This window comes from Canis aureus, chromosome 24, assembly GCF_053574225.1.
Source record: "Canis aureus isolate CA01 chromosome 24, VMU_Caureus_v.1.0, whole genome shotgun sequence".
NCBI classification, from domain to species: domain Eukaryota; kingdom Metazoa; phylum Chordata; class Mammalia; order Carnivora; family Canidae; genus Canis; species Canis aureus.
Genome location: NC_135634.1, coordinates 9,935,565 through 10,045,410, shown reverse-complemented (window position 1 = coordinate 10,045,410; position 109,846 = coordinate 9,935,565). Strand labels below are relative to the sequence as shown.

The following is a 109,846-nucleotide window of genomic DNA, read 5'->3' as shown; positions in this document are numbered from 1 at the left end:
AGGGGGCTGGTGATAGCACAGCCCATTTGTCTCCCATTAGGCAGGGGAGGCGCTTGCAAACCCAGGCCAGAAGGGAGGGTCCCCGCCTCTGTTGTTTCCCAGTTACAAATAAGGTTTAGATGCAGATTCCGGAGGGGGAAGACACAGGGTGCTGTAAACACAACGAAAGTTGAATGGTCTGGTATCCTAGGATCTTTCTGAAAAAAAGAATTAGCACCGGGCAAAGACAGACCACCAGGGGGGCACTAGCTCCGGAATGGAAGAGAGGACGCCGGAGAGAGGAGGGAAGAGGGAAGACGGACCGTTGCAGACGCTGGAATCCAACAGGTCCCAACGTCTAATTTTGCTCGGGTGTGGCCTTGCTCTCTCCTTCCCCTAAAGCCTTTTAATTTTTTTTTTATTATTATTTACGATAGTCACACAGAGAGAGAGAGGCAGGGGGAGAAGCAGGCTCCATGCACCGGGAGCCCGACGTGGGATTCGATCCCGGGTCTCCAGGATCGCGCCCTGGGCCAAAGGCAGGCGCCAAACCGCTGCGCCACCCAGGGACCCCCTCCCCTAAAGCCTTTTAATGCAGATTAATAAAACAAGAGACAAAACGAGGAGCCGGAGAGCAGATGGGCGCTCGCGCCGAGACCTAGGCCCCCGGCGGGCGCGGGGACTGGTCTGCGCACTTCCCGGCTGGGGGGCGCCGTCCACACCCGCCGGGAGGTCAACCGCGTCCTGGATTTACGCTGCGCGGCTTCCGGGCCCGGGACTCCTCCCAGGGACTCTGGCCCCGGGACGGGAGGGACGGGAGGGGGAAGCATCGCCCCCGCCCCCGCCCCCGCCGCCGCGGGTCAGCAGTGCTCCGGGCGCCCGGTCAATGGGTCCCCGCGGCTCCGCCCGCCTCCTTGCTGCAGTCCTGGGTGCGGTCCCGCCAAAGCCGGGGAGGCGAAGCCGAGGCCGACCCGGGGCACACACGTTCATTATGATGCAGGTTCATTGGTAAAAATGCAAATGATTCACCTCATTTCATCCTCTGGCAGACTGTGCTGGGAGCAGTACTGGCTGCTCCCTACACCTGTCATCGCCGCAGCGCTGCTCACTTTGTGTGAAAGGCCTGCCACGCTTCAGGTGTATATATAGCAACCAACCCGCGTGGAAGCCCGCCTGCTGGAAACTCGATCGTGCACTGCCCCCTCGTGGACTACATGCGAATGAGCCAATGGCCTGGGTTCTTTTTGATTCAGCTTCTAAGCAAATCAGAGTCGCATTTTATGTTAGGAAGAGCGCCGGAGCCTGTTGCTTTAGTCATTGTTGCTGGTGGCTGTAGTTCTTAATTAACAGCACTTTAATAAGATAAAATGTCAATCGTGGGGGACTCTTTGTGGAGCTATATTTGGATGTGAAAAAAGCCACGACATTTTCAAAGTTGTTTGAGTCCTCATTTGAGGTTTGTTTTTAAAGATCAAAATTTCTCTAGGCTAGAAAAAGGCTTAACATGAATGTAGCATCAAAGAGTTTATGTTGTCATCTAGCAAAGCCATCCGTTGTGCCTGAGAGAGAAGTAAGTTTATTATAAGGCAGACCCGATGGCTCTGCCTGTCTGGTCACCTAATCATCCTCAGGAGGTTTCAAGGTCTTTGCAATTTGCATGCTTCTTGAAGGTCATGTATTGAAGACTGAGAATTGAGGACCCAGTCACAAGCAGCATAGGGGAAGCTACATTTGCAATACGTTGACAAAAGGAACGGGAGCTTGGCTCACCAACGTCACAGCACAGGTTCTCTTGATGAGTAGTCATCCTTGGACTTCTTTAGATTATTGCATCTAGCTCAGGATCATGTGCTTAAAGATCATTTGATAATTTTCATCAGTGTTACATTCAGCAGACTGAGAAATCTGTTTCTTAAAATTATTAATCTATTTTTATACCCTTTCTGAGCTATTTTCTCATTGCAAAGCCTTGACAGACTTGTAATTATCTCAGACTTCAGTGACTTCATTGCTCTGACCTTCAGGCATATCTACTCCTAGAATATTCTAGGTGTTAGAATAACTCCCTTTCCATAGCCTAGACTCTTGTCATAAAGACCTCCATTGATATAGTCTAGGGCAACCACAACTGAAGGCATCCCTTGTGTGTGGATTAGCTTCTCACTTATACATCTAGAGTGATACCGTCCTTGGGAGAACTGAAAAAATCATCCCACAGATCATTTTCTGTGCTTTGTGGTACGGACGAGGAAGTCTGGCTCAGCTGGTTACAAAAGAAGTGGAGTCTGGGCGAGACCCACAGAGGGCTATAATGCTATGTCCCCTTCGGACAGCCCTGTTCATCTGATGTGTTTATTTCAAGCTGACAGTAGGGTAGAGGAAATATCCAGGAGAGAAAAAATGGTGGTGAGAAAGCCTTCGTGGATCAGCATAGAGCAGAACTCAAATTTTTCCACCCTGTGTAGCTCAGAAACAGCAGGAAATGAAGTGCTTCAGAGTTTTTCCTAAGCAGACAGTAGTTTTCCTCAATCACAGGAAGTGCTGTTGGTGAATCACCAGGTTAAACTTTTCCTCCTGAGTCAGAAGTTAAGCCGAAGCTGCCGTGCAGGGTGGAGGCCCAGAGGGGTGGGGGTGGAGCTGAGGGTGGGGGGACTTGTTTACTAAGTGGTCCGAACTTCCAGCCATGAGACTCAGTAGCCTGCTAAAGAATGCAGTGAAACTCTCACGGTGGAAACTTTCAATACAATAATAAAAATTAAATAGGCTTGGGGGATAACTTGCCAGAGAGAAATAGGTCAGTGGAGCTGCCTTCCTATAAGTCCCCATTACAGCCCAATGGGAAGTCCCATGACTGCCTATTTTATTAAAGTTGGGCAGGCTGCCCATCGAGTGGCTCCACTTTACCTGACCTACTTTGCATTGGTCCATCAACATGTATCCCAGCCCCAGAAGCCCCAGAATGGAGTGATCATCTGGTCTACCCCTCTGCCCCCCACCCCAAGCCAATATCTCTGAGATAGCATCTCTAAAGAGGTGCTCGAGTTGGGACTGAATGAAGTGTCAGAGGCAAAGAGAAAGGGCAGGAGAGTGGGGTCGTGGGTAAAAGCTAAGAATAGCTTCTTTCATCTGCCTTGGGGATTTTACAACCTAACTAGAAGAATCAAGGCAGAACGCGTGTGGAATGATTTAAAAGTGCACATAAAGGAAAACACGTAGGACACAACCAATATTTCTGCTTTCTGAGCTTAGCTACTTTGTCCTATTCAAATCGACGGGCTGCGTGTCCCCGGGTAGGCCAGCGAAGCGATCCAGCAGGCGGACGTGCACAGAGACAGCCCCTGTTCCGAGCTGGCCGTCCTTCAGCGGAGGAGCTGGCTTTCTCGAGGCTTCCCGCACGCCTTGCTGCTGCATCCTCCCCGGCTGGTCTCTGGCCAAGCCGCCTCACGGGCATAACTATGTTTTATGTAAGGGGTTCGGAGCTGCTGGGGCTGTGGCTGTGGCCGCGGGCGGCTGATGCAGGGGCTAGAACCTGGCCTTTCCCGTTTCAGTCTAGACAGATGCATGATTGAATAAAGGATTCATCCAAGCCCTGTGTCACATTGGCCATCTGGAAAGTAGCCAACCACTCATTTAGCAAATTGCTCTGTTTAAATGCAGCTGCTGTGTCTCTCAGCGTTTATACTACCAAGACAGATCGCATGATTCCTCTTCCTTCATTTATCTAAGCCGTTCCTCTCAATCTGCCAGGAACTTAAAAAGGCTGTTAATGCATGACAAGGCACTTGACCCGCGTGATTTCCAAACCGAGGAGGAGCATCCGTCTTGTGCCGGGTCGTCCTTCCCTCAAAAGCAAGGGCACCTTGCCTGTGCTCCCTGTCTTAATGAAAGCTGCCTTTATTAAGAATCCCATTAAGCTCCCCAGCGCCCGGCTATCCAACACTGTAAATATCACCCTTTAGAAATGCATCCAGAGGCCCCGCGCAGGCAGCTGGCCCGGTCTCGCGTGCTTGCCACTACAGTCGGGAGGTGACCTCAGACCTCAGCCCTCTGGACAAAGGGTGATGTTTGGCCGCCTGGTGCCTCTCTCCATTTGGAAAGATGGATTACAGTCGTTAGCAGATAATGTCAACAAAGCCTCTGAGATGATTTGATAAGACTTGGAAGCAAAATGATTTCAGACTAGCAATGAGCTCTCGTGGTTTTTTTGTTTTTACCTTGGTTTCCTTTCTTTCTAAAGGAAATGGTAAAGAAAATAAAAAAGGCACTCCCAGGGCGAAGCAGTTTATTGTCAGGATGTCACAGTCACTGGTCACTGGTACTGATTATGATCTGTTATTTATCGGGCAAATAATCCTGATATGACCACTGGTTTCATGAACTGCTTAACTTAATTGGGGTCACGGTATCATTGAAGTCTGGAAGCTGGAAGCCGGAATAAGTGTTAATTAAATTAAATATTATCTGATGAGCCTTAGCTAGGCCCAATGGAAGAGAAACTGAATAGTACAATAAATGACCTTTGCCATTAAATCCTTTGGGGGAAAAAATGAAACCAACACAGGAGTATTTAGCACAGTGCATGTGTGAAGCATACATGCTTGGAATCATAGCAGGTGCAGGGAAGTCGCCAAGAGGAACAAGGTACCAGCAAGAGAAGGGATGCCTGAGAGGAAAGAGCTGCTTAGCAGCTGAACATCCAGGGAACTCAAGGAAGATGAGAGCCCAGAAAAGTTCCATTCGATGTATTAGAAATGGAACCAGTGATGAGAAAAATGTCATCATAGGAACAGGGAGCAGATTTCAGGGCTCTAAGGAGGGAGTGCAGTGTGAGAAAACTAGGGGAAATGTGAAGAGAGGGAAACAGTATACGGTGGTCTCTTGAAATAAAATGAGGTTCTAAATGGCACTATAATCGAAAGTGACAGAACCCAAGGATGAGAATGTAATTCCCATTAATAGATTATGCACTGGGAAAGTATTATGTAAGACACATGCTACAGAATTTTTGGTGTATGTCATACTAAGGTTAAAAAAATAGCACAGTGAGAGTCCAGAGATTTCTAGAGATTTGTATCAAGACAGAGTAAAACAATGACATTACAGACCATGCACTCCACATTGCTGATTCACCTGAGCTCAGAAACCACATGAAATTTAGCAAGTCCAGCATCCATGCCACTTAGGACTTCTGGTACTCTGGGTACATCATTCAAACTCCCTCTGCCTCAGGCTGCATAAGAGAGAATCCTTATAATAATCCTTCCTACAGGATTATTGGGAAGATTTAATGAGACAACGCATACAAAGCGGTTAGTGCGGGGCCTGCTACTTGTTCATGGAGGTATTCTTTAGCCACGCTGATACCAGAAAATACGATAGCAAGCTCCCGTGGACAAACTGGCAGCAGTTAGTTCATACAAGAGAGGGCAAGTTTTGCTACTATACACACCTGCTATAATACCAATGTTTTCCTCTGGCCCTAGCGCTGTTCCAAGTGCAGGTCACTATGAAAAATGTCCTGGAGTGATCAAGGTCCTCTGTGCACACAGTCACACGCGACAGGGAGCTCCCCCTGTGACCTAGGGCTGGGCATTTGGACAGTGCAGTCTGGCCAAACTCATGTCCCATTCAAGGTTATGGCAGTTCCACTTGCTAAATATGAAAGCCCATCTGCTCAGGGAGAAACAGAGAAGCCTGAATTATCTATTCCCTTTTAACTGGGAAAACATTGCTTATTGATTCTGCCAAGAGAGCACAAGCTATTTATTAGAGCATGGGAAATAAATGGAATATGTTGGCTCTTTACTTCAGAAGGGAATTTATTTTTCTTTTCTTTTTTAAACTGTGTTGCCCCTGTCTTTGGCTTCTGTAGGTGAACTGTTAAGGTAAATATTGAAGTTTAAATTTAATTTCAAAAAAAGGGGAATAATACATTTTTAAGCAAGGACATAGCCTCTTTATGTACCTATTGCCATGGGGTAAGATAATAAACTGAGAAAATGTTCTGAAGATTAGCTTGGGGCTTGGATTAGCTTTTTCTTCTCCTTTCTTAGATTTTCTTCACTATGCCACCCCCTGATATACTTATTTCCCTGCTCCAACACTCCCCTTTTGTGGCTACAATACCACTATGGACCTCCAAAGTTGGTACATTTATTCATTCACTCAAGAAATGTTCTCTGAGGGTGCATCCAGTCATTCTGCTTGGTTCCAGGTTGAGAGCAGTGAAACCCAAAACTAGCCACAGACAAAGCCAGGATGAACATTTCAACTAAACATAAGATGTTCAGAGGATCAGATGAAACGTAGTCTGCATTGTGTAGGCAAGCTGCTGCAACAAAAAGCACCCCCCGCCCCCCGCCAAATTTGGTGGCTTCTCACAGTAGACATTTATTTCCTGCTCACGTAACAGTTCACTGCATGCATTTGGTGTGTGGCCTCCATGTGGTGATTCAAGGACCCAGGCTCCCCTAGGGTGTTGAACCCTCTGCATCCAGGCAGCAAGTTAAGGAAGACGACTGAGTGAGGGGTCATACAGGAGGACTTGGGGATCACACCTGGAAGTACTGTGGATCACTTCTGCCCATTTTCCAGAAGTCAGTCACCTTATGTGGTCACCTTAATTAAGTCACCTTAATTATGGTCACCTTAATTGCAGTGGGTGCTGGGACGGGTAAACAGTCACCAAGAGGGCAATGCCTCATGGTGAATGACTAGTCAGTCTTTGTCAAGAAACCTGAAACTATGGTACCAAAAGCCCAACACACCATATGTCTCCTATGATATGTCTGCTGGTGGCATGGACACCCCCCCCCACTACCTCCTACCCCACCCGTCCCAGGATATTCTCTCTTGCTGTCTCCTCTCCCTTTTGCTCCTTCTTTCCATTCCTCTTTGCCTTGCCCAGCTTGCCAAATCCATCTCCTTGCAGGCTCTAAGGTGGGCCATCTCATAATCTTGCCTTCCCCACGTCTTGGCTTACAGGTTGCACATTTGGAGTATGCCCTTCCCTCTGTCCTGGCTTTTCAAATTCCTCTCCCACCCTCAGTGCTCGGATGGATTCCAGTGTCTTCCAGAGTTTGGCTGATCACCGATCACCATGCATAGCCCTCCATCTATAATGCTCACTGTCTGCAGCACCCCTAGGGCTTTCTCACTCACCACCAGGTCGGGAGGCTTTAGAGCAATGCCTCATCTTTCAGTAAAATGGATGCTGTTAGAGAGGATGGCACCTGTCATCCAGACCTGATAGCTGGGGGAAGGAGACTGAAGTCATAGGAGATGCTGGCCCACAGCTCTGGTCCCTGTCTGGGTGTTCCCTGCAGCATGGGCTGTCTCCAGAGCCTTACCTCTGCTCCTGTGTCCCCACACAGAACCTGAAGATGACAATAGCTGCCCCACCTCTCCTCCCAGAAGGGTTTTGAAATTCAAACAAGGTAATTTAGATATATCCAGAAGGAGGACAGGGAAGATTATTCACCTAGCTCACCTGACTGGGAGGCAGCACACGGGGCATCCTGGGAATGGGGCTCAGGTGGCGTCCCAGCACCTGCCAAGGGACCAACAAAGCCCTCATTGTGTCAGCAGAACAGAGTGGAGACGGAATGGCCACCTGTGGTGCTTCCTGGAAACTGGAGAAGTTTTATCTGAAATGAATAAGAAGGGGTACATCAGGAATGAACACCCCTGGCTTTGGGCTTTGAAATGAATAAAATATTTTTCTTCAGACAGAGGAAATAGCTGGCTACCATCACTCTGGTGGCGACTCAGAGCTCTACTTAGAGGGCATTTAACGCCCCTCATGGTAAGCACAGGTGTACTGCCCAGGACCTCTGTGTGAATAAGCCCATTCACCTGTCTCCCTGGGAGCTTTTGCTTTTGCTTGGGCCCTCTGAGTTCACTCCGGGAATGTCACCGCCCCCATAGCTGGAGTGACCAGAGGAGGGCCCTGTGAGTCCCTTGCTAGCAGCTCTGGAGTCAGGGCCATGCAGGGGCTTAGATAGGACTGTGATTTCCTTCCGCTTTGCTTCTCCCATTTGCAAACCTGGGAGCAAGTACAAGCCATATCATGGAGATACTCAAGGGACTTAATTGTTAATGCTTAACACCAATGCTGCACACGTTAAACATAAATACCGCTTTGCCAACAATGGCCTCTTGATGAGGAGATGCACAAGTCCTCTGAATGGATGTATCATTGGTTAATTTTAAGCTGGCTGAATAAACCGAAAAGCACAATTTCTATAGGACATCTCATTTTCTCCCTTTGGAGAAAAGCAGATTGAAATCCAAGTGTCTCCTGCTCTTTTGCACCATTTTTGAAAGCTTACTGGTAGAAAGGGTGCTGGACATGCTCCCTCTGCTGTCTCTCCAGTTAGTCCTGGAGATGACAAGTTTGTGCTTTTATCAGCGGAGGCATCCCTTGGTACATTAGTGGGTGCCCTAGGAATGGGGTCAGGACAGTACAGCTCTGTCCACCTCATGGGAGAGAGGTGATACCCCAGTCATATCATGCCCTCAGTGTGGTATACTGGCCAGCAGTGTGCAGAAGAGGCACCAGCAAATCACTGTTGGTGGCTAGGGATCCCAAGGAGGGAGCTACTCGCTGTTGGCCAGGGAACTGGGCCTGTCCCAGTCACACTCTGGGGACAATGAGGTACGAAAGCAAGGCAAGGTGTGCTGCTGTGGGCATTTTCTGAGGTCATTTTGTCTTCATGTACCATATCTCCACAGATAAATGTACCCATGGAGAGAGGCACATGGATCTACAGACACCCCCACACCCAGCCACACCTTCACAGAAACTTGCCCACTGACATCCCAAATATCCACAAAGGCAAATGTACAGACTCTTCACAAATGCCCTACAAACACCCCTACATACTCCAGAGTAGAACAGCCCTACACACTCCTACATTCACACATTCACCCCCATAAATGCCCTATAGATACTTTGCAGGCACTCTCACACACCCTACAACCCCTCCACACCCCACTGACACCACATAGACACTTTTACTAATATCCCAACATCCTTCACAAACATCTCAAAATATACCCTCCAAACTCCTGCACACACCCCTCCACACATCTTCCACAGATTTCCTTGCAACAGTCAGCCAAATGTATCTCCTGATTTTACCCCTCAAACTCCCACCCAGACAGTCACAGCTACCCCCTCCAGAACACTGCACATTACCCTCTGACACACACACAGGCATGACACAGTCACTTCCAAACACCATCTAGAGATCCAGATGCACTGCACACAGTTACCACCCCACATAGATCCCGTGTGCAGCCACACACACAGGTCCTGTACACATACACACACACACACACACACACAGTCACACACACGTAGTTGCCCCTCACAGGTCCTTGTGTGCACACAGAGATAGACACAAGCCAGATGTGCAAATATGTCCATACCTCTCCTTGGATAGGCCATACCACACACACAGACAGACTCACACAGAGACTCATCACCTGCAGAGGCTTTTGCCAAGACCTCACAGAAACTCTCCCTCCAACACGTGTAACACAGACCCTCAGGGGCCTAACAAACACAGCTGAAGACACAGACATACAGACACCTTAGCTTCAATTCCTTGATTTGTCATTTCAGACAGTCTTCTAGCTATAATCTTGTAAATCAATAAAAGTTCTATATTGCAGACAACTGGGGATAGGGTGCACCACTCTATGGTCATGGAAGATTGGAACAGAAGAGCACTCAAATGAGATCAAATGGTGCATTTTTCCATCACCCTGGCCGGCTGGTTAGAAAGCCAGGATGGGGACCAGACATCTTGCTGTGCCCATGAAGAGTGCCGAGCGCAGCTGGAAGACTGTGCTGTGGCTTCTGGATTGTGCCGGATGCATTTGTTCCCCCTATAGCCTTCTCAGGGAACAAAGTCTGTTCTGACCCCTTTCATGCAGGAGGTTGTTGTCTTCCTCTCAGGGATAGCTTTTCTTCCCACATGGCCCTGCAGCTGGTTTTCCTTATAATACAAAAGGAAAAAAAAAGATGTAATGCTCCAAAAAATCCTCACATTCTCTTAGAAAATAGGTGCTTCCAAAGAGGGGTATAATAGTATGGTGGCTGTTGGAAGAAGGAGGGGTAAAACATGGAGATCAAAAAGAAAACCAGGAGGATGGATAAAGGGATTAGAATGCAAGAAATAGCCCAGACCAGCTGGTGGCCATCTGGGAGCTATGAAGAAAGAGAAGAACAAAGTTGTTGAGTTTCTAGCAAGTGGGTACAGTTTTATCATGAGAGGAGGTTACTGCTTTGAGGAACTGGAGAGAAGCCAGAGCCTTGCTGCCATTAAAAAAAAAAAAAAAAAAAAACACTAGTGGTTTCCCTGAAGAATGGATTACAGTGAATTTGCTCCTGTCTCAAGTAAACTAGCTAAAGACACGATAATTTCAGGGAAAGTTAGAGGGTGTCGGGTGTGTAGGGATTCAAAACTTAACCTCTGAGTGTCAATGTGAAAATGGACAATGGGGAAATGAGAAAGGAGCTTGGGTGTGCCTCATACAGAGGTTGTTTTTAAAGCCTCAGATAAAGACCATGGGGAAGACAATAAATTATTATCATCAGTTATTTTGATTTTGGCAAAAATTATATGTTTGCATCAGGGCTGTACAGAGGGGAGAGAAGCCATAAAGCCCATATGTACGCCATAATACATAGACACAGTAAGCATCCATTCACCTGTCCCACAGAGAACTGAAGGACGGCATGTCTGAAACTCAGCTCATGATGTCTTTGCCATTCACCGACAGCGTCTCTTCTCTCTTCTTCTGCCTCTGCGAATGGTATCAGTAGGTGCCCACTCCAGGCTAGTCATCCCACTCAGCCCTACATTCAAATAATTGGTCACCAAGTCCTGAAAATTCTCTCTCCTTAGCAATTATCACCTGTGCCCTCCTTTCTCTCCCCTCAGCCACTTCCTGCATCCAACCTATCATTACCATCACAGCGACAAATTCCTCACCCACCTCCTCAGCCTTCAACATCAGATCCCCACAGATCATTTCCCATATTTTTATTGGGTGTCTTTTTGTAAAACAGCAAGTCTAATCTTCCACTCATTCAACAAGCATTATTGAGCGTCTGTTGTGTTCCAGTCTTCATCCTAGTTGCTTGGGACATGATAGTGAATACAACAAAAATGTCTGCTAGATACCTAGTCAAGAGTCTAGTGGGAAGAAGAAAGCAATAAAAATAATAAATTATATGATATCTTTGAAGGCCCTGTGGATAAAAGGAAAAAAAAACAGCAGGGCACAGGATATCAACAGTGTTGAGGGCATGTATGCATGCATGCACGCACGTGTGTGTGTGTGCATTTGTGTGTGTGTGTGTGCCTGAGTATGGGCTAAAATAGGGTAGCCAGGGTAGTCCTCACTGAAAGGCTGGTATTTGCTCAAAGGAGGTGAGGGAGTGAACCACGGGATATTAGCAGGGAAGAACATTCCTTGCAAATAGAATAACCAGAGAAGTACTCTAAGCTCGCACAGCAAGTGTGCCAGTGTGGCTGGAGCAGAATAGGTGCAGGGAATAGAGAGCATGAGGTCAGAATTAAGGGAAGTTACTTGAGGCCTTGTAGCAGGATGGAGCCATGGGAGGGTTTTAAGCAGTGGGGGATATGCTCTGACTTCTGTGTTGAAAAATCACTGTGTTGATGATGGTGACTCATACCAGGGAGAGGCAGAGGAGACTGAGAGATGGCGATATCTCCGTTCTGTGGAAAATCCATCAGCGACTTTTCCTTCATCTTCAGATAAAATCTGAACGTGTCAGTGTGGCCCACAAAATATTTCAGGATTGGGGCCCTGCTTATTTGTTCATCACTTCCTGGTACTTTCACACTCCCAATGGCCTCGATGTTCTAAAGCTGCTGGGTTTTTAATAAGCATCTTCTTCTCTCCTCTCATCATGCCATGAGGCTGTGTAGATGGCTTCCTCTGCCTCAACCACAGTGTCCTTCTGAGACTTCACTAAGCCCCTTTTCCTCAAGGAAGCCTCTCTTCTCCATACCATGCATCCCAGAGCAGTTCATGCATACTTCAATGATTGGGATTATAGCTCTGAGACAAATTGTTCTGTCCACAATCTGTCTTTCTTACTAAATTGGGAACTCCTAGAGGGTAGTAATTTATTTCTGAGTCCTTAGTGGACATTAAATGGATGCATGGATGATAGACAGATGCATGGATGGGTGGTTGCTGGCTCTTCATCAGATCTTGAATTCAAAGGATTTTATTTTCAGTTTAAAATTAGTTAAGCATTAGAAAATGCTTAAAAACTAGTTATAAAACATTAACTTCTTAGTTGTTGAAGGGATGGCTGAAGGAGTGTGCTCAGGTAACTACTTGTGAGCGTATATGCTCATCAACTGCATGTGACGGCTGTGTGAGTGGAAAGTTAAATATAAGAGGAATCTTGATAAGTGGCCTCTTATTTGTCCATTGACCAAATACAATTTCAGTCGTGCATTATTTTCTTGACATGCTATTCAATTAGCAGTGGTTCACACTATAATCTTATGTTCCTTAATATTTAGCTTTCCCTACCAGCATCTGTCAGATGCATCATTCAGCTGAAAGGATTAATTTCTATTTGGCAAAAGATTGAGGAGAACCCTTTTAAAACATGAGGAGTCTTTTTGCAATACATATGCATTTCCTAGTTCATCTGTTTTTCTAGTGTTATCATTGCCCAGGTTGGGCCTCAGGGTCTTCTCATCATGAGAAATATTGTAACATGTTGGTTGTATGTGTCAAGCTGGAAGCAGACTCCTTCCCCAACTATTGCTTCAGAAAGGCAGAGGAAGCAACTCCCAGATGGTGGCTAGAGACATATTTCTCATCCTTTGTAATCCTTGGAGGACAGAACCCAAAAGAGCAAACTCTCCCTCAAAGTGTCACTTCCTCACCAAGGCCATCCCTCACAAAAGTACACTGTAGACTGTATGGAAATGAAACAAAACAATAGCACATTTTCTCAGATTTGAACATTTGAATATTATTCTAAGCCTAGAATAACTGTAATGTAATCAGAAGGTTTAAATAAGAGATGTGAAGGATTCTGAGTGAGGTCTCAGGTAGGCACCTTATCTAATTTGTGACCAAGCCAGTGGAATTAGAAGCCTTTCAACCACATCCCTGAGAGGTAGACATTTCAAATTGGCTTGGCCTTTGCAGGAAAAAGGAGCTTCTTTCTCAAGGCAGCCCCCCAAAATATGGATTATTTCTAAATGTTAGAAGGCAAACCCTTGTATGACTCCAAATAGACTTTCCACCCTTCCAGGAAACAGGATAGGTTGAACACATGCCTCTATTTTTATTCCCGCCTAAACAAAATTCATCGTAACAACAGGAAGGGGATTTTTTTTTCCTCTGAAGGTACAGCCTCACAAGGATAAGGTAAATAGAAACAGCAGCAGCAAAAATGTGGAGTTTGGAAGACAGATAAACACATGGTAAGTTTTTTAGGAAACCCCAAAAAACTAAATCCTTAGGTCAGCTGTGGGAAAAGCTGAGAGCCAAAGAACCATTTTACAAGGCAGAACCCCCTCCCCCACAGGCCCCAGAATTGGCAGCCCTACTGGCTAAATCATTGATGCCATACCTTCACCTTTTAGGCAGGAAAAAGCAATCCAATGTCATTATTATCTCTGGGAAGACGAGATAAAATCCATTAAACAGGAAGATGCCATTATAGAAGAAAATTCGGGAAATAAAAAGTTCTTCGAATTTAAAATTGTGACAAACATTTTTTAACTCAATAGAATCGTTAGAAGATAATATTTTCCCCAAGACATAGAACAAAAAGACAAAAAAAAAAAAAAAAAAAAAAAAGAAAAGAAATAAAAGAGAAAAGATAAGAAAACCATAGGACCAGTCCAGAAAGTACAATATCCAAGTACTGGGCATACAAAAAAGAGAAAAGAAAGGGAAGAAAATAATCAAATAAATGGTTTGAGATCACTTCCCAAAACATTAAGAGCAGAGAGAATATTCTAGAAGTGTTGAGAGGAGGAAAAATTCAGTTCATCATACATAGTATTAATACTCACAATGGATTTGGAGTTCACCCAGCAATACTGGAAGCTAGAAGGCAATGGAGCAATCTCTTCAAAAATCTGAAGGAGGGGCACCTGGCTGACTCCGTCAGTAGAGCATGTGACTCTCAATCTTAGGGTTGTGAGTTTGAGCCCCATGTTGGGTATAAAGATTACTTAAAAATAAAATCTTAAAAAAAAAAAACTTGAAGGAAAATTATCTCCAGTGTTGAAATATACACCCAGATAAACTATTACTGAAATGTGGGAGTAGAACAAAGTCATTTTCAAAGATGCAGTGTTTCAAAATGTACTTCCCATATATGTACACTTTTAGAAAAGTGCTAAAAAGATTTTCTTTATAAAATGAGGGAGAAAACTGAAAAGAGGAAGAACAAGAGGAGACAGCAAACAGGAGGTACGAAGAAGAGGAGCAAATGGCATCCCCCTGATGACAATAAAAAGAGGGCCCAACATGATAGCTGTGAATCAGGCTCAGGGCAGCCAGAGCAAATCAGAAGATGAAGCCAATGAAATGAATGTCTCACAGGGCTGGTTGTCTTGAGAGGAGATTGAGATAATGGGTAAAAAATGCTAAGTACTCAGAAGTCTAAGCAAATGAAAATAGAGAGTCAAAAGATAATACTCCAGTCTGAGAAACCAAAAGAAGCAATACAGCCATGTTATTTAAAGACATGGAATAGATATCAAATAATCATCTAAAAGGAGAGAGTGCGGAGACCCTTGGGGATGGAAATGGGGAGAAGAGTCAAGCTTTTCAAATGTGCAGAATTATTATACTCTTTAAGCAAGTACATGTAGCTCAGATAGAAATAAAAATAATTTTTAAAGGAAAAGAAAAAAAAAATTCCCCCAAATGCACTTTTTCAAGTTTTTGAAGATGACTATTGTTTTCTCTTCTTCCAGACAAACGTTTCTAGTTTTCTCAGCTGTCTTTCATATGACCTCATTTCAAGATATCTTGTCATGAAGCCTCTCTTCCAGACACTGTCTGGAATACTCAGGACTGGACACCATAAGGCACCATATGGCCCACCAAACCTTTACTTACTGGCACATTACTTCCCACATTCAAGCCATGTATTCCTCATCCTTTCTTATAAATTGATGTTTTGAACCTAAATGCAGAGCCTTCATTCTTGCTAAATTTCATTTTATTGATTTTTTTTTACAATAGATAAATCTATTTGGTTAAAATAATATTAAATGCTGACATTGACATCCAGTATATTCTTTTTCTTAGCTTTGTGCAGTCAATAAATTTAGCAGTACAGAGGAGACTGTTGAACATGGCACAGGGAGAACAGAGTCCAGTGGCACGTCAATAAAACCTCCCCACAGGGTGGGATTCACCTGGTACTATTCATTTCCCTTTGACTAGAGGTGTTCGCTCATTTGCTCAAAAGATATAATACAAGGACAACTTTGGGAGAAGAATGAAAAAGAAACAGTACTGGTAATAATAATTGCAGGAAGTTTCGGTTCTCTCAAGTCACAGTAGGACAATTGATTGTATTCTTCACTTGCATCTAGGTGAAAAGGAATGAATCTGTTAGAGCTTTGCCCTATAATGGATGAGCCATCTCCCCTAACACACAGGCACGCACACACATACACACACACATACACGCACAGTGAAAAAATTTCTCAGTATACCTGCTGGGAACCAGAGAACCCGAGTCCCAAGTGACACTGGTCTTCCATAGCCATGGAGCTTCTGAAGTGTGGGAAGGGTTCTCATGGGTAACCATAGAGAGCCCTACACTGCTTCTTAAGGGGTCCTGGGTGGGGGGCTGGGAACTTGAGGTCCAGATGCCTTGACAGCCTCCCTCCAATCTCTGTGCTCTTGGAAATTAATCCTGGTGCTTGGATAGTGCTAGATTTTTTTTTTTTTTTTTTGACAAACTGAAAGATAAAGTTCAATGTGAACAACTGGCTCCCGATACAAACATACTCAAACTCATCAAGCCAGAAATGTGGAGAGGGTTCTTCAGAATGGATGAAAAACTGATACAAGAAAGATGATTTAATTTTCTCCTGTAGATATCTTCAGACAAGAACAGCTTTTGTCATAGGTAACCCAGGAAATCTATCTGCTTTATGCCTGGTGGAGATTAAAAAAAAAAAACCAACAGATTATGAATCTTGTCTGAATTAAAAAAATATTGATGGATCAAACAGAAACTATTATGAGAATGGAATATAAATTACAATCAAGTACTTATTCCTTGTTTTAGAGACTTTGTCCCCATCAGGTAATTCAGCACGAGAGACTGAATGCATGTTTCCCAGCAGAGTTTAAGGGTGTTTTCTAGAGTTTTTTCTCTTGAAATATGAATGCATGTTTAAAATCAGTCACCTTTGAGTCCTGAGCACCATCATCATCTCCTTAATCTCACTAAGTCTGTAAACTTGGCCAGTTTTTCTCTTCTGCCCCATTACTGTCATGAAAATTCCTTCCAAGAAATTAAATGTATCTAGAGAAAAGTAACAGATGGTGAATGGTATTATGAAGAAGAGGTTAATGGAAGGAGGTCAGAAAAGTTTTTATTCGAGAGAGAAATTTAAATGAGAGGTTAATTGACAGAAAAAGTGAGTTGAGGGATTCTCAAAGTACCACAAAGGAGAGTGCAGCCTGAGGAGATGTACTTGTTATTTGCTCTATTGTTGAAGAATAGGTACTTCATAAAGTAACAATACCAGACATTTTAAACCGCTTCTTGAAAACTGCTTTTAAAGAAAAAAGTTCCATTTTACCAGTGAGATCAGATTCATTGAGGGTATTGTTATGGAAGCCAAATCAATTTAGACCATAAAATAAATCTTAAAAGAACAGCTCCACAGGTAACAATGGAGGTTGTCAGGTAGCCAGCATTGGTTTCTGAGGTGCCATAATCTGAAAGTAGAAACAAGACAAATAATGGGTCCTGAGTTCTGAAGTTTGGGAAATGAGCTCTACTCAATTAATAACTTTCTGTACTCTTTGGCTTAGGTTGGTAGGGGATGAAGGGCCTTGGGTGGAACATTTGAGAAAACTCAGCAATAAAGGGCTTCATCAGGCAAAGATGGTTGGAGAGGCATGTGTAAGAGGTGAGGTAACCTGAAAAGGAATTTGGAGACGTGAGTCTTTGCACAGACTCTCCCTCACCCCTTATGATGTGAGATAGCACGGCAAAAGTTATAACCAAACTGAGAGGAAGTGAGGAGTGATCACCAATTTAGACGGTCTCTTATCAGTCTGATAGAATCATTACTCACAGAAGAGTCTCAAGGAATAATTTTTGAATGGCTTGAAGCATACAAATTTAATACTTACAAGTAGTCAAAAGTAATGAACAATTTAAATGAAAAAATAAACTGCCATGATAGCAATGAAAAAATACAGAGTAAGATCAATTTAAAAAATAAAAAATAGAAAGTGCAGACTAAGAGAACTTTATTATGATATAACTAATACAGTGGGGGAAAAACCTAATTACTATGGGAAAAAAAAATCCAATATTGGGACTGCTTTTGGGGAAGCCAGTGCACTCCTATGGTTGCTGGTGGTATATAAAAATGACTTACTTACAGGTTTCAGTGAGTCAGAGATCACCGTTCCAGGTTAGATCTAACTCAAATATTTTCAAGGTCATCTCAAAGGATCCCTTGCAGCTCTAAAACAGTCCATAATTCTGTGACTTGCTGAACCACCCAAGCATCAATTATAGACTCTTGTGTACAGTTAGTCTAGCTACTAAGAATGCTTTAAGCTGCAATCTAGGCTGCTTGGGTCTGAATCCTGACTCTTCTACTTGTGAATTCTGGCAAGTTATCTAACCTTTCTGGGCCTCACATTCCTTATCTTTTAAAAAAAAAGAACAATAGGAGATCCCTGGGTGGCTCAGAGTTTAGCACCTGCCTTTGCCCTAGGGCGTGATCCAGGAGTCCCGGGATTGAGTCCTGGGATCGAGTGCCACATCGGGCTCCCTGCATGGATCCTGCTTCTCCCTCTGCCTGTGTCTCTGCCTCACTCTCTCTCTCTGTCTCTGTCTCTCATGAATAAATAAATAAAATCTTAAAAAAAAAAAAAAAGGAACACTAATAGTGCCTATCTCATAGGTTTATGCTGAGGAGTAAATAGGTTAATATGTATAATGTGCTTGGAAGAGTAGTTGACACATAGTAAAAAGTTAAGTGTTTGCTATTTTTAAATAGCAGGATAAAATGGCAAAAGATAAAGGAATTTATCTTTCTTTCATTAACAAAAATGTCAGGATATAGGTGGTTGCTGCATTGCTTTAGCTTATCAGCGGTGTCATGAAGAGCCTTCAGTCTCTATTATGTCCCTTCACCATCTTTAGTAGGTTGGCTTTTTGTCCTTCAACCTGTGCCTCATAGTCTCACAATGGCTGTCATAGCTCTAGACATCATCTCACATATTGATTGTGTTTAAAAACAGAAAGAATGCCAGCCAGGGAAGAGGAAAAATTAGAGAGGGAGAGAGAGAGACAGAGAGACAGAGAGACAGAGAGACAGAGAGACAGAGACAGAGAGAGAGAGGAAGAGAGAGACTGCTCTCACACTATTTTCACATTTTCTGAAGAAGCAAAATATTTTCCCAGAGTCCCTTGATGATTTTACCTTATCCAAATTGGCCAGAACTGAGTCATAGGACATCTCTGATATCAAGGGATCTGTGCCTTGGTTTTGTTAGCAGACAAGAGGTATGAGAATACCTGTTGGGCAGACATGAGTCCTCCACAGTGAAGCATTCCTCTGGTTTTTTTTCAAATGTTTTGCTCCTGCTTCAGCTGTGGAAGGACAGTCTGTCTCCCAGAACATTCATGTGAATTGCTCAATAATTAAAGAGCTTTTATAACTCTGTGTGGTCACTGATGCCATTTCCAAGTTCTTCCCATTTGACTTCAGGATACTCAGAGTCCTTAGATAGTCAATATTAGTTGAATCCTTATTCTCTACTGGGCCTTGTGGGGGCCCTGAAAGCCTTCTGGTTGTACATGTCTGAGTGAGAAAACAAAAGCAGTACACATCAAGCATATCCTGGAGTCCAGAAAAGGAAGGGATCAAATGGTCTAGCACAATCAGAGAAGAGCCCATCAAGGAATTAGTGAGGCCTCAGAGGTTGGGAGGGAATTCCTGACCGGAAGGATAATCTGAGAAAAGGCTCCTTGTTGGAATAAACAGGATGTGGGAGGGAATTCATTCATATCCAATTGAGATTTTTATCTTTCTCCTTAGAACGTGGAAGAAGCTGCCCAAAATTGAGAACATGCCAAACATTAACATTAATAACGCTGTGACCTCTCCAAATGTAAACTATATTCGCTGGAAAGTGCATGGAGACTGGATTACTCAGGTAAAACAAAGGAAAAAATAAAGGAAGGAAATAGAAAAGAAAAAGAAAGAACAAAGAAAGAAGAAAGAAAGAAAGAAAGAAAGAAAGAAAGAAAGAAAGAAAGAAAGAGAAAAAGAAAAGAAAAGAAAAGAGAGGGAGGGAGGGAGGGAAGGGGAAAAGAAAAGAAAGAAATGTTTAAATGAAAGTAAATTGGGATCTGCCAGACTGATGTATCTCTCCAGGTATATCAGCCAAACAGCATATATATATTGTTTAATGAGTGACCACTATTCCCAAGGTAACTTTATTAACTAAGCTGAAAACAAATAAAAATAAATGTTGCATGAAATACCCAGAATAGTACAAAGAATGATAAACATCTAGTTTCTAGAAGCTAGTGAGACTGATCAGTTTGAACTCCTGGCATGCTTGTTTTGGGGTTCCCATTCATCATCATTTGGATCTGAAGACAATAGGTGTGATTCCCTTTCTCTTTTTGTTTAGGGCCAGTAATATGACTTTAGACCTGAGAGTCCTTTCCCTGAAATTTTACTGGCTCTGAGAAGCTAAATTAGTGTTTCTTAAACACAAAAGCAAGCAAGATAGTGTTCTTTATGTTAAGGCAGCACAGAAACCCAATACAGAGTGGACACTTCCTGAGGATTAGAGAGAGAAGGGTTTTCAGGGTTGATAGAACACCAGGTAGGGGAGGAGAGACTCCTGCCAACATCTTTTGTCTATTCCTAAACACATCGGGCTTAAGGCAAGAAAAGAAAATATTAGTGGGTGAAAGGAAAACTAGGAAAACAACCAAATTTATTTGCTAAGTGAAAAGGAAAATTCAAGGGGAAGAAAAATTGGACCAAGAACATAGCATTTGTCTAAAAGATGAACACTGACCAAGTTTCAAACACAAGAAGAAGAAAATAAAATACCAATTCTGGAGTAGAAAGGAAATGAGAATCAAGTAAGAATATAAAAACAAAACAATCCAACTAAACAGCCACATGTAAAATTGCCGTATGTAATACCTATTATTTTTCAAAGGTGATTGGTTACAAGACCCTTACTTTCTTAAACTTTTCTGAGGTAGCTGCATATCATAAATTTATGCATCTTGAGTGTACAATTAATGATTGTTGATAAGTTTACTGGGTTATTCAATTATCACTGTAATGCAGTTTAAGAACATTTCCATTACCCCAATAAGACCTCTGTTAACCATGTAGAGTTAATCATCATTCCCACCCCCAGTGCCAGGCAACCACTAATCTACTTTCTATATCTATTGATTTGCCTTTTCTCTCCATGTCATGTAAATAAAATCATATATTATGTGGCCTTTTGTGCCTGGCTTCTTCTACTTGGACATTTTGTCCCACTGAATTGCCAGCCCTCATTGCCTTGGAAGGTGAAAAGAACAATACCAAAATCTAGAGTCAGTGCCATCCAAGGGATGACCACACAAGGAGAGGTGGGGTTGGGGGGGGGGGGTGGTAAACAAAGCCGGGCATTGGCATTGGCCATGTAAAAAGGGGGCTAACAGAGAGGGGCTATACCAGAGAATTCCCCATCACCCCAGGGGTGTGTTCCTGGAGTCCCCATTTGGAAGTCTGCCACATGAGCCAGCTTGAGGGAGCCCATTTCAATAGAGAAAACACAGAGACAGTTTTGAGGTTGCTCAGGGCACTGGATCCTGCTCTGCTGGATCAGGCCTCAAGCTCCAGAAACCCTGTCTCCTCTCCCAACCCCACCCACCCCACCCCACCCCCGCCCCTGCCCCACAGGCTTACTCTTTGTCTTCCTGTGTCTCTGGTTCTCTGGTTTCTGCCCTCCTTGAGGGTTAGAACTAAGGGTTATCATCTGGGCATGCCCCTCTGAACCTAGCATAGTGCCTGGAAGGTCTAAAAGAGAAACCAATCATTTCTTGTAGCTAATATGTTGCTCTTTTAACACTACTATGGCCTTATCCATTTTACATGTTTTATATTCTTCAATTTTTTTTTTTTTAATGATAGTCTCACAGAGAGAGAGAGAGAGAGAGAGAGAGGCAGAGGCACAGGAGGAGGGAGAAGCAGGCTCCATGCACCGGGAGCCCGACGTGGGATTCGATCCCGGGTCTCCAGGACCGCGCCCTGGGCCAAAGGCAGGCGCCAAACCGCCGCGCCACCCAGGGATCCCACATGTTTTATATTCTTAATAAGGACTTCCTCCAGGGAGGAAGTGTTCCAAGATCAGAAAAACTCCTCAAATCCCACCAACCCCTGTTCCTCGAACCTGAGACCAGCCCTGGCACCAGCCCGAAGATCCTGGTTCCCTAATCCTGGCACATCTGCTGCTTCAGAGCCTGGCTCTTGATTTTTAAAGACAGGGGAAGAGAGTCTTTTACCCTTCCCAGTATGATACTCAGCATAGTGTCCAATTTAAATATGATTTATAGTGAAGGATATGCTGTTTTCTCTGTGAAACCCCTGCAGCTATGTAGGCAGCATTCCGATTTTCTCAGAAATATCTAAAATACATAGTATAAACTTCAGCACAGTCTGCCAGACAGGATACCCAGGAATTGTTGTTCTGGTGTTAGCCTTGAGCGAGCGTCAAGGAGAGAGAACCCCCACACGCTCACTCCGCCAGGCCACCTACACATGTCTGCCCACTTGCAAAAGTGGGTTTTTAAAAATATGCCTATCCTCTGAGGAAGTTGTTCCTTTCTCTTTCTCAAAATGGGTGTCAAGAGAATGCTTTAGGTATTGTTACAAATTCTTTCTTGACCTGGTGTGTGATCTTCATATTAATTAGCATTTTGTCTTTTTTTGTCATTTCTAGCTGAACTACTATGATTCCATCAAAGCCGTCATTTCAAGCTCCAACCATGAGCCCACTGCTCTAGTAATAGGTACTGCTTTCACTCCCCTTACGTTCGTAATGTTCTCTGTGTGCCAGATCCTTGGATGTCTCCCACCTTTGTAATTTCTGCATTGCAACAGGCATCCCACACTCTGCAGCTCAAAATGTGACAACCTCCACTGTTCGGTTTGCCTTTAGCTTTATAAGCCTCACACTATGCTGTTGGAGAGGCAGAGTGAGGGAGGGCACTCCTATCAGGGCTTCACAAATACTGAGAGCTTGATCGATATTTGTTGATTTGAAATAAGAGCAAAATCCACTTCAGGCAACCTCAGGCTACACCATTTGAGCACCTCTAATGTGTTACAAGATATTAAATATACAGTAATGTCAACATAGGACTGCAATCTTGGGGCATTTGCGTGAAGTTAGAATGAGGAATATCTACAATTCAAAAGGCACACTGGAAATAACATTTTCTGTGATGGCAACAGAAAGACCCAGAACCTAAAGACCTTTGCATTTTTTGGAAGCTGGACTTTGACCAAATGCATTCAGAGAAAGGCCGAGGGAGAACCCAGATCTTAATCCATCCCTCATCTTACATCCTCCAATGCATAGCTAGTCTGGGTATGGGCTTGGCAAGGCTGACCCTGGGTCCATGAAGTAGGGAATGTGGCAGAACAAGTCTGTGCCGCTCACGTGGGAATCACTTTGTCTGGACCAGATGGAGGGCAGACATCCTGGTACTGGGTGAAGGACTGGTCTAGATTTGAACCAAGATCCTTTTAAATGGATCACTCCCTGGATACCAGCTCATGGTCAGAAGTAGATGCAATCTCTGGCCCTAAACACTAGTATCAGACACTGTACTAAGTCCCTTCATTGTATTATTTTAATCTCCAAAACAACCTTATGGTTTAGGTCCCACCGTTAGTGTCATCTTACAGATGAGTAAAGCGAAGCATAGAACTTGTCCTGAGGTATCATTCAAGGCTTTTTTTTTTTTTCAATATTAAAAGAAATGTAATTCAAATGGGAAAGCAAAAGGAGAATTTCTTGGATGACATGAGAAGGGCAGAAGTGCAACCCAGTGTTGGGAAATCCTGGTAGCAGAGGCTCAGATGCTGCTCCGACTGTCTCTCTCTTTTTCTCTTCTGCACAGTGGATCCCTCAGAGGGTGAAGAGCCCATCTGTCATGCCACTTTGCCACCAACAGACTGGCTGCCACTCTGGGTCCCCAGTCCAGCTGCTCCTGAGAAGATTCCCAATAGAGCATGTTGGCCCATCTTTGGGACAATTGCAAGCCAAATGACCCAGGAAAGGCAGGGGCAGTAAGAACCTGGCAGTGTCTGTCCAACCACATGATGTATGAAGAGGTGTGCTTTCAGAAGTAAGAGTGGAGAGAGGAGGTTTGCTAAAAAAAAAAAAAAAAAAAAAAAAGTGAAGAGTGATGACTGCACTGAGTCACACAACTCAGAAATGGAAGACCAAGGACTGGAATCCGGGTTGTCCAGGCTGGTGCTTGTAATCCTTGAATGCACAGCAATGGCATCCCCTGTGTGTGCACTAGAATTCCAGGGTCCCAGGCCCCCTTGGAACAATGGAATCAGTCTACACTTGAAAAAGAACTGAAGGTGACTTATGTACATGTCAAGTCCAAGAAGCATCCTTTAGTCACAATAACAATATTTTCTCTTTTTTTGTGTTATACTAATATTTTTATAGTTTTTTCTAATAATTTGCCCTTTGAAGATCTCAATTCCTCATATTTACTTCATTAAACTTTATACTTATTTTGTGAAGCCCTTGAGAGTATGTTGGAAAGCCCCATCCAATTATTCAGCATCACTATCACCATATTTAATTTTCAAGTTTATTCTAACAGTGATTCCTTCCATGTGTTTAGTGTTTACTAATTTGTAAGAACTTTCACATTCATTGGTGGTTCTCAGTCTTCACTGCCTATTGGAATCATCTGCGGACTTAATAAAAGCTAGATACATGGGTCTTATCCTCAGATATTCTGACCTGACTGGTCTGGGATAAAGCCTGGGCATCGACACCTTTAAAAGCTCCCCCAGTGATTCTAAAGATTTAAAACTACTGTTCAAGGAGGTATGGCCCAGACTTCTGCATTATTTGGACTCTTTACAGTGGCTTTAATTTGCTGCCAAGGGCAAGAACCACTCACATTCATTACATTTCTTGTTTGATATTCATGATAGCCGGGTGAGGTATGAATTGTGCACATATCCCATTTTACCAGTGAGGACACCTAAGCTAAAATTTGCCCATTGGGTCACTTAGCTGGAAGAGGGAATTGGGATGCAAATCTGTTTTTTCTTACCCTAAGGCCACGAATCCACCTGAAATCCTGTAGAGTTGGGCTGGAAAAGTTTGCCCCTCGGGTCCTGGGACTTGTTTTAGGACAGCCTTGTTTCAAAAGGAAGATTCTGATCCTGGAGCAGAATAAATGTCTTGACTGCAGAGAAAAAGAAATGTTATAATTCATCTTCACATAGTAAGAAAGTTGTAGCCAATAAAAGCCATCTTTGACCGCTTTTGTGTACCTGACAGCAGCAGCCTGAGAAAGGAATCAGTGAAGAGCCCAGACATAGACACTCGTGTCTACTGCCCAGCCAGGTGCGCCTGGCTAGCTGCACCTGAGCATTTCTGAGATTTGGAAAGGCTGAAATCCTAGAGTTTTTTGTTTTGTTTTGTTTCCTGAGGTCACAGCTCTGTTACTTACAGAGCCAGGGCTGGAACTCAGAGACCTTCATTCTGGATTCATTGCTTCTGTCTGCATAAACACTGAATTTCGAGCTGCTTCAGTTTCTGAAGGCTGAATTTTAGATTCTTAGGATTCATATCCATTATCATTCCAGAAAACCACAATTTCCCAGTTCCAAGAATGTCTAATGAAAATTCCCAAGAAACTTCATAACCACTGCACATCTTTTCCTAATGCTTTGGTGATTTAAATGTCAGTGAATCAGAAATGTATAAAGGAAAATTTCCTTGAAAGACAACGTAAGCTCGAAGGCTGTGAATCAGAGGTGGAAAGGGCCTCGGGGAAGCAAGGTGGTATTTCATAGGAGGCTGAGATCTCAGGCATGACTCATTACTGATTTTCCATGATGTTCGATGGCAACTGGAACAAAATTCTAAAGGGAAGTAGGAAACAAAAAAACCCTAGCATTTCAGCCTTTCCAAATCTCAGAAATGATCAGGCACAGTTAGGCTGAAAGGCATCATGAAAGAAATGGCTGTTGTCATGTGGGTGGGTGACTTCTGAGAGGTTTAAAAAAGTGTTAAATATTTTATTCATTATATATATACTGCTTGGTGAGTTCCAAACAGGCCCTTAAAATCTAGGGGTGGAGCTGTAGGAAGAAAAAGAGAAGGTGAGAGCCTGTTAGGAAGGCTGAAAGAAGAAGGTGATGATAATTCCAACAAATGAAATATCTGCAACTAACAGAGCTGTGACCTCAGGCCCCCATTTCTAGTTCAATAAAATGCTAGACATGAGCTGTAAGGATCCATCCAGCTCACATGCCCTGATCCCTAATTTTGCCACGAGTCTCCTGACCATCCCTTCTTCTGTCTCACGTTCCAGAAAGCAAGAACCACTAAAGTTGCTCATACTCAGAACCGCTATTAAGTCTAGACAAGTCTGTGATAAGAAAAGTCAGCACCGTCCCCACCCCAGTTACCAGCTCTGTAGTTTCTCGGGTGTGGTGCTGAGAATACTGGGACTCAGAGAGACTTTGCAGCCAGACTCCTGGAAAGAGCTACCTGCAGTTGCTCCTTCCAGTGCCTCACTTCCCAGTCTATGACCCACTTTGTCCCTGTCACACCTCCCAACTCACTCTTGTCAGGGGCCGTCAGGGCCACCGGGGCCCTGTGTGCTGCTAAATGCAGGGTGGATGCTCATCCCACTGGCCTCTCCACACCTGAAGCAACAGGTAACTTCAGCTCCCCTCCTGCACTTCTCTCACTGGGCTCTGGCCTCCAGCCTCTCTTGGTTCTCTCCACCCTGCTCATCGCATTGCTCCTTCTCTGCCTTCCTCCCATATTCCTACATGACTCCATGACTTGCTGCTGGAGCTCCAGACTTCTATCCATGCTCTTCTTCGCTTCCATCTCCATCAGCCCCTCGGTGACCCCCTCCAGCACCATTACTGTCTGTTCCCAAATTGATGTGTGCAGGCCAGCTCTGCCCCCAAACTTCAAGTCTGGCATTTCCAACTAACATAGAACATCACCATAGACATCAAAATTAAATCCAAACCTGGACCCATGTCTTCTCCCTCACACCATCCTCCCCAGCTAGGTTGGTTCTAAGTCTATCCTTCCAGTTGCTCCAGCCAAAACCTACTAGTCACCCTTGGCCATCTCTTCCACAGCCCACACCAAGCCCGTGGGCTTTGTCTTCATACTGCACCCAGGATCTGGCCATTTTGCCCCAGCTCCACCCCTACTACCATCTAGTTGGAATCACTCTCTTTTCTCTCCTGGATTACAGGAGCCTTGCAATTCTCCATGTTTCCATCCCATCCCTATGGTCTCTTTTCCACACAGCAGCTAGGAAGAGCCTGGAAAACTAGAAGTCAGATCCATCCACATCCTCCTTTGGACTCCCATCTCCTTCACAGTAAAAACCAAAGTCCTCTAGGGCCCTGTGTGTCAACCTAGCCCTTATATCTCTGGCCCAGTTTTCTACTTCTCTCCCTCACCTACTCCATCCCACTCACACCAATCTTCTGGAATATATGATCTTTTCACCGGATCCTCTCTCTGCTTGGGAGGTTCTCCCTGCAAATGTCTGTCTGCATCGTTCACTCCCTCATTTCCTTGAAGTCTTTGCTCAGCTGTCGCTTCTTGGTGAGGTCCTCCTTGCCCAGTTTTTTTCATACATATTCTGGAACAACCCAGCCCCTAATCTTCCTTACCTTATTCTACCCTTCTCTACATCCATAAATCCAGTCACCTTCTAATAGACTATATTATTTATCTCTTGCTTGCTGTTTATGGTCTGCCCCCCCCCATCAGAAGGTGAGCCCCACAAAAGTAGAGGTTTCTGTTTTGCTCAGTGTTGTGTCCCAAGTACTGGGACTAGTGCCTGGTACAAAATAGGTGCTCAATAAACATTTATTGAATGAACTTCTTTGTGGTCAGAATTCAAACTACATACGTCTCTCTTTCCAAGTGGTCTCCTGAAGCATTGCCTTCCAGGAAAAGTAGAATTCTGTGGTGACAAGTATTTTCCTCCTATGCTATATCCTCTTTCCATCTCCCCATCTACTGCCCCGCAAGCATGTTCTCACAGTGTCCTACACATATATCACTGCTTCAGTCAGGTCTCCATGTATTCACACACACACACACACACACACACACACACACACACACTCCTCCACAGGGTGCTATAGCACCAGTTCCCCACCCCTAAATGGGAGTTACAGAAAGGGCTCTGAAGTATAGGAAGTGCTTTCAAGTGTATTTGTTTACTCAAGGTCATAGAAGACAGGAATCTTTGACTTCATTTTGGTTATTAGTGAACATGAAAGGGAGATACATCTTGGTAGAGACCATGGAGAAACCGAGGCTGGGCCTTGAAAGTCTTACGTCTGCAGACATGGGCAGGGCTCCATTTATTACTACAGATCTGTGGGCTCCTGCCACACTGAGGAAACTGATGGGCGGGGGGAATAAGATAAAAGGAAGGATGGGCAGGAGAGGCTCCAAGCTCCACCTCAAAAGAGGAAGAGTGAAAGTCTGAGCTTTGGGGAAACGCATCCACCTCACTGCCAATCCAAGGGGATGCTGGGAGCCCATAACTGTGGATGTGGCTCCTGGGTCAGCTCTGGTGCTAGCAGCTACATAATCTACCATCCTGTATGACTCCAGCACCTGAAGACTTGTCTGCTTGTTAGTTAGAGTGCTGGGGATCTGAACCTGCCTTGAATCTGCTCTAGGTTTCCATGGTGATTGCTTTAAACTTTTCATCATCCTCCCTTCAGACCTTGGGGGAGAGCTAGGCTCTCTGGTTTCCATGACAACCATTTAAACATGTATCTCTGTCTGGCTCTGTTGGAAGAGAACTGCAAGAGATCATGCAAATGAACTGGCTGCTCTCCCTCTACTTAAAAAAATAAAAATAAAGTGACACACCTGCTTAGAAGTTTCAGATCTTTGCTCATAACAAGAAGGGTGAAAGTGTCAAACTGGTGTTTGAGGAGGGTTTGCTGCATTGCTTTGATACTTCAAGTGCTCACACAGATACACGGGTTCACTCTGCCGTCTGAAGTAATTATCTGCACTCAGCGCTTATCCTCCCTTCCCCTCTGTCTAGCAGATGAAAGAGCCCTGGGTTCAAGGCTGTTTACCTTCCTGCTGCATACCAGAGGAGGAAGGGAAGGACAGGGCCAGGGGGACTAGCCAGCTACCCTACCCAAGCCAGCCCTTCACCACTGCTCAGAGAAACTGTGGACAGCAGGGTTGTTACCTCAGCATACCATCAATAAACTGTCCCAGCACTTGGGCTGTAGCCCCAGATAAGGTGGAAATCACATACCCCAGTCATTCAGAAATGGAATTCATGGACTGAAGAATAGCCAGATGACTCTGAGGAAAAAAGGCTCAGAAGAAGTGGAAAGATGACAGCCCCGTTTCCCTTCCCAGACATCTTCCTGTCCTCCCCTACAGCAACATGCTCCCAAACCAGAGGTCTCCAGAGGCAGCAGTGGGACAAGCGGCCACAGACAGATTTAAAATATGTTTTGAAGCTGTGCACTAACTTTTAAAATTCTGGAAGTTTCCAATGAAAATAGATATTTCCCACTTCTCCTGAAACTTAGCAGATCTGCATCAGAGTCCCACTTGAGGAGAGTCTACTGGATTGAAGAAGCACACCCATCTGAGAAGAGGCATGCACTGGCTTTGGTCCAGCTTCCCCAAAGAACAAATTCTTCTCTTTGTTCCTGGGAAACAGTTGAACTGGTAACTTCTTACCGGTAGGTATGTAACACACAGGACATCCAGACAAAACCAGTCATCCCTCAAGTAATTGCTGACGTCACAAATCACGAAAGAGAATTCTTATTTGGGCATAGGGGCAGGGGGAGGCTGGAAGATGAAATATTCTTCCACCTGCTTCATACGGGGCCCTTCAGCCACCGTGGACACAGCTGAGATCGGAGGTCAGAGTAAGCTAGATGGGGATTTCCTTCATGATCTTCTGGTGAGACTCATGTCTGACACCTACAGGAAGGCCTTTGATTCTTTCAGTATGTTGCTCCTATTTTCATTTTACTGCTCAGTAGATTCATAAGCAAAATAGTCATTTGACTAAATATGTATGTCAAAATAATTATAGGAGAAAGTTGGCTGGTTGGTGGATGAAACTGATAGGTCAGTTCCATGAGCTCTGATTCACAGTTTGAGATACGGTTTCATTGTCTTCTTAATGACAAGTTCCTAACCCCTATAGTGTAAATTTTCCTATCTGTCCCATGGAGATAAAGTTGCTTCTCTCACTGAGTTTTTCGGTGATTCAAACAAAATTATGTATAGGGAGACCCTGGCACAGTGCTGGTTCTCAGTAGAAATTTGCTAGGTTCTTCAGAATGATTTGGCCTTCTTCCATTTCCTCCTTCCCTGGGTGACCCTTCTTGCCTTCTTCTAAAAAAGGAGGGGAAATGAATCTTGCTGTTCTTACAGACACAGTTTTAATCCTTCGCACTCCATGGTGTAACACCAGGGGCCAGAAAGAGGAAGAAAAAAGTAGACCTTGCTGAAAACAAGACCAAGACCTTTAAAAATCAGCAACTTGTCAGAAAATTTACTGATCATATTAATAAGTTGTGTTTTGTTTTTCTGTAAATATTTTTAGGGTGCACTATGGAAACAACAAATGTCAAGCAAAAGATGAAAGAGGTAAGGGGTGTTAGAAAAGATGTCGAGGCAAGAAGAAAACAAGCATTCCTTGGTTTACCCCAAAGGCGGGCAGGATGTGATCAAACTGTTTTTCACATCTACAAAGGAGTCAAGGCATTTTCATTCTGTAAGAGAAGGAACCTGCTGCTGACAGGTGGAATGGGCCGAATCATTCGAGTCTGGAATCCTTATCTGCCAGGGTAAGTTTTCTTTTTCTCTCTAACCCAAAGTGCCACTGACCTAGTAAAGTACATGAGCGCAAGACAGGGGATGGCTAATTCCCTTTGAGGATAATTTAAGAACCCGTTCAAAATTGATCTCCCATACACAAAGCCCGGGAAACTTCTGTTGGTGGCCACTAAAGAGTCCTTCTTTGGGGTTACTAAGCAACTCATTGGCCCCATTTACCAATGAAGAAACTGAAGCTTAGAGCTTAAAAACTTAAATAACTTTTTGGAAACAATGCCAGAATTGAGGTTCAAATGCATTTTGGCTGATTCTAAAAGACTATGTCATTTTCGTTGGTAAGTGTTGAAGACGGAAGAAGAGTGGAACATGGGGAGTAGTCTTCTTGTGCACTGGTAAGTGAGGATTTGTAGACAGGAACAAGTCATTTAGGGGGTGCCAAGCTTCCTCATTGAGCCTGTATACCAGGCATCAGTGGAGGAACGTCAAGGTGACCCATGTCCCTCAGCATGGCAGGCAGCTGCAGAGACAGTGCCATGAGCAGGGGGGCACATGGGACCTGATCCTACCCCTGTCATTTTCTAGCCCAGTGATCCTGCAGGAGGGCTGCAGTCAGCGTCCCCCTCGATAGTGGTGATCACAGGAGTACCTACCCTTCCTGTAGTAATAAAGATCATAAATGGGGTCACCCATGTATAGCGTTTAGCACAATGTCAGATGCCTAAAGAGAAAGAAAGAAAAAATGATTTTCTAACCACTTCTATTATCTTAGACTCCCATTTTTCTGGTGACGGAGAAGAATTGACTTACCTTCCAGTGACTTGGTTATAAAATGACATTGTGTTCTCCCCTTCAACCTCAGCCCTGCCTCCCTTCTCCAGGCCCTGCCTCCCCACCCTCTCACTACACACCCAGCCCTGTGACCCTGAGGGCGTTGTGATCCCTCAGAGTTCCTTAAAATAAACTCATATTAAAAATACCTTCCCCCTAGATCTGAATACTGTTAACTGTGGCCTGCATAAAGCAACAACCTGACATAGAATCTAGTCCAGCACCATCCTGTACTCTTCCTCATTTATTCCTTTTATAGTGATATTGTCAGCAGTTGGAGAAACAAAGCCCAGAGCTTCATCTCACACTGAGTTATGTTGCTATAACTGGGTATTATTTGCTTCAGTCCTTTTATCACACAAGATATATACTTGTGTGATTTCAGAAGGAGACATAACCCTCCTCCAGGCTGAATAGAACTGCCAGATCCGGGCCAAGTTTAGTCTTGCATTTTTATTTAGAAATAGCACATAGGAACTGCTTGGTGTTCATCTGTTCTTTTTTCCATTCTAGAAAACCAACAGGTATGCTGAAAAGCCACATGGCTCCAGTGGTCTACATCCATGTATCCGCTGAGGATAACAAAATATTTTCCATGTCTACCGACAACACTATTAAGGTTTTTGCCCTTTTACCTTTCTGATGCATTGTCCAACAGAGTTGCAGATAGAGAATGTGTATGTTTCAAGTTTTCTTTCCCCTCTGTGAAGCTCTGGAAGCCTCTGCATCAGCAGATAGTCAAATGGCAGTTACATTTGTGGGTTTGCTTTGGAAAGAGTAGATATGTGGGCAATTGAGGGGTAGTCTTTTAGAGAATTTTCTATACCTGGTATTGTTGGTATGAGTAAACCTTAAAGCATCTCAGTCTCTGTTTGCATGCTGTCCTCATTCCTCTGGGAGAATGTGTATTGGAGGATGGAGAATGGGGACATTGTGGAGGCAGCAGTCCCTCATTACTAGTGGTTATCTTATTTTGCAATACACATAGGGCAAGTGGGCCCTTTCTGAAATGTTGTCTGTAAGTCTTAGAATTTAAATCCTTTTGGCCCTGGTAGGAGTAGTGGTATCATCACCTTCATTTTGTTTGCCTTCACACCTCTTTTTATATGTACAGTTCTATCCACCTCTAAAACTCAGCTGTCCTGTGACCTTTGTATTGCACTATTTTTATACCCCCCAAAAATTTCATCGATATGCTTTAGCCATCATTTCATATGCATTTCATATGAATATGAAAAAGTTTTCATGACTTCATCAATATTTCTTTTTTAACTGTCATGGGGTCAGAGGGTGGGATTTTAGATCAGTCTGAATCAAAGGAATTGGAGCGTGAGGCAGGTCGGTATCATACCTTTGCATAGGTACATAAATCAGCTCACTGACCACACACATAATAAATGATTTATAGATGCTATGGGCTGAATCACGTCCCTTTAAAATCTATATGTTGAAGTCTTAACCACCGGTACCTCAGAATGTGATTGTATCTGGAGACACGGCCTGTAAAGAAGTAATTAAGGTTAAACGAGGTTGTATTGGTGGGTCCTAATCCAATATGATTGGTATCTTTATAAGAAGAAATCAGTACACTTAGATGGAGGGGCAACTGTGTGAAGGCATGTCAGGAAGGTGATCATTTGCAAGCCAAGGAGAAAGGGCTCAGAGGAAAGCAAACCTGCCTATACCTCAATCTAGGACTTCAATCCCTTACTTGAAACCATACTCAAAACAAGCCATAGACCTAAATATAAAAAGAGCTACAATTTCAAAACTCTTAGGGGAAAACACAGGAGTAAATCTTCATAACCTCAGACTAGGGAATTATTTCTTAGATATGACATCAAAAACAAAAGAGAAAAAAGGAGAAAATGAGTGAGTTTCATGTCATCAAAATTAAAACCTTGTGCCTCAGAAGGCACCAATAAGAAGGTGGCTAGACCACCTACAGAATGGGAGAAAATGTTGTCAATCACACATCTGATAAGGGACTTGAACCTAGAATACAAAAAAATCTGTACGCTCAACAATAAAACCACAAATAGCCTGGGCAAAGAACTTAAATAGAAATTTCCTCAAAGAAAATATTCAAATGGCCAGTAAATCCCGGACAAGATGCTCCACATCATTAGTCATTTTGGAAATGCAAAACAAAACCACCATGAGTTACCACTTTATACCCATTAGGATGGCTAAAATCAGAAGATAGAAGATAACAAGCATTGGCTAGGATGTAGGGAAATTGAAGCCCTCCATGCATTGCTAGTGGGAATTTAAAATGGTGCAGCCACTTTGGAAAACATTGTGGTGGTTCTTCAAATGTTAATCATGGAGTTACCATATGACCCACCAATTCTACTCCTAGATTTAAACTTAAGAGAACTGGAAACTTATGTTCACATAAACACATATGAATATTCATAGCAGTATTATTCCTTATAGACTAAAAGTAGAAATAAGCCAAATGTCCGTGAACAAATGAATGAGTAAACAAAATGTGGTATATCCATACAATGAAATATCATATAGTAATAAAAAGAAATGAAGTGCTAATGCATGTTACCACATGCATGACCCTTGAAAAGCTTATGTTACATGAAAGCCAGTCACAAAAGGCCACGTTTTGGATGATGCTATTTATATGAAATGTCCAGAATAGGCAAATCCTCAGAGACAGAAACTAGTTTAGTAGTTACTGAGGGGGTGCAGTGAGGTGGGATAGGGATTGGCCACTAATGGGCATGGGGGGTTCTTCCTGAAATAATGAAGATGTTTTAAAATTAGACAGTAGTGATGGCTGCACAGCTCTGTGAATATGCTAAAATCCACTGAGTTTGTACACTTGAAAAATGTGAATTTTGTGGGATGTGAATTATATCTCAATAAAACTGTTATTTTGTAAAGGAGGGGGAGGGGAGAGATGGAGGAGTCAAGGGGAATGCCAAGGCTTTGGGCTGGAGCCCACTGAGACAGGGCAGATGGCGGAGAAAAGGAGCATAAGATCAGGAACTCTGTTGTACATGTGTTGGATAGACTCATCCTGAGTTGAGGGGAGATGTCAAAGCTAGAGATATAAATTTGGAAGTTATTAGCATTTAGATGGAATTTTAAGCCGTGGAGGGGATGAGATGGAAAAGAGAGCAAGAATGAGCAATGGGGAGAAAAGCCTCAAAGACTGAGCACAGGGGCACTGTGATGGGCTTTGCTCTCAGGGTACATGGACATGGCTCCTATACTGTGAGCTCAGAGTCCATCTCATGGCAATGATGAGGACATTTTACACAAAATTAGGTGCTGAGATCACAGTTGGTGATGCAACCAGGACCCAAACTCAGTTCAGTCCTTCAAGCAAATTTGATTAAAATGGGAAGATTCATGGACCTCAGTAGTTGATTTATTTTGAAAATCAAATCCATCCTAAGGTATCCTCCAAAGCCACAAAGTTGGAGACTTCATATTTTTAATGAGCTTTTTTTTTCTCAAAACTTGGCACCATCAGATAATCATAATTCTGTATGTGAGGACACGTCTCCTACCCTATTTTCTTTTCCTAGTGCTTCTCCATTTTCTTCCAATCTAAAATCATGATTACAAGATTAGCATCTTGCCTGTGATGATTCAGGCATATTGAATCACTTCCCAAAATGTGTTTAAAATATATTGAAATCCTATCTTGGAAATATGGTGTGTAATTTATTTCAGAATACATTATTCCTATCAAATAAAAAGTAATCAACCAGGAACCAAACAGCTAAATTTCTAGCATGCCTGATCAGATAGTCTTCGTTCTTCAAATTGATTTTTCAGCCCAAATATTTCACTTCTCTAAATCATGGGGACATATGAAACGTTTTGGGAGTCTGCTGGTTTCTGGCATTACCCTAAAGGAAAGTAAAATGACAGGTTCAGTTTTTTGTTTTCACTTGTTATTTTCTGTGAATTTAATATTACATACCACAAAGAGGGCTGTTTTGTGTCAACAGGAATTAGCATAGAAAAAAAAGTTATTTCTTGAAGGAAGATAGCATGGTGTATTAGTTAAGATAAGGCTTGCCACTGTAACAAATAAACCCCATATTTTCCATAGGTTGAGATAATAGAAATTTATTTCTGTTTGCTGTCACACCCAAGGCCAGTGCTCCTGGTGAGGGGCATTTTTTCTTCCATTCAACCAGGCTGTCTTCATGCAGGGTCCCAAGGTTCTCAGAATCTTCATCCCAAGACAGTGGGAATGAGAGAAGATAAGGCATATATGCCTCTTAAAAATTCCAACCATAAATGACCCATCACTTTCTCTCACATTTCACCAATGAGTTCATAACTCTGGGTGAAAGGGAAACCAGGAAGTGCCTTAGTTTGGTGGCCACTCCCCAGCAACACCTTTCCACTGTAGACAGAGAGTGTGCATTGAGGGGCTGGGGCACAGCATGGAGAGATATTGGAGAATTACAGACTTGAATTTGAACTCTGAAACTATCAGAAATTAGGTGATCTTGGTTGAAGTATTCAATCCCTCTGAACTCAGTGACTTAAATCTCTTGGACACTGGTCGCTTTTCTGTAAAATGGAAGAAAGACCCATCTTGTAGGTTAGTTGTGCTCATAAGCGATAATGTATGAATTGTGCTCATCATGAAGTAGTTTTACCAGGTAAGACTCTTGGGCCAAAGAGACAAAAATCTAACTCAAGTAGTTTAAGCTAAAAAGGGATAATTTATTGATTATCGAAACTGGATCATCAGATAGATGGTCTCATGGACAGCTGGGTTCAAAGATGGCACTGTTATTCCCATGCTTTCTGCCTGCACTTCCCTGGCACACTGTTATCCACTCCTAGTGCAGAAAGGCTATCTCTTTCCAAATGGTCGGGTCCATCGATGCCCAGTCTGAACTCACAACTCAACTTCAGATTCACTGTCAGCTTCAGCCAGAAAAATTTGAGGGAAGACACAGATTGACCAGGTTTGGGTCTGCTGCCTACTGCTTGCAATCAGAGAGGCAATTCTCCTCACAGAAGACGAGAGGATGCTGGACAGGCCATAGATAAGTCAGCGATGCTAATTCGTTGTAGCTTCTTTTACTTTGGGGATTTAATGCCAACTTGCCGAGTCAACCTCAGCAACAATAAGGAGAGTATATTCCCACCTTTCCTCTTCACAGACCTCGTAGGGGTCCCTCTATAGCATCCCGTCTAAAATCACTCTCCCAGGCTTCAGAATTACCTCATCCTGCCCCTCATTAAAACTTCCTCTCTTTCAGTAACATTATCTCATGAAATAAGAAGAAATTACCAGACGAATGGATAACTGCTGATAAAAACTGGGTGTGTTACCTTTCTATTACCTTTCTATCCAGGAAAATTAGCATTTTTCAAGCAATCAATACTCCAGAAAGGAGTGAGAGATGCCTCTTGAACAAGTAGTTGTTGGGGTCACCTTTCCATAGGACTATTTTACTTTGATCACTACTATCACCCGCGTACTGACCTCCCAGAGTTTATTGCTTCCTGCCTTTTATGCCATGACCTAAAATAACAGATAAAAAAGCAGGCTAGAACTTTCAAAAGAACTTTGCTACCTGCTGGGGAGAACTAAGGAAAATAAACAGTATAAATAGAACAAATAAGAGTCTTGCTTAGGGGGCAGAATGCTTCAAATTTCCTGTTAGCTGATTTGCTTCCTGGAGTCACAAAGGAGGGGAAAGAAATGCCATCCAAGGACATCTTACCCAGTTTAGTCCTCGGATTTTCCAGTGCAGTCTTGGAGGGTGATAAGGCTGAGAAGGACTCCTACTCTAGCTGCTCACTGGCTCTGTCCCAACAGGAGAGTCATTGAACCTCCCTGGAACTCAGTGGATTATACCTACCTCCCAAACTTGGTTTAAGATCATATTCATTTGTAAAAAAAAATACCCCAAACTGAGTGACTTTAAGAACCCAAATTTGTGTCTCACAGTGTTAGAGGCTGGAAGGCTAAAGTCAAGGTGTCAGCAGGGTTTGGTTCTTCCAAGCTGAGGAATACTCTGTTCTAGGCCTCACTTCTAGCTTCTGATGGTTTGCTGGCAGCCTTTGGCATTTTTGGCTTATAGAAACATAACCCTAATACCTGCCATCATCTTCACAAAGTCTCCTCCCTCTTTCTGTGTCTGTCTCCAAATTTCCCTTCCTACAAAGATGTCAGTCATATTGTCTGAGGCGCTTACCCTACTCCATCACGATCTCTTCTTAACTAATTTTACTAGCGACAGCCCTATTTCCAAATAAGGGCACATTCTGAGATACAGGGGGGTTATTCGACATACAGATTTGGGGGAGGGGGACACATAATCCAACCCATAACAGAATGAATAAAACAATGCACGGAAAGCATTTAGCACAATGCTGGCGCACGTCAGCTCACTACGCAACAGTTGCCTTCGTGATGATTCTGTCTTCCCAGTTTTACACTTGGGCCCATCTGCTCTTCCCCAGGGATGTGGCCATCATCCCCTGCAGCTCTCATCAGATTACAGTACCTTAAAATACTACAAGAGCCATGACATGACTTACATAATAATCATAGTAAATGATTAACAATAATATCATTCTAATCATGTGCCATCTTACCATGGCCTAGCAGCTAAAACACTATTTTTCACTAATATTTAAAAATCCCTAAGATTTTAATCCCTATAAGTTAGGCATCATTATCAGTCTCCCTATTCTACAGATGAAGAAACAGGGAAAGGGAATGTGGTAATTTGGCTGAGGCCACATACCCATTAGGCAGTAGAGCTGGGATTTCAAACTAGCCATGGAGATTCTGAACCTCCATGTCCTTGACCAAAAGCCATGCTGAGGTTTGTTCCCTGAGCCCTCCAAATATCCCCCCAGTGTCTGATTTTGAGGAACTGATTGAAAAATGGGAACACAGCTGGGGGATATAGGTAGCTCTGTGCACACATCGGACCCATGTTATCAGACCTACACTGTGAAAGATGGTCCATGAGAAGAGAAGCCACTGGCCACTCCTTGTGGTGGGGAGTGAGGCACAGGCATCTCTGCTCCTTGCTTGGTTTTATCTCTGCAGAGGGGCTCAGGAAAAAGGGCCCCACTTTTGGCCAGGTGGGAGGTTGGACAGTTTTTAAACATTGGTCAGTCCCAACCAGACCCCCGCAACAGGTAATGCCTTTGCAAACACGGCAGAGTAACCTGTCCCAGACCTCCAGCTACTTTGTCTTCATTTCTTCCTCAGATCTGGGACCTAGAGACTGATAGCTGCTTGTTGACCACCTCCTCCAAAGCCAGCCAGGTATTAAGGGGGATTTCGCAGCCTGCCTCTATCTCCCCCTCTCCAGGGCCCTGTGTGTGGCCACGGACACAATTGTACTCCTACACCTGAGACTGAGGTATGAGGTTATACTCTTGGCCTCAAGCTGTAGCTCTCTGGAGGGTACTGAAGGGCTCAGGGTAGCTGCTTGCAACCTTCTACATAATGATCCACAGTTAAGATCCCTGGGTAAGCTCCTGAGCTATATGCTCCCAAGTCTTTAATCTTACATATTGTATTTGGTTAGCTCCCTTTAACATTTCCCATTAATTACTCCAACACCACCTCCCTGTTATCCAAAACATGGAATCTACCTCTTGAGTCCTTATTGCCCCACTTGCCCTATGCCTATAGTGAGTTGTCCAAGAAGATCTGGGGGCTTTTAATTCAGTCCAAAAGCATCAGCCCTACTTGCTGCAGCAGTGGCCCACATCTGAGACCTTGTCTCTACAGCAGGGCAGCCATTCAGGGACAGTACAAGCCCAGGTGATGGAACAGGCCCTTGAGGAGGGTCCCCTTGTGGGCTTTTCCTGCCCAGGGCCTCAGGGTCAGGGAGCTTGAATGTCTTGAAGACATCTCGGATTCCTCTGCAAATGAGTCCACCTTAGTTTCCTTGGCACACTTTTGCCAGGCCACATTTCATTTCCTCCTTGGCAAGGAAAGTGGTGCCTGGTTGTCTTTTCCACACTCAGGGAGGTCATTGAGACATTTGTCCCCTTTGCATGAATGTCCATTTCAGTGCTTGCCCCTGTTCTGCCGAGGCTGCCCAATCTTACAGAAGAGTTTAAATCCTGCCTCCCAGATACCCACAAGTCACCTAGTGTGATGCTGCAGTTTTACCGATGAGTGAACAGAGGCCTGGAGAAGGAATGAGTCGCCCAAAGTCAGGCAGGGTGTCAGGAGCAGAGCTGCGACTAGAACTCCTCTCTCAGGAGTTCCCGCTGCCTTCTTCCTGCGTCGTGCTCCTCCCACCGGATGGGCAAAAGTCTGACTGAGACTTCAAAGGGGAAGGAGAGCTTAATTTGTTTTGTTTTGTTTTTAAATTAGACAATGGGAAGCACATTGTCTAGTCTTCCTTCTGCAGAGCCTGCAGAGCTCCTAAAAGACACCTGTGAGTGGTAGAGAGAATGGGCTCTGCCTCCCTGGGTCTAGAGGCCTTGGGGTAAGTTGCAACTCCTGCCCTTGGCCTTGGCAGAGCTCGCAGGGCACACTGCCTGCGCCTCGAGAACTTTCAGGCCCTCTGCATACATACTAAAACTAGAAACATCATTATAACCTTCTCATGGTTCAAACATGGTCCATGATTACTTTCCCCACTTGCTGCACTGAGATAAACACATTCCTCATTCCCCGCCTGCCTGCAGCTTTTCCCTTCACTCTTCAGCAGGAGGATGACTCCCAAATCCATAGTCTTTGAGGACTAAGGAAAGGAGGAAGGGAAGGTTCAGGCTGAATAGTGTGGTTTGCAGGGTTCACATCCCCTGTATATGATAATGGCAAATGGATTTCCTGAGCCTAAAAGGATGGCAGACTGTCCATAAAGTGAGTTTTTTAAAAAAGAAATTTGTGCACATAGGCACATAGGAAGAATCTTAAATATGTCTCTTGTGTTTGGTGATTAAATCACAGATCAAGAATTGACTTTACAGAAAACTGATCAGGTTTCACGGCATCAAAACTCTACTGAGAAGGCCAGGTCATATGGCTGCTGCCTATGTCTATACCTGCTCTTCCTAATTTGCCCCCGTAGCTGTGGGAAAGGCTCACATGGATGGGGAGCACCGGGGCAGAACAGTTGCCCAGTCATCAGTACAGCTGGGGCTGGAAGTGCGGGCTCTCTGCTCAAGATGCCAAAGCAACCTGCTGAAAAATGGGACTACAGTCCGTTGAATCGCTGTCTGTTCTACATGGTATCAATGTGTAGAAAAACAGCCTGTTGGATTGAGTTTTTTTTTCCTTTAAGCAAAGTGACTGAAATTCTACCTCCTAGCAAGAACAGCCGGGATCTCTAGCGCCAACACTTAAGTGTCAGATAATGTCTGCCAGTCCCTGCTCTGTCGCAGGGAACTTTGTGATCTTGATCAAGTTACCTGGTCCTTCTTAACTTTCTGGTGGCTTCCTCATCTGTGAAGTGGGGAGACTCAGACTCAGCGCCTTCTCTTCATATTGGGGTAGGGGTATATAGGTAATGCCAGGAGGCTCTGGCTTGAGGCCCAGCACTTTCTCTCTGCAACTGTGTCCTTCCTTCGTCCTTCCCCACAGGCCAGACTTCGTCCTTCCCCACAGGCCAGACTTCACTTACAGCAGTCCAGAGACCATTCATGGGAAAGTGCTAGTCGTCCTTCTGCCAAGAGCTATTCTTCCTTGAAAGGGATTTCACCCACTGGAAATAGTCTGGCACTAAGTCGGAGGTTTTAGGTCCACTGAAACTTTTTGAGAAGCCCAGCTTTAGGGCCGAGTACTGGGAGGGACAAGAGAGAGAAGGCAAAGTAGTAGTAGTGGGAACCAACATTCATTTACGAAGTATCCCCCGCATGCCAGGCTTCTCCAGACATTTGACATCCTTTTCCTCGCTTATTCCTCACAAAATTTCTGTAAAGGATTCCATATTCCAGATGAGGAAATCAGCGCAAAGCATTCGATTGCTTAACTCCTGTGTGCTGTCTCCCAGAGGTGGCACACCGGGAAAGGCCCTTGGCCCCTGGGTGCCCATGGGAGGTGCACTGTGGTGCCTCGTCCCTGCTGTGAGTGAGAGGTGCTGCCCATCAGGATGGGATGATACAATTTGTGTTTATTTGAGGGAAGATGTAAATTCATAGGGAAGAAGGTCCACTGTGTAGTCGTATGAAACACACTCCTCTTGCCCTAAACAGGAGACATGTGCCATCAGTTTTCATGGTCATCATCCCCACTTAAGCAATAAGAATTTTCAGCAGTTAAACAACTTGTCCAAGGTCACAGACCCATTTCTATCCTCTTAATCTTTCTTTCTTAAAAGATTTTTATTTGTTTATTTATTTATTTATTTGAGAGAGAGAAGGAGAGAGAGAGAGCAGGAGGAGGGCAGAGGGGGAGGGAGAGGGAGAAAGAGAATCTTGAGCAGACTCCACACTAAGTGCAAAGCCCAACAGGGTGTGAGGTGGGGAGCCTCAATCTTATGACCCTGAGATCACAACCCTGAAATCATGACCCGAGCCAAAACCAAGAGTGATAAGCTTAACAACTGAGCTACCCAGGTGTCCTTATCCTCTTAACTTTTCTTTATAAAGCAATAGATGCCTCATCAATGGTATCCATGTCATACATTGGGTTCAGGTTTTCATTCTTCCTGTTTTTCATGAGGACGATCTCCCCCGGAGCCTTACCTAGCGGTCTCCCACCAAGAACCCATGCTGTGCTGCCGCTACAATCCAGCCTTCAGGCAGGTGGTCAGCTGTTCTGAAGCATCTGTTAAGTATCAACTCCTGCTTTCTTTAGCAATGATGTATTTGGGAGTGTGGGCCCAGCCCCATCGTCCTCACCTTGGAGCAGAGTAGAATGTTCTGGGGACATGCTGTCCCTGGAAGTTAGGAGTTCTACTAGAGTTCTTCAACTCTACTAATTATCAAGTATTGTTTGGACATTCTTGTTAGCTGGGTGGAAGACCTCACAGTTTCTCTAGTGGTTTGTCTTGTGAGCTATTTGTAAGGGCCATCTGGTACTAAGAAATGGTATTATTTCATGGTGGTGTAGGATGATTAATACAACCGTATTACCTACTTTATAACACTAATCCAGAGCTGAGGCTATGGAGTATTCCACATCCATTTGCCCTTTCACTGGAGTTCACGAGGATCACACTCATCCTCTCCTAGATGAATGGCACATCCTGGTCCACAGGAGGGTACAGAACTAGTGCTTCTTGAATAAGGAGTGAGAGCAGAGAAGCACACACATCCCATAACTCATGTACTCCTGTCCTTGAGCTAATCGGGGGCCACATCCCAAGTACATTCAAGATATTTAAGTGTTCTGAAGTCTCCTAAATATCAGTTCAGTCACTTTCTGAATCACTGGCCTAAGCTCTGACATTACAAGCCGGTGTCCCAGGCCATCTGGCCACGCCCTCTTTCCTTCTTTCTGCAATTGCCAGGCACACCCTGTCTTTAGGATTTATAGCCCCGGGGGCACCACAGTCTGGACATGTCCTCTTCATGTTCACACCCACTTTGGCTTCATTCCCAGAGAGACTCAGTTGTCTTTGCTCATGTTCTTGCCAGTCCCTGCTCCAGAGATTAGTCATCACCATGGTTTTATTAACTATTGAAAGAAATAGATTATTTGGTCTGTTGATCAGAAATTTTTATGATGACTCAGTCTCAATTCATCTCAAAGAAGGTGGATTCCTGCATAGTTTGGGCTCATACTTATAAAGAATCATTTATCCTCCAGATTTATCAGAATCACCTGTTACTCCAAGGGCTCCAACATTCTAGTCTCAGTATCGTGCACTTGTCTGTCCCTGGTGCCGTCCAACATTTTCCTGTCTCCACTCTGGAATTTCCTGCTTCCTCCTCTTCTCTTACACACACCTCAGCAATCTTTCAAGGTCCAACTCAAGTCCTATCTCCTCCACAAAAATTGTCTTCAGTGCTCTCGACTCATACAGGCACCTTCCTCTTTGTGACCACCCAAGCTGATGCCTCCTATATAGTGCTGGATTCAGTTCTCACTTGCCTGCTCTGTTTCACACTCATGAGCCTTGTGTCTCTAATTATTCAGCAGGCACTTAGGGCAACAAGCAACTCATTTGTGTTTCCCTCTTCTTCCTTCTCTTTTTTTTCCTCTTCTTCCTTCTTAATCTGTCAAAACCCTTCTTATTCTTCAATGCACAACTCTGGATATCGGCTCCTCTGAGAAAAATTTCTAGATCCCTCCCACATCCAGGCAGAATGAAGGGCTCCATTAGCATCTGGGCTCCTAATTCTATGCTAGCAGTCTCCTTCAATAGCTTACTTTTGATATGCATTATCTTCCCTGCCTGTGGGTGGCAAAGAGATGTTGAATTGAGATATAAATACTCTCTTAGCTCTTACTGTATCCCTGTAATAAACTCTCAGATACTTACACTGGTAATAAACTCTCAGATACTTACTGAATTGAGTTATTGATTTAAGTATTTGCTCATCTTGCAGATCTATGTGTAATCTTTATAACATATGTCCACTGTCACGATCCACAGCATCTAAGCCACATTGCAGTTATATTTGTGGAGGAGAGAATATAACCCAAGATCTTCATGATGTCTGAAGTTATGAATACCAGTACACCACATTTTATTCATTGAGTTGCAAAGCACAGTGCTAGGGACCACCAACTTACAATGCCTCTGAAAATGCTTGAAAATGAAATGATTTAAACTAATAAATATGCAATTAAATGTTTACAATGTGTTACATAGGAACTGCAACTTACACACATCCACATATACAGTTTTATTTAATATGGAACTTTACTTTTTAAGAATAATGAATAATTTTTCATCAACAGAGCTTACAACTATAAATATTTTGTAAATATTTTAAAATTAAGAGCAAAATTATATTTAATTTGGGATGTGGTTGCATTTTAATATGTTTAATTGAATGGGAACTTCAGAAGGAAGAAGTGCTTGGGGCAAGGAAGTTCTTAGAGGAGCCCTGCTAGGGCATGAAATCCCCTCTACAAAATGCACCTAAAAAGTATAAATAGCACCTTTAGACTTTTCTTGATTCTATAAATAGAACCCTGAAGTCATTTTTAAAGATATTGTAATTGCTCACTTCAATCTTTTCACTCTCATTACCTGCAGTAGCAGGTGATATTCTTGGGGGGTTTTCTTTTTAAGGAAACAAACGTGTGACTGTTTAATTACTTAACGGGAAGACAGGTCCATAAGGAAGATGTCTCCTTTGGGTGTCAATCCAGAGCTATTTTCCTCACTCAGGGCCCCTCTGCTCATTCAATGTCAACAGACACTTCATTCAGTTCTGGATCTCAACCACATTACACATCACTGCATGTTGTGAAACTTTGGGATGTTTGCAAATGTCAGAATAACTAAAGTAAAACTGAGTAATGCTGAGGGTCTATCACAATACTAAGGAGAACAAATTGGATGCACCTGAGCTGTAGACATCCCCAGAAATCCTGACATCATAACAGGACAGAGGGGAAGGAAGCAAAGTGTGCACTACTAAAATCTCGTCTCAGGTATATGAAATCAACAACAGTGAGAGGATGCCTTCTGGTTTCTGGATTGGAGGACTGGAAGTTTCTCTATGTCAATGGAACAGCCTCTTTTACAAAGTGGAAGACTAAAAGGAACATTCAGTAGTTCTGAGAAAGGGTGGTATCCTCAAGCATTTCTCCTCCCACACTGTCACTGCCTTTGGGTGCAGGCTTTCTGGAGGAAAAGCTCCAGAAAGTGCTCTCCTTATGGTGGGCACTTACCTATCCTAAGTCATGAAAGATACCACTCAACTCCCTCTATAGATGATTCTAATTCAAAAGTTGCTCAAGGGATGGAGCTGAAAGAAAGTAATTTCAAGACTGGAACTAGGTGGACTGAGCAAAATCTTAAAGCTGAGGGTTGAGAAGATATGTCTGTCCCTCCAAATAGGCGGTCTTTCTCACTCAGCTGTGCCTTGGTCCTGAATACATTTTGCTGCTCAAAATTCAATCAGCACCTATTCCTCTCAGCCTAGGTAGTCAGGAGATTTTTATCCAAAGATTTCTAAATTTCTAATCTTCTCACTGAGTGTTATGGGCTAAATTGTGTTCTCCCAAAATTCATATGTTGAAGTCCTAACCTCAGCAGCTAAGAATGTTACTGTATTTGAAGATAGAGCCTCAAAGAGGGGATTAAATTAACATGAGGATGTTAGAATGGGCCCTCATCCAATCTAACTGGTGTCTCTATAACAAGAGGAAATTTGGACACATAGAGACCCTGGGTGTGCAAACACAGGGGAAAGACCATGTGAGGACACAACAAGAAGGTGTCCATTTGTGAGCCAAGAAAAGGTATCTCAAAAGAAAACAGACCTGCCAACAACTTGATCTTGGGCTTCTAGCCTCCAGAACTCTGAGAAACTAAATGTTCATTGTTTGAGTCCCCCATTCTGTGGTATTTTGTTATGCAGCCCCAGCAAATGAATATGCTGAAGTAAGCCAACTTGTATTGGATATATAGATACTTTCAGGGTAAATTTTCATCTTTCATATCTATACTTTTTTATCTAGACTTCTAAATGCAAATTCTCTTTAATTTGATAGTCAATATCTCTAGGTCACGTTTTTTCAACTTCTGGATATAGGTGGTAAAAGTGTGGGACTTTGAAACAGGAAAGCTGTTGTCTGGATTTACTGGGGCTCATGGCAATGCTGGAATCACATGTCTGACCTTTGACTCCAGTGGAAGAAGGTATGTGTCTTCTCCAGTACCTTCAACCATTAGGTAATGAGATCCCTGACATGATTTCCTGACGGGAGACTGTTTCCTAGGCTAATCACTGGGGGCAGAGACCGCTGTCTGAAGATATGGAGCTACAACAATGGATATTGTCTGCACACACTGAAACATGGCAAGTCACTTCCTACCAAGGATGTCCATAACATAATGTTGCGAGGGTGGAAATTTGTTGTCAATACAGAAGAAACAAATGAGATGGAATCTAGAATGCATGTAACAATCCTACACCCTTTTTCTTTGGCACTTTGTTTTACCAATGACTCTAAACTTCTACTGAAGAGAGACATATTTTACATAAATGTGTGTGCTCTGAGCTAAGCCTCCTGCACTTGGTCTTTTATTACCTGGTATATTTATGTAAGTTCTTAAATGAGCTTAACTTTTCTAAACATTTTAATCATCACATAAGTCAAAATCTAGATAAACAAACTAAAAGCCAGTCTGTTTTGTGCACTACTGTGATTTTTTTTCCAAGGCCTTTTATTCCACTTGTTCATGTGCTGTGCCTGATCCTCGTAGAATTTCCACAAGTCTGACCTGTCATCCTTCTATAAGGAAGATAAGAGAAAGACATTTTTTCAACTATCAGAGAACATAAATGAAGTCAAAGTAAAAAAGACATAAATTACCCAGGGTAATGAGTTTGTGATTCCTAGTTCTGCTTTCGACCTATATACATTCACTTGTTCACTCACTCACTCACTCACTCACTCACTCAACAAGTGCCAGGCACCGTGTAGGGTCCTGTCAGCAGAAGGCGAGCCTCTTTCCAGAGCTGAGCAAGGGCAAGTCCAGCTTTTTAGGGCAATGAATGTGACAAGAAGCCAGCAGTACTTTGATACCTTGAATAACCCCTAGATGTGGTCTGAAAACTAGAAAGTAAGTACTGAAGTTTTCTTCAATCATCAGTTTAGATGAGTCAATCTGTTCAAGCTGATTCAAGAACCAGTAAGAAAATTGTCTAATATACTTTGATAATGTTATCTTTCTAGATGAAAAGCAAAGTGAAGTGTGTGATTGTACCTACTTGGAGGTGAACCAAAATAAGTGAGTTATATTCGGTTTGGATATAGAGAGGCATCTTTTTGATACAAAATCTATCCTGGAGGAGGACACCAAGACAGTGAAGGGAATTTTCCAGGAGGAAACACGTCAAAGAATTCCCAAGGACCCCAGTTGCTCCCTGATGGTAATTTAGGCAACTAGCCTCTTCTAGAACATTGCAAGCAATTCTCTGCATGTTTTGATGACTGTTTAGAGGTAGGGATAGGGAGTACTGTATCTCTCCACCAAATGCTTTCTCAAGGAATAAATCACAGACTAGATTACTAGACTAGTTAAATTCAGTACCCACAGGTTAAAGAATAAAAATCCCATAAATTCTCTCCTGAACACTAAAAGAATAAAAACAATTCCTGATCAGTTTCTGTTTGTGTCTTGCCTCCATGGTTCAACCATGCTTTTAGGATCGAGAAACCCTCAGGAGGGTAGCTGCTCAGGGAGTAGCATCTGTAGACCTTGGAATTATAGATCCCTTAAGCACCAGTGAAAATACTGGCCCTAATTTATCAAATCACATTTTATCTTATTCTTCATAAAAAAAATTTTCCTGCTCTATTTATCATATTGACATGGCAAAATTAAACCACAGTGTTGATTGCATGCAAAAATTAAAGAAATGATAAGCTTAAATACTGAAATGTACTAGTTTGTTACTGTTCTAGGTGTATCATAGCTGTTGGATGGGACAAAAGAATAAATGTGTACTTTGTAAGTGAAATGTAGAAAATCAGGTCTTCAAAATTCTGCTTACAATTGCTATCCTCCCCACACCCACACCCGTTGGTTCTTTCCCCACTAAAAACAAAGCTCGTAGTAATTCTTTATGCTCCTGCTCTCTAGTACAAGTCAAACCATGATAGAGACAGAAGAATTTCCTCCCTTCCTCCCTCCCTCTTCTTCCCTTTTAAAAACCTTTTTTACTTTGTTTTTTTGTCTCTTCCCTCTAGTTCTCTTTTATAGGAAGAAGTATAATGACACTGCACCTAATTCTGGGAGGGGGGTGGTTCCCACACAAACAAGTAATTCTCTAATACCTACGATGTCCTGCAATTCAGCTCAATCCTGACACCCTCTCCCCGGGGATGGCATCTGATCCCAAGTTACAGGCTCACTCCCACGAGCCTGCCCTTCTTACCACCACCCCCCGCCCCCGACTTTAGACACCTCCCATGCTCTCATCACTTAAGAAGTTCCAAGAGTTTTAGGAGTCGTCTGCCAGAAATGGAGACCAAAATTAAATACTTATTCTTATCACAAATTGCAATATCACAAAATATTAGCTAGAAGAGCTGTCAGAGGTACGGAGGGCATTCCTGGGAATCCAAAGCAGATGGTATTTGGAAAGCATAGCTCTCCACACCTTACTTTGTGTTCTTACCCCTTGTACAGGCTGACATGCTCCCTACTCCCTAGAATGCAGGAGCTTCAGCTCTAACTCCTATGCCCTCATCCCTAAATGAGGGTTAGCCTCTCTGTCAGTTGTCCAGCCTTTTACTTTCTTCCTTCCACCTTGTCCTTTTGCCCCTGAACCTCTCTAAGTGGAAAGGGGAGATGAAATGCCATCCATAAGCATCTCTATGGGGAAAAAAATCTTGTTTTTATGGCTTAGAGATGGAGAAGGGATTCAGAGAAAGGGGAAGTTGAAAATGCTGACTGAAACTAAGTTTTAAATCTACCTGTGACATTTTATTTCCCCTGCTTGCTATGCCGGATGGTCATGGATTTCCAACAGTCTTTAAACATTGTAAGTTCTTTATTCATTTGAAGGTGTACTGTATTTCACAGCCTAAGCCTTGCATCCCCAGATGATTTGAGAGATGACTACCTGAGAAGCCCTGGCATTGAATTCATCCTATGGTATTATAGGTTCCTGAGCTAAAGGCTTTTGTTTTATTTTTTTTTTTTTTTTTTTTTTTTTTTTTTTTTTTTTTTAAGGCTTTTGTTTTAACGAATGCAACCGTTATGGGTCTTATTATGAAGGCAAAGCTATGCAGACCATCCAAGGAGAGTTTGTCAGTTGACATATGATTCGTTGAAATGCAATCACCCAAACGTCAGAAGTGGATTGCTTTTTATTCTCACTAGCACTAGGGGAATTTGCTTTGACATTTTGAAAATCTACATCATTGGTGGGGTGAGGGGTAAGGTTATAAAATGTGCCAACACCTTCTCTCTGAAGTTGTGAGTGTGTTGGCAGCTCATTTCACTGCTTATACAACGTCCCCTCTTTGGCTTTGCATCCAGGATGCACCATGTGACTTTCATCACTTCTGGAAGCCTCAGCCACACTGGCAGGATGACCTGGTGAGCCCTGGTCTGCTGTCTTGCTCTCAACCCAAACAGTGGCACATGATGAGGATATACTTCACTCACAGCCTCACCCTGACTCTCCTGGGCCTGCTTAAGGTTATCACAAACACCTCAAAAGCCTCTGCAGTGGCAGGATTCATGACGGGTCCAGGTAGAGCCAGGAGCACTGATGTCCAAGCAGCTGCTTCCCTTCCAGGAAGAGTGATGGCCTTGTGTTCAGATTGGGGTATGGGGCCTCATTGACAGGCAGTGGAGGGGGGGGGAACCACAGGAGGAGGATCCCAGGTATATGTGGTCACAAATCACAGAAGGAGGCAGGATTTGTCAGAAGATTGTGGAAAAGAGAGAACCATTGACCTTCTCTTTTCTGTCTTCTCTTTTTCAACTGTCTTATACCACCACCCTGCCAGCTACTTGAAGGCAGAAGGGACATCTTAGATGACAAAGGACACTCAGTGGGAAGTATGTGGAGGCAAGGGAGAAAAAAAATGTCTTTACAGTGCCAAGAGAAGTGAATTCTCTTCATGTGGAAACTGTACCCCAGTGAGAAAGTTGAGAGGATAGTGGCCAGGGACTCTTTAATCTCTGAAGCACTGGTCTCAAAAACTCCATTTTGGTTTCTCATTTTCTTAAGGATCCATATCCAAATCCTCCTTTCAAGGAGAGTAGGTGATCTCAATTCCTAACTGCCTGTGTAAGCCACAGGTGGGAGCCCTGTAGGAATCAAGTCAAGGGATAACACACTCTGGGATTTACACTTGAGCTATTGGGAAGCCAAGCCCTTGATCAGAGTTGGTTTCCATTATCCCATTGCCATCAACATTTCAGCCTCAAACAGGCATCCTTGCAAATACTATGCTTGCCAGCACAACGCAGAGGTCAGGAAACTGTTAAAAGTATCACTTCCCTGGGGAAGGTAATAAACTGACTCAAGGAGAGGCAGCATCTCCTGCATGGAGTGATGCCCTGATCTTTGGGTCTGGGCCTCAAGGTTCCAGATGAGTCTTCGAGGTTCTAGAAGAGTTTTCTGTGGGCCAGCTCAAAAGGAGGAATACGTCTGCATCCTCTATCTTAGGCATCAGATGAAGGGGAGCTAGCCAGGGGTGACTGAGGATTTGAAGTCTGACCTTGTCCCTCTCCATCTCTTTCTTTAGAACCATGGGCACAGGGAAGACATCCTCTGTGTGGCTCAATGCCCACCTTTTCTTCTTGCCACCTCCAGTTATGATGGGGAGATCATCATTTGGAATGTCATCTCAGGCCACATGTACTGTAGGCTGAATACTCCCAGCCCCTCAGATGGTGCAGAAGACAGAAAATGTAGGTGAGGGGTAGGCTCCATGGCTGGTCTGCACAGGCCCATCAGGCTTGGATTCCTGGTATATCCTAAAGAGATCTCAATTCTGGACAGAGTCCCAGTTAGAAGGGATGAGCCAGGTTTCAGGTTTAACTTGTCAGGTCTGCCAAAGCTGGAAGAGGGTTTAAGAGTTTGGCTAGCTCAGTCCACACCCCCAGGCACTAGTCCATCAGAGCCTGTCTTAGACTCACCCACCACCTCTGGGAGCCTTTCCTCATCCACTGTCCCCCAAAGGATTCTCTCCCCTGTTGAGCCTGTTAGGCCTTGTTACAGTGCCAATTTTACCCCTCTGTCTTTACAAGCTCCTTTTGCCCAGCTAGCAGGCCTGCTCTCCCAACTCACCTCAGATACCATCTTCTGATGTGTCACTCAGCTATCTGCCCTCAGAATTTATGCCACCCTCTCCATCAGCCCCTTCAGGTGGCCCCCAGGGTCCCAGAGTCTTCACATTGCCCATGACCCCCTGTACTCCTCCACATGGGTCAGTCTTTATTACTTGTGTGTGTGTGTGTGTGTGCATGTGTGTGTGGTGTATAGTTTTGTTTTTTTACAGTTTGTTTGTTTATTGCATGCAAGGATGGTGGGGAGGAGCAGAGGGGGAAAGAGAATCCTTGAGCAGCCCCCCACTGAGCATGGAGTCTGATGCAGGGCTTAATCCCAGGATCCTGAGATCAGATCTGAGCTGAAACCAAGAGTCAGATGCTAAACTGACTAAGCCACCCATGCACCCCTTATTACTTGTATGTTTTATTGCAAAACTTTTCCCCACGCTCCCACCCCATTCTCCCTAGTTTTTCTGCCCTGATTCCATTTCTTCAAGACCCTCTCTCTTTGCTAATGTGATTGTGGGCCCATTCTTTCACATCTTCATTTAAAACATATTGGTGTGTTTTAATGATGAGTTCCTGCCACGTGCCATGCCCAGTGCTAGGTACTGGGGATGGTAACCACACCCGTCTCCCTCCAAGTCATGAACCATTTGAAAAACGCACTTATCTATCAGTTTCATGGCAGGTTGTACTGGATGGAAAACCATGGGAACACACAGCCAAAGGCTTCCTATCACTCCTTGCCTAACCTCTAGTGTCCAGGATCATCCTTCCCAGTGGCAGTCTAAAGACACCTGCCAACAGCCAGGAGATCCACTATCTCACACCCATGGAACCCAGGGGAGACACAGGGCACTGGTGATTTTACATAGAACTGGGGAATTCTTGCATTTCCTGAAACCCAACCAGCAAACCCTCAGAGAACCCCACACTGTAATCCCCTACTTCAGGCATTTGATAAGTTACTAGTCAAGGAACAGCTCTAATGACTCATTTGATCAGAAAATATCTTTGAGCCATTCCCCTTGGGCATACCCTAAGGGAGATGCATAGAAAAGACTAGAGAGAGATGTGAGGCTTGATGCTGCCTTCAAGGGCCTCACAGTCTAAATTCAGAGACGAGATGTGCATGCCCAAGCAGGTAAAATAATGGTAAAGCAATGCCATCATCTTCTGGACTGCTGTGGTTGAGACACACTCTGGCAGGCAGTGGTTAGAAACTGAACACCATGAGATTAAAAAGAAACTCTTACCTATAGACTTATTATCCAGTCTATTCCTATCCACTTTGCTATAACGTAAAAAAGATCCTTCTATGAGGCTCTTTCCAAGAGTGCTTAAAACCTTAAAAAAATCTTTGGGGAAAAAGTGGTGGCATTTTCTTCTAAGTGATTATTTTTATTGCCATTAAAATGAAAATAAAGTCACTGGCCAAGAATGCACTGTTGACCTTTCAGCCAGCAGCTCTAATTTAAAATCCTGTTTGCAGCGGCATTTATTGCTTAAAGTTATGTGACTGCTGGCTTTGAGAAACTCCTTTTCTGCTCCCAAAATGTAAAGCCAGCCATAACTACCATAATTCACATTTCTACATTGCACAAATGAGATGAAAATATGTGAAAGTTCCCTACCCGTCCAGGAAAGAGCAGTATTGGCTGTTCTTGAAGGTCAAACCAGGACCTAGTGGTTTTTTCACCACTGGGATTAGTTAAGAGGTCATCATCTTATTTGGAAAACTGTCCAGACAGTTCTTCTGAAGTCATTCTTAGTAGAGAAGGGAGCTAAGAGAGAAAGACAATTGTGCAAGCAAAGCCAAATGAGCTAAAAACAAATTCCTTCTGCTGACTTTTCAACATTTTACCTTCATTCTTCCTTATATTGGGGATTGCCACATCTTCCTTGACATCAAAGAGAAAAAGATTGACAGTGAAAGAGAGAGAGAGAGATTTCAACCAGCCTAAAATCCAGGAAAGCAGCGAGCTCACTGAAAGACTAAGGCTTTTTCTTTCTCCTCCTGCCCTTCCTCCATCCTCCACCCCTCCTCTTTCCCCTCCTTCTCTCTCGTCTTCATCTTTCTTTGTTAATTGTAGTAAAATACACACAGCAAAATGTACTGTGCAATGGTATTAAATATATTCACATGGTTATGCAACATCATCACTGCCAATCCACAGAAACTTTCATCATCCTCACCTGAAACTCTGTCCCCACTAAACACTAACTCCCCATTCTTACCTCCCTACTGCCCCTGCAACCACCATTATACCCACTGCCTTTATGATTTTGACCGAGTTCTTCATGTGTATGGAATCATATAGTATTTGTCTTTTTGTGGCTGGCTTATTTCACTTAGCATAATGTCCTCAAGTTTTACTCATGTTGTAGCATATTAAAGAATATACTTCCTTTTTAAGGCTGAATAATATTCCATTGTGTTTGGATATGCCACAGTTTGCTAATCTGTTTTCCCATCAGTAGCCACTGGGTTGCTCCACATTTTAGCTATTGTGAATAATGTTGCTATAAACATTGGTGTACAAATATCTCTTCAAGACCCTGCTTTTCAAAGGTTTGGGATGTATATTCAGAAGTGGAATTGCTTGATCATGTGATAATTTTATTTTCAATTTTTTGAGGAACCTCGGTACTGTTCTCCACAATGGCTGCACCAATTTACATTCCCACCAATAATGCACAAGGTCCGAATTTCTCCACATCACCGCCAACACTTGTTCTTTTCTTCTTTCTTTCTTTCTCTCTTTCTTTCTTTCTCTCTTTCTTTTTCTTTTCTTTCTTTCTTTCTTTCTTTCTTTCTTTCTTTCTTTCTTTCTTTTCTTTCTTTCTTTCTTTCTTTCTTTCTTTCTTTCTTTCCTTCCTTCCTTCCTTCCTTCCTTCCTTCCTTCTTTCTTTCTTTCTTTCTTTCTTTCTTTCTTTCTTTCTTTCTTTCTTTCTTTCTTTCTTTCCTTCTTTCTTTCTTTTTTTCTCCCTTCCTTTTATAGTCACCGTAATGAGTGTGAGGTGGTACCTCATTGTGGTTTTGATTTGCAGTTCCCAAATGATGAGTGATGCTAAACATCTCTTCATGTACATATTAGCCATTTGTAAATATTTTTTGGGTAAACCATCTGTTCAAGTCCTTTGCCCACTTTTGAATCAGGTCGTTTGGTTTTTCTGTTGAGTTTTAGAAATTCTCTCTACATTCTGGATATTAATTCCTTATTAGATATATGACTTACAAATATCTTCTCTTAATCTGTAGGTTGTCTTTTTAATTTGGGTAGTGTCTTTTGATGCACATTTTAAGAAATTTTCATGAAGTTCAATTTGTCTATTTTAAATTTTGTTACCTGTGCCTTTGGTGTCACATCCCAGAAATCACTGCCAAATCCAATGTCATGATATTTTTGTCCTGTGTTTTCTCCTAAGAGTTTTAGTGTTTTAGGTCTTATATTCAGGTCTTTGATCCATTTTTTAGTTAATTTTTATATGTAGTATTAGGTAAGGGTCCAACTTCATTCTTTTGCAGGTAGATATCCAGTTTCTCTACACAATTTGTTGAAAAGACTGTTCTTTCCCAATAGAACAGCCTTGGCACCCTTGTCAAATATTATTTGACTATAATTGTGAGGGTTCATTTTTGGGCTCTCTATTCTATTCCATTTGTCTACGTGTCTGTCTTTATGCCAGTACCACACTGTTTTGATTACTGTAGGTTTTTTTAAAAAAAGATTTTCCTTATTTATTCATGAGAGACAGAGAGAGAGAGAGAGAGAGAGAGAGAGAGAGAGAGGCAGAGATGCAAGCAGAGGGAGAAGCAGGCTCCATGCAGGGAGCCCAATGTGGGACTCGATCCTGGGACCCCAGGATCATGCCCTGGGCTGAAGGCAGGTGCTAAACCACTGAGCCATGCAGGCGTCCCTGATTACTGTAGTTTTATAGTAAGTATTAAAATCGAGACATGTGAGTTTTAATCTTCTTTTCAAGATTGTTTTGGGTATCTGGGGTCCCTTGAAATTCCATACAAACTTTAGGATGGGTTTTCTATTTCTGCAAAAATCATCACTGAGATTGCATTGAGTCTGTAGATTGCTTTGTGTAGTATTGACATTTTCACAATATTAAGGCTGCAAATCCATGAACATGGATGTGTTTCCATTTATGTTCTAAGTTTTTTTCAGCAATGTTTTGTAGTAGTTTTCATTATACAAGTCTTTCACTTCCTTAATTCCTAAGTATTGTACTTTTTGATGCCACTGAAAATGTTTTTGTAATTTCCTCTTCAGATTTCTCCTTGTTTGTCTATAGAAATGCAACTGATTATTTTGTGTTGGTTTTGTATCCTGCTACTTTGCTGAATTCATTGATTAGTTCTTAGATACTAAGGCTTTTTAACTAGGAAAACAATATAGTATTATTTATTTATAAATAATGATATTGTCTATTATAACAATATAATATTTAATAGATATAATAATTTAAATAATATTTAATTATAATTAACATAACAATATATAAATATTATAAAATAGTATATTTAATCTTTTAAATATAACCACACCTGTCTCCTCCAAGTCATGAACCATTAGAAAAACACAAATCTCCACTTCATCTGGCTATGGAACTAATGCTCCAGTATCATGGGATTTCATGTGGTTTACCTCTTGGTAAATATAAAAAGTGACATAAAGGTTAATTTGTATTCCTCCAATCCAGGAATTTCTGGAGATCGGGGACTTCTTGAGAAGCACCTGTAAATTCCCAAAGTCTCTCAAATCCTTGTCTCTCTCCAAAAGTCCAAGGGCTCTGGGAAATGCCAGGGTTCCTGGGCTGCTGGGGCTGTTAACCTTCACACTTGACTTTATCTGGGTTGGTTCTTAAGCAGCGAAGGTACCTGCCCGCTTGCCCGCACACCTGTGTGCACAGCTCCTGCTTCAGGCCCACTGTGTGTTTGGGGGGGAGGAGGGGAGAGGGCAGAGCTGCAGAAGGGGGAGGGGGAAAGAAAGGGCTGTGAGCATTGTGGAGAGCACAGCCAAACTCTCCCTGGTCACCAGGCCCAGACCAGAGTGTTTCCTGCCTTGCCTTCCTGAAGACACGGGCTGCCAAGTTTGAATCACCTGCTGCTTCCCTAATCACCAATGGGCCCGAAGGTGAGAATGGCATGTCATTACCCCCACTCCCCCAGAGGCTGTGCTGCTCTGTCTAAGACTTGGTTACTGCAGGCCCAGGCTTGGAGAGGGAGGGTCCCCAAGCACTCACTGCTCTCCTCTGCACCCTCTGCAATTCCTCCCTCCTGCTGCTCCCTCTCCCTAGAGCCCAGGCTGACTAGCCTCCCACCCCGGCCTGCTCTGGCCCAGTCCTGCCAGTCAGGGCGGTGGTCACACAGGGAGTGAGGCCTGACTCCCACTCCCTCCAAATCAAGTTTCCTTGCCCAGCTGCCCACTCAGGGCCCTCTGCAAGTGAAGTGGGCCATGGAGGACATCATTTAGTCAGGCTCAGTAAACACCAAACCCAGCCTGTAAGGGTAGGGCCACAAGCGACCACAGGCAGCCTGATGGAAGAGCCTGAAGAAGAAAAACAAAGAATCCTACATGGAAATTAGCTATGTAACCTGCTTGTTTTAGGACAAAGAAGCCAAGGCTCCCCTGAGAGCTTAAGAATGAGCTTCTGAGTCCAGATCTGCCACTAACTAGCTAGGTGACACTACACAAATGACATGACCACCCCTCCGCCCCCCAAGGCTTTAGTAAAATGTAACAAGTGGGCCACAGTCCTGCTCCAAAGCTCTAAGATTTTAATTAAAATTTCCAGTTGAAAGCAGCCAGCCACCTGTGTCTGGTTGCAAGGGGAGGCTCAAGTTGTGTGTATTGATCCCAGGGTACTTGAATGTTTGTGTTCCTCTCATCAAGTGGTAATGGAGGCTGCCTCCTCCAAGTTGCAGACTCACAGCTCCAGCCCCAAAGCTGGAAATGCTCTTGGATGCTTCTCTTCACCCTCTACTCTGAGGCATCTATGGCTTCTGCTTTACCCAGTGGAAGCACAGAGCATCCCTTGTCCCTGAGAGAAGAGGAGGAAACTGCATTCATTAGGGAGCTCCCAAGAGGAAGTAATATGCATGGGGTCCCCACTTGCTACATGAGCACCCATGTATAAAGCACAGTCAAGAATGGTGCATGACTGGTAGGCAAAAAGAACCGGCCCCTGCCAAGGATCCCTTTGACTAGGCAAGTACCAGAGTGTATTTAAAATAAGTGCTTACACATACATGCACATGTGCACACACACACGTTAATTATTGCCATAGCCCAAACTTCTGGACCTTTCCTCCATAGGCAAAGCTGGAGACTTTCTCATCAGGAAAGCTGCCTAGATTAGTGGAGAAGGAAAAGGCTACTGAGCCATTTAATCCAAAACCCATAAAGAGGACCCCGTGCCCCAATACTCACTGATAATTCTAACTGATCGGTTAGCCAAGGGAAAAAGGAAAAAACCCTGGTGTCACGAGGCTGCAGTGCCTGTCAGCAAAGGCTCAGAGACTCAGCACTGCAGGGCAAAGTGTACCCTTCCTGCTGTTCCCTCCTCACAGGTTCTGTCACTTTCTGGAGGCTGTTCAGTGGAGCCTGTCCCATTGCAAACTTCATTCCTGTAAGTTGGGCAATTGATTGGAAATAACTTCCATGCTTTAGGTTTGTTGTTTTCTCTTTTTCTTTCTTTTAAGATTTTATTTATTTAGTTGAAAGAGAGAGAGAAAGCATGAGCGGGGGGAAAGGGAGAAGCAGACTCCTGCTGAACAGAGAACCTGATGCGGGGCTCGATCCCAGGACCTGAGATCATGACTTGAGCTGAGGGCAGATGCGTAACCGACTGAGCCACCCAGGTGCCCCTATGTTTTTTTTTTTCTTTTTTGACACTAGCCTGACTATGTAACACAGCAACTCTTCTGGGCTCTATGTTTTTAGCTTTACTTTCTATATAGCCTTCCTATCTTGCTGAAAGATTAACACCAGCACAGTGATTACTTCTAACTATAAATGAGATACAACATTCCACTTGCCATTGTCTGACAGGTAAGCTTTATCTGCAATGAGCCCCATGTGCATCTGTGATGGGCTGTGTGTGTGTCTGTGTGTATACGTCTGAAGGGCCCTATGTCTGTGTGTGTCTGTTTATGAGTGGTCCCGTGTGTATGTGACTGTGATGGGCTATGCTTGTGTGTATGTGTCTGTGATGGGTCATGTCTGTGTGTGTCTGTGATGGACCTTGTGGATGTCTCTGTAATGGGCCCTATGCATGTGTTTTCCAGTCCAAGGACAAAGCGCAGGTCAGTAGCATCGCAGTGACAGCAGATGTCCTTGTCTATGTGGCTGACCAGAAAGGCTTTGTGCACGTCTACGACATCAAAGAGTATGGCCTGCAGGGACCCGAGCTGCAATTCCCCAAAAGTAGGCAATGAACTCTTCATGTTAAATACTATGATAAGCACAGCTTCAGTTTTAATTTGATATTCTCGTTGGCAAAATTAAATTGTACCAGTGAGGATGGGGGGGGGGTCTCTTAAGCCTTTTAAGAATGGATTTAGAAAAAAAAATGGATTTAGAAACAAATATTTTCAGGAAAATATTCATGGTTGATGAGGTTACTGGGAAATGGGCACTCATATACTCTTGGTAGGGGGTCAACTGGTATATACTCTAGGCAAGTTGATAATACATATCTAAAGCTTCAAACCAGCAGCCCTACTCCTAGGCATTTGGCTGAAAGAAGTAATAGGACATGTGCACAAAGATTCAGATATCAGGTTGTGAATCAATACATTGTAAGAGAGAAAGACGATAATTAGAGACAGCCTGGATATCCAACATAAGGAAAATTGATTCAGTACATGATGGTGTGACAAATACACTGGAATATTACCTAGTCTTAGATAACAATGCTGTATATGAAAATGTATTCACAGAAAAATACTCCTGGTAAATTAGTAAATGAAAAAGTTCAGATTGCAAAGCAACATTAAAGTATGAGTCTTTGTTAAAATTAAGAAGTATATGGAAGATTGAAAATCTGGAAAGACATACACTGAAGTTTTAACAAATGTTATCTCTTTGAGATAACACTGAGGTTATGGATGTGTTTTGTTTTTTATTTTTGGAAATCTGTATTTTCTAAATTTTCTGGGAACATCTTGCTTTAGCAGTAACAAAAATGTTTAAAATTTTAGAGCTCTTTCATACAATTGTAAAAGTGCTTAAGTTTAGAAAAAAATCAACACAAAAGAATGGAAAATGAAAAGTGGTAGTTGTTACTCTGACCTCTTCTACCACCTAACCTGCCATTTCTGCATCCCAGGAACACTGTTAATGAATTTTAATTTTTTTCCAGAAGATACACACACACACACACACACGGGCATCTATATATACACAATACATAATTTTCAGTACTTGTTTGGTTTTTTTCTTTGTATCCCTTAGACAACTTTCCAAATAAGTATATTTAGCTCTGTTTAGAATATTTAATATCTAACATGTCTAAATGTCTATATGAAATCCCATTAAATACATTTCTATAAAGCCAATATAGAGGTAAATATTCACATACTTCCATTTAGTCACCTTTTCCTGTTCACCACAAAAGTTTAAATGCTACTGTAAAAGAGATTGGAATCTAGAAGTAAGAGCCACCTGCCTAGCCTTCGTTCTTTACTCCAGGTACTGGGAGCACAGCTCTTACCAGGCTATTTTACAAAGCTTTTTTGGTTATTTGTCTACTCCTGCATGCTTACCAAACCATAAACACTGAGGGAAACTATAACATAAGCACCTAGCATGGGAGCCATTTTATGTCTTTGGACCTGACAGGGGGTCTTGTGCATAGTAGGTGCTTGATAAACACTTATCAATTAATGTAGCAAAACCAACAAGTGCCACACCAGTACCTTTCTCTTTTCTGGACACTCACCCAGATCTGACCCCATCCTATAGGAACTGTTTTTTTTTTTAAATATGTATATTTTTTTATTGGAGTTCAGTTTGACAACATATAGTATAACCCAGTGCTCATCCTGTCAAGTGTCGTACAGCATCTAGCATCATGGTGGTTAACTCTCCCACTGTACTCAGGTGTGTTCTTCCTTTCAATTCAGATGTGATGGTCTGGCGGGCCCATGTCAGTGTGATGAGATCGTGAGTACCATCCATTTTAGAGTTCAAGAATTTGTAAGAGTTAAAATATGTTCATAACTTTCATCAAATCAACCATCTCAAGAAGGCCTCTGAATTAATAAAACTAGGAAAATGGTATTACAATCCTGCTGTTGGGGAAGCAAGATGTATGTATCACTTGCACAGCATTGACTAGAAGTCTTTGTTTTTCTTGTAAATGATTAATTATCTTCCTTGAATTGATCTGATCTGGTATTTTACTGTAAGTTTAGAAACTTCGTAAATTTATCTATCTATCTATCTATCTATCTATCTATCTATCTATCTATCTTTTATTTTTCTACTGAGTTGAAAAGACTCCGTGCTCACGGCACGACCTGAACTTTGGCCAGGCTATTTACAACCTCTTGATCTTCCCCCCAGACCCATCATCCATAAGATGGTTTCCATTGTATCTTGTTTGATATCTTGGGGCTGGAGCTGGAGAATTTGGAGAGTGTGGTGTGGTAAGAGGGAAAGAATGGTACCAAGAATAATTCAGAAGATTGGCCTGGCTTCTATATTAATGGAGCATTGATCCAATGTCCCTTTTATGCTGGAGCAGGCTTGGAGCATCTATCCTCCCTTTTTATCTCATTCGTTTGGAGCTGGTAAAAGAAAAGTTTCTGTTGTCATCCTCCCTTGACCGCACTGTGTGCCTGTGGAGCAGGAATGGGGGAGTACATAGGTATGGAACATCTACCTGGCCACCTCCTTAGTCCCATTTCTGGGCTTCTGATGTCGCCTCTGTCAAGTCATGAATTCTCTGAGGCCAAGTGTACTAGTCAGCTCAAGCTGCCTAACAAATACCATTGACTGGGCGACTGAAACAATAGACATTCATTTCTCACATGAGAATAGTTCACAGACTAGAAGTATGAGATCAGGTGCTAGCATGGTCAGGTTCTAGAGAGAGCTCTCTTCCTGGCTTGCAGAGGGCCATCTTCTTGTATCCTCACATGACAGAGAGACTGCTCTGTTATCTCAGATTCCTGTCAGATCAGGATTCCACCCTCATGACCTCATTTTAGTCTTAATTACTTCCATGAATGCTTTATCTCTAAATATAGTCACATTGGGGGTTAGGGCTTTAACATGTGAGCTTTGGGGGGAAACAGAATTAAGTCTATACCTCAAAGTCAACTTATATTCACAATAATTATTAAAATCAAAGACATTTAAATGTAGAGAACTCAGCTAGATTGAACTCGGTGAGCTTGGTAAGGAACCGCATTATCATAGGGTCATGCCTTGGTAGGAACAATTCAGGACTGGGGAAGCTGTGCATGGGGAAAGGCCTAGCCAGAGTGGGCTGAAGTACTAAGATTAACTTGAATTACTGTGTAGAGAGACTCTGTACCTATTTCAGCAGGTCATCTGGTCTCCCTAACTGATATTCCTGGAGGCAAATGCTAAAACTGTTTAGAATTTATCCTGTAAGTCCTTAGTATATTACTGAGTAGATTAAGCACCCACGTGATGCATTTTGTAGGAGGCACACCAGGCTCAAGTCTCCAGAGCCAACTGCCCTGGAGTTGTTTCTTATGAACTACAGAAGCAGAACTAAATTTGATTAGGTTGGTTGCTAGGTTGACCTAGCAATCTTAGCAGTAAGCTTTGCTCTGATTAGAAGACAGGTCAGTTTCCGTACTATGCTTATTTGTCTCTATTCTTCCAGGAACCTTTGGGCAGCATAGCCCCAGGGATATTTTCACTCCTGCCTCCTGGAGCCACCCTAGAGTGCCCTATGAAATTTTGACAGATCCCCGGAGCATGCCTGCTCTCCCAGTGCTGGAACAGGATGTGGCTGCTATGCACACAGAAGAGGAAGGGCAAGACAACGTGGTGGTGGAAGAGTTTAAGGTTGGTTCCAGCACATCCAATTCACATTTTTGCATTTTTAGAATTTTGTGGTTTCCAGGCAGATCAGCATGGAGTACAAACTGCAGCTTGAAAGAGTCAAGTAACGACCCAGAGAACCAAATAAATATGGGAATTAAAAGTGTGTCCCTAGATCATGATACTGACCAGAGTTGGGGTGAGATTTGTTGGTCCATCTGTGGAAATGGTCAAAGCTCATCTCCCAGTGCCACTTGACTTTGTCTTCCTTTTGACCAACAAAAAACAGTGACTGCCCATGGCCTTAGAATGTAAGGAAACTCAGCCTCATGCTCAGCCCAGCGGTCACATCTGAGAAGGACAGACACTGAAAATTCAGCGCACTGCACACGCTCCCCATTAAGAAATACACACAAAACCTTGGCTTCCTAACAAGTGAAAGGAAGAAATGATCAGGTTAGTACCCCAGTCTATGAAAGTCAAAATTGGAGCAAGAGATTTTGAGAAGGCTCTGGTAGATGCAGTCTTGATTTAGAGCTTAGTGAAATATATGGATTTCCGAGAAATGCTTGCCCTTTAATAAATTGAAAAGAAGGTCATTTCATGAGCTATTGCTCACTGGTTATGTTACAACTCAAAGCAGAACACCTGCTCTGCCAGCAAAATAATGTGTCTCGGGTTTTTCCTTGGCAGCCTCCTAGAATACTGATCACACAGTATAACCTCGTCACTGACTTTTGTGTAGATCCCCAAACATGTTCAAAATAGGAAATAAAGGGACTGGGCAAGCATAGATCAAAAAGACCTTCTGTCTTGTCAGAGGCCTCTCACATTTCCACAATCGTGTTCTCAGAAGCATTCCCAAGGTTATAAAGAGGTACGACGGTGGCTCTCAGGATATCAGAATGTGTCTACCCAGCACTATCGGCCTATTTAGAAATACAATAATTTCAGTGTGCATTTGATATAGAGCAAATAAATGAGTTCATTAATTTTGATAGACCTGCAATTTGGAAACAAAAGCACACAGGGAGGAGGGAAGAGAGGAAGGCGAGAATGAGGGAAATGTGCTGACGTGCGCAGAAGCCAGGCGGATGTTTGGCTGAGAGGCAGTCCTAGAGAAAAATCCGCTAGCAAGTCTAATGTAGGAACAGGAAGGAGGGAGCAGAGGGAGAGCAAAGCAGGAAGAAGAGGGAAAGGAGGGGAGAACAGAGGCAGGAGGGGAGGAAGGCTACTCAGTTCAACAAATCAAAATAGATAATTTACATGGTGTTTGTTCTCTGAGGGAAAAGGGGGTTGCAGTAGACTCCAGGATTGACCTAGGTCTTCATCCACGGTACCTCAGGTAATGGACTGAAAGTTCTTTCCAACAGAAATACACAGGAAAGAGGAAAATAATCTGAGCCCTTATATACTGTATTTGGGCCAGTCAATGGGAACCCAAACTGTGAAATTGCAGAATAAAGTGTTTGCTGCATAGTTTACAAGATAGGGCCACCTGAGTTCTACTCTCCAGTTCACCTTCATTAGATGTGTGACCTTCAGCAATCACTCCCAACAATCTATGAAATGAGAAGGGGTGTTAGCTGATCTGTGAGTTTTATTCTAGCCCTAAAAATGTTACATTTCTCAGAATTTCTGTTTTGCAAAACTGAATGTGTTGATTAGGTTTTGGGTGTCAGTAGTGATTGTTCCAGAATGCCAGCATATCAAACATAACCATAACTAAAATAAGGTGATGGGATGCAGAAAGTCATTCGCCTGGAAAATATCACATATGAGTTAGTGGTTTGGAAATTGAGTAAAACCTCAGGGGGAAATGCTCTTGTTTTCTAACCAATTCAGCCAACCGGGATCTTGTTCCAACATGGAAAATTCATGTAACTGACAAGTTATCCGTGTTCCCTGTCACCATGGCCATAACTGTTCCTTCTTCTTTCAGCCTGAAAAGACTCCTAACTCTTACTCTCTAGAAGAACCCATCCTTGAAGCTGAAATAAAAGAAGACATAAATCGATGGTATGCATTTCTCAATGGCAGGTCAGCCTAATGCGAACAGCCAGGTTGACGCAAGCCACCCCACCCCCCTACAGTAAGGTAGCCTTTCCTGGCTGAGGAATCTTAGGACACTCTGTCATCAGTGTGAGTCACTTGTCCCTAAGCCCCCAGCCTGTGAGTATAATGAGGTCACCATTCAAATCTCACCCGTTTAATATCCTACCTGCCTAACTGGACACTCTGAGCCCCAGTTCTGTCTAGCCATCCCAGGTGGTCAAGGGCTATCTTTTTGGGTGCTTTACCTGGAGCTCCATGGCTGATGTTGTTGCCCTCAAGACCACGTGAGACAGCGCCCCCATTATTATTCCTCCTGCAGCCACTCTGACCTCCTAAGGGTGTGGGGTTGGGGGCGGGTACTGGGGGTCCCAAAGCTCAGATAACATGGACAACCACAAAGGCCCTGTGTGCCCTCCAATCTTCCTGCACTGGGATGTGGCTGGGCTCTACAGAGAAGTAAGATGAATGAAAACCTCTCTTGGCAGTTCGGTGAGGTGGGCCCCAAACCAGCCTTCTTGGGCCCCAGCCACCAAGATGCCTGGAAACAGCCCCTTCAGTGTCACCTGCTGCTCCTTTCATCATGGGGTTTATATCTAGGCCATGGGGCCACATGGGTGATGACACCATCCCGACTTGCCCAGTTCCTTGATGAGTGGCTCCATGTCATCAGGAGCCCAGGCCCTTTCTTCATACTTCTGCCCACTATCTTAGCTCTGGCTTCTGTCTTCACTATCATCCTATGGTACAAACAGTTACTAGGGCCTCTCATCTTCCAGACAGTGTGAAGAAACAGGCCCATGGAGAACAGAGGTCCAGGACAAAAGGGAGGCCCATTCCAGCCAGATTGGCTTCTTTTATAGGCTTTTCCAGGAGGTTCTACACACTTCTGCTTATATCCTGTTGGCCAGAACTTAGTCGCATGGGCCACACCTAGCTATAAGAGAAGTTCAGAGTTCTGTAACCAAGGAGGAAAGCAGCAGAGGATTTTTGGTAGATGGCTAGCAATCTCTGTTCCAGTGAGTCAAATAGAAAAACGTTTCAGATGCTATCAAAGTCAGAGGGCGTCACACATGGAAACACTACCATGAATATCATGACAGAAAATGGCTGACGGCCATGAATCTAAAGTTTGGTTTGGGAGAACATTTGGCTGGTTAGAAAATGACATGGGCTAAGATTATAGTTACAGGTCTGTCTCTGAAAACAGTGTAACCTCAGGCAAATCATTTAAACTTCCTGTTGATACACCTAGAGCTCTCCCAGGTGGATTTGCAATCTAAGGAAATGAGCATAACAGTGTATTGCTTTGGAAATGGAAGAGGATAGGGCTTCTCCATCCACAGACACCTGGGGTTTGACATCACCAGCGTCTTCACCATTGTCATCATGGGTAGCAGCAGAATCAACATTATTATTATTATTCTTTAAACATCTTCACACAGAACCACCCTGGGTTTTAGTTGTTTCTCCTCAGAGTGTTAATCTGCTCAGGCTAATGTAACAAAATATGAGACCAGGTGGCTTACACAACAGACATTAATTCTCATAGTTCTGGAGGGTGGAAGTCTGAGATCAAGTTTCTGGAGAACTCAGTTCCAGGTGAGGGCCTTCTCACTGTGTCCTTATGGGGTGAAACAAGAATAATCCCTCTTCCTCTTCTTATAAAGATGCTAATCCTATCCTAAAGGATCATGACCTCTCAACCCTAATTATCTTCCAAAGACCCATCTCCAAATAGCATCACACTGGGGGTTAGAGCTCTAACATCTGAGTTTTGAGGGACACCATTCAGTCAATCACCAGAGATTGCTGTGGGTGTGAGGTGGAGCAAGGCTTCCAAAAAACATAAACCAACAGGGGAGGCAGCTGCAGGAAGATGCCATCACACTCTCTAGGTTCACTCCAGGTGGGGCAGCATGAAAGTCTGCTCTGGACCCAGCATCAATTCTCTACTGCTCCCTGCTGAATGGCCACAAGAGTGAAACATAAAGGAGGAGCTATGAACAGTGAAGAAAAGAGGCCAGAGTGGGGCTGCTTAGAGAGTCCCAACCAGGAGGGAAACCAGTGGAAAATACTCCCATCCAAATGGATTGATGCCAGTGGTGGTTGTGCTACTTAAAAATATGTTTTTTTAAGGCAGGGAACCAATGTACATATGGTAAATGTTTTATTTCAACATGCAACAGTAAAATGTATCTTCATTTCCTAATCTTTGGATGTCGGGCCAAGACCTGTTCTTCAACTAGGAGGAGTTCAGCACAGTCTTTCATAAATACATCGTATATGACTTTCAGTTTCTGCTTTAAGTGCAGCAAGAACTTAAATATATTTGCAAGGCAACATGAGCACAGTAGCCTCCTAGATTTTTAGAATTTTCTCTAAGCTTTGAAAGTTGTCCCATTTATCCTCAATTCAATATCACCCTTCATGTAGTCTTTCCAAAGAATTCATGTTAGTTTCCACATGTTTGTCTTCACACTAATTTCATCAATTTTCAAATCATTTAAATTAATTGATAATCACGGGGTGCCTCAGTGGCTCAGCTGGTTGGGCGTCTGCCTTCAGCTCAGGTTGTGATCCCGGGGTCCTGGGATCCAGCCCAGCTTCTGGCTCCCTGCTCGGAGGAGAGTCTGCTTTTCTTTCTCCCTCTGCCACTCCCCCTGCTTGTGCTCTCTCTTTCTCTTTGTCAAATAAATAAATAATATTTAAAAAATAATAAAAACAAATTAATCAATAATCACAATAAAATGTACCACTGGCATAAATAAGATTGGGAACAAATGCAGTGAGTCCTTGTTAAGCATTCAACTCAACCCTCAACCATTGAGAGCGGACATGTCATGTAGCAGATGTGACCGTTGGGAAGCTGGGGGCATCTGGTGATGTTTACAGAGTCAGTCAATCCATCAGTTCAGTCAGGAGGGACGTCTGCCTCATGTGATCCTTTTGAGTAGCAAAGATCAAAACAAATCAAACTGATGCTTTCCCTGGACAGCCTAGCTGCAGCCCTGTGGATGAGAAGAAGAGAACTCAGGTGGGAAGGAGGAGGGGGAAGGTCCTGTCATTGGTCCACCCATATTGATTTTACAGATACCTCATCTACATTCTCTCAGTGGCACCCACCCTTCTCAAATAATAGCACACACTTTAGCCAACACCACAAAATATTGAGGATCTTCCAGGTCACCTCTACTATTTAGGTGGGAATTATTCCTTTATTTTGTTGCATTCTCACAACATCCTGGAGATGTACTGTATGTTATCTATACTTACATATAAGGAAACTGAGGCTTAGGAGTTTGTCCAAAGTCAAACCAGTCATCGGTGGTAAGGCAGGCACATGGTACCACTGCTCTGGGAAAGGAGCATACCTCAGAAAAGGGCTTTTATAGGATCGCAGAAAGGAAGGTGTAGCTTTTTTTTTTTTTTTAAGATTTGTTTACTTATTTGAGATGGGGAGGGTCAGAGGGAGAAGGAGAGAGTATCCTCAAGCAGACTCCCCGCTGAGCACAGAGCCCCAGGGGGGGCTTGATCTCAGGACCCTGAGATCATGATCTGAGCTGAAACCGAGTCAGTTCCTTAACCAACTGAGCCACCCCGGTGCCCCAGGGAGGTGTAGCTTTCAAATGCTCCAGATACTAAGTAGAAGCTGTTGGCAATGGGCAGACTATTGTGGAATCAAGCATCCTCCCCCAGATGCAGGCCTGGGTGACAGCGCTAGTGTTAACTAGCTGAGGTTCACGTATACAGAAAGAGGTGAATAGTGGCCAGAAGTAGGTACTTTCCAGGCTGTGCAAGGTGAAGTGAGGGTGGGAGAGGCTGGCGGGGAAGAAACTCGGCACCAGGAAGGCAAGTGGATGACCTAGTGGCTGTGCATGGAGCAGAGGGACGCTCAGAGACACAGAAAGAGTGCTGACTGTGGCCATGGAATCTAGTAAACAGACAGAGAATAGTACCCCAGAGACAAACCACGCTCTCGCAAAGGGTAGGCAAGTATACCTCCCATCCCTGATGATCACGAACATTCAGGCTTGGCCTCAAGAGTTTTGCTGGAAATTGTGCATGAATACTTCCAGGGAGTTCGCTCAGCATTCATGCTACACTACTTGTTGAGTGCTACTCTGTGCTGGGCACAGTGGGAACAGAAAGGAGTCTGTGACCCGAAGGAGTTCACACACTCAGGGAAGCAGAGGGGGGTCTCCAGGCTCTGCCCCTGCACTGCTTGGCAGCCCCCTGACAGCAGGGGTGCAAAGCATCCTGGAAACAGTTGGGGGGGTGGTGTGCTGCTGTCAGGCTTCCTGGATGAATGGACTTCATACCCAGACCTGAAAGTTGAATAGGATCTAGCAATTTGAAGGAAACTTTTAGAGAAGGAAAAGCTGCTATCCTGTGGACAGTAAGTGAAATAAGCTAAGTGAATAAGCCAGACACAAAAGGACAAATACTGTAGGACTCTACTTAATGAGAAACTGAGAGTATTTAGATTTATAGAGACAGAGCAGTGGTTGCCAGGGGCTGGGGGAAGAGGGGAATGGGGAGCTGTTGTTTAATGGGGATAGAGTTTCCATTTTACAAGATGCAAAGAGTTCCCAATATGAATGATGGTGATGGTTGCCCAACAATGGGAATGGGCTCAATGCCACCAAACTGTACTGTGGCTAACAGTGGTTAACATGGTACATTGTGTGTTATGCATGTCTTACCACAATTAAAAGTCCAAAGAAGGGTAGAGAGAGGGACAGTGGGGGGGGGGGGGGCGTGAGAGGAGCATGAGGCTAGGCAAGGCAAGAGAGAAAAGTGGAGGAGTTCTGGGGAGTATGAGCAGCTCCATGTGTTGGCACAGAGTTTGGAGTGTGGAGGTGACAGTGACAAGAACTTGACAATGAAAGGAAGGCTCCTAAGGGCTCAAGGTAGATGGCTTCCAAGGTGTTGAGAAATAAACAGGAGGGAGAAGAGCTGGAGATAGAGGTGAAGAGAGCAACCTGCACATGTTTTTGCTAATGGAAGCCGTCCTATGGTGGGGAGGACCACCGTGCTGAGCTGGGGCTTCCGTTTAAGCAGGAGGCAGCAGGTGCCCAAGCAATCCACACGCTCGCCTGGTTCTTTTCTTCCAGGCTGCCACGGGACCAGACCTGTGAGCGGGGTGGCCCAGCATCTACCAGGCCCTCTGGTGCCACCAGGTCGCCTGCGCGTCAGCTGTCGGGGAGAAGCCAGACTTGTCTATTATTGGCTCAGATCTGTTTAATTTAAATTTTCTTGCACAGGGAAAGGAAAGAAGTGAAGCTTCCCAGAAGGAGCACTGATCACACAGCAGTTTCCTTGTCTGGGCTCTGAAGAGACCAGGATGCAATTTTCTTGGCAAATTCTTCCTCGGTTAACCCAGATGTCTGAGTGAGAGTCAGCCTTGCCCGACAGGGGCAAGGAGGAACAGAGCAAGAAATGATTTCAGCCGGTGTGGGCTTCCTCCCAAAGCAATTAGAGTTTGAATTGAAGCAGCCGACTCAGATTCGAGGTTTTTCTTCCTTGGATGCCATGATTTGCTGCGTGACGACAGCACAGAGCCGATGGGCTGCAGCTCTACCACAACCCAAATATCACGGCAGCCTCGGCCTGCAGGTGGGCTGGGAGAGCAGGCAAGAAACGGAGGCTGTTGGTAACAAGCGGACAATTTTGAAAGTTTGCTCTGTGCCAGGCGAGCCTCCATTAAGAGCTGGAATGTATGATTATCTCCTTTATTCCTAAGTTATTAGGAATGAGTAGATGCTAGTATTGCCCCCATTTCACCAACAAGGAAACTGAGCTCTGGGAGGTTAAATGACTGGCCGATGGCTATCAGTTAAGTAAATGGCAGAAGAAAAATCCAGAGCCCACATGTTCTAACTACCAACAATGCAGACTGTCAGAGTAGAGAGAAGCAAGCTCCAGGAATAAAATCAAAGGTCAATTGCCCTCTCCTTTTCAAGTGTGGTCCTACAGAAGCCATTTTAAAGCTATCAGCCCTCTCGGAGAACCCGACAGTGGTAAAAAAAAAAAAAAGAAAAGAAAAAGAAAAGAATAAAGCTGCTGCCAGTTACTGAGCACTTGCTATGCCAGTCTTTTCATGAGCATTGTTTAACCTTGAAGCAGCCTAGGGAAGGTGCATCCCAGCTTTATAGATGAGAAAACTGGTCCTCAGAGAGATTATGGGTTTTTTTGCACAAAGCCACACAAGCCAAAACATTCAAACTTCAAACCTTAGCTGGGCCCCAGTAACTGGCTATAAATCTCTACCCCTAATTCAAAGCCATCCTTTTGTGAATAAGAATTGTAAGGTACAGAGTCCGTGATGGCAAACACAGGAAGTCTCTTGATCCACCCCAGTCCTGTACTTTCCAGTACGCACTCACCTGCTCTTTGGTCAACGCATGAGCAGCAGCCTTCTCAGAGAGGCAAGAGGGGTACTGTCTGGGCCATGTCCTTCCCCATGGGGCAAAGAGTCTGCAGGACTAAGGAGAAATGTCCCACTTCTGGACATTCATACTGCAGGTCCTGGGAACTGGAAATCTCATGCCCAGATATCCCTGGATCCATGTCCAGAGCCATGCCACAGGCTGTCCTCCATGCATTGTCACATCACCATGGAATTATGAGGACTCCAAAAGTTCTACATCCATCCTGGCCTTTTGGGGTCTTCTGAGTGGCCAAGGTAGGAGGATAGAACATTCATCATCTGTTAATATTTTACTGAACACTTTGTGAACTTGATATTTAACTTTTGAAGCCTGAGCCTCCATTTGTAGTCTTGCCCTGGTCCCCCCAAATATCAGGGGTGAGCTTGCCTCTACTTCCCTTTCACTTCTCAGACTCCACTGTCCCACACCTCAAGGCACCTGTGGCCACAATCCCTTTTCTGCCCTTGCCAAGAATGTTGGATCCTCACTGAGCAATTTTTAGGGGCCCCTCCCTGCCCCCCACCACGAATGGCGTTCCACAGTTTTTTGTATTTTCAGCAGCTCCAGGGGAGATGCTGCTCTCCTTTCTGGCTCAGTTGCCTGATTGCTCCCTGTGACTTTTCTGACCCAGCCACGCAGGAACCCAGACCTCAGTACCTCCAGCTGGTGCCGGTGGTGATCCCTCATATCAGCGAAGACTCTTGGGTATCCATGAGGCAATCCAAATTTAGGCAAAATAAGAAACGAATCTATTCCTAGAACCATGGGAAAAATCTGTCCAAGAACTCAGTCCCAGCAGTACTGACTTCTGTCCTTGTTCGTGTGGTTCCATCTGTTCTCTCTCTCCAGACTGGTTCTGCCACTTGCAGGAAACATGGCCACAACCATCCCTGGGTTTAATTTGTAGCTTTAATTCCACAGGGAGACTGACATCAAGTTCTCTTGGGCTCCATCCAAGTCTCAAATCCCTAGCAAAGGGACATGCTGACAGTATCTTGGGTCAGCCACTTACCTTGGCTCAAACCAAGCAAAGGCTTGGCATTTAAAAATGCCAAAGGCATTTTAAAATGTCTGGTCTCTTAGAGCCACAGTGATGCAAAGGCCCTGCTGTCTCCTGGAGAAGAGGAGGGTGCTGGGTACACAACCAATCCTCTGCATATCCCTGAAAGCTAGACCGTTGCCTTCCACTGCCTCAGACTATCAAACAACGCCTCTCTGCCTGGTTTCTCCTTCCCCTTCCCGCCCTCCCTACTTCCTTCCTTTCTTCCTGACATGAGTTTAAATCCTGAGTTTTTTCCTTCTTACTGAATCCAAGCTCCCGAAGGATGGGGAGGACAGGCCCTCAGCTCTGTCACCAGCCTGCTGATGGGCCGGAGCACATTATTACTTTATCCCTTTAGTCTTAATATCCTCAGCTCCTGGAAAAGGGAAGGGGGAGCAGTTTGCTCCCACACAGGTTTTGTCCTTCTGTTTCTGAGTCTTGGAGCCTCCTAAGCAACCAGCCTACCTTGGCCAGACCCCTTTCCCACCCCGCTTTATGTAAACCTTTAAAACACTGGATTTCTCCCTATTTTAATGAAGTACTCATTTTTAATCCTTTATTTTTGGACCGTAACATTTAGAGTCTAATCCTCGGGGTTCTAGCCTGCCTACTTGGTACTATTTTAAATTGAGAGCTCTGCATTAGTGCTGTTTTGCTGAGGGCAGTGTTCTCTCCATTAACTAATCCCTTGAGGAAATAATGCCATTATATAAAGTCAGCAGCATTCAAAACAAAACCCATCTTATAAATCATGCCGAGCAGGGTTCCAGATACCTCCAGAGGCAACTTCCAATTGGTCTGGCCTTGTTGGAAGAAAACGGGGCAAAGAACACCAGAACTTTTTCTGATCCAGGTATTCCTTCGGCCCCACTCCTACCTCTGCATCCAGAGTCCTGCTTTCTCACCTGCCCCCTATCGCATCACAGCAGGAGCACAAACAAGTCCAGCCATTATCCACAGGTCCTTGCAGAAATAAGTTTGGGAAATGCTGGATTAAAGACAGTTAAGCGGGTTTGTTTACCTCTGATCCCATCTCAAGCCGATCACCTCCCAAAGGCATCACCTCCTACGCCCACCACATGGCAGTTAGAGCTTCAACATCTGGATTTGAGGGTGCTACCAACGCTCAGTCCATAACAGAGAGGTGACTTGTTCAGGATCATAAGCAAGAATGTGGCTGAGCCATGGCTAGGACAGATGTCTCTGAAGCCCTACAGACCTGTCCTCTTTCCCTTGTACATAAAGGACACTGTGAGGCATCATGGATTGTCAAGTAGAAAGAACGTGCTAGGCAGCTGGTAGGAAGGATAAGACTAGATAGGATTTGAGAAGCTGATGATGCCTGGCATCTGACCAGTGGCCCCAGGGAGTCTGAATCTGCCCTGCCAATAACCCCTTCTTCTAGTGAGATCTCAGAAGGAGACACAGCAAGGACTGATGTAAGATGGAAGCAAGTGCTATTTTATTGCTAGCTGAGATGCCTGGTAGTCCCTCAGATGGACCGCTCCAGGAAGCTGAGCTGGGCTTATGACAGGCTCAGAGCCTAAGCAGGTCTTCCTTCTCTGACCCAAATCTTACAACTGGACTTTGGTGAGTTGACAAGTCCGAAGTGAGTGACCCACCATGAGGGGTAAAGCCCATCAGGGTCCCTGTCTCTGACTGGTGGTATTAGAGTGATGGTACTGTCCTCTCTCCTGTTTGGAAAACCCAGCATAGCACCACTTGGAGTACAATTTGTTTGCCTTCCTAGGATGCTCCGGTAGAAGGTAGGGGCCCATCAAAGAGGAGCTGCAGCCTTTTCGCCACACCAGGTGCTTGAGGGAGGCTGGCTACAACTCTATGATGCTTGGTCAGCTGCCTCTGAGATTCAGAACAGGGGCAAGACCATTCTTCTAGACCGTGGAAGCCACTCGGCCCTACCTGAATCCTGACTAGTCCCAGGCCCCTCTTTGAGGCCAGCCTGTCCTCTCCATCCCTCATACCACCACCTGCCCTTTCTGATCAGGTAAAACCTGATCAGCCCCTCCTCACCCTCAGTTCCAAAATCCCAAGAATATTCTATAGTTTAGATGCTAGTCTGAAATAATATGGCCGGTTTGATATATCATGCCCTCTCCTCCCTCCCATCCCAATACACACTTTCCAGCCTCCCCTTTCACTTCTGCCTCTTGTTGTGGGAACTCTCATGAAGAAAGACGTCATGTGTGTGCCTCTTTATGATCATCGGAGGTATTACTAAAGGCTTACAAATTTTAATTACTGGCTTAATATGCCTATACAACAACAAAGGAAGCATATTTTCTCTGGGAGATTTCTCTCTGATGAAACACAGACAGGAAAACACTGCAAGAAAGACATAGGCAATATTTCTTCTCATCCACTGTGGGGCAGTGTATGGGCTGAACGATGGCCAGCCACAGCTAGCGAGTTCCAATCCCCAGAACCTGTGGATGTGACCTCCCTGGGTAGTGGGTCTTTACAGATGTGATTAACCTCAGTATCAGGAGAGGGGGAGATGACCTTGGATTATTTGAGTTGTCCTTAAATGCTATCGTAAGTGTCCTTGTAAGAGAGGCAAAGGAGATAACATGGGGGAAAGATGACATGAAAAAGAGAGATGTGGCCACATGCCAACAGACACTTGGAGCCACCAGAAGCTGGGAGAGGAAAGGAAGGATCCTCCCCGCAAAGCCCTCAGAGAGAGTGGGACCCTGCCACCAATTTGATTTCACACCTCTGGCCTCCAGACCAGTGAAAGAGGCGCGAGACATGCAGAGCAGTGAGTGCTACAAAGCCACCAGAGGAGATGAGGCCCAAAAGATCACTAGACTTAGCTCCAGAAAGTTCATGGGTGATTTCTGAGAGCAGAGCAGTTGGAGCGAATGAGCATAAGGAGACAATGGACGCTGTGTTTGCAGAGCACTCCCCCACATGTAGACTTAGGAGAGTGGGCAGTAAACTGGAACCCTAAATTACCCACTGAGTAAACAGGCCCTGGAAATCAGAAGCACGTGTTTCAGGCACCAGCATCAAACCCAGAAAGAACCCCGGAATGTCCTGGGTCCTCCCTTCTGTCCATCTGGTGTCACCCTGTCCTCGCCCCATTGCCTCTGCCTGTTTCCTACCTGGGGGACCCTCTTGAATCTCGGCTGCAGCTGAGAATTGACTTTCTCCCCTTCCACATGCTGTCCAGAGTTTTAGCCAAGAGTGAATTTCAAACTCCATCTCTCACAGACACTGTAAAGTTGCATGACACAAAGACCTCTTTGGAATAACAGGGTTGGAAAGAGAAATCCACCTGTGGCCTATCCTGCTTTGGGTTTGTCTCGTGGGGGCAGAGAGGGCATGCATGGGGCAGGGGGCTGCCACTGGCCCCTTAAAACAAGTCCGCAGAGAGGTCTCGCAGGCCATTGGGACCAATTCCAGGCTGAGGCCTACACAGATCATGTTCCTGACAGGGTGCATCATTTCTTACATAAGCTAATAAATCCTCATTTACTTGTAAGAGGAGAAGTCAGAGTGTCACAGCCAGTTTGGACAAGCAAGGAGAGCAGTCCGAGGCTATTCTCCTGTTGTTGGCTGGGGAAGTCTTGGGTCCCTAAGACAGTGACCAGCCTCTCCTCGGAAAATGGGATGATGTGGAGATGTTGGAGCAGGACTGCAGCTTCCACTGGAGAAGGAATGACTCCTAGGGACCCTGTGTACCCCATATTCTGTTTCACTGGACACAGTGGCCCTGCTCTCCCCACCCACCAACCACCCACCCTTCACCCGGGTCCGTATATGGCCCAGTTGTTTGTCTACACTGAGAGCTTGAGGCACTGCCTCCACTCTAACCGGCAGTCTATTTTAGCTCAGACCTCCCTCCTGGGTTCTGCACCTGCGAGCCCCCCTACTCACTGGCTGTCTGCCTTGGTTCTCTGCAGACATTTCTTTCTTTCTTTCTTTCTTTCTTTCTTTCTTTCTTTCTTTCTTTCTTTCTTTCTTTCTTTCTTTCTTTCTTTCTTTCTGATTTTATTTATTCATGAGAGACACAGAGAGAGAAAGAAGCAGAGATACAGACAGAGGGAGAAGCAGGCTCCATGCAGGGAACCCGATGTGGGGCTCGATCCTAGGACCCCGGGATCATGTCCTGAGCCGAAGGCAGATGCTCAACCGCTGAGCCACCCAGGGGTCCCTCTGCAAACATTTCAAATTCGCACTTCAAACACGCACGACGGTGAAGTCAGCTCTCCTCACTTCCCCCTCTAGCCTGGTCTCCTCTGGGCTTCGTGTTGAGGAATGGCATCACTTCGCCCTGACACCAAAGCCAGAGACCTAGGGGTCAGCCTGGCCCTGCCCCTGCCGTTCATCTGGAGCCCACAGTGCACCAGGGCGGAGCGGAGCCCAAGCAACAGATGAGGGGGCTGAGATCTCGGGAGGTGAGCCTGGGGCAAACCATGAGGGCTGAGTTCAAAGAAAGGGACATTTTTAACCAAGGAATTGCTTCATTATTTGCCATGATTCCCAGTGACAGAGAAGGAGTAAGAGCTGTCTGCTTCCCTCTCGGCGTGGCAGCCCATCTTTCCTGCGTACAACTTCAGGATTATCCGTGGGAGGTGGACTCCTAAGGCTGCCCAGCATGCACTGAAGAATCACTTCCTAGCCACTCCCCCCGTGCCCTGTTAGGGTGCTGCATATCTGCTCTGAGCTGCTGGGGGGAGCCCAGGGAAAGCGAATTAGGAGCTGGCAGGCACTGGCTGGGTGTGCCAAGCATCCTTCCGTTCTTCTGGGAGCAGCAGCTCCTGCCCTGAGAAGTGCTCCTCCCTCCACTTTGCCCGGGGCTTGAATGGAAGTGCTCATGTTCTTACAGAGCTCACTTGTGGGCACAGTTTGGTACCCAGGATGGCCCCTGTCACAAGTTTCCCCACCCTCTGACTCCTTGACCCAGGGAGGTGTGTGTCAGCACAGTCTGCCAGGGGACTTCTCGCCCTGCCCAGGACGCAGGTGTGCATGCAGAAGGCAGAGCAGATATCAGCGAGGACAGAGGAGAGGCATGCCATGCTCACACCAGGCCCCACCTTCTGGAAGCCCAGTTAGTTGCCCCAGGTGATCCACACGCTGGTTATTCAGTGCCCTTTAATTATGTGCCATCACTCCTCCCATAAATTCCCTCCTTGAACCAAAGCACTTTAGGTTGGGTGTCTGAGAGGACTGATGAGTACAGTGAAGGCAGCGCCTCCTCCTGAGGATCCAGCACTCATACCCGGAATGTATCAGCTGTGTGTGGAAAATGTAGCGACCAACTGTGTGCAGGACACACACCTATATCCCACCGAAACAATGATTAGAAAGTGGAGATCTGCTCTTCTGGATTTGGTGTTTATTTCATTTTATTTATTTGTTTGTTCATGAGCAGCACACAGAGAGAGGCAGAGACACAGGCAGAGGGAGAAGCAGGCTCCCCTGCAGGGAGCCTGGGATCATGACCTGAGCCAATGGCAGATGCTCCACCACTGATCCCCCCAGGTGCTCCTGGATTTGATTTTTGTAGCTGTTAAGCAGTGGGCCTCTTTACTCTTGGATGTGTCTTATCTACTAATGGAAGAATCTTATGACCCAACTCATGAGATCACCCCCAATTTCTTTTATAAAGATGCAGTTGATCTAAGTGAATACAAGTACTATCTAATTATTTGACTAATAAAGAACCATCTTCTAATTCTTCAGTAAAGCTCTTCTTAGGCAAAACACAAACAGTATTGCCGTAAAATGTCCAAAGTTCTCATACAAATTTAATTTACATCATTTAAAAGGAGGTTGGGCTGATAATGACAATCAAGGTGTATAATCCTTGATTGTATCCTGGATCCAAAAAAATAGCTCTAAAGAACATCTGGGAGACAAATGGACCTGATAATGCTATTGTGCCAGTGAGGGGTTCCTTGGGTGTGGCAACAAACTTGTGGTCTGGGAGAAGGAGGTCCCTGTTCTGAGGAGGTGGGTGGGGAAGAGAGAGGTGAGTGGAACCATGACTGGCCAAGTGTTCACTGCAACATTGTTAACTTTTCTAAATAAAAAGTTAAGGCACTTAAAAAGAATGCTACCTTGGTATTTATTGTTGTTTTAAGGAAAAGGGATGTTATTTAGGCAACTCTTTCAGAGGTATTTGGTGTTTGTTTGTTTGTTTGTTTGTTTGTTTTTTAAGTAGTCTCCATGCCCAGAGTGGACCCCAGCATGAGGCTTGAACTCAAGACTGTGAGATCAAGACCTGAGCTGAGCTCAAGAGTCAGATGCTTAAGCATGTGAGTCACCCAGGCACACCCCTCTTTCAGAGGTTTTTATGCTAGTAAACAGGATAATTCACAAATCCTGACAACCACCCCTTCTTCGGAACTGGGAAAATATTGTCCTCTGCTTATGGATTATAAAGCCATGGTTCCCAAGGGCGGTTTTGGGCACCATCTGTCTTTTAGAACATTCCTATCCTGAAGTGGTTAGCAAAAGGGTAGCCCTGGGCACCCAGCAATAATAAATAGACCGAATTCCCACTAACCCCACAGCAGCTGGTTGGTTCACTGAGCAGCAAGATGGGCATGCTTTGACTGCCTATGTCTATTTAAAGAGTCACGCTTTTCACAGAAAACATGAAAGGGAGGAAATTAAAAATATCAATGTGTTTGTGTGTGTGCAGTAATAACAGTAAACAGTACATGCTGATATTAGAGAGGAAAAGTAGCAGAGGAAGTGATTCTCTACTCTTGGTGTGGCAAAGCCTTCACTGGGTGCCTGCTCTGTGGCAAGATCACCAAATGCTTCATGTATAGAAATTCCTTTAATCCTCACAACCACATTATAGAGGGAGAAACTGAGCTCGGAGGAAATTGGCTGGAGCGGGAGGGTTGGGTGTCAATGCCAAAACCATGCTGATTGTAAAAAGTGGAGCCAGAATGGAAACTGCAGTATGTTTGACTGAAAAGCTATGCAAACACTTAATTTACTATCCCTTACAACCCCCAACTGAGTTAGAGCCAGTACTGGGTAAGTAGGAGATTGTTTCCTGATTCTCTCTACTATACTTATTTGATTTTTGATAATAAAAGACCAAAGCATCTAAAAAGAACACATTTGTAGGGGAATATGCAGAGGATGTTGGGGTGAGGGGTGGTGGTGATGCTGGGAAGGACCCCCAAGAGCACTAGCACAAATAACTACTACCATTCATTCAGTTGGCTGCACAGTTGGCTCATTCTCAATATGACTCAAGCCTTAAAGGATGAAAGCAGAAGCCATTAAACGATGTACACAGCCATCAGTCCCCAAATTCTCCTACTGTGAAGTGACAGGACAGGTGTAAAGAAGTTGGAATTGAACATCCCTAGCCAATGAGAAAAGGCTGAGTACAGAAAAATGTAAATAGATGAACATATACCAGTTTACAGAACACAGTATCAATGCTTGGGAAATGGAACTTCAAATTCTTAGGGCTGAAATGTCGGTTAACATAGATGCCATATAGTCAACAGCCCAGTGGTTCTTGCACTTGTACATTAGCCTCATCTGGGAAGTGATGAAAATCCTGATGCCAGGGTCCCATCCCAGATCAACTAAATCAGAACTTCTGAGGGTGCTTGTGTATATATATATTTTTTATTTTAATTTTTAATTTGTTAATTAAATTAATTTTAATTTTTAAAAAATTTAAAAAAAAATTAAAGTTTTTTTTATTTTAAGCCTCTGAGATCTTTTAAGTTGCAGCCAGTGTTGCAAATCACTGCTTCTAGGGCAAAGTTTAATGAAAAAGGCAAGCTTGGTTTTTGTTTTTTGTTTTTTAAGGAACAATTGCAATAGCCTAACAAAAGCGTGATAAACAATTGCAATTGTCTCAGAACCAATACTCATCTTGACTGTTTTAGATTCACTGATATTTTGCTTAATCCTCGTCCCCATTCCCTCTTCTTTTCTGTCCCTCTCTTGATCAGGGTCAAAAACACTGGATTAAGAGTCTGTATTTCGTAAAGAAAAGCTTTGGTGTTTCATATAAGCATGAGTTTAGGAAGCTATATACAGCCTGGTGAAAAAAAAAACAGCAAATCTTAATATGGTTGAATTCAACATAATTTCAAAGAACAGAATGAGTCCTCTCATGAAGCATTTGCAATGATGCTAAAAGTGTATTTTGACAGTGCTGACCAACTTTTACACCTAAGTGCGTGCTAACATTTATCACTCTACTGCCACAGAGAGAAGAGGCTTTGAGTCCATCAGATCTAAGTTAGTCGGACTGTCTTCCACCCCATTTCTCCACTTGTAAAATGGGAAATAAACACCCCTCAAAGGATTGTGAAGCCTGAGTAAGAGCACCTGGCAGAGTGCTGGGTCACTTAGAGGCAGTTAAGTGCCAATTTCCGTCCTTCACTTTTTGTAGGATTTTGAAGTTCACTTTCCTTAGAATGGATCTCAAGGTACAGGGGGCAGTTTGGGTTGTCACAACAGGGGCATCTAGTGGCAACTAGTGGATGAGGGATGCTGTTCAATGTTATACATGGTACAGGGCAGCCCCCGACAACACATTATCCAGCCCCAAGGGTCAATGGTGCTGAGGCTGAGAGATGCTGCCATCGAGGGATGCACAACATGAGAGACTTTGCCAAGGGTATGTGATGTAGCTTCGGATAAGGAAATGGGAGATTCAGGAAAGTCAGGTGATCTAAAAACCATAGTATTTGGGGAGGGGCCTGAGGGAAGCACAGTTTGAACCCTTGGACGTGAAACTATATCCTTTTTTACCTAAAAAAATGTTCTTTCCACTATATCATAGTGCCACCTGTCCTTAAGCAGAATAAGAATTATTAAGGGACCCACACTATGCTACAATACTGAGAAAATAAAACCAGTAGACACTGGAATAGCGAATTATTCTAAAGCTTTCAAATGTGTCACACATGCTCATATTATTTACAAAACACATGCAAATACAGATTCAAAAGTAATGAATTTTGGCTGGTCGTCCTTCAGGAAGTACCCCAGTCTAGCAAAGCTAGACAGTCATAGCACATTTGCCACTGATAGCAGCAATGCATAGCAGAAACTTCCTCATCATCCTGCCCACTACAAGAGCTTAACCATGTCCAAATTACTCAGTTCTTTGGGAGAGTGAATTTATCTTGCCAAATACCTTTGAATCAAGACTCAATCTCTCCAGAAAAGTATGATATGGTTGTTTTGTGCTGATTACATACAGATAGTGAGATATTCCTTCACTGCAAATACCACAGACAAGACAACAATCTGGGTATAAATTGACAAATGGTTATGTCAAAAAAAAAAAATATTGAACACTGTTGATAAAAGCAAGTCATCGACAACAGCTAAAGTTTATTTTTTTGGCCTTTCTAAAAGTAACTCTTTTTTTTTTTTTTTTAAAGTAACTCTTGATAGCTATTTAGTAAAGAAGCATATACTTTTTGATGAGAAATCAAGGACAAGAAAAATCAAGTAAATATTGAAGAATTTTACCCAAGAAAGTTAATCATTGCTCAGACTTCACCAATGTTCATGATGAACTAGACTTCAGGGGTCCATTAATGATTACTAAAGTCAGTATTTTTATTTTTTCAAGTTTTTATTTAAATTCTGATTAACATATACTGTAATATTCGTTTTAGGAGTAGAATGTAGTGATTCATCACTTACATATAACACCCACTGCTCATCACAAGTGCCCTCTTAAATGCCCACCACCCATCTAGCCTGTCCCCCTGCCCACATCCCTATAGCAACCCCCAGTTTGTTTCGTACAGTTAACTGTTTCCTGATTTGTCTATGTTCATGTTTTCTTAAATTCCACTTATGAGTGAAATCATATGGTACTTGTCTCTGACTTATCATAATAATACCCTCTAAAGAGCTCCATATACATTGCTAATGGCAAGATCTCATTTTTTGATGGCTGAGTAATACTCCATTATATAGACCACATCTTCTTTATTGGTCCATCAGTTGATGGACACTTGGGTCTCTCCATAGTTTGGTTATTGCTGATAATGTTGCTATAAACATCAGGGTGTTTATCTCTCTTCAAATCAGTATTTTTGTATTCTATGGGTAAATACCTAGTAGTGTGATTGCTGGATCATAGGGTAGTTCTATTTTTAACCTTTTGAGGAAACTCCATACTCTTTTTCAGAGTGGCTGCACCAGTTTATGTTCCCAACAGTCCAAGAGGGTTCCCCTTTCTTTGCATCCTCGCCAACACGTTTCCTGTGTTAATTTTCCATCCTGATAGGTGTATCTCATTGTAGTTTTTAGATTTCCCTGATGATGTGATGTTGAGCATCTTCTCATGTGTCTTTTTTTTTTTAAATCTTCTTTGGGAAAATGTCTATGTCTTCTGCCCATTTAACAACTGGATTGTTTGGGTGTTCAGTTTTTTAAATTCTTTATATACTTTGGATACTAACCTCTCATCAGATAGGTTATTTGCAAATATCTTCTCCCATTCCAAAGGTTGCCTTTTCATTTGTTTCCTTGCTGTACAGAAGCTATTTAGCTTAATGAAGTCCCAAGAGTTTATTTTTGCTTTCGTTTTTCTTGCCTTGGGCCTATCTAGTAAGTTGTTACCACCAGTGTCAAAGAGGTTAGTACCTATGTTCTCTAGAGAGTAGACATTTTTAAAAATAATTGTCATGAAGTTACAATTTAAGTGAAAATTAAATATAAAATTCAACGCTTTGTTAAAAAGAGCACTTACCCAAACTAGTCCATGTCCTGAGGATTCTAGGTGATTACTAGATATATCTAATGCAGGCTCACACAATTGTTAATACATATCACAAAGTAGTCAACGTTGACATTGTGGTTTTCCCCCACATCCAAAAACGCAATCCTGAGGTCATTTTATAAAAGATTTTACAGAAAAGTGATACTACAGAAAATTTCTAACCTTTAATTACAACAACTTAGGCCAGATGATAGTTCCTTTATCATCACCAGGTACTTTTCTGGGGTGGAAGAAAAAGTTCTCCCATTCATATTTTTAAAAATCTTTCATTTTTTATGGGCTTCCCAATAGTACACAGATCACTAACCTATCTTCATGTCTCAATGGGGGGCCACATACCCAATGAGTATATATTAATATGCACTAAGAAATAAGAAAAACCACAAGAGACAGACTCTTTATGGTTAAGAAAGGTGCAAAGAAATTACAAATTGGGAAAATGTGTGAAGTATCGGCAAATGGTTAAGAGTGTTACTAAGAACATTTTCTAGAAGATCAACATTCAAACATTATCAATAAGATATTTATGAACTGCAAATAGGAACACTTACAATGCTAAAGTACACATCACATTCACAAAAACAGATTACTTAGTACTTAGTGGCCATTTTTGGAGTATGGGCTTTAAAATTTGAGTAACTGGAGTGCCTGGGGTATTTGAGGACTGTATCTAACCTAAGCATGCATGTCTTCCCCAGCAAGCCAACCCTTCTTGTCCTTAGAAAATAAGCAGATAGGATCCATTGCAGCCTCAGATAACAAAAACCTTCTCTCCACCAACACTGGGACTGGTTAAAATATTTGTATGTCTTTATATTGGGACTCAGGAAAGCAGTGCAGTTACAACACCTGACTATATTCACTTCTTTCCTTGGTTATACAGTTTTAAAAAACAGCCTACACAACCATGTAACACGCATACCTGTCCCAACACATCCCCATTATTAAGACAAGGCTTGAAGGATATGCAAGAAGTTAATGTTCCCCTCCCCCTGCCCCGTGCTAGGGCTATATTCAACTTTATATTTTAAAAAAATTTACCGTAATAAATATATGCTACTTTTCTATCAGGAGAAAGCACATGTAAGAACAGCAAAAAAGGAGAATCAAATTTTCATACTAAATAACTTCATTTCTGCTACAATTTATACACCTTCCCCTCCCCCGATTCCATTTTGGAGTTAGTGACAAAACCGTTTAGAAATAACACCATAAGATGAACTTTATTTTAAAGCTCATAAAAGGCTTCACAATATCAGTTACAAACAGAATCAACATTTCTTCCAATTTACACCTCCACATGACAATGTACTGTATAACAAGAGATATAGTTGAAAGTTTTTGTTCTGCATGCTAACACATTTCACTAGCTTTTGCTTTACTCATTGATTTTTAATATCAAAGCAAAAAGTTGTATTCTATTTTTCAGAATTAATATTAGAAAGCCCTTATGAAGTCAGACTTAGTCTTGTTTATAAACATCCACACCCACACACATGCTGAAATGGAGAGCAAAATGCAAGAAAACTACCTTGGCAGGAACAAATGCCTCAAGATTTTAATCACAGCCTTCTTGAACAAGCAGTACAGTTTTAGTTTCTCCAAAAGACAAAAGTCAATTTCATCCTTAGTGATGCAAATGGTAATACTGCACAGAAGCTTAGTATGAATTCACAATTCCACAGGAATCTGAAAGTTACCAAGGCAATTTTCCCTTTTAGGATCATAAAGACTACAGACTTAAGCTTTTTTCTCTTTCCATATAATACACAAAATTTCTAAACATCCTTAAAAAAAGAAAATATAAATAGTCTCAGTATGTTATGTAGAATCACATACTATGGCAAAAATATTTTATTCATTGAAGGACTAAGCCAACATAATATTATCTAGTCCAAGTCCATATTAATGGAACTCTTCTCATTAGGGTAACATTCCCCATTCTGATGTGGAGGCTCGGCACCAAAATTTTCTTTGCCTTCTAAATCTTCTTCCTTTTTATCAATATTTGGGCCATTTGGAGTTCTTTCCAGTTTGGGCGATTCAATTTTTGGCTTGGGTTGTGTTACGACGGGTTCACAAGTGTTATTCAACTCCTAACCAAAGGAAAAGAAAACCAGTAAATAGGTTAACTCTGATCCATCTAGTCATTTTCAATTACTTTCCTAACACACCTGAACTGTTATTTTTCTACCAATCCCAATTATACACGTCTCAAGGAATTCAATTTTCCCATTACACTTGCCCAAAACTATGGCTTGAATTCTGATCAAAAGAGAAAAGAGCACTGAATATTTTTCTATGATGAGTCAGGAACCTGCAAAGTACTAAAAGTGTTAACTCAAATGTTATTACTTCATTTAAACCTCACAACAATATTGAAAGGTAGAAATTATTATCCCCACCTATGCAAGAGGAAAGATGGTTCAAGAGAGGTTGGGTAACTCAACCTCAAGATCAAGAAAGCTAGTGAGTGAAGAACAGGGATTCAAGCTTATAGCCCTCTGACTTCAAAGGCTCACGATTCTTGGAGGCACCTGGGTGGCTCCCTCCATGGGTTGAGCTTCGGGGTCTTGGATTTCAGCCAACGTCATGATCTCAGGGTCCCGGAACCGAGCCCCATGTCTGCACGACTCCTGGGATACTCTCTCCCTCTCCCTCCCTCCCCCCAACTAGCATGCATGCTTGCTCGCTATCTCTAAAATATGTAAGTAAAATCTAAAAACAAAACAAAAGGCTCACAACTCTCACTGTGTTTGAACATTTTTCCAGATGGAAAGCATTCTTTGGTTTTCTACTCAACTTTCTTCAGAGCCTCACACACTTAGCAAGGCCTTTCTTGATAAAATACCATTCTGAGTCCTCCTCCAGTGCCCAGAATCTCCTAATCCTTTTGACTACTTTATTTTTGTCTTCAGCATGTGACACCATCTGATACACTTCCTCTCATACTTGTTGCTGACAAGCCTTCCTCGAACCAGATGACTGCTACAGGGGCAAGGACTGACTTTGTCTAAAATTAACCTGAGAACAATGTGGTAGGGGCTCAACAAATATGTTTTTGAATGAATAATGAAGCAATGGAAATTTAAGAAAAGCATATAAGGTCTTCAATATTTTGTAGTATCAATGATGAACTCAGAAATCTGGTCTCAATCAGGAGGAGGTAAAAGATTGATCAAAGAAAGAGCTTATTTAAGGTTCACATGATTGCAGGATGCCTGGGTGGCTCAGTGGTTGAGCATGATTCCGAGGTCCTGGGATCGAGTCCCATATCAGGCTCCCCACAGGGAGCCTGCTTCTCCCTTTGCCTGTGTCTCTGCCTCTTTCTGTCTCTCTCATGAATGAATAAATGAAATCCTAAAAACAAAGTTCACATGATTGCAACTTGAGTCCCGAAGAATACACAGCAGTAAACATTAGACAGTAATGCCTACCTTTATTTTTGCTTTAATTTCCTGAGCACGTACAACTGGATCCTGATCAAGACTCTTTTTAGCCTGAGCATTCATGATATTATTCATCCATTCCATCACTTCATTAACAGACTTCTCCACCTTTTTCATCTCAGACTCATCAATATGATTGTATTTCTCATCCTGAATGGAAAAAGGCATGGTCATTCTGTAGACTTAATTACGTACAGTGGGGTGCCTGGGTAGCTCAGTTGGTTAAGCATCTGCCTTTGCGTCAGGTCATCATCTCAGGGTCCTGGGATCAAGCCCCGCATTTAGCTCCCTGCTCAGCAGGAAGTCTGCTTCTCTCTCTCCCTCTGGCCCTACCCGCACTCATGCTCTCAAATAAATAAAATATTTTTTTAAAAAAAAGATAAGTATTTAACAGTAACCTCTAACCTGGCCCAATTTTCCATGAAGTTCAAATCTACCTCTGGTCTGAAATACGAAATTTCTTATTTAAGAAGATGTGTTCACAGTAAAGGTTCCTCAACTTACTATTAGCTTATTAAAACCTAAGGTAACTTACAACATACAAGACTTACATTATTTCGGAAGTCTGCTGCGATCTTGGCATAGTGCTGCAGCCTCTGTCCCAATTCTTCAAACACTGTTGGTCGTTCCTCAGCTTCTTGAAACCGAACTTTAACTGGAGTGCCAATTTTCTAAAACAAAATGTAATAACTTAACATTTGTTTAACTGCATTTCCAAAGTCTGTAGTCTAAAACACAGTGCTTTCTAGGGGGAGAGAAGGGCCTACCATTAATTCTTCCAACTTGTCCACATAGGCTTGTTTAGCTTGGTCCTCTCCTTCTTCATAAAGCCAGTTTTCTGTCTCTGTAAGCAGTCTCAAAAAATTTTGGTGATCCTGTATATGTAATGTGAGAGTCAGTGTATCAGTGGTTAAGTGTACTTTGAAAGTTTTCATAACAAAACAGAGTCATCCTAGATGTGTTAAAAACGAAGTCACCAATCTTATTTCTCAGAAGGCACTCTGATTAGCTGGATTCTCTTTATGGAAAAGGATCAAGGAGCAATGAACACTAGTAGCTCCATATTTTTTACATGATGGATTAACAGTAATTCTGCTTACTGACTTAACAATAATATCTCAGAAGTCCACTCTAGGACAATCTGTACATTGGAATGGGGGGGGGAGGGTTATGGAAGGGCAACGATCTTGCTCTCCAAAGCAATTAGGTCTTAAGTAACTTTCTAATCACTCCCACAACTATCCAATACTGGAAAGGAAAGAGACAAGTTGACAATTCCATCACTGAAAAAAAATCATCCCGAACTAACTCCCATAACGTATTTCTACTCTATCCTTAGGAGGCCTATCCTGCTTTGGGTCATCTCTCCTTCAGAATCCCGATTATAAGAAATCCAGGAAATGTCAGGGCAGAGCCCAAAACTAACATGTATTACAAGGTAGCCCAAGGATCCTAGAACTAAAATTGACCCTTAAGTTTCAAAATTCTTTTAACTCCAGAGTTAATCCCAAAACCATCCCAAATTTCTACCTGCCAATTGTTTTCCAAGCCCCATTTTCACAGTTGTGCTTTTGGGATTTACTCAGAGCCACACAAGGACTGTGGGAGCTTAGAAAAGGCCTAAAGGGAATAATGTGCCCGATCAACTTTGGAATGACTGGAGGAATAAGTCTTATGGGATAAAATAATGACCATGACCAACCAAGGGAACCAGAGTCATAACAAAAAAATAGAAACAAAAGGTCTGAGGTGTTTAAAACCAAGGATTTTCTCTTTTTCTCCTTCTAGCCCCCATACCTGTAGTGTTATGACTCTGAATAAATGTTTGATAGGTTCTTTCTGGATGGTAAAAACTAAAGTCATTGGGACGAGTTAGAGTAAAACCACACCTCACTAATTAGCCTCTCTTCAGGACTCTGTTTATACAATCTCTGTTTCAAGTTTTCTGTTCTCAGAAAGCTCATTAGATAATCTAGTAGAAACATACATGTCAAATTTGATGTGAAACACTTTATGAGATTATCTAAATAAGAACAGAGCTGGGATCCCTGGGTGGCGCAGCGGTTTGGCGCCTGCCTTTGGCTCAGGGCGCGATCCTGGAGACCTGGGATCGAGTCCCACGTCGGGCTCCCGGTGCATGGAGCCTGCTTCTCTCTCTGCCTGTGTCTCTGCCTCTCTCTCTCTCTCTCTGTGACTATCGTAAATAAATAAATAAAATTTAAAAAGAAAAAAAAAAAAAAATAAGAACAGAGCTCCACACATACCTGCTCAGATATAAATTTTTCATATGGTCCACACAGCTTGTCCCTGAACTCATACACATATTCCTCCACTGCATTTTTAGCATCGTTCCTTTCCTTTTCCAATTTATCCTGCATTATCATCTTACCCTGTCAGAAAACAGAAAAGGTTAATTCCAGCCTTAATCTTCTATTGTAACTAAACGTTAACTAGACTCTAGTGTAAATCAACAATTATACCAAAAAAAAAAAAAAGTGTTTACACTTTTACAACTCATGAAACTTATAACAAATCTTACAAAGTTCTTCATTTACTAAATACACATAGTGGGTTTTAATTTTTTTAAAGTTATATAATAAGTTACATAACTTTTGCATCTCAGGTTTAAACCAAGAAGGAAAAAACCCAATTCGTTTTAATTTTCTTTTAGATCATTCTATGGTTGTCTCATATTGGGATTAATATTGGCCAATATATAATGATCATAGGATGCTGGAACCATATTTGAAATCAAGGACTAGAAGTAAATTTATTTACTTATTTATGAAATATTAACGAGGTATGATTATTAAATTTTGAAACACGTTGCCATCTCACTAAAACAAAACAAAACAACAAAAGCAAATCTCAAATTATTTCACATACTCTAGACTACAGAGAGGTACAATGTATTTTAACAGAAATATTTAGTGTGGCCTGAGATACCAACTGTATTGTGCCCTGTGCTAGGACATCCTGGCATCCAATTTCTTCCAAGAACTTGGGCTATCAATTATCTATCACACAGAATGATCTATGGTATACATCTCTCTCGTAGGATGCAAAAATGTGATTAAAACTTGTTAAAAAAAATTAAAGGACCACTGGTTTTGGATTCATCTTATTCCTAAAACTGTATAAAACTTGGGGTATGAGAAAGAAGTAAGTACAGCTATTTCTCTATTACAAATATGGGTAACAGGGCCAAACTACTTAACAGATTCCAGAATGGAAAATATTTACCTGAAGTACTTACCTCTGTCTCAATATACATGTTAAGGAGGTCTTTTCCTAACTGCCAGACCAAGTTGGCTTCAATAGGCAGCTCAACATTCACCACCTTTATTTTGGGCTTTTTAGCTTCTGGAGGCTGGTCAACTTTCTTTTCATTTGCCTTAGAAAAGGAGTAAAAAAAAAAAAAAAACAAAAAAAAAAGGAAAATTCTTAAATAATCCTTGAAAACAACAGCAAAATCTCCCTATCATACTTACTAATGACTTAGGCAAAACTAAAGCCCCTAAAATCCTAAGTTAGAAGAGTGCAGATCATCTAATTGCCACCCACTCCTTTTAAGCCGGCCTGCAATTACAAGTGAAATAGGTCATATTTTTCCTCAAGAATTCACCAGGATATTTTTCTCTTTGCATGTTACACTTAAATTTAATCTCTCCTGCTAACACTTTTCTTTATAGGTCCTTAATTTTTAAGCCCCATAAGCAATGTCCAGGACTCCAAAAAAGCCAAAACTATTATTAAATTATCACATCTTTAAATACCAGTCTAGAATCTAACAGTAACTAAGATAGACTGTGACCAATGCTAAGCATATTAGAATCAATTCTATTCCTGTGATACAGTCCTGAGTCCCTATATCCCAGTATTATACCTGCTTCAATTACAATTAGCACTACACTGATGAGTGCATTCTGAAGTTTCCTCCTGAATTTGGGGATTGTATATACACACACATACATACATATATATATGTATATACATACATATACATATGTATACATATAAATATCCTTATTCCCGCTATCTGCCTTGCAGTCATACCCCTTTTCACAAGCAATTCTGGGAGGTAAAAAGAGATAAAAGAGCCTTAAAACAGAAAATGAAATGCAGCAAATTCTAATGGTTTACTGCAGATTTTTCAAAATACATAAATACAGGGCTAAAGAAGTAAGTATCTCCTATGGCCTTTAATTTTCCAAGACTTTTCTATGTATTTCCCATTTCTACAGGTTCCTACCAGCTGAGAGGACAAAGACCACAATTTAGGAAACTAACTCAGCTGCAGAACAGATCAGAAAATAACCGAGGGAATAAAACATACACCCTGACTGGCTGAACTGGTCAAGCAGGAGGGACTCATCATTATAATGAGCACCACCACTGGTTAATTCTGGCAAGTTAAAAGGTTGTTAGAACTCTAAGCAATTCATAGAAGAAACTGGAACTTGAAAGCGGTTCAGTGGCTTGCCTAAAATGACAAAGACAGATGTGGGACTAGAACTCCTTTTTCTCAGACTTCTAGTTCAGTATTCCTGTAAGTCACAGGTCTCAGAAGTGTAGCCAGTTGTCTCACCAGCAAGGATCTAGTCAATCAGCAGCAGTCCCCATGTCTTCTTCACCCTAGAGCACCTGAGAACCCATCAATATACTGTGTATGCTCTGGGGGCACAGACCACAAGGAAAATGAATTAGAGGACACCTATACCTCGCAAAACACAGGCATACGACGGATATTTGATAAACAAATGGATGACAGTACACATGTGGCAGTTAAAGTCAGCATAAGACTCTGACGGTACAACATTAGACCAACTACTGACTAAACCAAAATTATTACAAAATGGCACTCGACAAGGCATGGATAAAGAACCCTCCAAAGGAGTGTGTGAGAACGTTCCAAAAGGCCTGACGCCAGCGGTCCCACTTACAACTAAGAACATTAGATAGTACCCAATGGCATGTTCCAGACAGGCACTGAGACTACCAGCACAAGTCAGTTAATACTCAACACTAAGTGAAGGGGAGGGATGGGACATTAAGCTGTTGTGGCAAAGAAAGCAATGCTGCTCTACCACCATCATTGTGGAGGACAGAAAGGCAGCTTTCAGAGTCAGGAACTAAAGCTCATAGGAGGATCCCCACAGGACCAGTCAGGGCATGGTAAAAACTGGAAACTTTACCAAGTGTAAAATGTATATTTGCCAATGAACAAGTCTGTAATTCATTTAAAGGTAAGAGAAATACAAACCACTAATGAAAGGCTAGTAATTTAACAAGCAACCTGTACAAAGAGTGAAGTTCTGCAAAGCACGGAATGATCTGGAGTAACAATAGGAACTTTCCAGTATCTGACTATGAATTTTAAAAGTCTGATTAGAAGCTGTTGTTTTTCAAGGGACAAAGCACAAATATTGAATTTAGCTTCCAATACATACTGTGGAAGCCTGGCAAAGAAAAAGGACTTTGAGGTACAATCTGGTTAACAGCAGACCATCATCATTAACTTAAATTTGACAGGTGATTTGACAGGAGAAAAAGTTTACTAGACTCCTATAGCCCATGTATTTATCATCAGACTAATTCAAGTGAAAACTCATCACACAGCAGAGGGATGTATCGATTTCTGTCCCTCACATGCAGGTACCTCTAGCATTAGAGAAGACAAGAAATAATATGCATTTGCCTCCTGGTGCTTGAAGTGGCAGTTAATCAAGAGAAGCTTTCATGTCTAAAGCAGGATATTCAATTCTCTTAGTTGAGTTTGAGCACCTCTAACTCGTTTTAATTGAAAAACATGTAAAAAATTAGAAGAAAAACCCTATACAGAATAAGGTAACTTGGTGCTTGCTCTTGAAACTGCAGATTTAATGATATCATTAATGATCACATGTTGCAACATTGTCTAAAGGAATGAACTAGAAGAGTCACTCACTTTGTCAGCATCTGGGATTTTGTTTTCTTCTGAGGTAAGTTCAGGTGAAGGGGGAGACTGTGAGGTTTGTTGACCATCAGTTTGTACCTGGGGCTGTGTTCCAGCTTCACTGTTGTCTTGCTGGATATTTTTCTGAAATGAAAGCCCAGGCACAAAGGATGTAGAAAGCAGGTGTACTTATATAAATTTAAAAGGTTATAGGGCACCAAAGACAGTACACTCAATTTCTGAAATCTTAGTAGGTGGAGGAGAACAGATACTGGATAAAAGCAAAATAAACACAAAATATTTGAAAACTCCTTATGAATTTAAACCTGTAAGAAATTCTTTGAGTGATAGCAGTTAATATTGTTAAATAACCAAGCAGTAGGCATTTTGATGTGATGACAATGAAGAACTCTCCTTTAAGAAACTTTCACCTCACTTTACACAGCTATTAACTCTCAAAAGCAGAAGAAAGAGGTTAACTCCAGGCCTCTCTCCCAGAAACAAGATTCCAAAACTTAAGTTCACCAGCAACCATCAGCAGCTCGACTTACTGCCATTTCAATGAACTGAACAGTTGCATAAAGGAACCAGCTATCAGTAGTTCAGGGACTCATCATTTCAGCTTACAGATAGATACCCAAGACTCCTCTCTTTTCTCACCTTCTTTTTGTGATCCAGCTACTTCCAACTCAGAAGAACTCAGGATAAAGAATATGCGCTACAACATGTTAGTAGACCTCAATCCCCAATAAATCAGTGCTTGCTATAGTCTTCTCATCTTTGGGAGAAGCCCAAAACATTCTAAGTTACCTACTTTCTGCCCACCCTGAAGTCTCTCAAATTTTTCTTTCAGAGCTTCAAGATTCTAAGGCAGGTACTGAGTATACTGAAACAAGGCACTCATGATGTAAACAGATCCAAAAGATACTAAGAGATTGATACAACAGGCATTAGAATAATGGTGTCTGTAGCCAAATGGAAAAGTACAAGGCACTGATCATTCAATACATTATTTTGAAATTTTTAAAAATGAGAACACAACTAAGGCTCAGATATTAATGTTCCTGAAATGTTCTAAAAATGATAATTAGGGATTGTCTGACCACAGGATACCACACTTAATCATATTCAACTAGAACACTGTTCCACTTGCCTCTTCGTTTAAGCTACTTCTGATTATTATCCAGAAGTAAACTCTAAGAGCTAATTTATTTCAAAGTTTCTTTAAATTCTTCTGCACTCATGCTAACTGGAAACATATAAATGGTAACTTTCTATATTCCATGCAGATAATTCTCTCCCTTCCCTCTCACAATATATCTCCCTTCCCTCTCACAATATAACAAATCATGTAAATTTTAAAAAAAGTCTTAAAATACTAAAGTCAATTTTGCAATAGTTTTTTATGAATCAGCTTTAATATTTGGTATATATTTCACCGAATTTGTTTTTTAAGTCTTTTTCTTTTTTTCTTAATCAGTCAACACTGCTTTCTCAGTATGTGGTCAATGCCATAAAAAAAATTCAGAGACACTTTATTATTTTGTAATCAATTATTACAGTCTTATTATATAATGTGCCTGTTCAAATTAAGCTATACAGAATTTAAGCAGAATTCACCAAATTCTGGGCTATACATTATCACCATCTAGCAACTGCTATCATCATTCCCCAAAATTCTAAATAAAATTAAGGAAAACATTTTTGAGAACCCTTCCCTAATTCTTTTCCTCTGGAGTTAAGTCAAATATATATTCAAACTCAAAGGCTTATACAAAAACTTACATCAGTGTCCAAGTTTTCTGCTGGTCTCGGATTTGGACACTCCATGTCTCCTTCAACAGAAGACACTTCATTCTCCTCAGTTGGGATTTTCTCCACCATAGACGCTGTAGAGATGGTGAAAATGCCATGTGTATTGACTCGCACTTTGACTTTCACTCTAGATTTTTCTCCATCTTTCTGAGCAGAAACATTCTGAACTATGAAACGGCCTGGAACAAAAAGAAATTGACAATTTTTGAAGTGAATCTAAATGTCTGTAAAGAAGACAAAGGCCAAGAAATACAGTTGAAAGTACGGCTATTCCCAAATCCTCCCATTTTCTCTACCAATTGAATTAAGACATAAACAACAAACATAAAATAAACTTAGTTGTATGGTATACTTCAATGCCTGGAATTATTCTTAATGTGCCAGAAAACCTTCAAAGGTAAAGCACTCTTGGGATTTTTATTTAACAGATACTGTAAGACACTAATGATAAATAGTCCTTGCATCCTCCTACCCTATTTCTCCAGATGGGTAAGCACAAACTAGACATGAAAATCTGTTACACCAAGTAAAAGGCAGAGATCTCAGGCAATATCAAGCACCAGATGCATTTTAAGCCTACAGGGTCTTTAGGGAATACTGTTTTTCTGACTGAATAATCAAAACATTTTCCTATGCCTTCAATAGGAGAGGTTTGATAAAACCTGTTATCAAAACCTGAAATAATTATGCAAAATACAATAGCTCCAGAGCATTACTGAGTAGGAGTTAAGAGTATGGACTCTGACCCAGAGTCTCTGGACTAGAATCCTAGCTGTGTAATCTACTGCAAGTTACTTAACCTATGTGTGCTTCTGTAGATAGAGTTGGTAAGTATTTACAGTGAGCACGTAAAACTACAGAACCAAGTGGTAGGTGTTAGCTATCATCTCCAATGGTCTTGTTATTCTAGAGGCTGCTAAACCAAAATGAAGTATTTGGAACATAGTATGTGCAAAGCACTATGTATGGGGGTTTGACATCTTCAAATTTCAGGTGCTGTCTACACAAGCACAGAAAGTTGCAGATATAATTACCAGGTCAGTGAAAGATGCTGGAATAGGTATTCAGTAATGATCAAATCAATGGCCCTCAGGAAATAATTACTGTAAGACCCATTTAAAGTAACAGCATTTACTGTGGGGTTTCCAAGCAAAGATGAGTTAAAGGAGAGAGAGATGTAAGATCATTCTTCAGGTATGTGCAAGCTTTTCAGTTTTGGTCATAACCTATCGATTTAATGTCATACTGAAAAGTTTGGATTTCATTCTTTGCACGATGGAGAATTAATGCATAGAATCCAACCTATTAAAATTTTAGTCTCTATTCAACAATTTCTCTAATTTCTTAGCAATAAATTCGTAAAAATGGTTTACAAACATAATAGCAAAAAACTCTTCTGCATCAGAATATTTTTAGTGTTAAGTAGTAAGAAAGAAAACATAACTGGTCAGGTTAGACTTCTTCAAATAACTGTTATGAAAAGGTGTGGGGCAAGGGTGAGTCCTCAACAGACGTAGCAATACTGGCAAATTTTACCCTCAGCCTGGGAAAGACACATGGCTGCTTAGGAAGATATCTCCCATAAATTTTCAGTTACCAAGAGTCAAAACAAATGGATATTATCAAACCTCTCAAAGAAAAATGTACCAAAAAAGATGTACCTTTAAAAGGATTACAATAGAAAGGTACATTTGAGAAGTCGTCACAACGGTTTTAAACTGGAATTAACAGTCTACCTAGAAGAAAGGTTAACATTAAAAATAGAGAGCGACTGCGTGGCTCAGTTGGTTAAGCATCTCCCTTCAGGTCGGGTCATGATCCCGGGGTCCTGGATCAAGCCCTGCATTGGGCTCCCTGCTCAGTTGGGAGTCTGTTTGTCCCTTTCCCTTTCGCCCTGCGCATGTTGTCAAACAAATAAATAAAATCTTAAAAAAAAAAAAAAAAGAATAAAAATAAGTGGTAATCCTTTAAGTAGAGACTGTAACAGAAGAGAAAAAAAAAAACTAATGTGTCTGTCCCTAAACACAAACACATGGAAGAAACAGCAGCACTATAAGCAAGCTGATTTCTACAGGCCAATTTATTCATGAATAAAAGGAAGAGATTTCTCCAACATCATTATTCTAAACTGACAATGCCTTTAACAAGGAATTATGTTCCATTCAACATCACTGAGGAGAAAAAATTTTACATTGGCACACCAAGTCTTTAAAAGTGTAAACACACAAAACTTACTTACCTATTTTTGCTTCGGGATATGGAACTCCCTGAGGATCAGAATAGAAAGCTTCTAACTCAAAAGGCCCCCTTCTCAAGAAAGTGAGGACTTTGGAGAAAGGAGCAGCATGGTTTCGACTAAACACTTCATGGACCCTAGAGGAAAGAAAAAGGCATTCAGTATTCCAAGCACTTAAGCTTATTATGCTACACAAAATGGAAGAAATGCTCTGAAATCTTCACCAATTCTACTTCGCGATTTATTTACACCAAAAGGAGAGAGAGATTGATAGGTTTGGTTGTTAAAGATCCCAAACAGATTAATCAGACCCTCAACTGCAAAAGCCATTTGTGTCAATTTTTCTTCTCCATATTAAAATACAGTATCTGAATAAAGTTATCTTCAGTTACATACCCTTCAGTATCTTCTGAATCATGGTTCCACACCAGAGAGATTGGAAAAGGAACTGCATCTGTGATGGAAAATTCTCTAACTTTAAATGCTGGGGAAAGAATTGCACACTTAAAAAAAAAAAAAAAGAAGAGGAGAAAAGAAAAAGGATTACTGTAAGATTATGAAAAACTACATTCACCTTTTAATATAAAAAACTCAATTCAAATTGGATGGTATGTTTAAACTCAAATTCAGAATTGCTTACAGTAGAAGTCATTTTAAGTACAAAGGATTTTAATATCTAAGTACTAAGCCAATCAATAAATATAGGCAGATAATATAATGACTCTTAGGACAATTATTAACTAATAGCAACTTTCATAGGAGATTAGGAATAAATCACTGGCCTTGCCAAAAATGCCCTGATAACAATTTCAATCATAAGCTGTATCGCTTTTGAATCTCTGTATATATCCACAAACAGCTCTGCCCACATCACCTTTCAAATGTTTAAGAAAGTCAAAAAAGATAAAACCCAAAATGTTCGTATTTTTAGGTAATTTTATAAAGGAAGCAATGGTAAATTCAAATCTGGGGTGGATAACACCCATCGACATATGGATTTAGATTAATCATATAAAACTGACTACACGACTAAACTAAAAGTTAATCTCTGATTAGCACAGGATCCTTCAAAAGAGAGGCCAAAATAGCCCTACATCTATAGACATACATTTCCAATGTTCTGGGGAATTAGAGAAAAAGGCACACTCCATTATCAAGGAAAAAGCAAAAAGGAAAACTCCATGATGCATCCCAAGGATCCAGTGGATTTATCAGCAGTCATGAGCATCAACATAGTCTTCCTTTTTTAAAGTACTAAGTATACTCCTTCCAAAGATCTTTGTGTACAAAGACTCTTGCTGTTTTGTATTAAAAATAACTGTGCTAACTAGATTAAAATTTAAGAAGTTACCTTGAAACTTTAGTTAAAACTACTTAGTGACTATATTATTATCCTAAATATAAGTAGTCATTTTCCTACCAGTAACTTCCAGTTTTGGTGCTTTTGCTTTGCTGAACAAACTTAAACCTCTGAGCGGCCCACTTACTTGATAAGGAAGTTACAATCAGTTTGGAGGAAGAGGAGTTATTTTCTAGAATCACTTGTTAACAAATACTTTTAGCCCTGCAAATCTTGCCCTAAATCATTTCCTTATTACACCATGTTGCAGTTCTCATTCTCCTCTCTGCGCTTGGGAACTACTATCACCACCACATAGCTAATTCGTGCTTTATGGTTTCCTGTGTCCCCTCAGAATCATGCCTGTTCCTTAAGAAACATCAGCTGCCAATTTCCATTACTCAAAAATTTCCTCAATCCTCCAGATCTGAAGATCCTTTTTTCCCCACAGCCATGTGGATGTGCTTAGAAGTGAACTCCCTTGTGTTACCTAACTAGACACAGGGCCTTGCTTACTATATGACCCCACCACAATGAAATAAAGTAGAAATGGGTTTAAAGAATTAGCCCCAAGAGAAAGAAGGGCCGAGAAAGCAGTACCTGTAGTGCACACCCTCTAGCTACTGCTTCGTCTGCATTGAGTGTTGTGCTAATGTCCTTTCCGAAGAATCTGGCAATTTTTTCTTTCACAGCTGGAATTCGCGTAGTGCCTCCAACTATCTCCACAGCACTCACATCTTCAACTTTGAGCTGAGTTTGTTCCATCAGTGAGTGAAGGGGAACTTCTATCTTCTGCAGGAGGTCCGCACAGAGTTCTTCAAATTGTGCCCTTGGCAAACAAGACAAACACTATAAATCTTTAGAAACATGATCTTAAACCAGTATCCTATCCTATCCAAAAATTTTTAAAACAGTATTAACTCCGTGAATTTTTTTTTTTTCCTTAGACAACCTTGATTCCACATGGGCCAAGTTTAACTGTATTATAATTTGTAACTTTAAAAAAATATACACATCTACAAAACAGGTACAGAAAAGAAATGGGGGAGAAAACTAGTTCTACTGGTATTACTGGGAAAAAAAAAATCACTTTTATATTAAGATTGCTGTTTTACTCCAAAAACTTTGTGAAACCATTATTCAATTACTGGCCTAGAAATACTAAGAGATGATAAATACAAAAAAACAAAACAAAACAAAAAAAACACCAAAAAACTCCAACATGAGGGCAGTTAGCAAAGATCTTTTTTAAAAACCTCTTTGCATGGGGCGCCTAAGTGGCTCAGTTGTTTAAGCATCCAACTCTTGATTTTGGCTCAGGTCATGATCTCAGGATTGTGGGATCAAGTCCCATGTCAGGCTCCGCGCTGGGCAAGGAGACTACTTGAGATTCTGTCTCTCCCACTGCCCCTCCCTGCCCTAAAAAAAATAAATAAACCACCCCTTTGCAGAAGTGACCCTAGTTTCTAGTGATGTGAACAGTCCTAGTGTGTAGATACAATCTTGAAATGTGGGCCATGACACTCAACACCACAGCTAGATTAACATCTGGGCTGTAGTTTCAGCAAGAAGTTCCTTCTATTTAATCTAGCAGAATACAAGACGCACCTGTTCATCTTTCCTGAAACATCTTTGTCATTCATAAAGCACTCGATATTCAGTGGTAGGTCCGTGCTGTTAGAGCTCATTAGCTTTTTCAATTTTTCACACTCTTGATACAGACGAAGAAGTGCTCGAATTTTAGATTTTGCATCTAACTTGTACTTAGTTTTAAATTCTGTACAAAAATGTTCCACTAATTTTGCATCAAAGTTTTTTCCTCCTAAGAAAGGATCAAAAGCTGTGCCCAGTACCTAATTTAGTTAAAACAACAAATAATCTGGTTATTTTCAATCATATTTTTAATTAGAATCTTAAATATTGCTACTCAAACACTAATAGAATCAAAACTTTTATCTAAATTACAACATGAAATCCAAGTCAGGAGAAATTATTACTACCAAATCCAAATGAAACGCTAAATCGCTGATTTACTTTTAATGATTACATACAAGACCATCTTAAAAAACTGCTCTTTCTTAAGCAAGTATACTTACAAATATGCTAAAATAATTACATCATGTTTATAGACAGCAACCTTAGGAATAATACCTTGGTGATATTACCCAAAACTCTTCATTACCAAGAACCACAAAGTCAAGAAGCTCAGTCGCTTAAAGTAATGACAAATACAACACATTTAATATCTTTTGGTCACTGAATTCCAGTTTATAACTTACCTTCAATTTTCCCTTGTTAAAGGCACAGGCAGACACTTGAAAAGCGGAGTGTCCCATATCAACAAAAACCACTATCCGAGGTTTCTCATCCAGGCCTGGAAGATCCTGCTTATAAATTCCATAATTCAAAGCAACTACAAAAAAATAATTATTTCAATTCTTTGGCTCACATTTTCTCAGGAATTTCATCATTACCAAAATTATTATACATGCAGAAAAGTTGACTATACTTCAAACACTTAAAGGTGAACACATTCCTTTTTTACCTGACTTTGAACTAATTTTCATGGCATCAATAACTTTTTCCCTTTCTGATTTTAGAACAATGCTCTATCACTTTCCAATGTATGAAGAGATGTGACAGAGAAAATGTACAAGGTGCAAATACAATGAAATGTAACCACAAACAGTAGCAGGCTCATTACACAATACTTACATTTGAACCACAACCTGCCAGGAGACTGCTTATCCAAAAAAATTAAGAATTTAATACACAAGCTACAGCAACTGCAGTTCCTATTAGTTTCTTTTTAGATCCAAGGCAAATAAATGATCTACCTTAAAGAGACTGTTAGCTTTTTCCAAACTCTGAAACCACTGAATTTTTAGATACATATACCTTGAGAACACATCTTTATCGATGCTTTAGGAGTTTTAAAAAACATATATATTAGATACACACCGGAAAAAAAGTCTTACTTGCTTTGTCTGAATACACTAAATTGTAACTGACTTTTTGTTCACCTATAATCATAAAAAAACAGTAAAGGCTCTAGGAGGAACAGTGATTGCTTTGCTTACCACTATATCTGTGTACACAATACCTGGCAAACGATACAGTTTAAGTCAATATTTGACAGAAGATGAATGATCAAATGACTAACTGCATATATGCAGGAAATATAAGAGGGAAAATTTTTTTTAACTTAACTAATATTTATAGTCAAGGCAGTTGTGAAACCCCAAATTCTAAGGTTTTGAGAAAACTGAAGTATAAAAACCATGTAAGGAAATAAAAAACTAAATCCAAAACACGTAATTTAAAGGATTAAAATACATACATAAAAGAATTTCTTAATGAAAACAGATTCTCACATCTGGTAAAGTGCCAGTTTCTCATTAAACAAAAGCATTGGAAAAGCTAGAATTCTTTACTTTCAAATCTAACCCGTATTTTTTAATAGGCTAGGTTTTCTACAAATACATGAAAAAGTGTTTGGTGATGGTACCTGATGTGTCTTAACTCTAATTTTGATAGTATAATTCATTTCTACACAAAAATATAGTTTATTTTCCTTACCAGCTGTCATGTCATTCATAAGTCTTAGGCAGTTTAGGCCAACTATTTGTGCAGCATCTAATACAGATCGCCTCTCAGCATCTGTGAAGAAAGAGGGGACCTGGGAACAAGAAAGGAAAGAATTTTAACTAGTCTAGAATATGCAAATTTCTCACAGCACTGACTTATAATAAATCAACAACAGTCCATCTAAATAGGTGCCTAGTGAAGCCATAAAACATTAGAACTTCAGACTTAGTTTCCAGTAAAAGCATCTTAACTTTCAGAAGAATAAAAAAAAATTGCCCCCTTGGGCAGCCCCGGTGACGCAGCAGTTTAGCGCCACCTGCAGCCCAGGGCGTTATCCTGGAGACCCTGGATTGAGTCCCACGTCAGGCTCTCTGTATGATGCCTGCTTCTCCCTCTGCCTGTGTCTCTGCCTCTCTCTCTCTCTGTCTCTATGAATAAATAAATAAAATCTTTAAAAAAAAATTGCCCCCTAATTGTATTATTAAAGTAATCTTTATTGTAACCAAATTTTAACCCAAAATAAAAATTAATCAGGAGTATTTGCTAATATTGCCAATTCTATCTAATAGAAAAGTTTTTTGGGGCAGCCCCCCAGTGGCCCAGCGGTTTAGCGCCGCCTTTGGCCCAGGGCGTGATCCTGGAGACCCGGGATCGAGTCCCACATGAGGCTCCATGCATGGAGCCTGCTTTCCCTCTGCCTGTGTCTCTGCCTCTGCCTCTCTCTCTCTCTCTCTCTCTCTCTGTCTCTCATGAATAAATAAAATATTAAAAAAAAAGTTTTAAGTGTATGCAATACCATTTCTAAGCTAATCTTAAATTTCTGACAGCTGGAGATCACAATGCTAAGTCAACATTTAATGTCAAATATATAATTGAACTACAGATAAATACTGCAGGACCTTAAAGATAATATGGAGCTAATTCTAGCATATGCCACTACCCTACAGTTTTGCTATTTATTGCATTCAAGCATTAATAAATGGTGGGGTACATTCTAATTCTGTAGATCTGTTAATATTACAAAAACATTTTTAGGCAAAGCCTGTTGATATTCTTAAAAGGAAAAAGAGCAAAAACAGCTCAAGGGATAGGATGTAGTTTCTTATGGTGCTGACTTGTGCTTACAGCTAGGTTAATTCTTTTGATGACTTTCTAGGACAGCACTTTAACTAGGACACTCTTTAGGAGGAGCATCTAACAATACAGCCACAGAATCACTTAACTAGAAAGTACCGAAGAGAAAACTTAGTATAGTGGCTTTCATTTTTTTTCCCCAAAGTATTTGTAGCTGCTTCAGAAAGAGGCAAGAGCAGAAGTGGGTCTCTGCTCACCTTTCAAATCAGGAACACTGCTTTCATCAGTTTTCCATATTGCTTATTTAAACAAAGCAAAAAAAGGAAGGAAGAACCATTGACTTATAATTCTTTAATTTTACCATATATTATTTTTTCCAAACGACAGCCAGATATTCCATTAGTAGAATACCTTCTGTCCTGCACAGGAAATAGGAGAAATTTTTAAAGCCTCTGCCTCTATTCTTTCATATCCTAGGATACACTGCCGTAAAAGCTTCTGAATGGTCTGGGCAGGCCACCCTGCCTATGTTAGAATACAAAGACCATGCATGATGTAGGTTAAGTCCAACACAGACGGCCTTAGCCCAGGGTATAATCACAGCAGATCAAAGAGTAACCACAGACATCTGGGAGAACAGAATTTACAGCTGCCTTTTTAGTGTCCAAATAAAAGATGGCTTTTGTCCATTTCAAATACGCCTTGATAACCTACCAACTGCTCATTGAGGGTAATGGGCTTGTCAGTGTTAAAAACCTTAAGTTTTGTCACTACTGTTAGGGGACATTGTAAAGCTCCTAATCAACCTGTTCTCAACTGATGATTCAATTTTGAAAATCTCCCATTAAGTATACAAATTGTCTAACAATGTGTTAATTCACTGTATTAGAACATCTCTTGATTCAACCAATCAAGTCTTTTTTTCCAAAGAGCCTCACAGGAGATTCTGATTTGCAGCACATCCAGTCAAGAACCTCTGCAACTTCTGGCTAAAAACACCACTCAAACATTCTGAAATGCTCCTGAATACTATGGTAATATGGTCCAGTAGAATTTTGATCTCTAGTAATAGAACAGTTTCACACATTTGATACTTAAGAGTAGCAAAAAAGGCAAATTAAAATAAAACACATTGCCTTGCTGAATTCTACTTACTGAAATAACACAATCTGTTACTGGTTTCTTGAGGTTGTTTTCAGCAGTTTCCTTTAATTTAGTCAACAGCATGGCTGTGATCTGCTCCACACTAAAGAGATGTTCTTCATCCATGTACATTACCTATATTGAGGAAAGAAAACATATAAAACATTATAGTACTTAAAGCTACATGCTAATACTAACTTCCAAATGTTATTACATATCCTGTTCCAGAAAATCTTTATTGTTGCAGTGGTTTAAAAAGAAAAAAGAAAAGGGAAACCAAAAGAACCCCCAAAAAACAAAAAACAATAAACTTCTCTCTGAAAATGCAAAGGAGCAAAAGAAAAGCTAGGGTAGATTATTCCTCCATCCAAAGTACTAGTCAAAACATTATAGAAATCAGTAAATTTCCGCTCTAACTGAAGAAATGAATCACTATGACAAATACTATTTTGTGTATATCCTTCTGCAAGTTTAAAAACAGATTTCTGGTTGCATTACACTACTGCTCTCCAAACAACCACAAATGGGCTGTCATGGAATAGACTTTAGTTTGATAAAACAACACAACTGAGATTTTTTTTTAACCACCACTAAGGTGACCTAAATTTTAACAGTTATAAAAGTTATGACACAAATTAAGTTACAACAGTATATGCCACTTGAATAATTTTCAGACATTAGAACATACACCTACAGTTTACAAGAACTGGACAAAAAAAAAAAAAAACCCTCACCTAATTAAGAAATTGAGTTAAATATTTATTAAGAATTAAGCGTTTTTTCTATAGGTGAATTCCATTGCCTATTAAGTATTCTAAGGTTGCTCGGTTATATTACCTTTATTCCAACTCCACCATTTTTCATTGGAACCAAATCGTAACTTAAGTTCTCCTTCTCCTTTTGAATGAAGGGGTCATTGAATGCTCGGCCATGAAATCTTTTGAAGTTAGACACTGTATTGTTTGCATGAGTGATTTGCTGCAAAAGAAATTAGAACTTTCATTTTTTTTCTAATTTGAACATCAGCAATTACAATTTTATAAAAAGTCAACTGTACAACTCAAACCATTAAGAATATAAATAACTTTCTTCACAACCCTGGGAAATGCCAGAAGGTAGGCAGTGAGAGGGAACAGGAGGCGATACTGTCACCAGACTTTTTAAAAATCTGCAAGATAAAATCTAAGATGGGGAAACTAGCACTAAAGCCCTGAACAAATCAACTGCATCCGTTTATTTCAGCCTTTCCCCCCACTAAGCTTATAAGTTTTATACCCAATGTATAAATGAATAAGGAGATCTAGAAGCACTACAAGTCAAATTACTTTTTTTTAAAAAGTTAATTGTGTGTGTGTGAATAAAGATCTTCTTTATTCATGAGAGACACAAAAAGAGGCAGAGACATAGGCAGAGGGAGAAGCAGGCTCCCTGCCAGGAGCCTGATGTGGAACTTGATCCCAGGACCCTGGAATCACGACCTGAGCCAAAGGCAGACACTCAACTACTGAGCCATCCAGGTGCCCCCAAAAAGGTAATTGTTAACAGCCTAATAAATTGCCAATTGGTCAAGATAAACATTTTGTGTAATAAAATACATAGATTGGGATAATAATTGGGAATGTTAATTATCTATACCAAAAAGCAAAAGAGGCAAGGAAAATTCAAGAAGTTTCTAAGTGAATGCCTTCAACTGCATATTTTTTATGATTAGGCTTTGGAATGAAAAGACCCATACTTCATAGGATATTTTACTCGCAGAAGTCAGCAATGGGAACTTTATTTAAAATACAGAAATAATTCAAAGATTAAAAGCTGAGACTTCTTAAGTAACGAAAATACCAAAACAATTTAGTATTTACGGTTTCCTCTGGTCCACTTCTTTTAAAGGGAGACCACAAGTTGGCAGTGCTAGTTTTCCAAATAACATGGAATTGAAGCATATTTATACACTAAAATTCCCTGGAATTCTGAAACTGACTTGAAGTGTATCTAGTAACCTATAGACCAGATCCGAGCCTCAACTGACTCTCCTCATATAACTACAAAAAAATGCAAGAGAATTTTAGGTCTGGTTATCAATATTCTAAATGGCCATATTTAGGAAGAGTTACTTCACTAATGTGTCTCTATCCTTTTGAATATGTCATTTTGAGCGTTCATAGCTATCTTTCTTTCCTTCCTTTTTTATTTATCTTGTATCTCTCCCAACTAGCCTTATTATAGCATTCCAGGATTTAGAGTTTTGTTTCTGCTTCAGCAATACTATTTTCTGTATCTAAAATAATTTTTTCAGGCTCTTTTCAAAAGCCTCTCAGAAGAGATTTCATACTTCGTGCTCTTTTAACTTTTATTTTTTCCTCCCCAACCGTAAGGGTCCACCATTTATAACATGAGCATACATAAATTTTCTAGTCATGTTAAGTAGCAGGTGAAATTAATTTTAGTAGCCTATTTTAAAGCCTAATAGATCTAAAATACTGTCATTTCAATACGCACTAAATATAAAATATGAAGGAGATACTTATTTCTCTTTAAGACTTCAAAATCTCATGTGTACTTCATACTTACTTCACATTTGTACATTTCAAGTGTATCTAACAGATAACCCCCCAAAATAGCAAAGGTCTATATAGAAAGTTCTTCCAGTCTTACCCTAATTATTAAGTAACCTGAAAATGTTTTTAAATATAGAACTTCTAGAAGGAATCTTTAACTCTTAAAGGTGTATCATAAAAAAATCCATATGAAATATGGATTACTTATAATTTTTAAAAATCAAATAAACTAGAAGGTAGTAAAATTACTAAAAATTAATGTTGGCAGATTAGGAAGTTAAGGCAGATCTTAGGAAGAGGAAGGGAACAGAAGGAAAAATATCTATCTAAGGGCTCATAAATACTTGCATTACATTTCTAAAACTCCAATAAGCCATGCTATTTCATACTTTTGTATGCCTTTGAGATTTTACGTTGAAATTCTCTTAAAGAACATACCTGATTTTTGGCTGCAACTCCAATTGTTCTGTTTTTTGATCCAAATGAAATCACTGATCTAGAAGATATACAAACCACAATGTCTTAAAAACGTTAAAAGGCATAGACATGGATACCTTTAAACTGACAAAATAGAAACTTCATCCATTGAGGAGGAGGGCAGCACAACTATAGCACAATTTTGAACTCTAAAGCTTTGGTCAGATACTCAGTGGAAGTCCACTTCATTGCCAATCCAGGTGGCCATCTTACCCAAGAACTCTGCTCATGGTTCAGGGGGCATTTGCAAATACTTCATATACTAGTATAATTCTCCAGGTCCCCAATTATTAGGAAGTGGACACCAACTCTGAAAATACTCTGAATAAAAGATATTATTAACCCGTCCTTGGACACATAATCAACAAAACATATGTTACAATTCCACTTTTTGGTTGGCAACTCCACATAAATCTAAGTGTCACTGTCAAACCCACTGCTGTCTTGATAACACCATCAGCCTCTTTAGGATCAAAAGGTTTATATAAACCCAAAGAAGTGTGCCCAAGTGATGTTTCTAGAGTCTAAAAGCACAAGAGAGGGCCGGGCCTCTATGGAAGACTTTACTTAAGGAAGCCAAGTAAAAATGATGCAGAACAAGTACCACAGCAGAGCGGAGTTGAGGGAAAGCAGTGAATAATTAGTTACATTAAGTCAGCCTTGAAAAGATGAAAAATGACTTCTGTGAGACAGGCTTCTCTGCAATGGAAATGGAATGGTACCACAGAGCACACAGTCCTATCAGGAGAAGGTAAGCAAATTAGGTTTTAAATCAGAAAGCAGGGAGGAGTGATGAACAAAATGGGAATATGCTGAGGATATTAAACATGAGACTAAATCAACTTCAAATCTGCTAATAAAGGGAGATACCCTAGACCTAAATTATCTGAGCAGGTGCTAAATAGCATCCTAAAAGCCAGAGAAGTGTTCAAGCAAAGGCCAGAACCTTCCAAAAACAGTGAATCATTCCAGGCTCAGAATAACTATTCACTTGCAGAATGACTTAACTCATTTTCCACACTGAAATTAATAGTAGCCAAAGCAAATAAGTGAACATCTATTATATCAAAAGATTAAAAGGAATTCCAATGGCTGCCTCTGTTTACCTTTTATAGACATATCTGTCGTCTTTAGTTTCACAGTGGTCACTACAGCTACATACCCAATTTTTTCCTACTCTCATGTGAACAGCTTTTCTTCCTTTTATTGGATCAAAGAGAACAAAGATATAAACTGTACCTAAGCACAAAAGCCTGACATACTGTCTTTCCTACTACACTACAATTATAGAGCCCTTTACACAGCCAAAGAACAGACTGTAAATTTGCAAATAGGTAAAATCACAGAATAAGTCTTTCCAATGCTACTCGTTGTCAAATATTTGCTTATTTTCCATGCACTTTCATAAATGGCCATCTGTACTCAAATAGTGACATAAATACAGTCATTTTACCTTTAGGCTTACTCTCTCATTCTACGTTTTTTATCTTGGGTTTAAGGCATTTAAATATAAACATCTATATTAATTTTCCGGAGAAGTAAGCAATTATTTTCATCAATGTACACGCAGATCTGTTTGCATGTATTATCTCCAGAAAACAAGCCCCTCGAAAAAGTTGCTTTAATAAAATGTTCTCTCTGTCCACCCCATGCCGCTGTAGAATATAACATTTAATTTAGTGACAACACTCCTCTCCGAGTTCTAGCGCAAAGTGTGCAATTTTCATTTTACCTCCTTTATTTAAACTGTGCAAAATTAACAAAGTAGAACACGATTTAGGATGGCTCTCATAAAATGAGCAAAAGGACGTTTCCATCTTCACAAATGAGCCCAGGCACTAAGGCTGACAGCGTTAGCAACCAAGAGTGCGCAGGCCGAGGCATCAATGAAAGGAGGGATTCCGTGGTCGCTAACAACAATCCGCCTGCTCGCTGGGAAGCAGCAGCACAGAGGCTCTGGAAGCTTCCGTTCATTTCGAGATTCACAATGCGGAAGAAAAAACTCAGCAGCCCCGCATCTGCGGTGCGCAAAGATGTGCTCGGAGGGAGGGGGACAAGCTGGGGGCGGCCCCGCGAGCTCAGAGAAGCCGCGTGGGGAAACGGGGGCGGCCGCGGAAACAGCCAACCGAGGCTTGCCAAGAAAAGGAGCCAAGTCGCGGGCTCGCCCGCAGCCCCGCGCCGAGGCGGCGACCCCGGGAACCGCCAAGACCCCCCCACCCCACTCCCGCTCGCAGCCCGACCGCAAGCCCCCGCCGCTCCTCCGGGGCGAGCGCCCGCACCCGCGCCCGCACCCGCACCTCCCGAGGGGCGCGCCGCCCCCCCCCACCGCCCTCCGTGCCGCCCCGCGCTCCGCAGCCGCCCCGCACGCTCCCCCGGCCGCCGCCGCCGCCGGCCTTCCCCCTCACTCCAGAACCTCTCCCAGCGCCCCCGCAGGCTCCACTTACGGGGTGCACCGGTCGCTGAACTCGTTGGCGATGGTCTCGATGCCCCCGGCCCGGGCCACCGCAATGTAGCAGCTCTGCGAGCCCACGTCCAGCCCCACCACCGACATGGCCGGCTCGCGATCCGCCTCCGCCTCCGCCTCCGCCTCCGCCCGGGCTCCGGCTCCGGCTCCGGGTCCGATCCTTCGGCAGCGCCTCCTGCCCCGGCCGCGCGCGGCTCCCGCGGAGCGCGGCCGCTCCCTGTCACTCGGGCGGACGCACGGACTGTCGGCCTGGCTGGCGCCTCCGGCTCCCCGGGGACGGCGGCGGCGGCGGCGGCTCTCGGAGGGGCAGGCGCGGGAGCGGGCGGCGATCGGCCTCCGCGGGTCGCTCCGCAGGCTCGGGCTGACTGCGCGGTCCGCACCCACCGCTCACCCGCGCGGGGCTGAACTACAGACCCAAAAGGGGAGGTCCCAGCCGCTCAGCCTTATGTATCGCACTGATCAGAACTTTCCAGAATCTGCGGCATTTACTCACCGGCGCCTCCACCGGCCCCTCCACGTGCCACTTCCGCTTCCTTCTTCTCGAGCCTTCTCGAAAGATTCTACCCAATGGGTGGCTGGTCCCTCCGGGGACGGCCGCGGTTGCCATAGAGGCAGGGAAGCCGCTCCAGCGCCATTGGCTCGAGCCGACCAGGCTGGCTCCCCCACGTCCCCGCCCGCCCTAGCCACAGGCTCTGGGCCGTCCTGATAGAACGGACAATGCAGAACGACTGGGAAAATCGTAATCCTTACAACTGACTAGCGGGTGATGGTGTGCGGCCCCGAGAGGCCGGCCGCGGGGAGGGGGGAACAAACCCCGCGTCTGCGGGACCCAAGACCCCGAGACCCCGAGACCCTGAGGGGGCCGACCAGCTGTCAACAGAGCATGCCGGGAACCGTAGTCCAACTGGCCGATGGCGTGCGCCTTGCATGCCGGGATGTGTAGTCCCGGCCCGCAGTGCGTGCCGGGACCGGGCTTTGTCTTGGGGGACTCGCGGGAGAGGCCGCGTTCCCGGTGGTGGTTTTGCGCGCCGGGCGTGCCGGTGGTGTTTTGTTTGCTGTTTGTTCTATGTTTGCTCCTGTGGTACAGATTCCGCATTAGAAGAGGGGATTTCGGCCTAAGCCGCTAATGCTAGGCATAGGGCGTGTGTTAAATGTTCCTGTATTCGTCAGAGGGCAGGATATTCTTTTGTGGAATAAATAGGTTTTTCGTTGTTTTGGTTTGTTTTTAAAGAAATCGTTTTTAGATGCGGCGTGATATGCAGGGCTGTCCGCGGCATCACTTGCCGCTTATGTTTCCTGTCTGTCTTGAGCGGACCTTGCTCTCCTCTGCCGCTTCTGGCCGTAAATTGTTAAGTTTTGCTTCTTGGTTTGATC

General features: G+C 42.5%; 2 protein-coding genes and 4 long non-coding RNA genes across 12 annotated transcripts; 3 read left to right on the top strand and 3 right to left on the bottom strand.

The window, feature by feature from the left end:
• Positions 1-7,381: 7,381 nt before the first annotated feature.
• LOC144295742 (uncharacterized) lies at positions 7,382-29,289 on the bottom strand. Of its 3 annotated transcripts, XR_013362833.1 has the most exons (5): positions 29,064-29,289; positions 24,611-24,745; positions 16,435-16,971; positions 15,732-16,179; positions 15,290-15,604 (listed from the first exon to the last, which is right to left on the bottom strand). It is a non-coding gene; the product is annotated as an uncharacterized LOC144295742 (long non-coding RNA). The 3 variants fall into 3 exon arrangements; XR_013362835.1 differs by lacking the exon at positions 16,435-16,971; XR_013362834.1 differs by lacking the exons at positions 15,290-15,604; positions 15,732-16,179; positions 16,435-16,971 and adding an exon at positions 7,382-7,625.
• A 90-nt stretch (positions 29,290-29,379) lies between these two features.
• LOC144295740 (WD repeat-containing protein on Y chromosome-like) lies at positions 29,380-64,124 on the top strand. Of its 2 annotated transcripts, XM_077868192.1 has the most exons (11): positions 29,380-29,506; positions 30,158-30,201; positions 30,308-30,401; positions 31,732-31,837; positions 56,123-56,218; positions 57,655-57,713; positions 58,028-58,135; positions 58,372-58,510; positions 60,211-60,250; positions 61,947-62,131; positions 64,050-64,124. In XM_077868192.1, the coding sequence occupies exons 1-5, from the start codon at positions 29,481-29,483 to the stop codon at positions 56,156-56,158; spliced, it is 306 nt and encodes a 101-aa protein (XP_077724318.1). In that variant the 5' UTR covers positions 29,380-29,480; the 3' UTR covers positions 56,159-56,218; positions 57,655-57,713; positions 58,028-58,135; positions 58,372-58,510; positions 60,211-60,250; positions 61,947-62,131; positions 64,050-64,124. The 2 variants fall into 2 exon arrangements, with proteins under 2 accessions (XP_077724318.1, XP_077724319.1); XM_077868193.1 differs by having other exon boundaries at positions 29,380-29,552; positions 58,028-58,510.
• On the top strand, positions 44,638-46,331 carry LOC144295745 (uncharacterized). Its single transcript, XR_013362839.1, has 2 exons — positions 44,638-45,965; positions 46,046-46,331. It is a non-coding gene; the product is annotated as an uncharacterized LOC144295745 (long non-coding RNA).
• On the bottom strand, positions 63,576-70,797 carry LOC144295741 (uncharacterized). Its single transcript, XR_013362832.1, has 3 exons — positions 70,549-70,797; positions 64,408-67,170; positions 63,576-64,098 (listed from the first exon to the last, which is right to left on the bottom strand). It is a non-coding gene; the product is annotated as an uncharacterized LOC144295741 (long non-coding RNA).
• Positions 70,616-93,953, top strand: LOC144295743 (uncharacterized). 3 transcript variants are annotated; one of them, XR_013362838.1, is made up of 3 exons: positions 70,616-70,847; positions 77,826-77,919; positions 90,091-93,953. It is a non-coding gene; the product is annotated as an uncharacterized LOC144295743 (long non-coding RNA). The 3 variants fall into 3 exon arrangements; XR_013362837.1 differs by having other exon boundaries at positions 70,798-70,847; positions 77,823-77,919; XR_013362836.1 differs by lacking the exon at positions 77,826-77,919.
• Positions 83,594-108,829, bottom strand: HSPH1 (heat shock protein family H (Hsp110) member 1). Of its 2 annotated transcripts, XM_077868191.1 has the most exons (18): positions 108,453-108,829; positions 105,970-106,027; positions 103,814-103,954; positions 102,989-103,111; positions 100,751-100,850; positions 99,451-99,584; positions 98,780-99,024; positions 97,772-98,000; positions 96,229-96,335; positions 95,836-95,969; positions 93,567-93,775; positions 91,794-91,925; positions 89,103-89,240; positions 88,111-88,236; positions 86,614-86,721; positions 86,398-86,517; positions 85,835-85,996; positions 83,594-84,493 (listed from the first exon to the last, which is right to left on the bottom strand). In XM_077868191.1, the coding sequence occupies exons 1-18, from the start codon at positions 108,557-108,559 to the stop codon at positions 84,287-84,289; spliced, it is 2,580 nt and encodes an 859-aa protein (XP_077724317.1). In that variant the 5' UTR covers positions 108,560-108,829; the 3' UTR covers positions 83,594-84,286. The 2 variants fall into 2 exon arrangements, with proteins under 2 accessions (XP_077724317.1, XP_077724316.1); XM_077868190.1 differs by lacking the exon at positions 91,794-91,925 and having other exon boundaries at positions 108,453-108,688.
• Positions 108,830-109,846: the final 1,017 nt, after the last annotated feature.

Coding starts and splice junctions, on each gene's coding strand:
- LOC144295740 (XM_077868192.1), top strand. CDS start 29,481: ATGGGGATTTCCTTCATGATCTTCTG. Junction 30,202..30,307: donor TCAAGCAAAAGATGAAAGAG/GTAAGGGGTGTT, acceptor ACATCTACAAAG/GAGTCAAGGCATTTTCATTC. Junction 30,402..31,731: donor TGGAATCCTTATCTGCCAGG/GTAAGTTTTCTT, acceptor TTTCCATTCTAG/AAAACCAACAGGTATGCTGA.
- HSPH1 (XM_077868191.1), bottom strand. CDS start 108,559: ATGTCGGTGGTGGGGCTGGACGTGGGCTCGCAGAGCTGCTACATTGCG. Junction 91,926..93,566: donor CAGAAAACTTGGACACTGAT/GTAAGTTTTTGT, acceptor CTTTCATTTCAG/AAAAATATCCAGCAAGACAA. Junction 86,518..86,613: donor ACAAGTTGGAAGAATTAATG/GTAGGCCCTTCT, acceptor ATTTTGTTTTAG/AAAATTGGCACTCCAGTTAA.